This window comes from Rhinopithecus roxellana, chromosome 14, assembly GCF_007565055.1.
Source record: "Rhinopithecus roxellana isolate Shanxi Qingling chromosome 14, ASM756505v1, whole genome shotgun sequence".
In the NCBI taxonomy this organism is placed as follows: Eukaryota; Metazoa; Chordata; class Mammalia; order Primates; family Cercopithecidae; genus Rhinopithecus; species Rhinopithecus roxellana.
This window is the reverse complement of record NC_044562.1, coordinates 47,743,945-47,888,123: the sequence shown is the minus strand read 5'-3', so window position 1 is coordinate 47,888,123 and position 144,179 is coordinate 47,743,945. Positions and strand designations below refer to the sequence as shown.

The following is a 144,179-nucleotide window of genomic DNA, read 5'->3' as shown; positions in this document are numbered from 1 at the left end:
CAAGATGGTGGAATAGAGGGTTTTACTAATCGTCCCCATCCCCAACAAGGACACCAAATTAATAACTATCTGTACAGATAAAAACAACTTCATGAGAATCAAAAATAAGGTGAGCACTCATAGTACCTGATTTTAACTTTATATCACTGAAATAGGTGTGGAAGAGATAGAAAAAACTGTCTAGAATGCTGACACCATTCCCCTACTAGCCTTGGCAGCAAGGGCATGGTGCTGAGAGCATTTCTGGGCACTGGAGAAGGGAGAACATAGCAACTGTGAGGCACTGAACTCAGCACTGTCCTGTTAAAGCAGAAAGAAAAACCAGACTAAAATCAGCTGACATCTACCCACAGAGGGAGCATTTAAACCAGCCCTAGCCAGAGAGGAATTGAGGATACCAGCATTCAGAACTTGAGTGCCTGCCAACCTCACCACCAAGGGCTACAGTACTCTGTGTCTCCAAGTAAATTTGAAAGGCAGTCGACTGCACTGCAACTCTCAGGCAAGTCCTAGTACTGAACTAGACCCAGATACAGTGGACTTGGGGAGTGCTGGGGAGTGGCACGTGACACACTGAGACACCAACTGGGGCAGCCAAGGGAGTACTGGCATCACCCTTCCCCTAACCCCAGGCTGCACAGCTCATGACTCCAAAAGAGACCTCTTCCTTCTGCTTAAGAAGAGGAGAGGGAAGAGTGGGGAAGACTTTGTCTTCCATCTTAGATACTAGCTCAGCCACAGCAAGATAGGGTATTGGGCAGCATCATGAGGTCCCCGTTCTAGGGCTTAGCTACCAGGCAATATATCTAGGCACACCTTGGGCCAGAAGGAAACCCACTGCCTTGAAGGAAAGGACCAAGTTCTGAAAGCATTCATCACCTGCTAATTGAAGAGCCCTTGGGAACAGAATAACCAGCAGTGATACCCAGGTACTACGTCAAGGTTCTTGAGTGAGCCTCTGAGATTTGCTGGTTTCAGGTGAGACTCAGCACATTACCAGCTGTGGTGGCAATGGGGCAAAACTCCTTCTGTTCAAGAAAAGCAGAGGGAAAAGTAAAGAAAACTTTGTCCTACCCTTATGCACCAGCATGGCCATAGGAGAAAATAGTACCAACCAGGCTCTTGGTGTCTCCAATTCTAGGACTTGATTCTTGGACAGCATTTCTGGATCTGCCCTCAGCCAGAGGGGAGCCCACTACCCTGAAGTGTGAATCCCAGACCAGGTAGCATTCACCACAAGCTGAGTTAAGAACTCTTGGGCCTTAGGGAAAGATTGGCTGGTAGTCTGGCAGTATTCCTCATGGCCAGGGCTCGTGGTAGCTACAGGGTAAGTCTCCTCTGCTTTTGAAAGGCTAAGGAAGAGCAGGAAGAACTAGGTCTTGTAGTTTGAGTGCCAGCTCAGCTGAAATACAATAGAACACCAGGTCAACTTCTAAGGTTTTTACTCTAATTACTGATTCCTGGATAGCACGTCTGGACCCAAACAGGACCTAGAGGACCTTGTTGCCCTGAAGGGAAGGATATAGGCCAGGCTGACTTTGCTACCTTCTGATTCTAGAGCCCCAGGGCCTTTAGAGAACATAGGCAATAGTCAGGGAGTTGTCACAGCAGGCCTTGGATAAAATTCAGTGATATGCTGGCTTCAGGTCTGACCCACTGGAATCACAGTGGCAGTGGCCACAGAGATGCCAGTGTCACTCCACCCCCAGGTTGAGATGGCTCAGAACAGAGAGAGAAACTCCACTTGTTTGGGAGAAAGTAAGAGCAGAGAACAAGAGTCTCTACCTGGTAATCCAGAGAATTCTCCCAGGTCTCGTCCTAGACCATCAAGGTGGTACATCTGCAAGTCTGTAAGAACCAAAGCATTCCTGAACTATGGGTGCCCCCTAAAGTAGACACAGCTTACATCACAAAACCCAAGTCCTTTCAAATATCTGGAAAGCCTTCCTGAGAAGGATGGCTACAAATAATCCTTGACAGTGAAGACTACAATAAATACCAAATTCTTCAATGCCCAGACACTGAAGAACATCCACTAGAATCAACACCATCCAGGAAAGCACCAAATAAACTAAATAAGTCACAAGGTACCAATCCTGGAGAAATAGAGATATGTGACTGTCTGGAAGAGAATTTAAAATAGCTGTGTTGAGAAAACTCAAAGAAATTCAAGATAACACAGAGAAGGATCTTATAGTTCTATCACATAAATTTAACAAAGAGATTGTAATAATTTAAGAAAAATGAAGCAGAACTTCTAAAGCTAAAAAATGAAATTAATATACTGAAGAATGCATCAGTATCCTTTAATTGCAGAATTTATCAAGCAGAAGAATTTGTGAGCTTGAAGATAGGCTCTTTGAAAATATACAGTCAGAGGAGACAAAAGAAAAAAGAATTAAAAACAATAAAGCCTGCCTACAGGATCTAGAAAATAGCTCAAAAGGGCAAATATAAAAGTTATTAGCCTTAAACAGGAGATAGAGAAAGAGATAAGATTAGAAAGTTGATTCAAAGAAATAATACCAAAAACTTCCCAAACCTAAAGAAAGATATCAATACCCAAGTACAAGAAGGTTATACAACGTCAAGCAGATTTAACCAAAAGAAGACTACTTCAAGGCATTTAACAATTAAACTCCCAACAATCAAGGATAGAGAAAGGGTCCAAAAAGAAGCAATATAAAAGAAGCAAATAACATGAAATGGAGCTCCAATATATCTGGTAGCAGACTTCTCAGTGGAAACCTTACAAGCCAGGAAAGAGTGGCATGACATATTTAAAGTATTGAAGAAAAATAAACCTTTACCCTAGAGAAGTATATCTGGTTAAAATACCCTTCAAACATGAAGGAAAAATAAAGACTTTTCCAGACAAACAAAAGCTGAGGGATTTCATGTATAACACATCTTTTCTACAAGAATTCACTAAAGGGAGTATTTCAATCAGAAAGAAAAGGACATTAATGAGCAATAAGTAATCACCTGAAGGCACAAAACTCACTGGTAACAGTAACTATACAGAAAAACACAGAATATTATAACACTGTGACTCTGGAGTAAATTACTCTTATCCTAAATAGAAAGACTCAATGATGAACCAATCAAAAATAATAAATACAACAAATTTTCAAGACACAGTCAGTACAATAAGATATAAATAGAAACAACTGAAAGTTAAAAAGCGGGAGGATGAAGTTAAGGCATAGGGATTTTATCAGCTTTCTTTTGCTTGTTTTTTTAGGTAAATAGTGTTAAGTTTTATCAGTTTAAAATAATGGGTTATAAGATAATATTCACAAGCCTCATGGTAACCTCAAACCAAAACACATACAATGGACACACACAACATTAAAAGCAAGAAACCAAATTATATCACCAGAAAAAAATTACCTTCACTAGAGGAAGACAGGAAGGAAAGAAAGAAGAAAGAGAAGACCACAAAACAACCAGAAAATAAAAAAAAAAATGGCAGGATAAAGTCTTTACTAATCAACAATAACATTAAATGTAAATAGACTAAACTATCCAATCAAAATATGTAGACTGGCTAAATGGATAGGAAAAAACAAGACCTACTGAGCTGTTACCTACAAGAAACACATTTTACCTATAAAGACAAGGACTGAAACTAAAGGGCTGGTAAAAGACATTCCATGCCAGTAGAAATTAATAAAGAGCAGGAGTCACTATACTTATATAAGATGAAATAGATTTCAAAACAAAACTATAACAAGAAACAAAGAAGGTCACTATATAATGACAAAGGTGTCAATGCAGCAAGAGGATATAACAATTTTAAATACCTATGTATCCAACATAGCACCCATATATATAAAGCAAATATTACTAGAGCTAAAGGGAGATATAGACCTCAATACAATAATATCTGGAGAATTCAACACCCCACTTTCAGCATTAGACAAATCTTCCAGACAGAAAATCAACAAAGAAACGCACACTTAATCTTCACTATAGACCAATGGCTTTAATAGATATTTCCAGAACATTTCATCTAAGAGCTACAGAACACAAATTCTTTTCCTCAACACATAGATCATTCTTAAGGATAGGCCTTCAGAATGTTAGGTCACGAAACAAGTCTTTAAACATTTTTTAAAATTGAAATAATATGAGGTATCTTCTCTGACCACAATGGAATAAAACCAGAAATTAATAACAAGAGGAATTTTGGAAACTATACAAACACATGAAATTAAACATCATGCTCCTGACTGACCAGTGGGTTCATAAAAAAATTAAGAAGAAGAGATCAAGGCCATCCTGGCTAACACGGTGAAACCCCATCCCTACTAAAAATACGAAAACAAAAAATTAGCCAGGAGTGGTGGCAGGCACCTCTAATCCCAGCTACTCTGGAGGCTGAGCCAGGAGAATGGTGTGAACCTGAGAGGCAGAGCTTGCAGTGAGCCAAGATCGCGCCACTGCACTCCAGCCTGGGTGACAGAGCAAGACTCCATATCAACAAAAAAATTAAGAAGAAAATTTTTTAAATTCTTGAAACAAAGGATAATGGAAACCCAATATACAAAAACCTATAGGATACTGCAAAAGTAGTACTAAGATAGAAGTGTATAGTTATAAGTGCCTTTATCAAAGGGGAGATAAAATTTTAAATAAACACTACAACAATGCATCTTTATGAACTAGAAAGGCAGGAGCAAGCCAAGGCCAAAGTTATTAGAAGATAAGAAATAATAAAGATCAGAGCAGAAATAAATGCAAATGAAATAAAAAAATACAAAAGGTCAATGAAACAAAAAGTTGGTATTTTTGCAAAAGTTAAACAAAACTGACAAACCTTTACCCAGGCTAGAAAAAGAGAGAAAATCCAAATAAATAAAATGGGAAATGAAAAATGAGACATTGTAACTGGTACCTCAGAAATTCAAAGGGTTATTAGTGGTACTATGAGCAACTAACTATATGCCAATAAATCAGAAAATCCAGAAGAAATGGACAAATTCTTAGATACATATGAACTACCAAAATTGAAACAGGAAAAAAAATCCAAAACCCAAAGAGACCAAAAGACAAGTAATAAATTAAATAATAATTATTATTTAAATATATTTAATTATATATATTTTATATACATATATTTAATTATATAAATTAAATACATAATAATTAAAGCTGTAATTAAAAGTCTCCCAGTAAAGAAGTGTCTGAGATCTGTTGACTTCACTGTTGAATTCTACCAAATATATATATGTATACACACACACACACACACACACACACACACACATATATATAAAACTAAATATGAACTTAGTCAAACTATTCTGAAAAATAGAGGAGAAGGGAATGTTTCTGAACTCATTCAACAAGGCCAGTGTTATCTTGATATCAAAACCAAAAAAAATCAAAAAAAAAAAAAAAAAAAAGAAAACTACAGACCAATATCTCCTGAATATTGATGCAAATATCCTCAACAAAATACTAGCAAATCAAATTCAACAATACATCAGAAAGATCATTTATCATGACCAAATGGTGTTTATCCTTGAGGTGCAAGGATGGTTCAACACATGCAAATCAATCAATGTGATACATTATATCAACAGAATGAAAGATAAAATCCATATGATCATTTTAATTGATGCTGAAAAGCATTTGATACAATTCAACATCCCTTCACAATAAAAACCTTCCAAAAGCTGGATAATGGAAAAACATACCTCAGCATAATAAAAGCCACAGGTAGTATACTAAATGGGTAAAAACTGAAAGGCTCTCCTCTAAGATCTGGAAGACAACAAAGATGCCCACTGTTGCCACTGTTACTAAACATAGTACTGGAAGTCCTAGCTAGAGCAATCAGACAAGAGAAAGATATAAACCAATTTGGAAAGGAAGGAGTCAAATTGGACTCCAAATTGGAAAGGAAGGAGTCAAATTATCCCTGTTTGCAGATGATATGGTGTTATATTTAGAAAAAACTAAGGATGCTACACACAAAAAACCTCTTAGAACTGATAAGCAAATTCAGTAAATTTGCAGAATGCAAAATCAGCATACAAAAATCAGTAGCATTTATTTTTTTTTCTTTTTTTTTCTGAGACAGAGTTTCGCTCTTGTTGCCCAGGCTGGAGTGCAATGGTGCAATCTTGGCTCACTGCAACCATCTCCTGCTGGGTTCAAGCAATTCTCCTGCCTCAGCCTCCCTAGTAGCTGGGATTACAGGCATGCACCATGCCACACTCAGCTAATTTTGTATTTTTAGTAGAGACAGAGTTTCACCATGCTGGCCAGGATGGTCTCGATCTCTTGACCTCATGATCCTCCCACCTCATCCTCCCAAAGTGTTTTGATTACAGGCATAAGCCACTGTGCCTGGCCAAAAATCAGTAGCATTTCTATATGCCAACAGTGAACAATATATAAAAGAAGCAAGAAAAGCAATCCCATTTACAGTAGCCACACATAAAATCAAATACCTAGGAATTAACCAAAGAGGTGAATTAGCTCTATAATTAAAACTATAAAATACTGATAAAGGAAATTGAAGAGAATACAAAAAATGGGAAAAAATGTTCCATGTTCATAGACCGGAAGAATCAATAGTGTTAAAATCTCCATACTACCCAAAACAACCTAAAGATGAGGCAATCCCTATCAAAGTACCAATAACATGTTTTACAGAAATAGAAAAAACAATCCTAAAATTTATATGGAACCACGGAAGACCCAGAATAGCCAAAGCTATCCTAAGCAAAAATAACAAAACTGGAGGAATACATTATCTGACTTCAAATTATACTATAGCACTATAGTAACCAAAACAGCATGGTACTGGCATAAAAACAGACACAGAGACCAATGGAACAGAATAGAGCCCAGAAACTAAAGCACACATGTACAGGGAACTCATTTTCAACAAAGGTGCCAAGAACACACTCAGGAAAAGAGTCTCTTCAATAAATGGTGCTGGGAAAACCAGATACCCATATACAGAAGAGTGAAACTAAACCCCTATCTCTTGCCATATACAAAAATCCAACCGAAGTAGGTTAAAGACTTAAATCTAAGACCTTACACTAAAACACTACTACAAGAAAATCTGGAGAAAATCTCTAGGACATTGGTCTGGGCAAAAGTTTCTTGAGCAATATCCCACAAGCACAGGAATCCAAAGCAAAAATGGACAAATGGGATCACATCAAGTTAAACAGCTTCTGCACAGCAAAGGATACACTCAACAAAGTGAAGGGACAGCCCACAAAGTGGGAGAAAATATTTGCAAACTACCCATCTGACAAAGGATTAATAACCAGAATATATAAAGAGCTCAAAAACTCTACAGGAGCAAACCTAATCATCCAATCAAAAAATGGGCAAAGGATTTGAACAGACACTTCTGCAAAGAAGACATACAAATGGCAAACAGGCCTATGAAGAGGAGCTCAACATCATTGCTCATCAGAGAAATGCAAATCAAAACTACAATTAGCTATCTTCCTACTCCAGTTATAACGGTTTATATCCAAAAAGCAATAACAAATGTTGGCAAGGATATGGAGAAAAGGGAACTCTCATAGGCTGTTGGTGGGAATGTAAATTAGTACAACCACTATGGAGAACAGTTTAGAGATTTCTCACAAAACTAAAAATTTAGCTACCATATGATCCAGCAATGATGCTGCTGGGTATATATCCAAAAGAAAGGAAATAAGTATATTAAGGAGAAATCTGAGGCTGGGCGCTGTGGCTCACGCCTGCAATTCCAGCACTTTGGAAGGCTGAGGCAGGCAGATCATGAGGTCAGGAGTTGGAGACCAGCATGGCCAACATGGTGAAACCTCGTCTGTACTAAAAATACAAAAATTAGTTGGGTGTGATGGTAGGTGCCTGTAATTTCCCACTCGGGAGGCTGAGGCAGGAGAATTGCTTGAACCCGGGTGGCGGTGGTTGCAGTGAGCTAAGATGGTGCCACTGCACTCCAGCCTGGATGATAGAGCAAGACTCCATCTAGGGAAAAAAAAAAGAGGTATCTCACTCCTGTGTTTGTTGCAGCACTGTTTACAATAGCTAAGATGTGGAAGCAACCTAAGTGTCCATCAACAGATGAATGGATAAAGAAAATGTGGTACACATACACAATGCAGTACTCTTCAGCTATAAGAAAGAATTAGAGCTTGTCATTTGCAATAACATGGGTAGAAACAGAGATTACTATGTTAAGTGAAATAAGTCAGGCACAGAAAGACAAACATCACACGTTCTTACTTATTTGTGGGATTTAAAAATCAAAACAGTTTAACTCATGGAAAGAGAGTAGAAGGATGGTTACCAGAAGCTGGGAATGGTAGTGGGAGGGTGGGAGAGAAGTGGGGATTGTTAATGGGTACAAAAACAAATAGTTAAAACAAATAAATAAAACTCACTAGTTGATAGCACAATAGGGTGACAGTAGTAAATAACTTAATTGTATATTTTTAAATAACTTAAAGAATATAATTGGACTGTTTATAACTCAGAGGATGAATGCTTGAAAGGAGGGATACCCCATTCTCCATGATGTGATAATTTCATATTGCATGCCCATATCAAAACATCCCCTCTACCCCATAAATATATATACACTTACTATGTATTCACAAAACATAAAGATTTTAAAAATAATTTTTAAAAATCACTTATGAAAAAACAAACAACTTTTTGGAAAGTTAAATGGCTCCTCAGAAGAGATGAGCGATATGAGAGTTTTGTGACAATGTCTGATTGGGTGTAGTGCTGACTTCTCATCTGTGACAAGGAAAGATTACAGTTTCTCCCAGGGAGAGGATTTATGACAATTGAGTTATTTTGAGAGGCTCTGCTTTAGGCAGATAAAGAATTTCAGAAACTCAAGTGCCTTCAGCTTAAAATAATTTTTATGCCACAACGGCTTCTTCTAGACCCCTTTACAGCAGTACCATTGTTACTCTTCACACCATTCTCTCATTAAAGCTTTTACAGCTTTGAATCATCAACAGTCTCAAAATCAAAAAATATCTCAATGGGCATTCTGATCCCTGCACTCCTAGTCTTTAAATTTTCAAAAAGGCTTTATAATAATGCTAATTGAAAACAAAAATGAATCAATGAACCATAAGATGCATTAAAAATATCTCAGCTTGTAAAATTATATATTTAAAGTTCTCTTAAATATGTTGATGGGGTTCAGGACACACTACTCTAAAACATGGCACTTTGGCATTGGAGGAAACAGTGGGAGCAGGAAGATCACTCTCACTTTCCCCTCATACCTTGAAACAGGCCATAAAATCTAAATGACAGTCCCCTGAAGGAGATTATAAGACCTTCATGTGAGAGGTGCCCACCCTAAACCTAGAAGAAACAAACATTCTTAACTCTGAAGACACAGGGACACAGAGAAGAATCTGAACAAACAGGCCTTGCCAAAGTTCCCTGTAGTTCATTCTCTTTAGATCATATCCCTTGTATCCAGTGTCAGGTTTCAGAAGACAACACTTCAAGTATAGGGCCTTGGCATGCTGAGTATGCTGAGCTGAAGGAAACCAAAAGGGCCTCAGAAGCAAAATCTGACTTTTTCCTGCCCTCCTTTCTCCTGCTCCTCTTTCTCCCGCAAGAAATGCCGTAAAAACTAGAATTCCTCTTCCCAAAAGCAAGTCATAAAACCTAAAAATGTTACCTTAACTTTTCCCCACCTTTCTGTCTAACAGTTGGCCATAAAGAAATGTTCTGACATACCTTACCTGATAGATCATAACATCTCTTTCCTGAAGGGGTCCTGCCTAACCCAGGAAGAAGGAATGTTCCATAGAGAAACCAAGAAGAATCTGAACAGACAGGTCTTGCTGGCTTCCCACCTCTCCGTATATTACCACTTGTGCAATCACATTTCTACATGATTGTTCATTCTTCATCAAATCTAAGCATAACACAAGTTTTCCTGTTTCCTTGGCTCTAAATTTCTGGAGGCTAATTTGTCATTTAAATTTTTGATTAAATAAATTTGCATGTTTTCTCCTATTAATCTGTCATCTTCTCAGTTTTATTGCAGACCTAGACAGGAACCCTGGGAAAATTGAGGAAACTTTCTTTCCTCCCATACATAATCATACTTCTTCATAAGTTTCCACTTTATCAAACTTACCATAAAAATACACAGGTTTCTGTTTCTTTGGGTCTTCATTTCTGCATAAAGGTTCCCATGCTATGTACAACTCATATTAATTTGTTAATTTGTCTTTTGTTGTAGGGGCTCAATCATGGGCCTAGTGATGGGTGGGATTTCTTCTCCCCCAGAGTGTAAACAATGAATATAAATTTTCGCCAAGTTCAAAAACTAAATATCTTCACAAGAATTATTACATATAAACTTAACAACAAGTACAGAATTACAGAGTCATTTGTAATGTTGCTTTGTGGTACTAGCTTACTCCAGCTACTAGGTAATTTACTTGTTCTGGCTCTCCTGTTTCGCAGCACCTTAAATTCAAATCTGTGCCTCAGCCACATTGCAAATGATCACCTTAGAGAGAGAGATGTAGAAAGTTGAAAACAGAAATACCTTAAAATATGAAAATGTATGAATATCCATTCACATATTTTCTAAAGAAATGCATATTTATTTTCAGTACATTATATAAATGCAAATGTTATTTTTCTTCGTGACTCCTTGAACATTCTAAGATAATAAAAAATATTAGCACCTTTAAACACCTAGTTTTGTTTATTAACTCTGTTCAGGCCCAGAATACTGATTTACATACAGTAGATCCTCAATACATATTCTTTGAATGAATGCAAGAATGCATTTTAGGACTCAAAATATAATTTTATCTTAAAGAAATGTGCCCTTCAGAACTTCTCCATTTCATAAATAAGAGGCGAGACTTTGAAACACCAGCTCTGTAATTTGTGTACAGATAGAATATTGAGAATTCTAGGCAAATAAATTTTCTCACCATTAGTGACTTTCTAAATCTGAGTCACTTTAAATCACTACAAGATTACAGAACTGTACCTAATTCCTGTTATTGTGTTTCAAAGAAACACGTTTTGTAAGGTTTTTAAAAGAATTTCTGATAAAATGTTAAGGTGTTCTCACTAATTCACAGAAGATACCTTTAGTCACAAAAGCACTTGTTTAGGGGTTTTGTCTCCTGCACTTGTTAAAATATGGCTAAATATATCACTTTCAGTTCTATTTAAAATGGTATAAAGTGGTGGAAACTAGTTTCAAAGAATGTTGCATAGATTATGAGGGTAAATACAAATCTGAACAATTTAAATTGAAAATTTTTCATGGTGTGAAAAAAAAAGAAACTTACCTACGCCTACCTTTTCTTTAGTATTTCCTTCAGAAAACTTGAAATTGTAAATGCTTTCTCTGTCTCCTGAAAAGGTATGTAAATACTTAAAAAAACTAAATGAGTCTATTGGCTTTTCTACATGCTAGGAATGTCTTTCTGGGGGTCTTGAAGCCATCTCTTGCAATATAAACACCAAGAAAGTTGGCACCCTGTCTCTGGATGTTTAGCCCTGGCACCAGGCTCCAAGTTGTACATTTTTGCTTGTCGAAAAGAGACAGGAAATTTCATTTTTCCTTTGAATAAAGACAATTAACATGTATGTCATGGATTATATCTGCCTCGCTATATAAAGAGGGTAGAATTTCTTTTTGTCTTTGTAGTCCATTTAGCATACTGCCTATGATGCACATTGCAATGTGGTTTAATGACTATGCAATAATAAAATTTTTATCAAGCAAATGGGCTCGCTGTCTGATGCACATAGGAGCCAGTACCAAGGCACTGACTTCTGAGGAAAGAAAGGCTTTATTGCAAGGTCAATCAGCAAGGAGAGGAAATGTAGGTCAAATTTGTCTCCCTAGTTTGGGATCTGGGGCAAGTTTTAAAGGGGTCAGAGGGCAACAGAAAGGATTCAGGAATGTTAGCGTGGCAGAGTCTGATTGGAGGGCTCTAAATTTGACCATTTTTAGTAAGGTGTGTTGCAGTGGATTTTAGCTCCAGATCTTCTGGGCCATTGGACTCCTTGCTTTTGAAAGGGTTCTGGCATGCAGATTCTGGTCCTGTCCTCTTCTTGGTTCCATGGTGATCAATAAGTTCTGGTGTTGTTAGAGGTAAAAGCTTTTTCTATTGTGCATTCAGGGTACGTGACTTGTACTTTTGGCTCTGTTATGCCTGCAAGGTACCTTGACATTCTGTTATCAACAGAGTAGGCCCAGTTTGGGCTTGTCCAGCAGTTACAAAACTGTTTCATTATTTTCTACATTCACTGAGTTAAAAGGAGGGTTTTTAAAAAGATTTCTCCAGTAAGATTCAGATACACTATTTTTTAATAATTTTTGTTATAACTTTGGTTTTGAAAAGAAAGAAAAAGTCTAAATTAAAACAAAAAGACAGAGTAAAATAAAACAAAGACTGGAACTAAGGCCTTAAAAATGTTTCTTGTCTATTACAAATGAAGTAGATCCCATGTACTTTCCTGGCAACAATAAAGATTATAGAACTAATGTGCTATAAACCAGATGTTGGGAAGTGGAGGTTGAAAGCTCACAGAATGCAGAGCTTTTGGTTTTAGTTAAATCCATCTGTGTAAGGTTGGTAAAAATAAATTAAATAGTTCTCACATCAAAACAACCCATTTGTTTCAAAGACAATTAGAAAGGAATTCAACTACACGCTAATAAAAATATTTAGTTGATGAAAATTGAAAAAAATAGAAAGGCAATGAAATACTTTCATCAATTAATACATCAGACCCCATTGTAGGAGTGGTCTTGAAAAATAAATTACAAAAAAAGCTCACATAAATAAAGTGAACTATTATCTTTATTATCACTCATTCTTACTTGATTACATTCTATGTCATCCAGCCTAACAGGAAAACAAAAGGCACTGAAAATCAAAATGCCACTTCTACACTTCTTCAATACCAAAATATTATCTGAACTTCAGGCTTATAAGCAAAGAGTTCTGATAAAAAAAATAAAAAATAAAAATAAACATGACCAAGACAGCCTTAACATTCTCTTCAGCTTGATTAAACTTGGACTTCTGACCTCCCTTTTCTTAGAGCAGTTTCCTTAGAAAACTTGTAATTGTAAATTCTTTTTCTGCCCCTTTGAGCTGTAAAGCTTTTCAAAAGCTTCTTGCCAGCTTACAATGCAGGAATATTTTTCTTAAGGACCTTGAAGCCATCCCTTTGAAACGTAATCACCAAGACTGATAATGCTCCTATCTTCTAGATCCTATGGAAGGATAGAAGTCTAACTTCTTCAGTAAGCATAAGTGCCAATTAGCAAACACAAATAGCCTAATCAGAGAAAAATACCTGCAAACCCAGGAAATAATTCAATTAGATCCACATATTCCATTGATCAGCTGCCTACCTCCCCCTGACCCTAGCATCCTTTAATACTCTTCCACTAACTCACCTCAGTGCTTAAAAGCCCTCCTGCCCTTTGTTTCATTGCAGTTGAGCTCAGATGTAGTTCCACTCCCTCCCGTATTACAAAAGCCTTGAATAATATTTTCCGTGTCTGCTTAACTAAGCAACTTTGTTCAGTACAATTTTTGCTTTGACAAAACCTAAGCTTTGTCAAAAGAAAAGAACCTTGAAGAGAATGAGAACTATTTAATCCCTTATTTTCTTTATTTTTCAGAAAATATTTTGTTTATTGTAGATAGTATAGATACATATGTAAATTATATTGTAGATGTAAATGTATAAATATGTAGACTATATTATAGATGTAAATGTAAAAATAAATAAAAATGTATAAATGTATATTTATACGTAAATATACATAATTTACACTATTAATGAAACAATCTTCATAATTCTCTATTGACAACATAGGAACAAAATACTGTGAAGATAGTTTTGGAATACTGGTTTATTTAATTTCTTACAATAGAAAATTCTCTACCTTGCCTTTTTATCACCTGTAAATAGTAAACTTTTTCTACCATTTCTATTTAAATGCCTAGCTGTCATAAGAAAATCCTTAAAAATATTCATTGTTTCTAAAACTAATATAATCTTCAAAAAGAAAATCAAAGGATTTTCATTCTGACAAATGAGTAATAATAGTAGATTGTCACATTATTCTTACAGAAAGTAAAGCAATTTATTGGCCTATTTCTAAGGAAGGACAATAAACTGGCTACATATTAAATATATTTATTTTTTCCATTAAAATATATACTACAAATTTAATTTCATGTTTTATAATCATAATAACCAGGAAGATAAATAGATGAGACACAATAGAAAAATGTCTTACTAGAAATTGACCACAGATACAAACATAATTCACAGAATGGTGCAAAATGTATCCCTACCCCTTTTACTAAATTTGCCTGTCATAGAGTCCATACAGATGGTCATCCTAGATGTTGATTTATTTTCTCCTTATTTTATTCTCCCATGATTCTTTGATTCTTTTTCTACTTCTCAGTTACACTACCAGGATCCCAGTTCCATTTTGAATGGTAATGACAGATCCTAGGGGTCTGGAAATCCAAAGAGAAGGCTGAACAAATTTTTCAGAGATAGAAATCAATAAAATAAATTTACTTTTGCTATTACCAAAAGTAATAGCCAAAAGGCTATTACATATAGCCTTCGGAATATACTCTTGATACTCTTTAAGCTATCAAAATCTATCTCTTGACTTTGTATTACCACATATTTTCCCTCATGAAGGTTAAAGGTAGTAGATGAAGGTGAGTTGAAAATAAAATGCAGTCAAAACACATAGTTATTTAGAATAAAAGTTGTTCCCTTTGGCTATATGTCTTTACGTGTGTACTTCCTACTACTTGGGAGGCTCTCGTCCAATTACCTCCAGCTTGTTAAAACCTGGTATTGTTGAAATTTCACCTCAAAAATCATTCCCTCTAGAAAACTATCTATGATTTCCCATTCTAAGCCAGGTTTTCTCAATTTTGAGCTACCACAGTGCTATAAATGTTGCCTTCATAATCCTTAACACACACAATTATATTTTCATGTGTGTGAATAATTGCTGTGAGTAGGGCTCAGTAATCACTAAGCTCCTTGGGTGTATGGGCTGTGGCAATTCTTGAACAACACTGTATTCCCAGAAATTACTACTGTTCCTAAAACAAAGTAATGCTTAATAAATGCCTGTCAAATTAATAAATTATTTAATTAAGGTCCTCAGTCTGGTTTTAAGTGTACACTCTACTGCCTACTAGCTATCTGACCTAGAACATATCTATATACATATTTTAAATAAAATAAAAATAAAATTATTTAGCTTACTAGTATATAATAGTTTTTACTGAGACAGAGCAAAGGTACAGAATGAGAGCATATTTAACTAGAGGATAATTTTGAGATAGCTCTACCCTCTTTGCTATAAACAGAGACAAAGCCTGAGTTTATTGAACAGATTATGCTAGTAATGAAACAGTTTTACTAAGCTCTTAATGTTCTACTGAGAGAAAAATCAAAAAATTTAGTTTTAAAATCATTGTAACTCATGTAATGAAGAATTTCATGTTTCCTATTTTCTAAAGATTTTTGACATGTAAACTTTTGTTTGTTTGCTTGTTTTTGTGTGAGGCACTGAGCATTAGGTTGTTTTATTTGATGAGGAAAAATTAAGAATGATGAAATAGATTGTTTCACATTTTATTTAATAACCATAAATATTTTATTTTATATCAAAAAATAAAAATCCCAAGAAAGAGACCTTTTATTATATTCTTACTCTTCCTCCCAGAATGATCCAAGAGGAGAAGAGAAAAAGCTCACCAAGATGCTGCAGTTTATCTTTTTAGTTCTTTAATATTTAGGCACTAAATCTGTTTTCCTTCATAAATGAACCAATATTCTAAATTCTGTGTTTTCAAAGATTAATTCAGATAAAAGGTAGTCCTCCATTTTATTGTTTAATAGCTTAATCAAAGTTAGAGGACTTTTATTCCAGAATCTGATCAGAGTTAGACTTCTGTTTAGGCATCTTCAGCCTGAAAAGGTTTCCAGTGAGATCATCAGAGTTCTACCCAGTCTAGGCACTGATCTTTCACTCTGAATATTGATTCTAGACCTAAGTCAAATGAGAGTGAAACTCTTAACCTGTTGTCCTCCATCTGCCCAATTTTTAAATTCCCGGGATAGGTAATTGATATCAAGGCACAAATCACAATAGTGGATTTATAATTAGAGTATCAGTAGAACCAAATCCAGGAACCAAATGAACACTGAAACATTTACAAATCACATACCAACTCCCTTGTGCAACAACAGACTGTTTCATCAACTGATCACAGATTCGATTTAATTGGCAAAAAATTTTTTAAAAAGAGAGAAAAACATATCATGGTGTCAAGTTTTTCTGGGTCTTGAAACAATTCTTTTCAATTGTGTGGACCTTCTCAGCTTAAAATTTGATTAGGTCCTGCCACTGGAAACCCTTAAGTACATTGAAACTATTGACATTTTTGGAATGATGGTTCCTATAGTCCCCACGTCTCCAACTCTGAGCAGGAGAACTCTCAACTTCTATTTCCATGTGTCAGGGATTTTCTCCAAGCCCCACAATTACTCCTACGTTCTTGTAGCTCAATTCTGAATTACATGGGCTCAAAGGACAGCTTCTACTCTTTTTCTGAGAAAGGTACTTCACAATAATAATAGGTGTGATATTGTGAAATATATATTTGGTTTTCACCTCCTTTGTTTCCTGACATATAGCCCCTAAAATCCTTGGAATCTCCTGAGCAATAAGTGTGAATTTTTGTATTCTAAACAGTAGACTGATGGCTGGGTTAGGGGCTCCTAAGTAGCTTCAGGATGGGGACTGGTCACTGAAAAGACCAAAGCATTATAAAAAAGGTTGGAACATTCAGTCCCATCTACCAACCTCTGGTGGGGTAGAGAGACTGAGGTTAAGTTGGTCACCAATGGTCAATGATTTAATTAATTGTGCCAGTGTAAACGAAGCTTCCATAATAACCCCAAAAGACTAGGTTTTGAGAGCTTCTGGAGAGATGAATACGTGGAGGTTTCTGGAGAGCAAGGCCCCTGGGAAAGGCATGGAAGCGTCTCTCCTTCCCCCACACCACATCATATCCACTTCTTCATCTGATGTTCATCTGTATCCTTTGCAGTATCCTTTATAATAAACTGTTAAATGTAAGTGAAGTATTTCCCCAACTTCTGTGAGTCATCCTAACAAGTTAATTGAATTCAAGGGAGGGGATCATCGGAACCCTGATTTATAGCCAGTTAGGTGCAACTTACTTACAACTTGCAACTGGCCTCCGAACTAGGAGGCAGTCTTGTAAACTGAGCCCTCAATCTGTGGGATCTGACACTACCCCCAGCTAGATAGTGTCAGAATTGAATTGAATTAGATGACATCCAGCTAATATTCCCTGTAGAACTGATTGCTTGGTGGATGGTAAGGAGATATCGCCACACTTCTTGGTGACCAGAGGTAAGATTTCCTGTTTTGAGAATTAGAGTAGGAAAAAAAAACACTGATCTTTTCTATATCAAAATAGTCAATGATCTGAAAAACATTCATAGGATCTCCCTGCTCACACATACTATTGCCTTTTGAAATGGTCTGGCTCTGTGTCTCCACCCAAATCTCATCTTCAATTGTAAACCAAATTGTAATCCTCAAGTGTTGGGGGAGGGACCTCTGGGAGGTGATTAGATCATGATGGAGAGTTCCCCCATGCAGTTCTCGTGACATTGAGTGAGGTCTCATGATATCTGGTGGTTTTATAAGGGGCTTTCCCCCACTTCAGTGTGCACTTCTCTCTCCTGCCACCATATGAAGAAGGACATGTTTGCTTCCCCTTCTGTCATGATTGTAAGCTTCCTGAGTCCTCCCCAGCCATGTGGAACTGTGAGTCAATTAAACTTCTTTATAAATTACCCAGTCTTGGGTATGTCCTTATAGAAACATGAAAACAGATTAATATACCACCTCTTAATTTTGTGTTTGCCAAGTTTTTATATTTTAGTTTTTTCTATCACCCTCACTGATGTCATTTTTTGCCTGTTTGATAATTCCTTCCTCCTCTAGCTCCTGACTTCTTCTGGTTCTTACACTTGCACATAACATTGGCTCCTGAATAGTTGAATTAGACTTGTTTTTAAAATGCTAACTTAAAAGTCTTTGCCTCCCTTCGCATTTTCTAGAGTATCATTTCATCTTTTCCTTTTCCCTAACTTTGGTATGTATGCTACTCCGATGATTCTCCAAATGTCTTCTGCAACCATCATAAAGACCTAGATCTCCTTTTCTCAAGTTTTGCCTTGCTGCCTGAACTTTATATAAGCTCAGCTGGGCTTGGAAATTATCCAAATCTCCCCAAATTTGTTCTCACTATGCGATTACTATGTCTTCTATTTCCTACAGTTTCTACTTCTATTTCTATTTTCTGCAGTTTCTTTCTTAGATACAAGATTTTTTAACCTAGGTTTTAAAAAAAAGTTTTAAAAGGTTCCTCAAAGAGTCAAAATTAGACCCTGATTTTCAATTTTTACCTTCCATGCTGTAAGAATTGTTAAAAAACACACTATATTCTGAATTTCCATTTAAACAATGTTTTCGTAATATCTCTGAGCAAATATGGCTTTCAGACCAGATTGTTGCAGGAAAAGACCTCTGCATATTCCTTCCAGATCCAGTAGATTTTCCTTCATTTTGAGCTAACTTAGTTTCTTTTTTAATTACCTGCATAACAAAGGGTCTTATTTTTTACTGAAGGATTTTAACCTCCAACACACTCAGTTGGAGATATGTACTGTCATAATGAAGTTGTATTTAAACTCAAGTAGAGGTCTAAAGGTCCTTAGCAAAGAAAAAAATAAAATAAAATAAAATAAAATAAAATAAAATAAATGAAATGAAATGAAATGAGGGAGACCATGGACACGCAGCAATCAACGCATGCAAGTAATCACAAAATGATATATTTTCATGTGAACATATGCACTCATGCAATGTATGAACTCCATTGAATGTTCTCAAGCATTCAGCACTGAAATGCAGAACAAATGAGGCTGAATAGAACACAGAGAGTCTAAAGACAATCATGTAGTTCTGCCCCTTCTCCCTACTTGACTCTCAAGACAGTGAAAAAGGACATTGGAAAACCTAGGAAATGCCGTACTTGATGCCTCTTAGAAGCTTCCTAAGAAATAGTGAAAAAGGAAAAAAAAAAAAAAAAAAACTTGAAGCCAATATTCTGAAATGGCATAAACTAACAACTTTTAAAAAGGGTGATATAGTAAGCAAGTGAATATGAAAAAAAAAAAAAAACTCCCATGTCTACAAAAACATCAGAGATGATGGAAAAGTAACAGAAAGCACAGCATCTCTAACAGACCTCTCCTGAGACCTAGAAATTCTAGAAGTGAATAAAAAATTTTTAATCCAAATGTTTAATATATCATGAACTTTCAATCTTGAATTAAAATATATGAATCAATGCTGTATTTTTCCAGTCAATAAATTTATTGTGAATCTGACTAAAATTTTTCCAATATTTTGGTATTTTATGAATTATTACTGCTAAATATATTTGTACATTATTGCCTACAGCTAAATCATTACAATGTGTGTGTTCTAAATAGAATCCTATGCCTGCAAAATATAGATTAAAAGTTATTAATGACTCTCTTAGTTGAGTATTATCATTTACTATAATGGAATTACTTTAAGAATTTGGCCCAGTAATACACTATTATTAAACATATACAGAACAGTACAAGTAAAACATGCCAGGGAAACAATGTCTTTGACCTTCAGAAACTCAGTTTAATTACTTAACCAATTGAATTTATGGTCAACAATGCAGAACAGCTTTTCATTGTAGGATTCAAATATATGCCGTTTGTGCTGCATTTGGAACTCTTCCAGACCAGTTCTGCAATCTATTGTATATCAAGTTATATCCAATATCTCTTATTGCTATACATTTTAATTTTGGATGATATTTATACCCAATTATTATAGTTTTTCTCAAAATGGCCTACTTTCAGAATTAACAGATTACTATATTTTTGCCATTGTTTATTTGGAATGGGAAGGGAAGTTTTCATTTAATGTAGTTCCAGTTTTGAAAAGCTTTTTTCAATTAACTAAAAAAGCTTACTCACACTGTAAAATCATACAGTATATAACAAAATAATTGGAATGAATTATTCTACGATAAAATTATTTAGGTTTGTGATTTACAAAATTTACAAGATTGAATTATCCTAACTAGAGATACAATTCATTTTTTCTCTCAAATCTGAAAGGTTTTTGTGTTTTAACAAGGGTTTTACTTTGTGCATTCATTTTTTATTGATACATAATATTTTACATATTTATGGGGTACATGTGATATTTTGTTCCATGAGTAGAATGTGTAATGTTCAAGTCAGGGTAATTAGGGTATCCACCACCTTGAGAATTTATCATTTCTATGTGTTGGAATGCATTCATTTTTTAACAAGTTTATTTTTTATTATTTTTACATTTTTTATTAAAAAATACTTAACAGAATATATTCAAAATGTTGCCATTTAAACATATAGTCAATATTTTCAAAATTGGGTTTTCTTTTGCTTTTATTTTGAAGGGCTTTTGGTAATTTTTAAACATTTATTTTAGGTTCAGCAGTACATATGTAGGTTTGGTTTACAGGTAAATTGCATGTCACAGAGGTTGGGTGTGCAAATGATTTCATTACCTAGCATAGTACCCAATAGGTAGTTTTTCAGTCTTTCCCTCCTCCCACCCTCCACCCTCAAGAAGGCCTCAGTGTCTGTTGTTTTTGTCTTTGTGTCCGGGTGTTCTCAATGTTTAGCTCCCACTTGTAACTAAGAACATGCAGCATTTGCTTTTCTGTTTCTGCTTTAGTTTGCTTAGGATAATGACTTTCAGCTCCATACATGTTACTGTGAAGGACATTATCTTATTCTTTATATGGCTGTATAGTATTCCACAATGCTTGTGTCTTTATGGTTAAATGATTTATATTCCTTTGGGTAATACAAGCAGTCCAATAATAGGATTGCTGGTTCAAATGGTAATTCTGTTTTAAGTTCTTTGAGAAATTGCCACACTGCTTTCCACAATGGCTAAACTAATTGACATTCCCACAAGCAGTCTATAAGTGCTCCCTTCTTCCACAACCTCATAACCATCTGTTATTTTTTGACTTTTTAATAATAGCCATTCTGATTGGTGTGAGATGGTATTTCATTGTGGCATTGATTTGCAATTTTTTAATGATTAATAATATTGAGCATTTTTTTCATATGCTTGTTGTCCATGTACATATATGTCTTCTCTTGAAAAGTGTCTGTTTCTGTCGTTTGCCCACTTTTTAATGAGGCTGGTTGTTTCTTGCTTGTTGAATTAAGTTTCTTATAGATTCTGTATATTCTACCTTTGTCAGATGCATAGTTTGCAAATTCTCCCATTCTATAGTTTTTCTGTTGACTCTGTTGATAGTTCTTTTCTAACAAGAAGTTCTTGTTTAGTGAGGTATAATTTGTCAATTTTTGGTTGTGTTGCCATTGCTTTTGGTGTCTTCATCATGAAATCTTTGCCAGGGCTTATTTCCAGAATGGTTTTTCCTAGATTATCTTCCAGAATTGTTTTAGGTTTCATATTTAAGTCTATAATTCATCTTGAATTGATTTTGATATGGTAAAAGGAAGGGGTCCAGATTTTTTGTCAACTTTGTTCAAGTTCAGATGGTTGGAGGTTTGCAGCATTACTACTGGGCTCTCTGTTCTGTTCCATTAAGCTATGTGTCTCTTTTTGTAGCAGTACCATGCTGTTTTGGTTACTGTAGCCATGTAGTATATTTTGAAGTCAGGTAACATGTTGCCTCCAGCTTTGTTCTTTTTGCTTAGGCTAATCTTTGCTATTTGGACTCTTTTTTGGTTCCATACAAATTTTAAAATTTTTTTTCTAATTCTGTGAAGAATGTCATTGGTAGTTTGATAGAAATAGCATTTAATCTGTATTTTGCTTTGGGCAGTATGGCCATTTTAACAATATTGATTCTTCTTATCCATGAGCATGGAGTGTTTTTCCATTTGTTTGTGTCATCTCTGATTTCTTTGTGCAGTGTTTTATAATTCTCATTGTGGAGGTCTTTCACCTCCCTAGTTAGCTATATTCCTAGGTATTATATTCTTTTTGTGGCTATTGTGAATTGAATTGTGTTCTTGATTAGACTCTCAGCTTGGACATTGTTGGTGTATAGAAATCTTCATGATTTTTGTACACTGATTTTGTATCCTGAAACTTTGCTGAAGTTGTTTCTCACTTCTAGTAGCTTTTGGGCAGAGACTATGAACTCTTATAAAATCATATCATCTGCAAACAGAGATCATTTGACTTCCTCTCCTCCTATTTGGATGACTTTTATTTTTTCTCTTGCCTAACTGCTCTGGCTAAGACTTCCAATACTATACTAAAAACGAGTGGTGACAGAGGGTATACTTGTCCTGTTTAGTTCTTAAGGGGAATGCTTCCAGCTTTTGCCTATTCAATATGACGTCGGCTGAGGGTTTGTCATAGATGGCTCTTATCATTTTGAGGTATGTTCTTTCAATGCCTAGTTTGTTAAGGGTTTTTAACATGAAGCGATGTTGAATTTTATCAAAAGCCTTTTTTGCATCTTTTGAGATGATCGTGTGATTTTTATTTTTAGTTTTGTCTATATGATGAATCCATTTATTTATTTGCATATGTTGAACCATTCTTGTATCCCAGGAATAAGGCCTATTTGATCATGGTGGATCAGTTTTTTGATGTGCTGCTGGAATTGATTTGCTAGTATTTTGGTTGAGCGTTTTTGCATCTATGTTCATCATGGATTTTGTCCTGAAGTTTTCTTTTTTTGTTGTGTCTTTGCCAGGTTTTGGTATCAGGATGTTGCTGGCCTCAGAATGAATTAGGAAGGAGTCCCTCTTACTCAATTTTTTTGGATAGTTAAATAACTCTAAAGGTATGTGGTATGTATGGTAAAATCTACCCATTTCAAGTATATAATTTAATGGTTTTTAGTAACTTTACAAAGTGGTTGTTCCATCTTTATGAATCAGTTTTAGAACATTTCATTCCTCCCATATTATCTCATGCCCATGGACAGTTAATCCTTGCTCTCATTGCCAACTGCAGGCCGCCACTTATGTTGTCTTAAAAGCTTACCATTTCTGGATATTTAACACAATAATATAAACTAGATGTTAGGTATTAAACTTAATCTATTGGAGAGAAAGAAACTAAAGCAACGGGACTGTGATTCCTTTCCCTCCTTATTTAGTGAAAAAGAAAGGTGACTCTCCTGGGAATAAAAGAAGGTATGCAAATGATCTAATCTCCATATAAAATGTCATAACTGGACTTCATGGTAAAATAGCATTTGATAGCTGTTAGTGCAGAATGGTTTTAGGAGAATGTACACGAATGTTTAACGGTAATCAAACATAGGGTTTATAGACTTATAGGGTAAAATGTCACATAAGCAAGGTGACTATCAGAGTATAAAATGGCTATATTTCATATCCCAAATGCTATGTTCTTTCCAGAAAGCCTGCAGCCAAAGATAGATTACAGTAGGGGTACTAGGGTCTGGTTGTCTCTTCCCAATTTAGGCCCTAATAGGCAAGCATTTTCTTCAAAATTCTCCATTGAGGGCACAGTATTCTAGCGATCTAGGCATACCAAAGTTGTCTATGCAAGTAATGGGTGGGATGCCAAGAAACAAAAACTCTTTTCAAAAAAAATTATATTCTAAAGATCCTCCACAATGGCAAAATTTTAAAAACTGGCAACACAAAATTCTGAAAAGAATATACAACATCCAGAACTCTCTTAAATTATTGGTTGGCATGCAATGTGGCACAGCCTCTTTTGAAAAGCATCTGACAGTTTCTTAGAAAACTAAATGTATACTCATTCTATGACCCAGCTATTTTACTCATTGGAATTTATTCAAGAGAAATGAAAAGATGTTCAAAGACTTGTACAAGAGTGTTCATTATAGCTTTATTAACAACAGCCCTACTGCAAATAGCCTAAGTGTTCATATAAAGAAGAATGAATAAGCAAACTATGGTGTATCCATAGAACAGAAAACAGAAATATCAGGAAGAAATTAGGGATACACACAACATAGATGGATTTCTGAAACATTATGCTGAGTAGAAGAGGCCTCATTCAAAAGAGTACAGAATATATTATTCTATTTATGTGAAGCTCTAGAAAAGGCAAATTAATCTACAATGAAAAAAATTATAATAGTGATTGCCTCTTGGGTGGGGAAGAAGGTGCAGAGATTGACTGGGAATAGACCTTAAAAATGTTCTAGAGTAATGTTAATGGTGTATATCTTGATAGAAATTTGGTTTACGTAGTCTTATGCATTTCTCAAGCTCAGAAAACATAATTTAAGTTTTATTCGTTTTGTTAATATACATTTTACCTCTAGGAGGAAAAAATATTTAAAATATTGAGCTATAGTTAGTTATACGCATGCTAAAGTGCTTATGAGGAAGCATACTGATGTGCATACTGATGTCTGTAATATACAGCCACGCATTACATAATGGCATTTCGGTCAATGACAGTCTGCATATACAACAGTTGTCCTATAAGATTATAATATCATAGTTTCATTGTATCTTTTCTATGTTTAGCTACCCAAATACTTACCATTCTGTTACAATTGCCTACAGTATTCAGTACAGTAACATGCTGTACAGGTTTGTAGCCCAGGAGTAAAAGGCTAGACAATATATCCTACATGGTAGTAGGCTATACCATCTAGGTTTGTGTAAACATGCTCTGTGATGTTCACACAATGATGAAATTGCCTAATGACATGTTTATTAGAACTTCTCTCTGTCATTAAGTGACACATGACTGTGTTTCAAAACACATCGAAAAAGGTGGACTGGTGACAGAGGGATGAATGTAATATATGATCAACAGTATACAAAGGAAAATGGTATACTCTACGTATTGTGTATACTAGCATTAACTCTAAAATTATTTCAGCTTGTTGTATATTTGAAACTTAGCATAAGAAAGCATTGAAAGTGTGTGTGTGTGTGTGTGTGTAAAGGCCAACTGCACTCTTATTTTTCAAACACAGTATCAATACCGGAGGAGTGGAAACTTTACCTTTATTCATCATAGTTCTTAGGTTTGGACAGACTCCTTTAACACAAGACAGATTAATGACAGACAAACAAACAAGTGTATGAATGCATGCCACACATACCACACTGGAGAAATCTCAATGGAAATACCTCAAAACGATGACTTAGCTCTACTTATATAACATCTTCAACAAAGAACAATACACTTGTAAAGGAATGAGAGACAAAGAAAAGCAGTTTTAAACTTCCAAGGGCATGCAACTGTGGTGAGGTAAATATTTGGGATGAAAGTAATGGAGTAAAGTTTGTTTGCAGATTTCTCTGGTGTCATCTCTGGGTTGATGAGTCTAGAGTCATTGTCTATAAAGAATTTATATCCTATCTTTAGGCAGAAAGAGAAGAGGGTAGAGATTGCTGTTTCGTATTGCCTTTAGCTCAAAAATAACTTTTATCTCAAGGAGGCATTTTGGAGTGACATGCTGGCTTACTTCAACGTCTCACTGAAACTACTGTATTATATCCAGTTGCACCTGCTAGCTTCTAATACCTTCTTATTTAACATTATCAATACTTGTAGCTGATAAGTTAACAAAATGTCAGTTGAAAAGGTAAATAAATATTGATGCATGCCTATCTTAAACATTTTAACTCTAAACATATACAGATATAAAATATTTTTCAATGTTTTGTTGTAGGTCCACTTTTTTATTATTGTTCTAATGAGTACAAAGTTTTATGCTGCTTTTTTTCCATAAACCCTCCCATAATGCATTTTCTTTTATTGGCTCTTCAAATTAGAGAGAAAACCTAATGCAAAGTAACTGAATGCATAATTCTTATATATTTGTATTATTAATTTCAGAGTTTTCTAGCCTACATCTAATTGGACAAAATATATTTGAAATGCACCTTTATAGAGTCTTCTTAAAGCATTCATTTTAAATTTTGCTTTTTTTCTCATATTACATTTTAGATACCATGTATTAAATTGTTTGATAAATCATTACCTATCTATAATAGCAAACATACTTGGCATAAAGAGGTTAGATCCAAAACATAATTGCAGCTACATAATCAAAATTCTATTATAACACATACAATTTCCATCTGATATTATTATTTTTAAAACATTAGTTAAAAAGGAAGATAAACTAATACTTTCTAGTCTCAAAGACTATTGTTTATATTGTAGTTCCAAATTCCCTTCTGCACAGTCCCATGTGATTCCTGTTGAAAATTTCTCTCCTGATAAATTATCCAGAATATTACTGCCTGTTTCACTTATTTCTGCTCCCCATGTGTTCCTTTATCTTTTAGCTGTTCCCTGTCTGTCTCTCTTTCATCTATTCACTCTCTCTTGTGTATATGTCCTCCATCATTATCAGTATGGAAGATGCTCTACACTGGTTCAATCAACATCTATTCAAAATAATAAAATTTCCAGCCCACCTTGCACCTGTGTGTGGCCACATGCACATGACATAGCTCTAGACATTGAATTATAAGCGGAAGTTCTTAGGGAGTGCTTACCTTCCTTTCTGAATAAAATAAAATGGAGATCCTAAGGGACTTCGGTTTTCATGGTTTTTTTTTTTTTCTGGTTTGTTTTTTGTTTTTGTTTTTTTGTTTTGTCTTGTTTTGGTTTTGTGGGGGGTTTTTTGGTGTTTTGATGTTTTTGCTTTTTTTTTTTTTTTTTTGAGACAGGGTCTCATCCTGTAGCCCAGGCTGGAGTGCAGCGGTGTGATATCAACTCACTGCAACCTCCACCTCCTGGGCTCAAGTTATCCTCCCACCTTAGCCTCCCAAGTAGCTGGGATTAAAGTCATATAATACCATGCCTGGCTAATTTTTATATTTTTTATAGAGACAGGGTCTCATCATGTTGCCCAGGCTGGTCTTGAACTCCTCAGCTCAAGTGATCCACCTGTCTTGGCCTCCCAAAGTGCCAGGAGCATGAGTCACTAACACCATGTCCAGTCCGGAACTTCAGTTTTCAATCAAGCAAAAAATATTCAATTGTTTTATGCATCCAATATTTTCTAAGTCAAGAAAATATTTCAAAAGCAATTTTAACAAGGTTTAAAATTAAAATGGGGCTTTCTAATTAACAAATAGCTAACTAATTTTATGTCAGCTAAATACCCTATTACACAGTTGGTTGGTTTGTTCATATATAATGAATGAATAGGAAAAAAAGTGGCCATTTTGAGTAGATACCATAAGCTCATGCTTCTTAAAGTAGGGTAAGTATATTCAGTACTATCCTAAAGAGTATATGAAGGAACAGAATAAACATGTCACGTTTAGCAAAGTATTCATTTTCTTTGAGAGTAGGTCACTTTAAACATTATATTAAGATAACATGGGTATTATATGGAATAGAATGAAAAAAAAAAACTTGCACTAATATAGATTTTAAAAGAGCCTAATTTTGAAGGATGTCATGAAGAATATTAAAAGTTGGCTAGGTGCAGTGCTTCACACCTGTAATCCCAGCACTTTGGGAGGTTGAGGTGGGCACATCACTTGAGGTCAGGAGTTTGAGACCAGCCTGACCAACATAGTGAAATCCTGTCTCTACTAAAAACACAAAAATTAGCTGGGCATAGTGGCAGGCGCCTGTAATTCCAGCTACTTTGGAGGCTGAGGCAGGAGAATTGTTTGAACCCAGGAGGTGGAGGTTGCAGTGAGCTGAGATCGTGCCACTGCACTCCAGCCTGGACAACAGAGCAAGGCTCTGTCTGAAGAAAAAAAAAAAAAAAAGAATATTAAAAGTTGGGCTTCTGAGTACAGATGACCTTTTTCTACTGACTTTGTACAAATCAATGTGAATAATAAATTATATTATTGATATCTATGCTGTCTCATCAGTATCACTATAGGAAATAAAAGAGATCAGGAACTCTCTGCTGCTTTATGTAAAAATTCAAAACAGTCTATGAAATCTGCTCTTAGGATTTCTCTCCCTGTCTTATTACCAGCCACAAGTGGGAAAGATAATGAGAGTAAATACTCTCCCCCAGAATTAGACTCTTAAGCAAGTGAGACAGTGATGTTTGCTGTGATGGACTTGGGCCTGGCATGGACAATGACAGCAAGATGTGACCCAAACTATTCCTGTAGCATAACCTCAAGGGCAGCTCTTCCTGCCAGGTTCCCCCAGCCCCATGCACAACTATCTTGAGTCCTGTTTCTTTTTCAACCAACAGTTCTGTGAGTCTGGAAAAAAATTTCAAGTAGACTTATTTTCTTGCTTAAGTTCATCACAGTTGATTCTTGTTTCTAAGCAGCAAAGACAGACCCTTCACCCCTCATTCAAACAATAGGAAGAGCAAAATGACTCAAACATCACAGCATCAAAGTTAGGCCAAGCAGGCTTGGCGTGGTGGCTCAGGCCTGTAATCCCAGCACTTTGGAAGGCTGAGGTGGGTGGATCACATGAGGTCAAGAGCTCAAGACCAGCCTGGCCAACATAGTGAAACCCTGTCTCTACTAAAAATACAAAAAAATTAGCTGGGCATGGTGGCAGGTGCCTATAATCCCAGCTACTCAGGAGGTTGAGGAAGGAGAATCGCTTGAAACCAGGAGGCAGAGGTTGCAGTGAGCCAAGATCGTGCCATTGCACTCCAGCCTGGGCAACAAGAGCAAAACTCCATCTCAAAAAACAAGCAAACAAAAAGTTAGGCCAAGCAATCACAACACCAGGATTTAATAGCAATGGGAGAGGCAGCATTAAACTCTAAATTGATATTATTTTATGGTGCAGTAATTACTTATATTTTGTTAAGAATAACTGTCCCGACAAAATTCTGGTAGGACTCAAAGAAAGAATGTGCCAACCTAAATGCCTTCTAGTCCATCATCATTCACCCACATCAGAATTTCATGGGGTATTAGGTTAAAATGCAGCTTCTGCAGCCCATCCCAGAAGTGAAACAGATTCTTCAGAAGGAGCCTAAGAATCTGAATCTTAAGCAGCTTTGTATTGATTGATATGCAAATTAAAGTTTGAGAACAATGGGCCTAGGTGAATTTTTTAAGATGTACTAAAACAGACATTACACATGTTTTATTGATAGCAGTTAAAATTTCTTCCTGAATCTTTGGTTAAAACAATGTTCTTAACAGAGTCACGGTGCTGTAATATAAAGAGCTAATGCTTGAATATCCCCCTTCCTGTTCTATAAATAACAAATTGTTATCCTCTGAAATCAAATACAAAGCTTTGCTTCCTTATTTCTTTTCTCTATATTTTCTCTTTTTCCTATTCTCTGCCTGATTAAAACTAAAAAGAAATAAATAAAAAGAAGGCAGTGGCACATCCTTTACAAACTCTTTACCTGTTTTGGCATGTATCATTTAAGTGATGAATTGCACATGTTTGTTAGTGGCTCAACAACTTGGTTATTTAGTTTTGGAGCTTGCAGTCAGTTTCCTTGATTTATTGCCCTGGGAAATAATAATCCATTCCAAGAACAGAGAGATATCTCTGTATGTATCTAATACAGAAGATAAATTTTATTCTAGAGTCTAGAGCACAAACCACTAGAGATTAATATGAACAATGCAAGGTTTTCTCATTTTTATAATATCAAAAAGTAAGAGAATAAGTAAAAAGAAATACAATATTCCGAAGGAGATAAGCAACTAATCTAATTTTACTTTTTTTTTCATTAAATGGTTTATCTTTAGTAATAAAGTCTCTACAAGCTCACTTTTATACATCAAAGCCATACTGATAAATGCATGATATCAAATAAAACATTAAACTTCTAAAAAGAGCATTTAGAGAGGAATCTCTTCTTAAAACATTGGTTTATAAAGTTACAAAACAAAAAGAATACATATAAAGATGTCAAAAACTTATTGATCACAGGCAGAACTTTAAAACTGTCTCTTTCCTCATTCCCTTCCTTAGTCCCCTCTCCAGGAAAGGTCAGGGTTAATGGGCAAGCTCATTTTCATGTCTCTCAGTGCCACAGTTTGTAATATTCACAGTCTTGAGCACAGAAGTTAAAGGCCTGAGCTTGTCTGGGTGTTCCCTTCCCAGCTCCCTTTCTGAGCCTCTAAATCTCTATTCCCATGTGGCTGCAAGAGAAGAATCAACCACTACTCAGGAGCTGCACTACCCTAAAAAGGTCTCTGGTAAAGTGTCTAAGCAAATTCTGCTCCCAGTCTTAGAAGCAATACATTAGCACTACTTACGCTACCTGGTCATTACACTACTGGTCAGCATGGGCTTTTCTCATCATGTAGGGGTAAATTTTTATAATACCAAAAAAAGGGAATAATCATCTCCTAGCAAAGTTCCTATAATGTAATACAACCATTCTCGGATCTATATTAATAGGAAATCAGTATCATATATCTTTTGCAATGGGAAAAAACATAAAACTTGTTAAAATCCCAGATGACACACCTGCTACAGAATTTTAAGAACACTCCTTCATCAGAATAAAGAATAATTAGGTATTTCTCAGTCAAGAAATACTGGTACTAGACAGTAATCTGTTGTGTGCAGTCAAAAACAAAAAGGACAATTCAATTTGAGAAAATTCATGCTGCATCCAATGAAGTGGAAAAGTAGAACAAGCCAAACGTGAGTCATCACCATAATTGAATGACTGAATAGATGTCCTGTCAGCAAATATCATCTCAGAACATATTAGATAATAGACACACAGAGAAAAGAGACTAATTATAATTACTGCTTAACAGTACACCTACTGAGTCTCCTGCATGCTCAGTAATAATAGTTTGAGTGCTTTCTGCATGGGTCTGCATTGTATTTAGTAAGAGTTAATAATAATACCTGACAGTTAATAAGTGTTTAGCAGTGCCAGGCATTGTGTTAAATGTTTTACATGAATTATCTGATTTAATGCTCAGAAGAAGCCCACAAAGTACTATTAACCCCATTTCCAGCAATGAGATAACTGAGTCTTAGATTAAGTAGAACAAGCAAAATCACACAGCTCTTAAAAGATTGCAGCCCAAATTCAAAACCAATCTGCCTGGTTTAGGAGTCTTCTCTCATAAGTACTATGAAATATTATATAAATTACAAAATTTTACAAAGGTGGAAAATAAGTTCCAGATTTTTAAATAATTTTCCAAAAACTAATAGGTAGTTAGAGTTTTATGATGGACTCAAAGCTGCTTATGTTTTTTTACTACGCCATATGCTACTGCTTTGTCAACAAACAGAATCAGAAAAAAATTAAGCTTCTGGAACAAAGATTGAGTTTAAAAACAATAATCCTTAAAATAAGGTGCAGATTTCACCATTTTTATTAATCCTTCTTTTATTTACAATTACAGTGCACTTTGGAAGCAATGCAACAACAGGAAGCAACATGCCCAAATTTTATCACTCACCACGCAGGAAGGAACACCAGCTTCCAGACTAAACATTATTTTGAAATCACTTTATACTAAGGTTGCCAGTAGAAGCTGTCACAGCTTTGCAGTAAAGAAACAAACACAAGACTCCTGTTGGGCATAATATGCAGTCCCATAATCAGCAATGAATTAAGAGTCCAATTCTAGCTGATATGTAAGAAACAATAACAGTGACTGCTAAACTCAGATAATTAATGGAACTTTTAAAGTGTTATTTTTCTAAAGATGACTTAATGACATGTAATTTTCAATCATTTCTAATGGTTTATAATTAATTGTTTGTGTCAGTCTGCTGGCATCTCTAAAGTAATCGTAAAGTGGTTGCTAGCACATAGTGTTAATATCCAATAGTTGGGATAAACTCAGAATGAATATCATTAGCACTAAGAAAAATTTACTCTGAGTATAGGTTAAAGAAATACAGTAGTTTGGACCTTAAAGACTATTTAGTCTGATATTTTCTACCTAGTAGGAAAAATTTAGACACATGGATTCAATTTTCAGAGTAAGATAACATCTAACTAGAGAACTCTAACATAATTTTCTCCACATAAAACATCTAGAATAGCAATACCCAATATTTTCACTGAAATATTTAAGAAAATACAGAATACATTTAAAATCAACACTTCCAGTGCATGGCACACACCTATAATCACAGCACTTTTAAAGGATCAGGTAGGCAGATCCCTTGAGCTCAGGAGTTCAAGACCAGCCAAGGCAACATGGTGAAATCCTGTCTCTACAGAAAATATGAAAATTAAGTGGACATGGTGATGCACACCTGTAGTCCCAGCTACTCAGGAGGCTAAGGTGGGAGGATCACTTGAACCCAGGAAGTCAAGGCTACAGTGAGCCGAGATCATATGACTATTTCCCAGCCTGGGCAAGAGAGTAAGACCCTGTCTCAAAAAACCAAAGCGAAAACAATAAAAACAATAAAACTCTACACTGTAAAAACTTATACTTACATATTTCAAATTACTGATAGATCTATGATGAAATCTTATAAACTACAAGATATACAGTACTTAATAATCATAATCAAAGCTCGACACATGCTTTATCATTGCTAACAAAGAAAACAAGAACAATGCATTTCACTAATAGTTGTCAGGAGATACTTTCTCCTCCTAGTTTTTCCCCTTGCTAAAGATCACAAGATTTTCACAGACTATAAAGTGAGGTTATTGTTTCATGAGACACTAGATTGCCTCTTTTACTTCAAATAGTATTTCATCTTCCTCAAATATTCAGAAATGGCTACCAATGGTGCAAACTGAAACAGGTTAACCACGAATTCAAAAGATCTGCCCTAACTAAATTCCTGCTAGACACTGTAAATCGGGCCAAGGAAGCTTATCAATCCTTTCTGCATCTGGAAGCTTAAGAAACTACATATATCCAAATGAACTGGGATCACAGCCAAATATGAATCATAATCATTCTGTTGGCAAAGTTTGACTCTAGAGATATCTCATCTTATTCTATAACAAATTAATTCTTTTAAGAGCTGCTAAGGCCAAAAAATATAGCAAGTTGATAAAAATAAAATAATATTTGAAGACCAGGAAGATGAGTATATTAGTGATTATCAGATGTATCATTTTCATAATACATATTTTTAAAAACTATTTGGTCTTTTTAATAGACTTTAAATCAAGGCAAACCCTTTGAAAGAAATGTAGAGACTTCTGCTTAAATACCATGGATTGAACATCCATATTTATATCCACTCACTTTTAAAATATCACTGAAATACAATAAAGAATTATTTCGATATAAATGTAAAAGGATAAAATGAAATATAGAGAAGATAATAAAAGATGAGAAATATGAATAAATTTAGGAAAAATCTTAGTGGAAAATTGATGGGTGGACAATAATTGAATTTTCAAAATACTATACAGAAAACTGATACCTTAATGTCTACCAAAAAAAAAAAAAAAAAGCCCAAGTGGATTATATGCAATGTATTTACAATTAAATGATATCAGACTTCTCAAAAGCAAAATTAGAAGCTAAAAAAGTGAAGAAATTCCTGAGAGGAAAGCATTTGTTTAACCATTAGTTCTATATCTAGCCAAAATATCAAATCAAATTCAAGGGTAGGATAAAAACGTTTCTAGACACAGAGTGTCTCAAAATAATTCTCTCTCATCCACATCCTCTCAGCAATCTCCTGAAGAATGTGCCCCATTGAAATAAAATAATAAACTCAGAGAAATTGATGGGATCAACATAATTAGGGAAAACATAAACAAAATCATCAGGACCAAGGAAATTCCCAAAACAACAGCACTTTATCAAACTGAGAATGCAACACATCTAGAATGGATTAGGGGAAAAATATGGAGTGGATATCTGAAGAAAAAACACTTGGACTGACAGATCTCCTAAAGGCTTATGTATTCTATAGAGTATTTAAAGAAAGATTAGTTCTATGTATGCAAACAGCGTAGACTACTAAAAAAAAGTAACTATTAAATCCAGGAAAAACAAAAAGTCACAATAGAAAGAAAATATCATCATATTACACATGCCACTGAAAAATATTTATGTAAAGAGAATGATATAAACAGTAAAAGTTAATAGGAAAAGCAATATAACTGTTGATAAGATACAAGAGGAAATATGTGAACACGAGGGAAGTGATGGCAAGAGAGATAAATCCTCATTTTTCTTGGTAGAAAGTTAAGATAATGTCAAATTTAAAATCAATGAATTGTAATATAAACATATTTTGTAGAAATATAGCAATATCACTTGAAGAATTAGCTAAAATGTTTTATAGTGGCTGCCTGCAGTGAAAAGAGCTGAGTTAAAGATTATGAGGAAATAAAAAGTAGACTAACAGAATTAAAAATTAAGCAGCAGATTACATACTTGAGATCAAAATAAATGAATCAGTGACACTGAGAAGAAATTTGAGAAGTAGAAATATGTACTATATTCATGGATTGTAACATACGATACTGTGATGTTGCCTGTAAATGTATTCACAGAATGAATGTATTCCCAAGTACCCCAAAAGATTTTAGGGAAAAGAAATTGGCAAACTTATTTTTAAATATGAATGATGGTGCAAAGAGCCAAGAACAGCTAATACACAATTGAAGAATAAATAATAAGATGGTATAGTACTTATTACCAAGCTAAAATAATTAGAAGAATGTGGTATTAGCGAAAAAAAGAAAAAAAAAAAAAAACTTGACAGGGATCAATAGAACAGAAAAGAAGGCCAAAACCCCCCACACATATTGACCCTTGACTTATGGCTATTGCAGGTGCTGTTAACAGCTTTCACCTTAAAGTTTTCCCAGGAGCATGTCCTTAGGTGATTGGAACCACCTGATGCAGAGGTGTCTGAAACTTATGCCTCTAACCCAGGGATTCCCAAAGCCAGTTATGGACATGTTGCGGCACAAAAGTCCCGCTCCTTTGCCTCAGTACAGGCTCTGCAGCACAGTACAAGTTATGTTTCAGAACTCTCTGTGGGATCAGCTAAGGCTAGGCTTCCCCTCTAGCCATGTATTTCTTTGGCTTTCCTCTCTCTTTCCAACAATGTTTCCTTCTTCTGCCTACAGATTTCTTTTAAAAGTACTTCTGTAATAAGTCTCTTGCTTTAGAAAACTCACTTGAAGTTCCGTATCTGTGGAACCCAAAATAAGACACAGCTGAATGCAAAATAAATGTTACTGATATATTCTTATCTACTAAATAAGTTGCCATCAGCTATTAGATGAATAGATGAGAGATGCATTTTCTATACTATATATATAAAATCTTCATAATGAATGTGTATGGTATGTTGTGTGTTCTCCATCCAACAAAGTGATAGTGACTTAGTGAATAAGTAAGTTAAAATTATTATGGGAAAAAACTTCATAATATGTGTAAAGAAGTTTAAAAGTTATTAAATAGGGTTTACTTGTGATATGGTTTGGCTGTGTGCCTACCCAAATCTCATCTTCAATTGTAACTCTCACAATTTCCGTGTGTCATGGGAGGAACCTGATGAGAGGCAGTTGAATCATGGAGGTGGATCTTTCCTGTGCTGTTCTCATGATAGTGAATGAGTCTCATGAGTTCTGATGGTTTTAAAAACAGGAGTCTCCCTGCACAAGGTCTCTTTTTTTACCTGTTGCCATCCACGTAAGATGTGACTTGCTCCTCCTTGCCTTCCACCGTGATTGTGAGGCCTCCCCAGTCATGTGGAACTGTAAGTACAATTAAACCTCTTTTTCTTGTAAATTGCCCAGTCTTGGGTATGTCTTTATCAGCAATGTGAAAATGGATTAACACAGTAAATTCATAAGAATAGAGTGGGGCATGGCTGAAAGGCTACTCAAAAATGTGGAAGTGACTTTGGAACTACATAACAGGAAAAGGTTGGAACAGTTTGGAGCGCTCAGAAGAAAGGAAAATGTGGGAAAGTGTGGAACTTCCTAGAGACTTGTTGAGTGGCTTTGACAAAAATGCCGATAATGATATGAGCAACAACGTCCAGGCTGAGGTGGTCTCAGATGGAGATGGGGAACTTGTGAACTGCAGCAAAGGTGACTCATGTTTTAGCAAAGAGGCTGGTGGCATTTTGCCCCTGCCCTAGAGATTTGTGATACTTTGAACCTGAAAGAGATGATTTAGGGTTTTTGGTAGAAGAAATTTCTAAGCAGCAAGGCATTCAAGAGGTCACTTGGGTGCTGTTAAAAGCCATTTCATTTTATAAGAAAAACAGATCGTAAAAGTTTGGAAAGTTTGCAGCCTGAAAATGCAATAGAAAAGAAAATCCCATTTTCTGAGGAGAAATTCAAGTCACCTGCAGAAATTTGCATAAGTAACGAGGAGCCAAATGTTAAGCCCCAAGACAATGGGGAAAATGTCTCCATGGCATGTCAGAGATCTTCATGGCAGCCCATCCCATCACCAGCCTGTAGGTTTAGGAGAAAAAATGGTTTTGTGGACCAGGCTGAGGGTCGCTTTGCTGTGTGCAGTCTAGGGACTTGGTGATCTATGTCCCTGCTGCTCCAGCCATGACTAAAAGGGGCCAAGGTACAGCTTGGGCTGTTGATTCAGAGGGTGTAAGCCCCAAACCTTGGCAGCTTCCACATGGTACTGAGCCTGTGTGTGCACAGAAGTCAGGAATTGAGGTTTGGGGACCTCCACCTACATTTCAGAGGATGTATGGAAATACCTGGATGTCCAGGCAGAAGTTTGCTGCAGGGGCAAGTCCTCATGGAGAACCTCTGCTAGACCAGTGTGGAAGGGAAATGTGGGGTTGCAGCCCACACATAGAGTCCCTACTGGGGCACCACCTAGTGGAGCTATGAGAAAAGGGCCACCGTCCTCCAGACCCCAGAATGGTAGCTCCACCAAAAGCTTGCACCCTGCACCTGGAAAAGCCACAGACACTTAAGCCAGCCCATGAAAGCAGCCAGGATGGAGGCTATACCCTACAAAGCCACAGGAGCAGAGCTGCCCAAAACCATGGGAACCCATCTCTTGTATCAGTGTGACCCAGATGCAAGACACAGAGGTAATTTTGGAGCCTTAAGATTTGACTGCCCTGTTGGATTTTGGACTTGCATGGGGCCCTTGGTTTGGGCCAATTTCCTCCCTTTGGAACAGCTGTATTTACCCAATGCCTGTACCCCCAATGTATCTAGGAAGTAACTAACTTGCTTTTGTTTTATAGGCTCATAGGCAGAAGGAACTTGCCTTGTCTCAGATGAGACCTTGGATTGTGGACTCTGGAGTTAATGCTGAAATGAGTTAAGACTTTGGGAGACTGTTGGTAAGGCATGAGTGGTTTTGAAATGTGAGGATATGAGATTTGGGAGGGCCCAGGGCTGGAATGATATGGTTTGGCTGTGTTCTCACCCAAATCTCATCTTCAATTATAATTCCCACAATTCCCACATGTCGTGGGAGAAACCTGGTGAAAGGTGATTGAATTATGGGGGTGGATCTTTACTGTGCTGTTTGTCATACTGAATGAGTTTCATGAGATCGGATGGTTCTAAAAACAGGAGTTTCCCTGCACAGCTCTCTTTTTGCCTGCTGCCATCCATGTAAGATGTGATTTGCTCCTCCTTGTCTTCCACCATGATTGTGAGGCCTCCCTAGCCATGTGGAATTGTAAGTCCATTAAACCTCTTTTTCTTCCCAGTCTCAAGTATGTCTTTATCAGCAGAGGACTGATAAAACAGACTAATAGAACTTGTATGAATTCATATTGATGAAATAAACAGAAAAATATATTTTATATGCAAGGATCTTTATTGTAGCAGTAGTTATAATCATTAAAAGCCAGCAAGATATTTGAATGGTCAAAACAAGGGAATATTATGTAGCAATTAGAGGCATTTTTCTATAATCATTTAAGGATATTAATGGTAAGGGGAGGAATCAAAAACTGTATATACAATCCCACTGACGCTTAAAGTGAAAATATTTTTGCTGGTGTGAATGGAAAAAAAGAAAAAAAAATTTACAGAAAAATGGGAGCAGTACTTATCTCCAGATGATGAAACTGATAAGTTTATGTTTCTTTATACTTTCCTGTAAATTATAAAATTTTTATGATTAGCATGAATTATTTTTATAATCTAAAAGATACATTTTGAAAGTCCATGGCTTGTGTCTCATCTTTGAAACCCATTAATTTAAATACATTCATTTACTTTTTCATGATGATCATCTAATAGAAGATCAAGTTATTCATTATCATATGCAAATTTTTTAAAAAATCTTGAATTTCTAAATAAATACTGCTTTTTAAAAATTGAACTGTTCTTGGGGCGGAGCAAGATGGCCGAATAGGAACAACTCCAGTCTCCAACTCCCAGCGCGAGCGACACAGAAGACCGGTGATTTCTGCATTTTCAACTGAGGTACTGGGGTCATCTCACTAGGGAGTGCCGGACAATCGGTGCTGGTCAGCTGCTGCAGCCTGACCAGCGAGAGCTGAAGCAGGGCGAGGCATCGCCTCACCTGGAAGCGCAAGGGGGAAGGGGATCCATTTTCCTAGCCAGGGGAACTGAGACACACAACACCTGGAAAATCGGGTAACTCCCACCCCAATACTGCGCTGTAAGCATACAGGCATTCCAGGAGAATATATCCCACACCTGGCCGGGAGGGTCCCACGCCCACGAAGCCTCCGTCACTGCTAACACAGCAGTCTGCCGCGATCTATCCGCAAGGCAGCAGCGAGGCTGGGGGAGGGGCGCCCGCCATTGCTGAGGCTTAAGTAGGTAAACAAAGCCGCTGGGAAGCTCGAACTGGGTGGAGCTCACAGCAGCTCAAGGAAGCCTGCCTGTCTCTGTAGTCTCCACCTCTGGGGACAGCGCACAGCTGAAGACCAACAGGGGAAGTAGCGGGAGCCGGTGCAGACGCGAACGACTCTGTCTGACAGCTTTGGGGAGAGCCGCGGATCTCCCAACGCGGAGGTTGAGATCTGAGAACGGACAGACTGCCTGCTCAGGTGTGTCTCTGACCCCTGAGTAGCCTAGCTGGGAGAAATCCCCCACTAGGGGCAGTCTGACACCCCACACCTCACAGGGTGGAGTACACCCCTGAGAGGACACTTCCAAAGGAAGAATCAGACAGGTACACTCGCTGTTCAGCAATATTCTATCTTCGGCAACCTCTGCTGCTGATACCCAGGCAAACAGGGTCTGGAGTGGACCTCAAGCAATCTCCAACAGACCAACAGAGAGTCCTTCTGACTGTCAGAAGGAAAACTATCAAACAGGAAGGACACCTATACCAAAACCCCATCAGTTCGTCACCACCATCAAAGACCAGAGACAGATAAAACCACAAAGATGGGGAAGAAGCAGGGCAGAAAAGCTGGAAATTCAAAAAATAAGAGCGCATCTCCCCCTGCAAAGGAGCGCAGCCCATCACCAGCAACGGATCAAAGCTGGTCAGAGAATGACTTGGACGAGAGGAGAGAAGAAGGCTTCAGTCCATCAAACTTATCAGAGCTAAAGGAGGAATTACGTACCCAGCGCAAAGAAACTAAAAATCTTGAAAAAAGAGTGGAAGAATTGACAGCTAGACTCATTAATGCAGAGAAGATCATAAACGAAATGACAGAGATGAAAACCATGACACGAGAAATACGTGACAAATGCACAAGCTTCAGTAACCGACTCGATCAACTGGAAGAAAGAGTATCAGCGATTGAAGATCAAATGAATGAAATGAAGCGAGAAGAGAAACCAAAAGAAAAAAGAAGAAAAAGAAATGAGCAAAGCCTGCAAGAAGTATGGGATTACGTAAAAAGACCAAATCTACGTCTGATTGGGGTGCCTGAAAGTGAGGGGGAAAATGGAACCAAGTTGGAAAACACTCTTCAGGATATCATCCAGGAGAACTTCCCCAACCTAGTAGGGCAGGCCAACATTCAAATTCAGGAAATACAGAGAACGCCACAAAGATACTCCTCCAGAAGAGCAACTCCAAGACACATAATTGCCAGATTCACCAAAGTTGAAATGAAGGAAAAAATCTTAAGGGCAGCCAGAGAGAAAGGTCGGGTCACCCACAAAGGGAAGCCCATCAGACTAACAGCAGATCTCTCGGCAGAAACTCTACAAGCCAGAAGAGAGTGGGGGCCAATATTCAACGTTCTTAAAGAAAAGAATTTTAAACCCAGAATTTCATATCCAGCCAAACTAAGTTTCATAAGTGAAGGAGAAATAAAATCCTTTACAGATAAGCAAATGCTTAGAGATTTTGTCACCACCAGGCCTGCCTTACAAGAGACCCTGAAGGAAGCCCTAAACATGGAAAGGAACAACCGGTACCAGCCATCGCAAAAACTTGGCAAAATGTAAAGACCATCGAGGCTAGGAAGAAACTGCATCAACTAACGAGCAAAATAACCAGTTAATATCATAATGGCAAGATCAAGTTCACACATAACAATATTAACCTTAAATGTTAATGGACTAAATGCTCCAATTAAAAGACACAGACTGGCAAACTGGATAAAGAGTCAAGACCCATCAGTCTGCTGTATTCAGGAGACCCATCTCACATGCAGAGACATACATAGGCTCAAAATAAAGGGATGGAGGAAGATCTACCAAGCAAATGGAGAACAAAAAAAAGCAGGGGTTGCAATCCTAGTCTCTGATAAAACAGACTTTAAACCATCAAAGATCAAAAGAGACAAAGAAGGCCATTACATAATGGTAAAGGGATCAATTCAACAGGAAGAGCTAACTCTCCTAAATATATATGCACCCAATACAGGAGCACCCAGATTCATAAAGCAAGTCCTTAGAGACTTACAAAGAGACTTAGACTCCCATACAATAATAATGGGGGACTTCAACACTCCGCTGTCAACATTAGACAGATCAACGAGACAGAAAGTTAACAAGGATATCCAGGAATTGAACTCATCTCTGCACCAAGCGGACCTAATAGACATCTATAGAACTCTCCACCCCAAATCAACAGAATATACATTCTTCTCAGCACCACATCGCACTTATTCCAAAATTGACCACATAATTGGAAGTAAAGTACTCCTCAGCAAATGTAAAAGAACAGAAATTATAACAAACTGTCTCTCAGACCACAGTGCAATCAAACTAGAACTCAGGACTAAGAAACTCAATCAAAACCGCTCAACTACATGGAAACTGAACAACCTGCTCCTGAATGACTACTGGGTACATAACGAAATGAAAGCGGAAATAAAGATGTTCTTTGAAACCAATGAGAACAAAGATACAACATACCAGAATCTCTGGGACACATTTAAAGCAGTGTGTAGAGGGAAATTTATAGCACTAAATGCCCACAAGAGAAAGCAGGAAAGATCTAAAATTGACACTCTAACATCACAATTAAAAGAACTAGAGAGGCAAGAGCAATCACATTCAAAAGCTAGCAGAAGGCAAGAAATAACTAAGATCAGAGCAGAACTGAAGGAGATAGAGACACAAAAAACCCTCCAAAAAATCAATGAATCCAGGAGTTGGTTTTTTGAAAAGATCAACAAAATTGACAGACCGCTAGCAAGGCTAATAAAGAAAAAAAGAGAGAGGAATCAAATAGATGCAATAAAAAATGATAAAGGGGATATCACCACTGACCCCACAGAAATACAAACTACCATCAGAGAATACTATAAACGCCTCTACGCAAATCAACTAGAAAATCTAGAAGAAATGGATAATTTCCTGGACACTTACACTCTCCCAAGGCTAAACCAGGAAGAAGTTGAATCCCTGAATAGACCAATAGCAGGCTCTGAAATTGAGGCAACAATTAATAGCCTACCCACCAAAAAAAGTCCAGGACCAGATGGATTCACAGCTGAATTCTACCAGAGGTACAAGGAGGAGCTGGTACCATTCCTTCGGAAACTATTCCAATCAATAGAAAAAGAGGGAATCCTCCCTAACTCATTTTATGAGGCCAACATCATCCTGATACCAAAGCCTGGCAGAGACACAACAAAAAAAGAGAATTTTAGACCAATATCCCTGATGAACATTGATGCAAAAATCCTCAATAAAATACTGGCAAACCGGATTCAGCAGCACATCAAAAAGCTTATCCACCATGATCAAGTGGGCTTCATCCCTGGGATGCAAGGCTGGTTCAACATTCGCAAATCAATAAACGTAATCCAGCATATAAACAGAACCAAAGACAAGAACCACATGATTGTCTCAATAGATGCAGAAAAGGCTTTTGACAAAATTCAACAGCCCTTCATGCTAAAAACGCTCAATAAATTCGGTATTGATGGAACGTACCTCAAAATAATAAGAGCTATTTATGACAAACCCACAGCTAATATCATACTGAATGGGCAAAAACTGGAAAAATTCCCTTTGAAAACTGGCACAAGACAGGGATGCCCTCTCTCACCACTCCTATTCAACATAGTGTTGGAAGTTCTGGCTAGGGCAATCAGGCAAGAGAAAGAAATCAAGGGTATCCAGTTAGGAAAAGAAGAAGTCAAATTGTCCCTGTTTGCAGATGACATGATTGTATATTTAGAAAACCCCATCGTCTCAGCCCAAAATCTCCTTAAGCTGATAAGCAACTTCAGCAAAGTCTCAGGATACAAAATTAATGTGCAAAAATCACAAGCATTCTTATACACCAGCAACAGACAAGCAGAGAGCCAAATCAGGAATGAACTTCCATTCACAATTGCTTCAAAGAGAATAAAATACCTAGGAATCCAGCTTACAAGGGATGTAAAGGACCTCTTCAAGGAGAACTACAAACCACTGCTCAGTGAAATCAAAGAGGACACAAACAAATGGAAGAACATACCATGCTCATGGATAGGAAGAATCAATATCGTGAAAATGGCCATACTCCCCAAGGTTATTTATAGATTCAATGCCATCCCCATCAAGCTACCAATGACTTTCTTCACAGAATTGGAAAACACTGCTTTAAAGTTCATATGGAACCAAAAAAGAGCCCGCATTGCCAAGACAATCCTAAGTCAAAAGGACAAAGCTGGAGGCGTCACGCTACCTGACTTCAAACTATACTACAAGGCTACAGTAACCAAAACAGCATGGTACTGGTACCAAAACAGAGATATAGACCAATGGAACAGAACAGAGTCCTCAGAAATAATACCGCACATCTACAGCCATCTGATCTTTGACAAACCTGAGAGAAACAAGAAATGGGGAAAGGATTCCCTATTTAATAAATGGTGCTGGGAAAATTGGCTAGCCATAAGTAGAAAGCTGAAACTGGATCCTTTCCTTACCCCTTATACGAAGATTAATTCAAGATGGATTAGAGACTTAAATGTTAGACCTAATACCATAAAAACCCTAGAAGAAAATCTAGGTAGTACCATTCAGGACATAGGCATGGGCAAGGACTTCATGTCTAAAACACCAAAAGCAACGGCAGCAAAAGCCAAAATTGACAAATGGGATCTCATTAAACTAAAGAGCTTTTGCACAGCAAAAGAAACTACCATCAGAGTGAACAGGCAACCTACAGAATGGGAGAAAATTTTTGCAACCTACTCATCTGACAAAGGGCTAATATCCAGAATCTACAAAGAACTCAAACAAATATACGAGAAAAAAACAAACAACCCCATCAAAAAGTGGGGAAAGGATATGAACAGACATTTCTCAAAAGAAGATATTCATACAGCCAACAGACACATGAAAAAATGCTCATCATCACTGGCCATCAGAGAAATGCAAATCAAAACCACAATGAGATACCATCTCACACCAGTTAGAATGGCAATCATTAAGAAGTCAGGAAACAACAGGTGTTGGAGAGGATGTGGAGAAATAGGAACACTTTTACACTGTTGGTGGGATTGTAAACTAGTTCAACCATTATGGAAAACAGTATGGCAATTCCTCAAGGATCTAGAACTAGATGTACCATATGACCCAGCCATCCCACTACTGGGTATATACCCAAAGGATTATAAATTAGTCTACTACAAAGACACATGTACACGTATGTTTATTGCGGCACTATTCACAATAGCAAAGACTTGGAATCAACCCAAATGTCCATCTGTGACAGACTGGATTAAGAAAATGTGGCACATATACACCATGGAATACTATGCAGCCATAAAAAAGGATGAGTTTGCGTCCTTTGTAGGGACATGGATGCAGCTGGAAACCATCATTCTTAGCAAACTATCACAAGAACAGAAAACCAAACACCGCATGTTCTCACTCATAGGTGGGAACTGAACAATGAGATCACTTGGACTCGGGAAGGGGAACATCACACACTGGGGTCTATCATGGGGAGGGGGGAGGGGGGAGGAGGGAGGGATTGCATTGGGGAGTTATACATGATATAAATGATGAATTGATGGGTGCTGACGAGTTGATGGGTGCAGCACACCAACATGGCATAAGTATACATATGTAACAAACCTGCACGTTATGCACATGTACCCTAGAACTTAAAGTATAATAAAAAAAAAAAAAAAAAAAAAAAAAAAAAAAAAAAAAAAAAAAAAAAAAAAAAATTGAACTGTTTAATTTTGGGTATTTCATGGGATAAATAGCCACTATTTAAAACATATATTCCTGGAGCCTAGAGAAATTGTCAGAGCAAATAAACTAAATGTCTGAATTACCACCAACTCCATCTTTCCTGGTCCATGACTTCTACTGAATCTTCTGAACATTTCCAGTCTGTGTTTAAAACTACAATGTGCCTTGGTCTGCGGGACAAATCCAGGGAAGTACTACAGGGCTTCAGAAATGCAATGTGGTTCTTGTCACAGAAATACGATCACTGACGTGTTGAGGTTGGATACTCAGTTACACTTGTTTTATTTCACAAAACCCCTTAAAGCTTAAGTTAAAGGAAGTCAACATATCTTTTATTTACTTATTTTCATTTCATACTTCTTTTCAAACATATTTTTATTTTTCAAAGTCAACATATTTTGTTTAAACAATGTTTTAAAATTGCTGCAATGCAACTTGATATAGGAACACTCAAGATGGCACTCATATTTTCAATATAGCTCAGTTAGGAACAAAGGTTTTACAAATAGAAGGCACTTAGTGACCTACTAGTTTAATCCCATCACTTTTCAAATGAAACTGAGGCTCACAGGGTTAAGAAACTTGTCAAAGTTCAAATCCAATTATGACAGAGCTACTATGTATCTAATTCCAGTATTTTTTTAACACCCAATACTGCTCAAATACCTGAGATCAGATGGTCAAGTTTGCAATTTTCTGATACTTGAAAAAAAAAAAAAAAAAAAACAGAGTTCACATGAAGAAAACAGCTGCAAATTGCATTATCAGTGATTATCTCTACTTTGGAGGAGGAAAAAAACATGTTTTTATTTTTCCTAAATGGTAAAAATGTTGTATTTGCATGAAGTTTGTTTACATTCATCATTAACTTTTCTTCTAAAATTTTGTGAGTGAATACAGTGGGGCATTTTTTTCTTCTTTTAATGAGGCAAGGTGCAAGTATTACCTATAGTTAATTAATCTTAACAAACAAGCCTGTATTTCAACTTGGATTTTGATGTGTGAAAAATAGCACTTTTAGGACCTGACCCTGGCAGATCTGACTTAACAACCTGTAATTTAAAAAATAGCAAACTAGGAGTCATTCACCTCATGGCCTCACTATATAAGAAGACAGAATTTCGTACCAAAGCAAAGCAAAACAATTTTTTCTACTGCTTATTAACGGTAAATTGAAGACACAACAATTTATAGAGATTTATTAGTGAAGAGGTAGATACTGGTTTAAAGAGACTTCTGTGCTGCTCTAAAGCATGCCTTCAATAGTGAATACAGAACTAGAGGTAACCATTACACATACTATTGCATACCAAAATTTACTGGTACATCATGAGTCAGAATTATCAACATTTTAAATTGTAATAACTTCTAGTATGTTTATCTATGATTTATTTATATTCTGCCATGTTCCTATTATAAACTAAGGATGGCTTACAAAAATACATATCATAAAATATAGCACAATAGCAGAAATTAAAAGTTTTTAAAAAAAATAAGGCAAAAATAAAATTAGTTCAGGAAAACATGAAGGAACTACGTATGTGGGAGGTGGGGAGAAGGAGCAATAGTCTAAGTATGCTAACGTCCTTATTCATAGTTAAAAATCTGGAACCGTATTAAAAAAACAAAACATGTAGTTAAGAAATTCAGTGACCTCACTCTCTTAAATTTTTGGATTTTTTTTTAATCTTAGAGAAATATTCTAGGGATTTATATTGCTTTGTGATTAAAAAAAAAAAAAAAAAAAAAAAAAAAAAAAAAAAAAAACAAATATTTAGGCCAGGCACAATGGCTCACACCTGTAGTCACAACAATTTAGGAGACAAAAGCAGGAGAATTGTTTGAAGCCAGGAGTTCAAGACAATTCTAGGCAACAAAACTAGACTCTGTTTCTACAAAAAAATATAAAAATTAGTCAAGTGTGGTTGTGCACACTTGTAGTCCTAGCTATTTAAGGATAAGGTTGGAGGATCACTTGAGGTAAAGAGTTCAAGTAAGTAGCAGGCCACGACTGCACCAGTGTACTACAGTCGGGTCGACAGAGCAAAACCATTTCAAAAAAAAAAACAGCCCGAAATTAAGAAATTATTTATTTTCTGGTGGGTTTTTGTTGTTGTTGTTGCTTGTTAGTTTGTTTGTCTTTGAGACAGAGTCTTGCTCTATCACTTAGGCTGGAGTGCAGCGGCGTGATCTACGCTCACTGCAACCTCTGCCTCCCAGGGTCAAGCAAGTCTCCTGCCTCAGACTCCTGAGTAGCTGGGATTACAGGCACCCACCATTATGCCCGGCTAATTTTCGTATTTTTAGTAGAGAGATGGGATTCACCATGTTGGCCAGGCTGGTCTCAAACTCCTGACCTCAGGTGATCCACCTGCCTCAGTCTCCCAAAGTGCTGGGATAATAGGTGTAAGCCACCGCACCAGACCTGTTTTTTTTTTTTTTTAAATGCATGTTAAGTGTTATATTTTAATTAAAAATTACATGTAGCATATTATCATACCTGCTCCCAAATTATTGTTACCTACCTACTGTCTCTCTGTATATATACACAAAGAGACACAATACATTCTATTTAACAAATATTTACAACGATTATTTCTGTTATGTAGACTTTGGCTTATTTTTCACTTTCTTCTTAGTAACTTGCCATATTTATTTTATGTAAATAATAAATACATTATTCTTTTCAATAAAACCTAAGAGCTGTGATTTTTTAAATATTTTAATGCAGGTATTGGGCATTTGAATGAGTCTGTGTGCAGTGAAATTTAATTTGTTAGTAACCTTGCTGCCAAATTATACTCTATATTGGAACAATCAAGAGCTCAGGTGTAATTACAATCACATCTGGCTCCAAATCCCAGCCTAGTTTGAAGAATAGGACCACTACCACCACCACCACCACCACCACCAGCCACCACCACCACCACCACCACCACGCGCACACACACACACACCCTCTTTCCCATTTGGGACTGATATTCACTCAGTGATTTTTGCAGCCAGAGAAGAAAAAACCTATTGCTCCTTCATTTCTGGGAGGTCTTACATTATTGTTATTTCTCACTGTTATGTTTCTGCTACAACCAATGAAAGGAGAATTCTCTCACTTCTTTCAAAAAAGTCTTCAATAATCCAACTACCAAGGATTTAGAAGTTCACCTCATTTTTTCAGGGCCCTTTTGGTAAGGAAACCATTGAAGTTCCCAAGGTCGGCACTATAGGGCCATTTAATTAAGATACAGTTAGAATAGAGGACCTACTAAGAAGCATTAAATTTTCAAGGCCACCCTTACCAGCCTTGAACTATCATTCTGAGATGCATTTAATGTACCTTTCCTTCTGCTCCAGGAAGAGATACCAAGTCTAGGTTTGAATCCTACTCCTGACATTTACTGAGTATGTGACTTGGGCACATGGCTTAACTTCAATGCATCTTATTTCCTCACCTGTAAAATGAAAATATGTTCTGGAATTGTGAGGATTAAATGAGATAACTGAAAAATGACTAGCACAATATCTTACCCCTAACAAGCAGGAATTTATTCAATCTTTCCAGGCCTAATTTTCTTACCTTACCATTCTGAGTTCCTTCCTTACTTTCCTTAAATACCTTAAATACTGCCCTTGCTATTCTTTTGTTTGTTTCCTCTGTTTTACCACTTGTTTTCCTTTCTTTGCTCTCTCTCTTTGTTTATTCCACTCCCAGATCATCAGGTGGCCTTCTTGTCACACTAATTTCCTAGTGAATTCTAATCCTGAGCTCATGAGGATCTGACCAATCTGTTACCAACTCATTCCAACAACTTTCCCAGGAAGTATAGGAAACCCAGCAGAAATATAATACAGGAAGTCTAGATCTGGTATTCTATGGGGCCTGAGATAAATAGCTGCATTAAACACCATAAATCATACTTATCTGCACAAAGTTAAAGGAAAAGCTGCCAATATTTTGATGCTGTTCAAGAGCTAACAAAGAAAAAATAAAATCTGTAAAATATTTGATATAAAATTAATATCAAATCTGAGGTAGTTAACATGGAAATATTAACAATATGATTAATACATATATGCAAATAATTAATGACTGATTAATGAGTTTAAAATTAATGTAATGTCTGTAGTCCTAGCTATTCAGGAGGTTGAGATAGGAGGACCACTTAAGCGCAGGAGTTCAAGTCTGCAGTGACCTATGATTGAGCCACTGAGCCCCCGCCTGGGTGACACAGCAAGATCCTGTCTCTAAAAATATAAATTTTAAAATTAAAAAAAGGAGGAAAAGGTAAAAAATTTTAATATAATGCCAGTCTTGATTCCTCATGGTTCACAGGGTATCATCTTCTGCTGCAATTTAAAACAATTGAAAGAAATTTTAGTTACAATGTCTGACCTCTATCCTGGCTCTAACACTAGCTCTTCTTTGTCAGCTGAAATTAGTACTTTAATGTCTTTGGCCTTCAATTCCCTCATTTATAAAAGGAGGAGATTGAGTTTACAATCCAAATAGACCTTTATGCCCATGAATTCAATAGAATCATTCATTCTTGCTTCTTATTTGTAAGAATAAAATAATGACAGTGTGCACTATACAGCATTTCATTAAAGAATCGTTGATCCACATGGCCCTTGCTTGTAATTATTGGGCATGTAATGAGAGTCTAGTGTCTCTTCTTTTTTCAAAGTATCCACATGATAGCACAAAACATCAACATCAATTACTCCCTGGAAACTCTACCTGCCTTCTTAGTGCTCATTATCCACACCCAAATGAAAATCAGTGATATCTGTGAGTAAACATCTGTTTGGTTTATTGCTAATTTCTATCAAAATAGATACAATATATATAAAAAAGAGGTAAAGTAGATAGCTATTTGATATTCCACCTTCTTTCAGAAATTATTCATGCCAATTAACTAGAATGCCGAGGTGTTCCATTTATTTTAAAACACTCATTTTCTAGCCCAGTAGGCTTAGAATGTCAGGAAACATGTTTGTATTTTACTAAGCTCAAGTCAAATTATACTTTTTCCAATCTCTCTAAGAAATGTTATTTAAAGTAACCATTTGTTAACTTGTTCAGAGCTTAATTATTATCTATGACTGTGTTAAGAGTTAATAATACCTAGAGGATAAAGACAAATTGTCTGCCCTCTGGAAGCACACAGTTCAGTAAAAGAAGCAGATACATATGCAAATCCTGACAATTCAATTGATAATAGATATGTGAACAAAGCAGAATGAGAAGTGTCTGAGTGTCTAGAAATTATTCACAAAGAACTGGCTAGCACAGTGCCTGGCACATTAAGTTGGGGATTAATAAGAATCTGCTGAATGTTAAATAATTGACTTTTCAGCTGACAGTTTAAAAGATGTATAGAGATTAAAGACAAGATGGGGAAGGACACGATAAATAGAGAAAAACTTTTATGCAGAAAACGCTTTAATGTTGCACTCTGGTGTATGCAGTAGTTTAGTGAGACCAATGAGGTCAAAGCCTCAGGCAAGTCTTGACTCCTAGAGGCCTTGTACATCAGGTGAGGATTTTGAGTTTTACCCTGACATATATGGGGATCATATTTGTATTTTAGAAAAATGACTCTGGAAGAATTTGCAGAAGGAAATGATGGAATCCTTGTGAACATGTCAGAGGGATACAATAATAATCTATGCAAAGAAAGCCTGAACTGTGGCCATTTCAGAAAGAAGTGAGGCATATTGGAAACAATTTAGGAGGTAACAATTTTTCTGTAACAGAATATAAGACAGAGGAAAGTGTCTAGACACATTCTTAGGATACTGTCATGAAAAGTCAGTTGATAGCGACACTATTTGCTGAAAATTTAAGAGGAAATTGCACAAGAAAGTGGCTGTAGAGTATTTGTGTCCCCCCAAATTCATATGTTAAAATCTAATTCGCAATGTGTTGGTATTTGGAGGTGTGGCCCTTTAGGAGGTGATTAGGTCATGAGGATGGAGCCCTCATGAAAGAGATTAGTGCCCTAATAAAAGAGAACCCAGGGAAATTTCCTGCCCCTTCTGACATATGAGGACAATGAGAAGACAGCCCTCCATCTATGAACCAGGAAGCAGGCCCTCACCAGACACTGAATCTGGAGGCACCTTGATCTTGGATTTCCCAACCTCCAAAACTCTGACAAAAGAAATTAGTATTTATAAGCTGTCCTGTTTCTAGTATTTTGTTGTAGCAGCTGAGGACTAGGACAAAAAGGAAACAAACTAAGATGATATGTTGAGTCTTAAATATTTGTGTAGTATCTAGGAGTATACATTTAGCTGGCCATAGGAAAAACTGATATGAGACAGAGTCTATTAAATCTAAAAACTTGAAACCATCATTTTTTCATATAGTGTTTGAAATTGTGGTTATTTGAGAGATTACCTAAGAAGAGTACAAAGGAAAAAGGGCAGAGAATAGGACTACAGAAAAAGTCAATTTATAAGAAAACGAAATGCCAATGAAACAAAAAAGTATGCAGAGGGAAAGAGGGATGTGAGAAGAACCAGAAAAGTAGATGTTATTGAAGAGGAGAGACGGAGGTGAGTTTAAAGAAATAAATTGTCAATAATGCAAAGTTCTACAAAAGGTCAATTATAATGAGGAGGAAAGCCAGTATTATTTATTGATTGCCCATATAAACAAGTCAATAAGCTTGATTCTGTACATAATTTATCTCACTGACAATCTTAAAAACCTTGAGTTATGTATTCCTTCACTTATCTTGCACCAGGAAATGTGGCCTCCAAGAATTGTGACTTTCATAATATGCATGAGAAAGAGAAATCAAACACAAGTCAACTGGTCCTAAGGCCCTTATTCTTATAAAAATAACATAAAAAATAAAACACTAAGCTTCCCAGAAAGTTAAAATTTTTATTCACTAGTCAAAAATTCTAAATGAGGATGATAAGCTTTCTGGCTTGGACAGTATAAGGCTAGAAACCAATGATGACTGTATTTGTTTGCCATGAACAAGAATTTAGATATGCACAAAGAGCAATAATTTGTCTCTGATTGGCCCCACAGTTCTAGGCTTCACATGGGAAATGGGAGGCTCAGGTCTGGGCAAATTACAGCCATTTCCACCACATGAAATACAACAATGTCACGGTACCTTCTTCACATACAGACTACTACCACAAGGAAACCAGTTATCCACCTCCTCCCTCTCCAGCCACCAATGAATTTTGTGCACTACTGTCAGATTATATTTTCTAAAATTTGTGCCCCTTCATTTTTCAGGCAACTAGAAAACAATGTTATGGTTGTTCACTATCTCTGGAAGTTCACATTTCAGAGCTAGGTATTCAAGTCTATTCACAATATTTTCTCAGGTTTATCTTCACCTTTATCATACCCACAGATATTCAGTGAAACTGAACTTGTCTCAGATTTATGCAGACATTCTGAGTTTTCACCTCCGTGCTCACTCAGTTTCCCTGTAGCTTCCTACATAACTCCTATGAGTGCTTCAATGGCCTCCTAAATAACACTTCCTCCTTAAAACTATTTTTATTTATTCAAAACTGCTACCTATTAACAAAAATAATTTGCATGATCATTATCGAGGTAACATTAAGCGCTTGAGGTAAATATAATTAATTAGTTACAATCATAATCATTGCCTTAATTGCTATATACATATGTATACATTATGGTTTCTTACAGGAAAACACAATGAAAATATTGTATCTTAAATGCCCACTGTTCACATTCCAAACTATATTTCTACTCTGGTATTAAGTGTATTATCTCTAATTAAAACTCATACTGATAACTTATTTTTGGATTATTAATATCTTCTTGAATATTTGATTAATGACTCTGTACAAGCATGCTTTCTACATAGCTCTCAGCATTTGGCAGGAGTAAAAGATTCCTACTAACAACTGTTTTCCATTTAAACATTAAAGTTCTAAGAAACGTTTCAAAGGAGTTTCTATTTCTATAAAATTTATTCTGACCCTGGAAAAATTTCCAGCTATACAAAAAACATAATCTTTATGATAGCTTACTTTCTTCATCTTAAGGAAAGTTTGGAGGAGGAGCAGAGTTGCAACAGGCTGCTTACAGGCTATCCAAGTGAAAGGGTTGACCTAAAGTTAGAGATGTAAGTGCGGAACTTGGAAGTGAACGTGAATCGAGATTTAACCAGATGAATCACTCATACTGAAGGATCACTGAAGCCATAAGTCAGTAGGACAATTAGTATGGAAGTATAAATGCTGAAGGAAAATAAAAATTGTCAATACCTGTGGGAGGGAAGAAGAGAGACGACTCAGAATAACATGAGAGATGACTCATAGAATAACATGATAAAAAGGAGAAACAATGTAATGGAAGGTCATGGTTGACAAGGGAGGAGTCCCTGACTGTAATTAATACACTGTTTTCCCTGTTATCTGCAGCTTTGCTTTCTGCATTTTCAGTTACCCACTGCCAAGCACAGTTCAGTACAATAAGTAAGTATAGCACAATAAGATATTTGGGGGAGAGAGAGACTATAATCACATAACTTTTATTACAGTACATTGTTATTATATTTTGATTTTATTACTTATTGTGGTTAATCTTTTATTGTGTCTAATTTATAAATTAAACTTTATCATAGGTATGATGTATAAAAAATAGTATAGATAAGGTTCACTTCTTTTTGTGGTTTCAGTTATACAATGAATGTCTTGGAACATATCTCTTATAAGTAAGGAGGGATTACTGTATTTCAAGGACTTTAGAGAGTGTAGAGAATAAAGTCTCATTGTGCAGTCATCAGTGACAGTGGAGAGAGTCTACAGGAGCAGTGGAAGTGGAAACTAGAGCAGCATAGAGGTAAAGCTGAGTGAGTGGAATACAGGTTACTGTTTGAGGAAGATAAGTGGCAAAAATCTTTTTTTGAAACATAGCTCAAAGGTGATCTAAAGATAGTTTGGGGGCTTTGTTGTTTTGATGCTTTATTTGCTAAATTATGTTTTTGTTTCATTGCTGTTGTTGTTGGGTTGTTGCATATTCCATTTTTGTTTTGATTAAGCTCTATTTATCTCTTTAAATTCCTTTTATTTTATTCTTAACTTGCAGTCGTCCCCACCAATTTCATATCTATAACATCTCCAAGACTCTTCTTGTTAAGGTTGCTATAATTTCCATGCTATCAAATATCAGGAATCACTTCTCTGTCCCTACCATATTTGAAATTTAAACTGCATTTAAAATAATTGATTATTCCCTCCTTCTTGAAATGCTTTCTTTTCTTGGCTTCTATGACTCAACTTTTTCCTGCTTTCCTTCTACTTTCCTCAATATACTTCTTTCTTGTCTCTTCCTCCTAGCCTTAACCTCCAACTGTTCACAGACTCCAGATTTGATCATAAATCATCTCATCTCTGTGTTTTCCTTATCTCTGGGAAATCCTGGCTTTAATACCTTCTCCTGGTCAATAACTCTCAAATCTGTATTTGTTCTGGACTACTCTCTTGAATGTCAGATTCACATTCAACTGCCTAGTTAACATCACCATTGCCTATTTAAAAGAAATCTCAATTAGGGAGGGGGCGGAGCAAGATGGCCGAATAGGAACAGCTTCAGTCTCCAACTCCCAGCGCGAGCGACACAGAAGACCGGTGATCTCTGCATTTTCAACTGAGGTACTGGGGTCATCTCACTAGGGAGTGCCGGACAATCGGTGCTGGTCAGCTGCTGCAGCCTGACCAGCGAGAGCTGAAGCAGGGCGAGGCATCGCCTCACCTGGGAAGCGCAAGGGGGAAGGGAATCCCTTTTCCTAGCTAGGGGAACTGAGACACACAACACCTGGAAAATCGGGTAACTCCCACCCCAATACTGAACTTTAAGCAAACGGGCACACCAGGAGAATATATCCCACACCTGGCCAGGAGGGTCCCACGCCCACGGAGCCTCCCTCATTGCTAACACAGCAGTCTGCGGGAGATCTAACCAAAAGGCAGCAGCGAGGCTGGGGGAGGGGCGCCCGCCATTGCTGAGGATTAAGTAGGTAAACAAAGCCACTGGGAAGCTCGAACTGGGTGGAGCTCACAGCAGCTCAAGGAAACCTGCCTGTCTCTGTAGACTCCACCTCTGGGGACAGGACACAGCTAATAAACAACAGGGGAAGCAGCAGAGGCCTGTGCAGACGCGAACGACTCTGTCTGACAGCTTTGAAGAGAGCAGCGGATCTCCCAACGTGGAGGTTGAGATCTGAGAAGGGACAGACTGCCTGCTCAAGTGGGTCCCTGACCCCTGAGTAGCCTAGCTGGGAGACATCTTCCACTAGGGGCAGTCTGACACCCCACACCTCACAGGGTGGAGTACACCCCTGAGAGGAAGCTTCCAAAGTAAGAATCAGACAGGTACACTCGCTGTTCAGCAATATTCTATCTTCTGCAACCTCTGCTGCTGATACCCAGGCAAACAGGGTCTGGAGTGAACCTCAAGCAATCTCCAACAGACCTATAGCTGAGGGTCCTGACTGTCAGAAGGAAAACTATCAAACAGGAAGGACACCTATACCAAAACCCCATCAGTACGTCACCATCATCAAAGACCAGAGACAGATAAAACCACAAAGAAGGGGAAAAAGCAGGCCAGAAAAGCTGGAAATTCAAAAAATAAGAGCGCATCTCCCCCTGCAAAGGAGCGCAGCCCATCGCCAGCAACGGATCAAAGCTGGTCAGAGAATGACTTTGACGAGATGAGACAAGAAGGCTTCAGTCCATCAAACTTCTCAGAGCTAAAGGAGGAATTACGTACCCAGCGCAAAGAAACTAAAAATCTTTTTTTTTTTTTTTTTTTTTTTTGAGACGGAGTCTTGCTCTGTCGCCCCGGCTGGAGTGCAGTGGCCGGATCTCAGCTCACTGCAAGCTCCACCTCCCAGGTTCACGCCATTCTCCTGCCTCAGCCTCCCGAGTAGCTGGGACTACAGGCGCCCGCCACTGCGCCCGGCTAGTTTTTTGTATTTTTTAGTAGAGACGGTGTTTCACTGTGTTAGCCAGGATGGTCTCGATCTCCTGACCTCGTGATCCGCCCGTCTCGGCCTCCCAAAGTGCTGGGATTACAGGCTTCAGCCACCGCGCCCGGCCAACAAACTAAAAATCTTGAAAAAAGAGTGGAAGAATTGACAGCTAGACTAATTAATGCAGAGAAGGTCATAAACGAAATGACAGAGATGAAAACCATGACACGAGAAATACGTGACAAATGCACAAGCTTCTGTAACCGACTCGATCAACTGGAAGAAAGAGTATCAGCGATTGAGGATCAAATGAATGAAATGAAGCGAGAAGAGAAACCAACAGAAAAAAGAAGACAAATAAATGAACAAAGCCTGGAAGAAGCATGGGATTATGTAAAAAGACCAAATCTACGTCTGATTGGGATGCCTGAAAGTGAGGGGGAAAATGGAACCAAGTTGGAAAACACTCTTCAGGATATCAGCCAGGAGAACTTCCCCAACCTAGTAGGGCAGGCCAACATTCAAATTCAGGAAATACAGAGAACGCCACAAAGATACTCCTCCAGAAGAGCAACTCCAAGACACATAATTGCCAGATTCACCAAAGTTGAAATGAAGGAAAAAATCTTAAGGGCAGCCAGAGAGAAAGGTCGGGTCACCCACAAAGGGAAGCCCATCAGACTAACAGCAGATCTCTCGGCAGAAACTCTACAAGCCAGAAGAGAGTGGGGGCCAATATTCAACGTTCTTAAAGAAAAGAATTTTAAACCCAGAATTTCATATCCAGCCAAACTACGTTTCATAAGTGAAGGAGAAATAAAATCCTTTACAGATAAGCAAATGCTTAGAGATTTTGTCACCACCAGGCCTGCCTTACAAGAGACCCTGAAGGAAGCCCTAAACATGGAAAGGAACAACCGGTACCAGCCATTGCAAAATCATGCCAAAATGTAAAGACCATCGAGGCTAGGAAGAAACTGCATCAACTAACAAGCAAAATAACCAGTTAATATCATAATGGCAGGATCAAGTTCACACATAACAATATTAACCTTAAATGTTAATGGACTAAATGCTCCAATTAAAAGACACAGACTGGCAAACTGGATAAAGAGTCAAGACCCAGCAGTCTGCTGTATTCAGGAGACCCATCTCACATGCAGAGACATACATAGGCTCAAAATAAAGGGATGGAGGAAGATCTACCAAGCAAATGGAGAACAAAAAAAAGCAGGGTTTGCAATCCTAGTCTCTGATAAAACAGACTTTAAACCATCAAAGATCAAAAGAGACAAAGAAGTCCATTACATAATGGTAAAGGGATCAATTCAACACGAAGAGCTAACTATCCTACATATATATGCACTCAATACAGGAGCACCCAGATTCATAAAGCAAGTCCGTAGAGACTTACAAAGACACTTAGACTCCCATACAATAATAATGGGCGACTTCAACACTGCACTGTCAACATTAGACAGATCAACGAGACAGAAAGTTAACAAGGATATCCAGGAATTGAACTCATCTCTGCACCAAGCGGACCTAATAGACATCTATAGAACTCTCCACCCCAAATCAACAGAATATACATTCTTCTCAGCACCACATCACACTTATTCCAAAATTGACCACATAATTGGAAGTAAAGCACTCCTCAGCAAATGTAAAAGAACAGAAATTATAACAAGCTGTCTCTCAGACCACAGTGCAATCAAACTAGAACTCAGGACTAAGAAACTCAATGAAAACCACTCAACTACATGGAAACTGAACAACCTGCTCCTGAATGACTACTGGGTACATAACGAAATGAAAGCAGAAATAAAGATGTTCTTTGAAACCAATGAGAACAAAGAAACAACATACCAGAATCTCTGGGACACATTTAAAGCAGTGTGTAGAGGGAAATTTATAGCACTAAATGCCCACAAGAGAAAGCAGGAAAGATCTAAAATTGCCACTCTAACATCACAATTAAAAGAACTAGAGAGGCAAGAGCAAACACATTCAAAAGCTAGCAGAAGGCAAGAAATAACTAAGATCAGAGCAGAACTGAAGGAGATAGAGACACAAAAATCCCTCCAAAAAATCAATGAATCCAGGAGCTGGTTTTTTGAAAAGATCAACAAAATTGACAGACCGCTAGCAAGACTAATAAAGAAGAAAAGAGAGAGGAATCAAATAGACGCAATAAAAAATGATAAAGGGGATATCACCACCGACCCCACAGAAATACAAACTACCATCAGAGAATACTATAAACACCCCTACGCAAAACAACTAGAAAATCTAGAAGAAATGGATAATTTCCTGGACACTTACACTCTCCCAAGACTAAACCAGGAAGTTGAATCCCTGAATAGACCAATAGCAGGCTCTGAAATTGAGGCAACATTTAATAGCCTACCCACCAAAAAAAGTCCAGGACCAGATGGATTCACAGCTGAATTCTACCAGAGGTACAAGGAGGAGCTGGTACCATTCCTTCTGAAACTATTCCAATCAATAGAAAAAGAGGGAATCCTCCCTAACTCATTTGATGAGGCCAACATCATCCTGATACCAAAGCCTGGCAGAGACACAACAAAAAAAGAGTATTTTAGACCAATATCCCTGATGAACATCGATGCAAAAATCCTCAATAAAATACTGGCAAACCGGATTCAGCAGCACATCAAAAAGCTTATCCACCATGATCAAGTGGGCTTCATCCCTGGGATGCAAGGCTGGTTCAACATTCACAATTCAATAAACGTAATCCAGCATATAAACAGAACCAAAGACAAGAACCACATGATTATCTCAATAGATGCAGAAAAGGCTTTTGACAAAATTCAACAGCCCTTCATGCTAAAAACGCTCAATAAATTCGGTATTGATGGAATGTACCTCAAAATAATAAGAGCTATTTATGACAAACCCACAGCTAATATCATACTGAATGGGGAAAAACTGGAAAAATTCCCATTGAAAACTGGCACAAGACAGGGATGCCCTCTCTCACCACTCCTATTCAACACAGTGTTGGAAGTTCTGGCTAGGGCAATCAGGCAAGAGAAAGAAATCAAGGGTATTCAGTTAGGAAAAGAAGAAGTCAAATTGTCCCTGTTTGCAGATGTCATGATTGTATATTTAGAAAACCCCATCATCTCAGCCCAAAATCTCCTTAAGCTGATAAGCAACTTCAGCAAAGTCTCAGGATACAAAATTAATGTGCAAAAATCACAAGCATTCTTATACACCAGTAACAGACAAGCAGACAGCCAAATCAGGAATGAACTTCCATTCACAATTGCTTCAAAGAGAATAAAATACCTAGGAATCCAACTTACAAGGGATGTAAAGGACCTATTCAAGGAGAACTACAAACCACTGCTCAGTGAAATCAAAGAGGACACAAACAAATGGAAGAACATACCATGCTCATGGATAGGAAGAATCAATATCGTGAAAATGGCCATACTGCCCAAGGTTATTTATAGATTCAATGCCATCCCCATCAAGCTACCAATGAGTTTCTTCACAGAATTGGAAAAAACTGCTTTAAAGTTCATATGGAACCAAAAAAGAGCCCGCATTGCCAAGACAATCGTAAGTCAAAAGGACAAAGCTGGAGGCGTCACGCTACCTGACTTCAAACTATACTACAAGGCTACAGTAACCAAAACAGCATGGTACTTATACCAAAACAGAGATATAGACCAATGGAACAGAACAGAGTCCTCAGAAATAATACCACACATCTACAGCCATCTGATCTTTGACACACCTGAGAGAAACAAGAAATGGGGAAAGGATTCCCTATTGAATAAATGGTGCTGGGAAAATTGGCTAGCCATAAGTAGAAAGCTGAAACTGGATCCTTTCCTTACTCCTTATAAGAAGATTAATTCAAGATGGATTAGAGATTTAAATGCTAGACCTAATACCATAAAAACCCTAGAAGAAAATCTAGGTAGTACCATTCAGGAAATAGGCATGGGCAAGGACTTCATGTCTAAAACACCAAAAGCAATGGCAGCAAAAGCCAAAATTGACAAATGGGATCTCATTAAACTAAAGAGCTTCTGCACAGCAAAAGAAACTACCATCAGAGTGAACAGGCAACCTACAGAATGGGAGAACATTTTGGCAATCTACTCATCTGACAAAGGGCTAATATCCAGAATCTACAAAGAACTCAAACAAATATACAAGAAAAAAACAAACAACTCCATCAAAAAGTGGGCAAAGGATATGAACAGACATTTCCCAAAAGAAGACATTCATACAGCCAACAGACACATGAAAAAATGCTCATCATCACTCGCCATCAGAGAAATGCAAATCAAAACCACAATGAGATACCATCTCACACCAGTTAGAACAGCAATCATTAAAAAATCAGGAAACAACAGGTGTTGGAGAGGATGTGGAGAAATAGGAACACTTTTATACTGTTGGTGGGATTGTAAACTAGTTCAACCATTATGGAAAACAGTATGGCAAATCCTCAAGGATCTAGAACTAGATGTACCATATGACCCAGCCATCCCACTACTGGGTATATACCCAAAGGATTATAAATTATTCTACTACAAAGACACATGCACACGTATGTTTATTGTGGCACTATTCACAATAGCAAAGACTTGAATCAACCCAAATGTCCATCTGTGACAGACTGGATTAAGAAAATGTGGCACATATACACCATGGAATACTATGCAGCCATAAAAAAGGATGAGTTTGCATCCTTTGTAGGGACATGGATGCAGCTGGAAACCATCATTCTTAGCAAACTATCACAAGAAGAGAAAACCAAACACCGCATGTTCTCACTCATAGGTGGGAACTGAAAAATGAGATCACTTGGACTCGGGAAGGGGAACATCACACACTGGGGCCTATCCTGGGGAGGGGGGTGGGGGGAGGGATTGCATTGGGGAGTTATACATGATATAAATGATGAATTGATGGGTGCTGATGAGTTGATGAGTGCAGCACACCAACATGGCATAAGTATACATATGTAACAAACCTGCACGTTATGCACATGTACCCTAGAACTTAAAGTATAATAAAAATAAATAATAAATAAATAAATAAAAGAAATCTCATTCAAGATATGGGAGCTCCACCAGGTGGTATGTTCCCTGGGAAGCCACTGGGTCCCCCACCACCTCCACTGGGGCTCCCAAGCTAGCTAGGCTTTGCTTCTTCAGGAAGCTCCAGGTTCTCTGGGACCTTATAATAGTACCTTGATGGAAAAGTTGAAGTCATATTTTCAGGCTTGCTTTGCTTCTCTGGTGAGTCGGAACTATGTCAATGGCACCAATCAGAAAGAAATTCAAACTGGTGTTGATCAGTGTATCCAGAAGTTTCTGGATATTGCAAGACAGACAGAACGTTTTTTTCTTCAAAAAGATTGTAATTATCTGAAACCAGACAATGCTATCAAGGAGGATTTCTTAGAACTAAGGAATGAATTATGGTGGAAAGACATGCTGGTCCAGAGCTTGACACAGTTGAGGCATTCGTGGAGGTGCTGGAGGACATCAATGTGCAGCACAAAAAGCCAGCTGACATCCCTCAGGGTTCGTTGGCCTATCTTGAGTAGGCATCTGCCAATATACTTGCACCTCTGAAGCCAATCTGAGCAAAAGGACAAAGACTGTCAGCACGAGAGTGGCTGGTATCTGAGACAACTCTATGCAGACACTTTTTGCCACACATCCCTTCTTGTGGACTTGACATTTTGGAAGAACTCTGCCAGAAAATGAGTTGATTTTAGTTTTACGCTCCCATCTAAAATTTTTTCGCTATTTTTATAGCTGTTAATTTCTTGGGTACTTTATAAAAATGTCTCTGGCTTGGGCAAACCAAGTAAATTTTTTTATCTTTAGCAAAGTTTTAGAGTATTACTGTCATGTCACTTATAGATTATTTTTTATAATTTTTCCATGTTTTAAAAAAACTTTTTTATGACTTTTCATCTTTTTATATATGTTCTCGATTGTAACATTAGTCTGATCTCATGTAAAAATTATAATAGCCTGAGAATCAGGGGATGAGGATTTTGGTTGTAGGACTTTTATGATAATTACCCCATTCAGTGGTAGTGTAGAAAAATACGAAAGTTTGCTCTGTTTCAAGACTTCAAACTACCCCAAGAAGAATTTAATGCAACAACATTTGTAATGCTTACATGGAAAATAAACAATATGCTCCTGAATGACTTTCAGGAAAACAATAAAATTAAAGCAAAAATAAAAAAAATTCTTTGAGATAAAACCGGAACACAAAATATCAACATCCTTTGGATGCAGCAAAAACATGGTTAAGAGTAAAGTTTATAGGGCTAAACACCTACATCAAGAAGTTAGGAAGATCTCAAATTAACCATCTAGCATCATGACTAAAGGAACTGGAAAAACAAGAACAAACTGCCCCCAAAGCTAGCAGCAGAAGAAAAATCACTAAATTCAGTCCAGGACAGAATGAAATTGGGACCCAAAAATCCATACAAATAATCAATAAAGCCAAAGGTTGGCTATTTGAACTAATAAACAAGATCAATAGGCTGGAGCTGGATTAATGAAGAAAAAAAGGAGAAGATCCAAATAAGCACAATCAGAAAAAAAAGGTGATGTTATAACCAATACCACAGAAATACAAAAGATCCTCAGAGACTATTAGGAACATCTCTATATACATAAACTAGAAAATCTAGAAGAAATGGTTAAATTTCAGGAAACACAAAACCTCCCAAGATCGAATCAGGAAGAAACTGAAACTGAACAGATTAATAATGAGTTTCAAAATTGAATCTGTAATGTAAAACCTACCAACCAAAAAAAGCCCTGAACATGATAGATTCACAGCTGAATTCCACCAGATGTACAAAGAAATGTAGGTATCAATCCAACTGCAATTATTACAAAAAATTGAGGAGGAGGGACTCCTCTCCAACTCATTCTACAAAGCCAGCATTATCCTGATACTAAAACCTGACAAAGACATAACAAAAAAAAAAAAGTAAGAAAGAAAAGAAAACTACAGGCCTACATCACTGATAAATATAGATGCAAAAATCCTCAATGAAATTTGAGCCAACCAAATCCAGCAGCACATCAAAAAGTTAATCTACCACAATAAAGTAGGCTTTATTCCTAGGATGCAAGGTTGGTTCCACATATGGAAATCAACAAATATAATTCATTACATAAACAGAAAAGAAAAATCATATAATCATCTAAAAACATGCAGAAAAAGCTTTTGATGCAATCTAACATCACTTTATGATGAAAACCCTTTACAAACTAGGCATCAAAGGAATATATCTGAAAATAATAAGAGCCATCTATGACAAACCCACAGCCAACATCGTATTGAACAGGTGAAAGCTGGAAGCATTCCCCTTAAGAACTGGAACAAGACAAGGATGCTCACTCTCACCACTCCTATTCAGTACAGTACTGGAAGTCCGAGCCAAAACAGTCGTCAAGAGAAAGTATTTCTCTTTGTGAACAATATGATTGTATACCTAGAAAACCCTAAATATTCTGAGGAAAGGCTCCTAGAACTGAGAAGTGACTTAAGCAAAGTTTCAGGACACAAAAATAACGTACAAAAATCAGTAGCATTTCTATATAAGAATAATGTCCAAACTAAGAGTCAAATCAATAACATAATTCCATTTAAAATAGCCACAAAAACAATAGCTAGGAACTGATCTAACTATGGTGATGAAAGAACTCTACAAGGAGAATTACAGAACACTGCTGAAAAAAAACTTAAAAAACATAGCTGACACAAACAAATGGAAAAACATACCATGCTGGTGGATGGATTGAAAGAACCAATATTTGTAAAATGGCCATACTCCCAAAAGCAATCTACAGATTCAATGCTGTTCCCATCAAACTACCAATGTCATTTTTCACAGAATTAGAAACAACTATTCTAAAATTCATATAGAACCAAAAAAAGAGCCCAAATGGCCAAAACAATCCTAAGCAAAAAGAACAAAGTGAGAGGCATCACTTTACTCAATTTCAAATTATACTACAAGGCTACAGTAACCAAAATGGCTTAGCAAAGCCATTGGTAAAGGTACAAAAACAGACATATGGGTCAATGGAACAGAACAGAGAACCCAGAAGTAAAACCACACACTAACAACCAGTTGATCCTTGACAGTCAACAAAAATAAGCAATGAGGAAAGGACTTCTTATTCAATAAATGGTGCTGGGATAACTGACTAGCCATATTCAGAAGAATGAAACTGGATCTCTACCTTTCACTATATACAAAAATTAACTCAGGATGGATTAAATATTTAAATCTAAGACCTACAACTGTAAAAAATCCTCAGAGAAAACCTAGGAAATACCCTTCTCAACATCAGCCTTGGTAAAAATATTTATGGTAAGTCCTCAGAAGCAACTGCAACAAAACCAAAACTTGACACGTGAGACCTAATTAAACTAAAGAGCTTCTGCAGAGCAAAAGAAAAGGTCAACAGAGTAAAGAGACAACCTACAGTATGGGAGAAAATGTTTGCGAACTATGCATCTGACAAATTTCTAATATCCAGAATCTACAATGAATTTAAGCAACTCAACAAGTCAAAAACTAATACCCCCATTAAAAAGTGGGTAAAGAAATGAACAGACACTTTTCAAAATAAGACATACAAGGGGCCAACAAACATATGAAAAAATGTTCATCATCACTAATCATCAGAGAAATGGAAATGAAAACCACAGTGAGATACCATCTCATACCAGTCAGCATGACTATTATTAAAAAGTCAAAAAACAGATGTTGGCAAGGCTGCAGAGTAAAGGTAACATTTATACATTGTTAGTGGGTGTGTCAATTGGTTTTATCGCTATAGAAAGTAGTTTGGAGATTTCGCAAAGAACTAAAAATAGAACTACCATTTGACCCGCTAGTCTCATTACTTGGTATATACCCAAAGGCAAATAAATTATTCCACCAAAAAGACAGATGCAACTCGTATGTCCATTGCAGCACTATTCACCAAAGCAAAGACATGGAATCAACCTAGGTGCCCACCATCACTGGACTGGATCAAGAAAATGAGGTACTTATCCAGCATGAAATACCACACAGCCATAATTAGAATGAAAACATGTCCTTTGCAGCAACATGGATGCAGCTGGAGGCCATCATTCTAAGTGAATTAATAGGGGAACAGAAAGCCGAAACACATGTTCTCACTTATAAGTAAGAGATAAACATTAGGTAGTCATGAACATAAGGATGGGACCAATGGACACTGGGGACTACAGGAGTAGGGAGAGAGGATAGTTGAAAAACTACCTATTGGGTACTGTTGGGTACCTATTGGGTACTATGCTCACCACTTGGGTGATGCGTTTTCCACCTGACCCCAAACCTCAACATCATGCAATATACCCTTGTAACAAACCTGTACATGTACCCCTAAATCTAAAATAAAACTTGAAAAAAAGTTAAATAATTATCAAATATTATATGCTCTGAGAATTCTGTCTTCCTACTCCCCCATCATACCTTTTCCCTACATTCTGCAATCCCTTACCTCACCTTTCATGTCTCTTCTAGCACAGTAAACTATTAACCAGTTTGGCTTGCTCAAGCCCAAACCTAGGGTTACCTTTGGTTTCTCACCTTAAATCCATTATCAAGTTCTATTGACCCTGCTTTCCAAAACTTTCCCTAATTTATCCATGTTGATGCATCTGCACTACTACCATCTCAGTCCAAGCCAACATAATTCTCACTTGGACTAGGCAATAACCTTCAATTGCCTCCTGACTAACACTCTTGCCCCACTTCAATCCATTTTACACATGACAGATGAAAGTACCTTCTAAAACATAAATCAGATCAATCGACTGCCCTGTCCATTATACTTAAAGTGAACTCTAAAACGTGGCAAATTCTTTTCTAAATAGCCCTAAACCATCAAATTCTAGCCTACTCAAAAGTCTTCATCCCATGCCACTCTTCACATTGCCTAATATTTTCTAAACTCCTTCACAGTTTACTAGTATCTGCTTGGAATCCATTCTTCTCTGAAATTTGACTTGTGTAGTTTTTCCTGTTATTCAACCACATTTGATTGTCTCTACTAACAGGTATAAAGAAAAAGAAATTTCCCTAAACATTAGTTGTATACCAGATAGCATGGACAAAATTACTTTTCTCAAGTAGAGAAATCACATTCAGAACACTACCTGCATGCAAATGGGTTGCTATCTGATTAATTTTATAATATTCCTCTTTCCTTCTTCAGCCTCTGCCTCTCTTCTGCACAAGACAAACAGATAACTTTAATGGGGATGTGATATGAGTAACCATCTCTGCTTCTTGGAAGCACTTGATTGTGCTACAAACATTTGAAATCCCTCCAGGAGAGCTGTATTGTTTTGTTTACTCTTAGGGCAAGAAGAGGCAGTTACAAGGGCCTTCAATTTGACCCTTCTTGTTAACTAAATATGTCAGGGAACAAATGTGGGTATATTCTTTAATTGCTGAGAATATCCCTTCTAGCAGTTGCCTGATCTTTCAGAGTCAAGCAGCAGCTGCAGCTGGCAATCTAACTTGCTCCAGGATTTGTCATACCCATTCATGTGTTATGAAAACATAATATGTCATTTAGACATGACGGGTTCTAAACTATTTTGTTGTGCCTGATGCCATCAACATCAGCTTCAGAATATGGATCCTCACTTGTATGTAGACAAAGACAATGACTTACACAACCATTTTTCCATCTTACTGAGATAAATTCATATGACTCTCCAGACACTCATACAGCCTTGGGTTATGCAATGTATAGTAATTAACATTGCACCTTCTTGATTGTACTGCCTTTGTGGCTAAACCAAACCAATACAGTGATCATTCAGATCAAATTAATCAACAAATCCCAAACTGGAGTTATCTGTGCCCTTCAAGTTTTGTCTGTTTGTAGAGGAGAGTAGACCATAGAACGTATCTCCTTTGGGAATGGGATTTTAGTCCCATCTATTGCCGTTGTAATTATTGGCAATGAAACCAAAGATCAGCAGTTCATTCTAAACTCCCTTGAGAAGGTGATAATGGATAATAGACTGACCTTAGATTACATCTTGTCCATCTCAAATGAGACCTACTGATCCTCTTAGCACTTATTAACAGTTGACTGGGTCCACAATCTCGTGGGGCATAGTTGAGGTCAATACTGCAGATTGGTCTCAAACTGCTGCTTGAAATTTTGTTGAGAGTATCCTTAATTACATGCAGTATGAAACAAATTAAATGGATTTGGATTTAGCCTCTGTTTATCAGATTAATCAGAGTGGCCAATGGAGTGCACATACATGTGAAAATGTGAGTTTGGCTAAGAATAATTAGGGCGAAGGGGATTTATGGAAAGGCAATTTGCCATGAACTCTGAGCAAAACTGCATGATCTTGTATTCCATGAGTAGAAGGTCCTGACTGCTCTCAACCTCCAGCATTTGACAAGATTGTGTTTTCAGTGGCCAACTTTCAGGTATGAGGCAATGTTTCTGACAGTCGAAGAGTATGCATGCTATATACAAAATAGGCGATTCACCAAGCTCGTTGTTCTTCAGTTACAACACAAACCCACTGTGTGAACATCATCCACTTGGGCCCTCTGAATTATCCCTTGGGACTTGGGAAATAAGGAGAAATGATGCAAACATGATGCCCATGCTGTTTGCTATGGTGTGAATAATAAAGTTTCCTACCCTGGCCCAGAAATCTCATTTCTCCATGTCTTCTGTGAAACTGTAACAGGTATCCATAAAATTGTAACAGGCTAACTTAGTAGCTTCCAAGGGGAGGAAAATTAAATCCCAGACTTTGACAATAGTGACTGCTAGGTTCAGGTTTTAGTCAACCACCAGAGCACACTGTTAGAGCCTCTCCTATGTGCTCAAGGCAGCACATTAAATCTAGAGTCTTTATTAGAGAGAGAGAGAGAAAGAGAGAGAAGACAGACAGAGAGAGAGACAGATGCCCTTATCACCTTCAGGTTTCTCCTAACATAAACCGGCAAAATCTTATCATTTGGGGCAAGTTTGGTATCTTCTTCTAGGTCACACTTTGTATTTATCTTCCTGTATCTTATAGGACCCTGAGTCTAAATAAATGTCTAGAAAAAAAAATGAGAGGAGGTGGGACTGAGATTTAGAATGATCAACATTCTCTAGAAAGGTGATTACTTCAAAAGAGCTCATCATAGATTCTTCACGCAAGGGAAGCTAATCTTCTCTGGCAGTGGGGAACAACTGCTTCTGATGACAAGGGAGACCGAATGGAATTTGGGAGCCCTTAACTCAGAACCATCCAAGAAAGTACATTCTTGAAAAATCCAGTTTCCAGCCTTGGAATGCAGTGGTGATAGTATTGAGGTGACAACAGACATCTAGCACAAATGTAATAGAAAATAATTTATTGCATAAGTTTCAATATTATATAAAATGATAAGATGAGACATGCCTCAAATGTTGTCCCCCTCTCCAACTCATACCTAATTTGAATTTCATTTATGGGTGTAAGTAAAATTAGAAGTTTGTCTTGTGTTAAAATGGAAATTTAAAAAGTTTAATAAAATATCTATGCTACTTTGAATGAATCAATAAGATGTTTTCTTGAGATCAAGTTTTAAAAAAGGGATAAAGAAACAGAAAATATGGAACTTTAAGTTCTTGAGAGGAATCTATTGCACAAAATAAAAACAAGAGGAGATAAAAGAAAATCCAGATATTGGGGAGATGAACTACCGTTTTGCCCAAGGGTAGGCTGAATGGAGTACAGGGAAAATTTCGTCCTACTTCCAAGGTAAAACAAATACAGTAATTTAAAAGTATCCTTATTACATTGTCACAATAAACTCATAAGTTTAAAAATGGGTCATTTACAGAGAAATTAAGATTTCGTTTTATTTTATAATTAAATTTTTAATCCTTGCAGCATAAAAATAAACAAACTTAACATGATGCTCATGATATAAAAAATAATTATGTTTCTATCAGACAAATTTGAATTCCACTTTGCTTTTCTTAATGGTTAGTAGGATTTTTTCTGTTTTATTTAGAAAAACTTCAATTGATTTTTATTGATTTTTAATGGTCCCTCCTCCTCAAAAATAAAAAGTAGTATGATGTTTCTTTCTCAGTTAACTCATTTACCAGCATTACTGGGAGTCAATAATCTAGAAAGTGATCAAGCAATTGAGAAAGCTGAATTTCTTCCTGTGTTTATTAGGAATATAAAAAAACTGCTGCTAGATTGGACTAGCACACACACAAGTCAACAATGTTGAAGTCCCTAATTCCTTTCCACTAGTTATTAGAAGAGATCCCAGGATATATAAAAGAAATTGTAATCCCCAAAGAAGATATCTAGGCAAAATTGCCTGAATGATGCAAAAAAGATATGTTGGTAAGGAAAAAGAGAAAAGATTAAGATAAACACCAGAGTTTGCAGAGCAAAATGAGAAGAGCTGAGACTAGTAATCCCCTGTTGATATATGATAGGAAGCACCGGTGCACAGTGCCTTTCAAGATACTGGCACTATGAACTGAATTCATTACAGAACATGATTTACCTGTGCTCTGTCTGTGAAGGTACTATGTCAAAAATAATAATGGAGATCAAAAATTTCAATCTCACTGACAGTGCCTAGGGATGATGCCGTAAGATTGTGCTGGCAACTTCATCTTAAAGTTCTGTTTTCAATTATTATAAATTTTCTAAAAAAAAAACACTTTAGTGCTGTTATTTTTCAACTGGTCTCTTGGTGATACTGTAAGAAAGATTGAGCAAAATCTATTCAACTGTTTTGTGTATTTCATCTAGTAAATATTTATTATTTCATGATATTAATCCATAAACGTGTCACAGTATTGTTCCCTGTACTGATCAAAATACATTCCCTGGGATTTAGGATTAGATATATTTTGTAAGCACAATAAATAGTAAATTAAAGTTTTAACACAACAAAAAATGAAAAATAGAAGAGAGGGCAAGAAATATACAGTATAAAACATGATAAAGAGTATTAACCTAAGTCACACTCTTAGGTAAAACATTTGTTATAAGTATATTTTCACCCCAATTTAATAATGTCACATCAAAAACCTGCCTAACGAGTAAGTTTACTTGAATGATTTCTAATGTGTCCCCCAACCTTCCCTAATTGACATCTTACCTAATGTCTACAATTTAATATTTGAAATTTTCTCTTTCAGACTAAAACAGTCAAGTTGGTTGTTGAAAATGGTACATTAAGCTTTTTCAGACCTTTCTCCTTTAATGTAGAGCACGTATATGATTCCTGAGTATGGAACAATCTGGAGACTTCTCAGAAACATAATATTAAATATAGAAAATACATGTCTCATAATGATGCCTACAAGTATGATATCTAAATAAAGTTTTAAAACACACAGATACACAAACTGCACATGCTGGTTACAGACATATGTAAATGTAATAACATGTAAAGTCACGAAAAAGTACGATTTTTAAAAAGTGAATTTCTCTAAAAAGGAAAGAAAAATACCTATAATGAAGAAATTCAAACAATATAAATAAGATAAATATATTTGAATTTAGTTATTTTTAAATATTCTCTGCTTTAAAATAACAATATATCTGTTTTAAATACTCCACAAGACTTAAGATTCTCTCTTCGCTGTTACTATCAAGGTGTCTTAAGATTTACTTAGTTCTTATTATGATAATGTAAAAAATTACTCTATTTTCCAACAAATATCACTATTGTATTCCATGATACATCTTGTCTTTATTTCTGATATTTAAAAATTCTGAACACTGAGAATTCTGAACACTCAGTACTTGCGTGAGTCTTGAGCACAGAGAGATGCAATCACATTTCTCATCATTAGTTGACATTCTCTTCTAACGTTTTGAGGAAATTAAAGCCTATCTATAAGCACAGGCTAATGAAAGGGAATTATAGCAAGTATTAGGAGATAAGTGTGTAAACCAGGAGATGCTTATTAATTATCTGATGATGATTTAATACTAATACATATTAGTCTGTCTTTAGAAAAAAAGCAGATGTAATAAAACCAGCTGCCAACAAGAAAAAAAATGTTCATTATGAGTTTCAGTTACTTGTAAATGTCTATCTGGCAATCTATTAAAATTATATATATATATAAAATAACAGAAGTATTCAAAATACTTAACCAGTATGACATGGGTTTCAGGCAATTAAAAAAGCAGATTGACCCATCAGAACAGAAACTGATTATAAACAAAAGGCAAATCACACCCTTCTCTTAAGGGACTTAGAAAAGGTAAAAAATAATTATAATTTCCTTACTATATATGGTCCTGCTTTCTCATTTAATAGCAATGCTTCTCAAATTTTGATATGCATATGAATCAACTAGGAATCTTGGGAAAATGTAGATTCTGATTCATGACATCTGGAGTGGGTTATAAAACACTGTTATTCAAAGTGTGGTCTTCAGACTATTAAAACAAGTGTCATCTGGGAGTTTGTTGGAAACATACAATGTCACAGCTTTTCCCAAACCTACTGAAGAATAATCTACATTTTAATAAGATCCCTGAATAATTCATATTTCAAATATTAAAAGTAGGAAACACTGTTCTATTTGACATATAACCTGGTACCTATAATTGATCAAAGGCAAAAAAGGGGATGGGGAAAATTTTAGAGAATAAGAAAAACTCAAGAAATGTAAATCAAATACAACATGTGAAACTTGGTATATGAAGTTTGTTGATAGTAAAGAACTATTGTTAATTCCATTAAATTTGATAATTGCATGTAACTATGTAGAAAAAAACAGCAAAATATTAATAACTGTTCAAACTAACCAATGGGTATATGAAGGGTCATACATAAATCTCTCTATTTTGTGTATGTTTGAAATTGCTCATAATAAAAGTTAAACAATCACCAAAGATTATTAATTAAATATTGCAGCTTCTGTGAGTCAGGAATTCTGACACACAGAAGCTTAGGGTCTCTCATGAGGTTGTAGTCAGATGTTGATGAGGCCTGCAATTATGAAAGCTTGACTGGGGTAGTAGGATCCACTCATCACATGGCTATGTGACTAGAAAGTTAGTGCTGGTAAGTTGGTTCCTGTCCACTTGGGCCTCTCCAGGAACTGTTTTAATGTCCTCATGACCTGGTGGCTGGTTTTCTCCAGAGCAAGTAATCTAAGAGATCAAGGTGGGGACTTCACTGTCTTTTATGATCTAACCTTAAAAATCACATCCCATCTCTTCCATTATATTCTATTGGTCACTTGCTTTCAGAGTGTTCCAATTACTGCAAAGGAGAATAAATTAGAGTGGAACAAGATTTGAGGCAAGGACACCAATTTTGACAATTTTTTCTACACCTTTTTTATCTCACTCAAAGATTTTTGGCAAATTACAGAATTTAAAACTAAAAGAATACTTGTCCATCAGATTGGTGACACAGGGTAACTGCTCTAATAATCTCAAATTTTCAGTGGCTTCATACAATAAAACTTTCTTTTTTACTCAGGCAATAGCCATCCAGGTCAGCAAAAGCTGCTGTGTGACCCTCAGCTTTATAGTCTTCTCTGTTCAGCAAATAGAGAAAGGAAGCCATATTTGCCTGTGGGAATTTTTAAGGGCCAGAACTGAAATTGGTGTATGTTACTTATACCAGATTTTATTGGCCGTAATTCAGTCACATAGACACCTCTGAATGCAAAAGAGGCTGTATGACTAGAAGGAAGAAGTTCATTTGTTAAACAACTATCCAGTTTATGTCCTAGGAATCTTCTGATCTGTATGTTTTAATTTATAATGGAAGGATATTGGGGTCCAGGGAGATAAAGGACACATAATGAATGTCAGTCTGGAACCAGAGTTTACATAATTTGATTCCCATTTCAGTTTTCTTGTCTTTCTATCAAATGGTGCCAATTTGTTCTCACTCCTATGTTCATGATTTCTCATTTGTTCTTTAATTGAATTTATTTTATGAATTTAGTCCATTTGGTTATTATAACAAAACGTCATAAACTGAGTAGCTTATAAACAGCAAAAATGTATTTCTCACAGTTTTGAATGTTGGCAAGTTTCAGATCAAGGGGCTAGCAGATTTGATGTCTGGCAAGGGCCCACTTCCCCACTGACAGCTGTCCTTTCACACTAACTACACATGGTGGAAAAACTGAGGGAGTCTCTCTCAAGCCTCTTTTATAAGGGCACTAGTCCCATTCATGAGAGTTCTGGCTCTATTACCTAATCACCTCCTAAAGGCCCTGCCTCCTAATACATCACCTTGAGGATGAGGATTTCAACATGTGAGTTTTGGAGGAATATAAACATTCAGATAATACCAAATACTAAAATGGATTCGAAGCTGAAAAATAAAAATTAAGTTGTTGACAAATTATACAACCAAACATTACTTGAAAGTCAAATTTATTAGGGGTTCAGATGGATACTATGCAAACTATAACTTTATAAAACATACAAAGTGTCTTAAACTATCTTCCTTAAATAAGAAGTGATAAATAAATGGTTTTTAATGGTATGTGCAAAGACAATTCAGTCATGAAAAACCTAGCCTTTGGTATTGACTCGTATGCCACTGCTATACATTTTCTTATTTTCTCACAAACATCAGACTTTCTTAATTGAACAAATATATCATCTCTACCTTGTGATTACAATTCAACAATTAAAACCGCGGAATTAAAAGAAACAACATTTATTTTAGAGCTTGTAGAGTTGTTTATCTTGCCAAATAATTAGAGAAAAGAGGCTCCCCACAGTTCATATGCTGTTTATGAAAGTAATATTGTATAATTTATCACTAGATAAAACACGACAGGCAAGTTCAAAGAAAGTATGGCATATGTAACAGCAAAACATTATCCTTGTCACTATTTCATGGTACAGGAACATGCACTTTCTCTCACCTTAGGCTCCAGTTAACTTTACTATTAATAACTTCAGTATATACCTCACATTGTTTTTCTTTATTTTCCCAAATCACCTATACACATATAAATCTACTTCACATTTTCTTCTACTACCTTTGCTTAAATATGTATCACTGTGTGGTTTACCATTCTTTCAACTTTTCTTTTGCAGTTTATTTCCCATTCTTAGACTTCATAACACATGGTAGATATGGTCTATGTCCTGCTTAAGAAGGTTTATTCCCTTCTTTCACATTTAAAATTTTGCCTTGTCCTCATGAAATAAATAGATTTCTACACTGAATGAAGTTAAATGCTCATAATTCAAAGGTAAATTGTGCTGGGCTACAAATTGACCACTTACACAAAATGTACCTGTTCACAACTCAGATCATCCAGATATATCACTAAAGACGAGTTGATCATAATCTCCAGGAAGTTACAATTTGATAGAAAAGCCCTACCCTAAACCCAGCCTTCTGGAGATGACAAAGGCTTTGAAAGTTAAGTCTAACATTTCTCATTATTTCCTGTGACTTGGAGACCAACCCAGTATAATATTTGGGTTTGAATCACCAATATCTTACACTTCAAAAGGCATAAATAGGTGAAATTGCCTTGAATTCTAGAAAAGTCCAGAAACATAAATTATAAGGCAAAGGCTATTTAGAAACTTAGGAGGTAATATGATGAGGGGTAAATAGAGCATATAGATCTGTTCAAATTCGAACAATATCTTAGAAATAAGTAGATTTAATCATCTGAGGAAGAACAATCTTGTATCAAAAATAGAACCAAAGAACAAAGACACTGGCAAATAGATAGGCTAAGTTTATGCTAATTGATGTCTGTAAAAAAAGATTAAATAGCTTGGAGTTTTTGTTTATTTGTTTTGCACAATTAAGAATACAGAAGAAAATTACTGTTTCCACATTTGGAAAGAAACAACGGAGAATTAGAATTATCACCGGGAAAAGACTGCACAGTTCTCAAACAAGATAGCTGAGGACTCCAAACCTATTCCCATATTATACTGACAAAACAGTACAGAAAAGTAGATTCTAAGTGTAATAATGGCACAAAATAAGTAGCACTTTGAGTACTATCCAGGAAGTGGTACATAATGTCACTTTGAGTACTATCCAGGAAGTGGTACATAATGTTCCTAGGCTGGAGCTCAGGGAGTAGTGGGGAGTGGGTTGGGGGTAACTTATGGAGTCAAAAGAGGAAAAAAGAAAAACTGAGGGATTTGTATTTGTAAAAATACGTAAATCCAGCTATGATTATTTTGAATATCTCAGGGATGCAGACCTCTCCATTCTGCCACTAACCCAGCAGCCAGTCAGTGTAAATAAATTAGAACTACAGATGGTTCCCAACCTATGATGATATGATTTACAATTTTTGTCTTTACAATTGGTGCAAAAGCAATATACATTTAGCAGAAACCATACTTAGAGTCCACATACAACCAATCTGTTTTTCACTTCCATTACTGTATTCAATAAATTATATGAGATATTACCACTTTATTATAAAATAGGCTTTGTGTTAGGTGATTTTGCCCAACTATAGGCTAATGTGAGGGTTCTGAGCACATTTAAGGTAGGCTAGGCTAAGCTATGATTTTTGGTAGTTAAGGGGTAATAAGTATATTTTCAACTTACAATATTTTCAACTTAAAATGGGTTCATTGGCATGTAACCTGCTCATAAGTCAAGGAACATCTGTATCATGATTCATGTTACTTCTCCTCTGCCCATTGGTATCTTTACAAATTTCTTAGACTAGGAGTACGAGCAGTAACTCCCTAAGCAATACTTTGGAGTTGAAATGGCTTTGCAGCAATCCTCGTAGTCATGAAACTTTTCTTACATTCCTTACAGCTGCCAAGGAAGAATGAGATTACCTAGATTAAGAAAAGAAAAGAGATGCAGCCAATAAAAGAATATAAAGATAGTTGGGCGCGGTGGCTCACACCTGTAATCCCAGCACTTTGGGAGGCCGAGGCGGGCTGATCACCTGAGGTCGGGAGTTTGAGACCAGCCTGGCCAACGTGGTGAAACCCTGTCTCTACTAAAAATATAAAAATTAGCTGGGCGTGGTGGCGGGCACCTGTAATCCCAGCTACTCATAGGGAGTCTGAGGCAGGAGAATTGTTTGAACCCGGGAGGGGGAAGTTGCAGGGAGCTGAGATCGCACCATTGCACTCAAGCCTGGGTGACAGGGTGAGACTCTGTCTCAAAAAAAAAAAAATAGATATATATATATAAAGATAGAATACAGAAGCCTAACAAAAGTGCTAGCTAAGAATTGGAATAGACACTGAAAGAAACTAATAGCCAACATAACCTAATCTGAAAAACCATAATTTAGATAAACTGTAAATCAGTTTATCTCACATATTATACATGATTATTGTGTCTATTAATTACAGTCAGGTAAAAATCAGGCAAAAAATCCAACTTTCAGTGCCTGAATCCATGGTAAGTACATGCACCAGGTGTCTGAAAACATGTTTTTTTTAACCAAGGATTTATTACTAAGTAGCTATGTTAAGTTGACAAAAATAGCCATTTGGATCTTAATTTCCTTATCTTGAAAAATGTCATTTTTGTTAGATTACCTCTTTTAACATAAAAGTTCTAAAACTAGACTAAGATTAAGCCTATCAGACTTTTATCACCAAAAGAAATTTAGGGTTAACTTCATGAATCCTTAATTCTTAGCCCTATACTTCACTCAGCCCTTAACTTCAGCTAACATTAGACTCTCTGACATCAAAGGCCATGACAACATTACATGCTGCATGTTTTTAGTATTTCTTCCCCGTTTTTCTTCCTTCTTGATTGTTTTCTTGCCAAGCTGTCTAACATTGTACATTGATTAACATCTAGCAGTCACTGAAGATTGATTTACTGATCAGCATACAGTAGCCTATGAATCTTTTCAGAGTCTATTCTGAATCCCCAGTTTTTGGAAATGGCCAAGGGCCACAAGTCTAATATATTCTAAGTTATAGAATACAGAAAAAGCAATCTGTTCTCAGAGATTAAAAGGAGAAAACCAATATATCTCAGATAGCAATTTGATGGTGTTATATACATTCCTATATAAAATAATTTTTAAATGTTTGCCCTTTTCCATACACACAAACACATACACACATTCACATTCACAATAAACCACAGAGCTCTGCCTACTCTATATTCTCCAGCAAATAGAAGTACAATCTTCCCTATAGAATCTTTTGAATCTAAAAAAAGACAAAAACATTTCATGGAGAAAAAAGGCTTTAAAGGTGGTTAACAAAAAGTAATTTGTACTTTCCATGCAATCACTTGTAGGTTCCTCAGAAATAAATCTATATGAATATATTCAGTAATTCTAGAAAACAGCATTCATTCCCACTTCCAATTTGTCTACCACTGAATAGAAAGGCTACTGAAAATAAAGGAAATGTTTAAACCATAATTTTAAGAGACAGAAAATGAAATAATAGAATCTAGTGGATTGATTTTCTATCCTGCTGCTATCTTACACAGCAATTTTTTCCATTCCCTGAAAATATGTAGAAAGCTTTTCTATGTAAAACACACATGAAAAAAGAACACAAGGCAAAATGTTATTTCAGTTAGCAGTTACTGAGAGTAACTTACTAAATAAATGGCTAAGAATTTTGTTATAATCACACAAAATTGCTCAGATCACCCTGTATTAAATCATAATAAGTGATAATTCCCAAACATCTCATTTGGAGAATAAGCAGATAATAACCAAATAAAAAGAAGTCACATTACTGTGTTATCCTCTCTTTTAGAAAATTTCAGAGACTCAAACATTCTGGCTGGATTGTTTTACAATTCTTCAACAAAGCAATTTTCCTTTGCACCAATTCCTACCTCTGGGTTGAGATCTCTCAATGACCCTTAAACATGTACCTTCCTATATGTAAAAACACACAGCCATATGCAAAGTTTCAGAACAAATATTTACTCAAATGTATAGATACACTCAAGGTATATATTTGAATAGAAAATATATATATATAAATAATATATATATGTATATATTTTTTTCTTTTCTTTTCTGAGATGGAGTCTCACTCTGTTGCCCAGGCTGGAGTGCAGTGGCATGATCACGGCTCACTGAAACCTCCGCTTCCCGAGTTCAAACCATTCTCCTGCCTCAACCTCCTGAATAGCCAGGATTACAGGTGTGCGCAAGCCATCCTCCTGCCTCAACCTCGCGAGTAGCCAGGATTACAGGCATGCGCCACCACACGTGGCTAATTTTTGTATTTTTAGTAGAGATGGGATTTCACCATGTTGGCCAGGCTGCTCTTGAACTCCTGACCTCAAGTGATCCGCCTGCCTTGGTCTCCCAAAGTGCTGGGATTACAGGCCTAAGCCACCATGCCTGGCCTAAGTAAATATTCTTAATGAAATATTTGTTATTTCATGCTTGGGAATTTATTTCTAGGAAAAAGTTGAGTTATTATATACATTTTATATGTCTTAAAGGAGCGGGATGTTCCACAAAGATGGTGGCCCAAATATTGAATCTGGAACAAATATAAAATCAATTCAACTGACCAGTAATAACAGAGTAAGATCTCACCAGACTAACTAATGCAGAGTACATTAAAGTATCTGAATACAATCCAAAAACAGCTACCTGAATGTACTTGTGCATTTGTCATCCCCAATATGTAAAATCAGTTTCTTCAACTAATAGCACTCATTTTTTCCTTATACCCTGAATTATTTAATTTACTATACTGTTTTTCCCATAATCATTGTTCAATATATTTATTTGTTAAACTGAATACTCTGAGCTCAATATATATAAGGTTGATTAACTGTAACTGATTTTAGCAGAGGTACAGAAAATGACTCTTGCCCTGGCCAGATCCTACACACTACTTATATAAAAGTGTACTTCAAAAGATACAGGTCTGCAGGCATGGTCTGAGACATTACAGTGGACAAGAAAATAGCTGACTCACCTTTCCCAGAATTCTCTTTTTCATCACAAATGTAGCAACACTTACTAGCAAGTGGGTTATCTCCTCATAGTGTTTAAGAATCTTTTTGACTAACCTTCCTAAATTTGGGAAAGGAATAGGAAACTCTTTTTTTTTTTTTTTTTTTTTTTTTTTTATTATACTTTAAGTTCTAGGGTACATGTGCATAACGTGCAGGTTTGTTACATATGTATACTTATGCCATGTTGGTGTGCTGCACCCATCAACTTGTCAGCACCCATCAATTCATCATTTATATCTTGTATAACTCCCCAATGCAAGCCCTCCCTCCTCCCCCCTCCCCCCTCCCCATGATAGGCCCCAGTGCGTGATATTCCCCTTCCCGAGTCCAAGTGATCTCATTGTTCAGTTCCCACCTATGAGTGAGAACATGTGGTGTTTGGTTTTCTGTTCTTGTGATAGTTTGCTAAGAATGATGGTTTCCAGCTGCATCCATGTCCCTACAAAGGACGCAAACTCATCCTTTTTTATGGCTGCATAGTATTCCATGGTGTATATGTGCCACATTTTCTTAATCCAGTCTGTCACAGATGGACATTTGGGTTGATTCCAAGTCTTTGCTATTGTGAATAGTGCCGCAATAAACATACGTGTACATGTGTCTTTGTAGTAGAAAACTCTTAATAGCACAGAAAAACACTTTGAGAATTATCCCAGAATCACCTCAATTCTTAAGAACAACAAAATTCTGAAGAATAGAAGAAATAAAGTTTAACTTATCTTCATTTTTTTTCTCAGGGCCGGATGCAAGATAATAGGTCAGTCCCTACTACACAGACAAAACAGGAATGTTCTCAGGGCATTATTTGCTATGTCAATGAGTACCTTTGTTTGAGATCTATGGGAAAAAATTATCTTAGGGTTAAGTACAAGAAATAACAGAAGTGCTTTATGAAGTTACAGAGAAGTTCAAAAGAGATCATATACATTGAAGTATTTAGCACACTGTCCAGCCCATGATGAGTATATAAGTGGTATCATTACTATTATTAATATTATCCAAAATGATTGCCTTATTCATAGTTATAAATGCACAATTCATATAAATTATTTGTTCACAGCTACTAGAAAATGAAAAAGTAATACTTATCCCAGACATTCATTGACTTCCTATAATGTCCCAAAATCCTGCCTTTTTGATAGAATTATTTTACATAATTTTAGTATTATGTTGCCAATACCTTATGATCCCCAGAGAGAAAATAATTTTAGTAAACTTGTGCCCCTAGATGATATAGTTTGAGCCTGGGAGAACATATGCTTAATAGCAATTGAAGGAATACATCAGTCATCCTTCATGGATCAATGCTAACAGTTTATGCTTTTTTGTGACTGTTTTGTTTCTGTTTCTTGTGTGTTTGTTTTCATGGTTGGATGATTTTGTAGTTAAGATATCATGAAGTAAGAGGAGTTCTAGTGAAAGCACAAATAATATATAACTAAAAATAGTCAGTGCAGTGAAATTAACCCAATTCAACCAGGGCAATGTCTTCCTTTGGCTGGTTACTGTAAAATCAGCAAAATGTGATAAAGGAGTAAACCGAGAATAAAGTCCCTGCTGTTAATATTTAGAGTGCTTTAGGATAAAAACAAAACCATTGGGGGTAACAAACAGATGCTCCAAATCAAAGGAGCATGTATAAGGTAATAAATACATAAGGTAGAAGCAATTTGGGAACTGGGCATGATAGAGTAGGCCACTGAGGAGCAAAATGTTTACATAAGAAAGCAAATGACTTTAAGACCTCAGAGGACAGAGACATAAATGTTCTATTTATTTCAGTAAACATATATTGCCACTGCTGTAGATAATAATGTATCTATGGAGAAAAGAAAAAAAAATCCTAATAAATGTACATGTATGAATCTCCCTTAATAAGTGCAGTGGCAAGTGAATTGAAAGCTAAAATGCCCAAATCAATTACCATTACTACTGCTGTCAAAGTATACAAACAATATGTTACCAGCAGGAATGTCTTCTTTTTTCCTTTGCATATACTGGATATAACATCCTGCATGTGAACAAAATCACCAAGTCATTCAGGATAATAGCATTAACTAGGTTCTGGATAGCACCCAAGACTGATAGAAATTGTGTCATTAACAAAACATAATCTAACAGATAAAAGAAAAGATGCTCAATATCTAACTTAATCAAAACCACAATGAGATGTTACCTCACACCTAGTAAAATCATTATTGTCAAAAAACCAAAAACCCCAAGAGATATCATGTATTGACCTAGATGTGGAGAGATTGGAACCCTTGTACACTGTTGGTGAAAATGTCAAATAGTACTGTAGAAATTAACATGGATATTCCTCAACAAATTAAAAATAGAACGACTATATGATCCAGAAACCCCACTTATTGGCATGCATCCAAAATAATTGAAATCAGAATTTCAAAGAGTTATCTACACTCCCTTCTTCATTGTGCCATTATTCACAATAGTCAAGATATAGAAATAACTTAAATATGCATTAATGGACAAATGGATAAAGAAAATGTGGTGCACACATACAATGAAATATTATTTAGCCTTAAAAATGAAGGAAATCCTGCCATAGGTGCCAAGATAAATTAACTTGGAGAACATTATGCCAAGTAAAATAAAAGGGTTACAGGACAAATACGTGATTCTGTGTTTATCTAAAATAGTCAAACTCATAGAAACAGAATAGAATGGTGGTTGTCAGGGACATAAAATTTACTAGAAAAAAATAAATGCCATAGAACAGATAAAAAACAAACAAATATTTCCTTATAAATTAAAAACAAAGAAATCTCCTTTATGAAATCAGAATGCAAAAGAGAAATACAAGAATTCAGGAAAGAGAAAAACAGCAGGAGCATATAAAATATAAAATAATGGAACTCAGAAAATAACAGAATTTTAAAAGAATCGCCAACATGAAGATGAAACCCGGTGACAATGTACAACAAAGTACATAGAAAATAAAAATAGTAAATTACATAAAGATTAGAAACAAAAAAACGATTTTTTAGAAGATTTAAAAATGCAACAAGTAGAACAACTTTTTTTTTTTCTTTTTTCTTTTTTTTTTTTTTTTTTTAAAAACAGAGTCTCCCTCTGTTGCCCAGACTGGAGTGCAGTGGCGCGATCTCGCCTCACTGCAACCTCCGTCTCCCAGGGTTCAAGCAATTGTCCTGCCTCAGCCTCCTGAGTAGCTGGGAATACAGGCGCACGCCTCTACGCCTGGCTAATTTTTTTGTGTTTTAGTAAAGGTGGGTTTTCACTGTGTTGCCAAGGCTGGTCTCGGACGCTTGAGCTCAGGTAATCTGTCCGCCTCGGCCTCCCAAAGTGCTAGGATTACAGGCGTGAGCCACCACACCCGGCCACAACTATTTAATTCAAGAAATTTACTCTAAACAAAAAGGCTTTTTGACAACACTTGCCATGCATCAGAGAAAATGGTTTCAGAAGAGTCAACAAAAGATATATCCGAATGAAATTCTGAACTGCAAAGATGAAGAAAAAATTCTGCAATAAATCAGTCGAAAAAAATAGGTCAACTATAATGGGGGAGGGGAGGGTGAAAATTAGACTTTCATTGGATTTCTTCCCAATAATCACCAGTGCCAAAAGATAATGTTGCAACATTTTATAAGATGAATTTCATATTCATCTAAATGATTCTCCAAGTATGAAAACTGAAGAAAAACAGTTTTAAACATTCGGGAACTCCAAAATATTGCTTCTGTACATTTTTCTTGAGGAAAATTCTGGAGGTCAAACTTCCACCAAACCAGACATGACAGAAAATTGTGGTAAAAGGTTTGGTAGTGGGAGCTGAATATATTGGACAGAAAAATTAAAAGCAAAAACAAGTATGGGGATCAGAAGAAAATATCAGATGTAAAATTGATACACTCTGAAAATGTAGGAAAAAAAAACAGTATAACCACCATAAAAGTGAAAAATGGAAAGAATAGAGGAAATGTAAACATATATATTGCCTTGCTTACAATATATTTGATATGAAGTTAAAGAACGTCATTTAAAGCTGAGAAAAATTATGTATATTTAATATTACAAAGGTAAACATTAAGAAGATAATATTGTTTGTTAAAATCATGGTGTAGAGGAGAACAGGAAGAACAGAAAGGAAGAGGAAACCTCTTATTTTAAGATTCCTTGTAGTAGTAAAGAGATATTATCTGAAGAAATAAGAGAGTAATATGTTACAAAAAATTCCAAATCCAAAAGAAATCGCTAGAAAAAATGTAAATATTCCTAAGTATTAAAATAACTATGTACTCTTTTTAAAAAAGCAAGTAGGCAAGTTGTTGGTATACAATTTTCCATGGGTCTTTTGTTTCATGTGTTTCTGCATGTCCTGCAAGAAAAAGCACTGACTGACCTTGCTCCAGACTACATTTTCATGGATGTTTGATAATATCTCCCTCCAGCTCAAAAGTCAGGCAGGAATTATGAAAGACTCAGGTCCCCAAAGTTCAAGATTCCTTGCCTATCATGCATTCTGCCATGTGTGCAGGTATCTGGCTCCCTTGGTATCACCCTCTGGGAATTGGGTGTCACAGAGCTGGCACAAATGTTGATACTGTAGTTACTGTTATCACCATGAGTAATAAACTCTCCTTTGTCTTTGACTAAGGATTCTCGTGTCTTTTGTCAGCATCCATGAAACTGTGGCAGGCTACATTGTTAGCTTGCATGGAAAATAAAATCTCAACTCTTAATATTCTTTAGAACACTATGTGTAAAAGGAAAATTATTACAAAAACTATTACTAGGGAAGACACAATAAAGTAATGTGACAAATCTAAGACCAATAAATCAGTAACATTAGTAAACATAAAATGGTAAACACATCTATTAAAAAAAGATGTTTAGATTGGATATAAAAGCAAAACCAACTACGGCATGTTGATTGTCACCAGTTCTAGCCTCCTTATCTGAATTAAATTATACATCTGTATTTCTGTCATGTGCCTTTGTAACACCTCCCACAAAAAATTTTCTTGTCTTGTTGATGTTGGCTTTGTCGTGTGACTTGTTTTGGCCAAGACTATGTTAGTGAACATGACATAAGCAGAGGCATTAAAAATATGCTGTGTAGTTCAGCTTGTCCTCATCTGCGCTTATGATTTATTAGAAGAAAATGTCCCAGGTATCAGCTGATACAAAAGGAGAATTAGAAAACAACTGAAACAGATCTGAACCTAATTCAGGTTCTAGGTTGTGAACTTAGAACCAAGCCCTTCTAGTTCCACTTAGCACTAGAGAACTGCAAGTGACAGTCTTGAGAGCAAGAAAAATAATGTTTGCTGTTATAAATTCTGAGATCAGTGAGAAAAACAAGAACTACTCAATAAATTGGGAATAATTGTACAGCTACCTGGGAAAAAAATAGATTGTTACCTCATAATATTCATCAGTATACATTCCAAATGGATCAGTCTTAAAAAAAAAAAATAGCTTAGGAGAAATTACTTACAACCTCAGAATTGAAGACTGTTAAACTGTATTTTAATCTTAAAACCATAAAAGAAATGATCAGTATATTTAGCTACAAAAAACAACCCTAAATATCAAAACAATCATAAGCAAAGTTAAAAGAAAAATGATAATCTGGAAAAAAAATTACAACTACCAGAGACAGAAAACTCTTTCCTAATAACTAAAAATTTCCTCTCAATTGATTGGTAAAAGATCAACTCAATACAAAAACAGCCAAAGGAGAATAGGAACAGCTCCAGTCTCCAGCTCCCAGTGCAAGCGACACAGAAGATAGGTGATTTCTGCATTTTCAACTGAGGTACTGGGGTCATCTCACTAGGGAGTGCAGGACAATCGGTGCTGGTCAGCTGCTGCAGCCCGACCAGCAAGAGCTGAAGCAGGGCAAGGCATCGCCTCACCTGGGAAGTGCAAGGGGGAAGGGAATCCCTTTTCCTAGCCAGGGGAACTGAGACACACAACACCTGGAAAATCGGGTAACTCCCACCCCAATACTGCACTTTACCAAGGGTCTTAGCAAACGGGCACACCAGAAGATTATATCCCACACCTGGCCGGGAGGGTCCCATGCCCAGGGAGCCTCCCTCATTGCTAGCACAGCAGTCTGCGATCTAAGGGCAAGGCAGCAGCCAGGCTGGGGGAGGGGCGCCCACCATTGCTGAGGCTTAAGTAGGTAAACAAAGCCGCTGGGAAGCTCGAACTGGGTGGAGCCCACAGCAGCTCAAGGAGGCCTGCCAGTCTCTGTAGACTCCACCTCTGGGGACAGGGCACAGCTAAACAACAGCAAAAGCAGCAGAAACCTCTGCAGACGCAAATGACTCTGTCTGACAGCTTTGAAGAGAGCAGTGGATCTCCCAACACGGAGGTTGAGATCTGAGAACGGACAGACTGCCTGCTCAAGTGGGTCCCTGACCCCTGAGTAGCCTAACTGGGAGACATCCCCCACTAGGGGCAGACCAACACCCCACACCTCACATGGTGGAGTACACCCCTGAGAGGAAGCTTCCAAAGCAAGAATCAGACAGGTATACTCACTGTTCAGCAATATTCTATCTTCTGTAGCCTCTGCTGCTGAAACCCAGGCAAACAGGGTCTGGAGTGGACCTCAAGCAATCTCCAACAGACCTTGCTATGCATTTTCTTGCTGTCAAAGCAAAAAGGTAAATAAAATCAGTCAAATTAGCCAGATATGGTGGCTTGCACATGTACTCCCAGCTACTTGGGAGGCTGAGGCAGAAGGATCCCTTGAGCCCAGGATTTCAAGGTTGCAGTAAACTATGATTATGCCACTGTACCCCAATCTGGGTGACAGAGTAAGAGCCTGTCTCAAAAATAAACAAATAGATAATAAAACCAGTCATAAATTTTACATTAACTATCCTAAATATGTATTCACCCATTATTAGAGCACCTATATTCATTAAACTAGTTCTGGAAATCAAGGAAGAGATGTAGATGGCCACATAATATAATAATAACGGGAGACTTCAACACCCCACTGACAGCATCAGGTATCATCAAGGCAGAAAACAGCGAAGATGTTTGGGACCTAAACTCAACACTTGATAATATGGACCTAACATACATCTACAAAGTACTCTACCCAACAACAGAATATGCATTTTCTCATCTCTACATGCCACATACTCTGAGATCAACCACACACTTGGCCATAAAGCAATTATCAGCAAATTCAAAAACAACAAAATCATACCAACCACACTCTTGGACAACAGCACAATGAAAAATAGAAATCAATACAAATAAGAGCTCTCAAAACTGTACACTTACATAGAAATTAAACAATCTGCTCCTGAATGACTTTTGGATAAGGAATGAAATCAAGGCAGAAATTTAAAAAAAAAAAAATGAAACTAATGAAAACGAACACACAACATACCAGAATGTCTGAGACACAGCAAAAGAAGTGTTAAGAGGAAAGTTTATAGTGCTAAATTTCTACATTAAGAAGTTAGAAATATCTCAAATTAATACCCTAACATCACACCTAGAGGTACTAGACAAACAAGGGCAAACCAACCCCATAACTAGCAGAAGACAAGAACTAACTAAAATCAGAGACTAACTGAATGAAATTGAGATGCAAGATTCCGTACAAAAGATTGATGAAACAAAAAATTGGCTCTTTAAAAAAATAAACAAGATAGACAGACTGCTAACTAGATTAAGAAAGAAAAAAGAGAAAAGATTCAAATAAACACAATCAGAAATGACAAAGGTTACATTATCACCAACATCACAGAAATACCAAAAAAAAAAAATCTCTCAGAGACCATTATGAACACCTGTATGCATACAAACTAGAAAACCTAGAGGAAATGAGTAAATTCCTGGAAACACACAAACTCCTCAGACAGAGCCAAAAAGAAATTGAAATCCAGAAGAGACCAATAATGAGTTCTGAAACTGAATCAGTAATTTTAAAAATCCACCTGACCAGAAAAAGTACTGGATTTTTCCAGTAAAAAAGTTGGATTTACAGCTGAATTCCATCAGACTTACAAAGACCTGGTACCAATCCTACTTTTTGGAAATTATTCCAAAAATCAAGGAGAAGGGACTTCTCCCTAACTCATTCTATGAGGCCAGCATCATCTTGATACCAAAATATAGTGGAGACACAACAAAAAAAGAAAATTTCAGGTTAATATCCCTGATGAAAAGAGACTAAAAATTCCTCAACAAAATACTAGCAAATCAAATCCAGCAGCATATCAAAAAGCTAGTCCACCATAATCAAGTAGGCTTTATTCTTGGGATGCAAGGTTGGTTCAATATACACAAATCAATAAATGTGATTCATCACAAAAACAGAACTAAAAGCAAAAACCACATGATTATCTCAAAAGACACAGAAAAAGCTTTCGATAAAATTCAACATCTCCTCATGTTAAAACCCTCATGTCATCCTTCAATGTTAACAAACTTGTCATCAAAAAGGCATACCTCAAAATAATAAGAGCCATCTATGACATACCCACAACCAACATCATACCGAACAGGCCAAAGCTGAAAGTGTTCCTCCTTTTGATAACCAGAACAAGACAAGGATGCCCACTCTCACCACTCCCATTTGACATAGTACTGAAAGTCCTAGCCACAGCAACTGAGCAAGATAAAGAAAAAAAAAAAAATCGTATTAAAAGAGAGGAAGTCAAACTGTCTCTGTTTGCAGACAATATGATTTTATATCTAGAAAACCCCATAGTCTCTGCCCAAAGGCTCCTAGAACTGACAAACAACTTCAGTAAAGTTTCAGGATAAAAAATCAGTGTACAAAAATCAGTAGCATTTCTATACACCAGTACTATCCAAGCTACGAGCCAAATCAAGAAGCAATCCTATTCACAATAGCCACAAAAAGAATAAAATACCTAGGAATATATCTAACCAGGGAGGTGAAATATCTCTGCAATGAGGATTACAAAACACTGCTCAAAGAAATCAGAGATGACACAAACAAATGGAAAAAACATTCCATGCTTATAGATAGGAAGAATCAATATTGTTAATGTGGCCATACTGCCCAAATCAATTTAGAGATTAAATGTTACACTTAGCAAACCACCAACATCATTTTTCACAGACTTAGAAAAAACTATCCTAAAATTCCTATGGAACCAAAAAAGAGTCCAAATAAAGCCATCTTAAGTAAAATGAACAAGGCCAGATATATCATACTACCTGATTTTAAACTACCACAAGGATACAATAACCAAAACAACATGCTACTCATACAAAAACAGACACATAGACTGATGGAACAGGTTAGAGAACACAGAAATAAAGCTGCACACCTAAAACCATCTGATCTTCAACAAAGTTTACAATAACAAGCAATGGGGAAAGAATTCCCTATTTAATAAATGGTGCTGGAATAACTGGCTAGCCATATGCAGAAGATTGAAACTGGACTCCTTCCTTTCACTATATACAAAAATTAACTCAAATGAATTAAAGACTTAAATGTAAAACATAAAACTATAAAAACACTAGGAAAAAAACCTAGGAAATATCATTCTGTACATAGGCTTTGGCAAAGATTTCATGATGAAGTCCCCAAAGGCAATGGCAACCAAAAGAAAAATAGAAGAATGAGACTTAATTAAACTAGAGATCTTCTGCACAGAAAAATAAAACAAAACAAAAAAACATTAATAGGAATGGTAGAAAATATTTGCAAACTATGCATCCATCAAAGGTCAAATATTCAGAATCTACAAGGAACTTAAATCAACATGCAAAAAACAAACAATCCCATTAAAAAACGTGCAAAGTAGTGGAACAGACACTTCTCAAAAGAAGCCATTCATGTGGCCAATGAGCATATGAAAAAAAAGCTGATCACTAATTATTAGACAAATGCAAAGTAAAACCAAAATGAGATACCATCTCGTATCAGTCAAAACATCTATTACTAAAAAGTCAAAAAAAGACAGATATTGGCAAGATTGTGGAGAAAAGGAATGCTTATACACTGATGGTGGGAATGTAAATTAGTTCAGCCACTGGGGAAAGCACCTTACAGATTTCTCAAAGAACTTAATACAACTACCATTTGACTCAGCAATCCCATTACTAGGTATATACCCAAAGAAATATAAATCATTCTACCACAAAGGCACCTGCACTTGTGTGTTCATTGTAACACTATTCACAATAGCAAAGGCAAAAAACCAACCTAGGTGCCAGTCAACAGTGGACTGGACTTAAAAAAACTTCAGTACATAAACACCATGGAATGCCATGCAGCCATAAAAAATGAAATCATGTTCTTTGCAGCAATATGGATACAGCTGGAGGCCCTTATCCTAAGCAAGTTAACCCAGGAATGGAAAACCAAATACTACATGTTCTAACTTATAAGTGAGAGCCAAACATTGAGTACACATGGACACAAAGATGGGAACAATAGACACCAGGGCCTACTTGAGGGGGAAGGATGGAATGAGGGGAGGGTCAAAAAACTACCTCTCAGGTACTAAACTCACTAACTGAGTGATGAAGTCATTGTACACCAAACCTCAGTAACAAGCGATTTACCCATGTAACAAACCTGAACATGTACCCCCGAGCATAAAATAAAAGTTGAAAAAATAAAACAAAATAACATTGTTTACAATTCTTTACCTTCAACAGTATTAAAGGGGAAACTCAGTAATTGTTGATGATAATTATAAAAAGTTTTTATGATAAATCACCATTATTTTGGCTTATACCAGAAAAATTCAAAACTTGATTGTCATTGCTGTAATAAAATTCATTTAATTTACAAAAAACAATACAAATTTTAGGTCATTAAGAGAAAAAGAACAACCTATGCTTCCATAGAATCACTTTTCCTGATACTTAAACTGAGATGAAATTTTGTCTTCATATAGAGATCACTGAATATGGGAAATATTAATTTCTTCAAGAGCATTTCTAAGGAAAGGCTGTGATAGATATACAGGAAGGGATTTTATTGCAGTTTTTAGTACATCTGAGAGTATGGCATCCAGGTATTAACTTGGTAAAGACAACTCTATTGAAGAGTGTTCTCCAAATACATACACTTCTGATGATCTTGCTCCATAATAGAGATAAGATCTGGAATATCTGGCAAAATTACTGAATTCAGGATGTTAAGACCATCTTTAGGTTTTGTACTTTTTTTCAACCATCCTTTTGGCATAAAAAACTCACAGGTAAAATGTTTAATATGGCAATCTGTATCTGAAATGCATACAACTTGTGTATAAATATGCCAAAAATTTTACACTAGAACAAAATAAGGCCGATATCCTTTTGTGAAAGGTAACTTAAAACAAACACAGTCTGCCATTATCAATACAGTCTAAGACAGCAGTCTTCTGACTTTTAGTCTCAAGATGCTTTAAGGCTTTAAAAATGGAGAACTCCAAAGAGCATTCTATGCCATATAGATTATGGCATTTAGTATTTGCCACATTAGAAATTAAAACTAAGAAATATTCAAAACATGTACTTATTTATTTTAAAGCAACAATAATAAAGCCATTAAATGTTAATGTGAATGACATGTTTTAAAAAAAGAAAACAAAGAAACAGAAAAGAAAAAACAAAACAATGAAGAAATTTAGTAAGAAGAGCAGCTTTGTTTTCTATCTTTCCAAATTTCTTTAATGTTTGGTTTAATACAAAACAACTGCATCCCCACATCTGCTTCTACATTCAATCTATTGCAATGTTATTTTAATTAAAAAGCATGAAAAAAATCTAGCCTACACAATCTAGTAATTGGAAATGAGAGGAATAATTTAACAGTATTTTCCAATATTGGGGAAATTTTTTATTTGATACTAAATCAAAACTCGACAAGTAGGTGTATCTTAAAGGTTAATTGCAATGTTGAATCTGAAACTCTAATAATTAACCTTTCATACTCTCTTTTATTATAACCCAATGATGCATCTTATATTTTGAATGAATCTTTTACCCATGTATGATTTGACATCACGCATTCATCATTTAAAAACATTAGTTAAGTAAGTGTATTATAGAGATGTACCAAAAGTTGACACATTTCACTATACAATGTCAAACAAAATCACATTTTTCAACGTCATCACCCATCACATCAATAAAGCCTTTAATTATTGAGAAGCTGTTAAGTTCACAATGGCAGATATAAATTTTTCAAATTTCTAATTTCAACTTTCACTTGAAAGTTCAAATTTTATCACTGACAATAAATACTATTGGCTGTGAAATGACAGGCTCACTTTATCAATTTTTGAGAAAATATCTCCAAAATCCTAAATCTGAATAACCAGTTTGTCTGCCAGTCATTCTTTGAAGAAAACTGGTGTTCCAGGTAAATCACAAATGTGCTTTTACTTGAGACAACCATCATGGTTTAGTAAGTGGCAGAAAAGCTTTACGTGTACTTCCCAAATCCTCATACAGAATAAATGAAGTGTACTTATGTGTCAGGTTCTAATAATTTTGCAGCTTTCTCAAAAACATTTTTAAGGAAAGCTGGCAATTTTTTGAATGGTAGTGCATGGCAGTGAATAATACAATGACTATTAGTACACTTTGGTACCACTGCCGTTATTTGTGATGAGGTGCCAGTGATTTCATACAGCATAGTTTTGTCAAACTATGAAACAGGTGAAGAACATATGAGTATTATTAGAAAAATAATTTTGACCTCTTGGACCCCATGAAAGGATCTCGAGGGTACTCAGGGGTCCATAATCATGCTTGGAGAATGGCAGTCTAAAATTTTTCTTTATTTCATGCTTCTAGAGAGGATAAAATATAACCGGTATTTTTCTGTCACCCAAACTGGAGTGCAATGGCACGATCTCGGCTCACTGCAACCTCTGCCTCCCTGGTTCAAGTGATTCTCCTGCCTCAACCTCCCAATTACAGGCACCCACCACCGTGCCTGGCTAATTTTTTTTTTTTTTTTTTAAGTAGAGATGGGGTTTCACCATGTTGGCCAGACTGGTTTTGAACTCCTGACCTCAGATGATCCACCCACTTTGGCCTCCTAAAGTTCTGGGATTACAGGCGTGAGCCACTGTGCCCAGATGGTATTTTCTTTCAAAGCCACTTCAAGACAAAGGTCTTAGATTGAGATACTTAAATAGATTTATTTGCCTATGAGGACCACTTTGGAACAAGTCCTACTGACATACCTTTTGTTACTGAGGCAAAATTCACATAACAGAAAATTTACCACTTTAACCATTTTAAATGAGTACAATTCAGTGACTTTTAGTACATGCACAATGTTTCACAACTATCTCTGTATCTAATTCTATCACATTTTTGTCATTCCAAAAAGAAACCCCATACTCATTACACAATCACTCCCTATTCCTCCTCCCGACAGACCCTTGCAACCATGAATATGCTTCTGTGGATTTGCCTATTCTGGATACTATACAAACAGAATCATACAATGTGTGGTCTTTTGTGCATGGCTTCTTTCACAACATAATGTTTCTAAGTTTTATCCATGTTGTAGCATAAATCAGTACTTATTATCCTTTTATGAGTAAACAGTATTCCATCGTATGGATATACCATATTTCAGTTATCCATTCATTTGTTGATGGGCATTTTGGTTCTTTTCCCCTGTTGGTTGTCATGAATAATGTTGTTATGAACACTAGTGTACACGTTGTTGTTTGAACACCTGTTTTTAATTCTCTTGGGTATGTATCTAGGAGAAAACTTGCCAGATCACACCGTAATTCTATGTATAACTTTTTGAGCACCTGCCAAACAATTCTCCATGACGGGTTCACCACTTCACATTCTCATCAGCAAAGTACAAGAGCTTTAATTTTTTCACATCCTTTCCAACATTTTTTTTTCTTTTTTCTTATTCTCTCTCTTTTTTTTTTTTTTTTTTTTTTTGATTATAGTTGTCCTAAAGGTGGGAAGTGGAATCTTATTGAGGTTTGGTTTGCATTTATTTAATGATTAATGATGCTGAGCATGTTTTCACATGCTAATTAGCCATTTGTATATCTTCTGTGGAGAAATGTCAGCTCTGATCCTTGGCCCATTTTTCAATTGGGTTATTTATTTTGTTATTGTTGAGTGGGAAGAATTCTTTATATATTCTGGATACTGGACTCTTATCAGACATATGCTTTGCAAATATTTCTCCCATCCTGTGAGGTATTTTTTTAAATTTTCCTGATAATGTCCTTTGTTGGAAGAAAAAATTAATTTTGGTAAAGTTCAATTTCTCTATTTTGAAATATTATATTTTGTTAAATAAAAGTAATAATAATTTTGTCCAACAGAATATAAAAAAAGATATTTAACTGTTCAAAAAAAGGAAATTATCCATAGCAGTGCATATTACTGAAAAGTTCCCATATGAGTTACATCTAAGCATGTTTATTTATATCAAACCTTCTTTCAATGCTGGCTAATTTAAACTTGACACTTGGCTGCTATCATGATTTAAATTAATTATTTGGATTAATAATAATTTACATAATGAAGACATTTCTATTATATGAGAAGTTTCCATTTCATTAAAAATAATATTTTTTTCTGTAAACACCCAGTAAGTTTATTTTTTAAGCTAAATGCTTAGGTTTAAGACAAGATTTCTCTCTGAACCCCATTAACAATTTTTTTTCAAAAATGCATCACAAAACTGTTATTTTATGTTAAAGACAACCTATGCCAGTGAGTAGTTGTTCCTCACTACTTCATCATAAAACTAGTCATAAAATCTGAATTTTAGCTAGACCCACAAATACTCAGAAGAAAGAAGATTTTCACAAACTCCCTTGCAGTTAAAGGTAGCTATGTGAATAAGTGACCAAATAATATAAAATGTTCTTAGCAAATTATTCTTACTAGAAATCAAGAATCATTCTCAACAGAAAGCTACACATGTTCTTTACCCCTTTTTTCTCACTTTACCCCTTCCTGTTGTCTAGAATGCAGATGAGATATCTGGAACTGGGGTAATATTATTCAATCATGAGGGGATATTGGAAATGCAGAAAGGACACGATGTTGAAGGGAAATATAGAAAAAACACAATATCAACTCCAACACTATGAGAGGACTACACCAGTCCTATATCATCTACTTCCAGACACTTGTGTGAGACCGAAATACATAATGTCTTGTTTAAGCCACTATTATTTTGGATTTTTCTGCTGACTGCAAATGAATATAAAATACACTTCCATTTCTGGCTACCACTCAGCCCCATCCCACCATTAATAACAATTGGCTTATAAAGTCCTAAGCTAGTACAAATTTAAACTCTGAAATAATTCTACTTGGAAAGTAAACTTTCCAGAGGTACTTGTATTCCTGTGTACAATATTTTATTTCTGGTAATTAAATGTTAATAACTATAAGAATGTAAATAGTGATAATTTTTTATCCTTCATTAAGTAATCAACATGCAGTTGTTAATAAGATACAATCTAACCTTAATTTTAGTTCTCCTAAGCTTCAATACCTATGAAATATTTTGTAATCAGAATATGTCTTCAAGAATTTCAGTGGAACAAGATTTTCTCATAATGCTGGCAGATGATTCACTGCAGCAAATATAACCTACTGGTTTGAAGGCTTACCAAGGGAGAAATGGTCTCATGGGAAGCTTTTTCATAAGTGAAATACAGTCTCTAGGATGTGACAATTTAGAAGAATACAAAAACCTTTCTAACAAATTCAGTCCTGAAGAAAAATGAAGAAAAGATTAGTAGTTACTATTTACAGCCATAGCTGTAAAATATAAGAAATGCAAGCATATTTATCAGTCCTGTAAATAATTTTTTATAGTTTCATCTGTTCGTTCATTTACTTACTTATCAAAAGTAACAAAAATCAGTTATATTCCTGAGTAATAAGGAAAAAGAAATATTCCTTTGAAATAAGGAAGTTCTAATATCAGTTATGATGTAGAAAATAGGATAAAAGTTAATCAAGAAAATTTATAGTAGACTTTTCTTTTTTATTATAAGGAAATATTATACTTCTTCATCTTTGAATATAGTATCACTAAGAGCCTTAAATATGAATTTTAGAAGCAATAATGCAACTTATGCTTTGATAATCCAGAACAGAAACGTAAACATTTTGGAAAAAGAATCTCACTTAAGTATGTTTATAGTAGTAATGCTAAGTAGTAAGTATTAGCACACTTAGAAGCTTGTGATCAGACTTTATTTAGAAATGCCACTGTTATAGATGTCAAGGCTTGGATTCGCCCAGACTCCAACTATGCTTCTTCAGTGCTGTGGTAACACAGCAGAATAGTTGTCTCAATTGAGTAAGCTCTTTAAAGGTAAAGAATCATTAACATTTCCAGTGTCAAGATGTTAACTTGCCAAATTTTATTTACAACTAATATTTGAATGGCGGTGATACACAGTAGATATGCATGAGAGTTTTACTTTCTAGTTGCAAACTTCCATTAGTAATATGACCTTGAATAAATTATATTCCTTCCATGGTCTTTAGTTTTCTTACTGATAAATGAGGTGATTTGAGTTGAATTCTAGGATCACTTCCAGGTAGAAAATGCTTTGAAATCATAAAGCTATAACCTAGAAGATTCTCCAAACTAAAGATAAGACACTAATTGAGACAACGTAAATGTGAGACAGTGACACTAATTGCAAAAGAGATAGACAACAAGATGTGATCTGTTTATTGCTTTTATCTGGGGTCAATTTAACATATTATTTTTTGCAGTTTTCAAATAATTTATTTCAAAATGTAGAGATGATAGAGATAGCTTTAATGCTTCATAGTTAATATTTGTATTTGTACTTCACTATTGTCTGTTTTAAAATACTACTGTGGTAAAAACACTTAACATGAGATCTACTCACTAAATTTCTATGTGCATAACAGAAGTTTTGTTAACTGTAGGCACATGTTAACCATAAACACAGATATCTAGAACTTACTGATCTTTCACAAGGAAGAATCTTTGAATCTTTGTGCCTGTCGATTAGCAATTTCCTGTTTCCCTTCCTCTCCAGCCCCTGATAACCACCATTCTATTCCTGATTCTATGAGTTTGATGACTTCAGAAACCTCACATAAGTGGAATCATACAGTATTTGCCTTCTGTGACTGGCTTATTTTGCTTAGCATAATGTCTTTACTCATGTTCATTCATATTCTTGCATATGGTAGAATTTCATTAATTTTTAAGGTTAATTGAATAGCATTGACTTATATTTACATACCACATTCTCTTTATTTGTTCATCTGTGATGAATATTTAGGTTCTTTCCACAATTCCACAATTGTGAATAGTACTGCAATAAATGCTGCTATACTCACATCTTTTGAGATATTTGACTTTTATAGAAATAGAAAAAACAATTTTAAAAATCATATGGAAACACACAAGAAAACTTCAAATAGCCAAAATAATCTTGGTAAAGGATAAAGATATGGGCATCATATTTTATTATTTAAAAAACATATTACAAAACAACAGTAATGAAAACAGTACAATATTGGCATAATGGCAAACATACATCCCAGTTCAGATTATAATGTCTAATTCTAAAAATGAATGTTTATATTTTCATGTGTATGATTCACATAGTTTATAAGAAAAATCAGGTAAATTTGAAATATATCCATTTAGAATGGCAAACAAAAATGGTTTGTTAGAACTTCCCTCTAAAATAAGTATTAGACCTTTTCTACTTTTTTCATGAGAGAATTTTGAAATGTTTTGTAGTTTAAAAGATGATGGTTGATCATAAAGATGTGGGAACCATGAGGGGATGTGCATGCCAAACACTGATATCTACACCTGAGCAATTAGAAGATCTCTGTCACTCTTCAGTAAAATGTAGCTTATAGCAGCCATTTTAAGTTTATTTTTCCAGTGAAAACTATCCTATAAAATAAAGACACTGGTTCTTCTATTCTAATTTCTATGTACTTTGAATGTTCAATTAAAACATGATATGATCTTAGTGTAATTAAGATATAGTCATTATCATTTTCTCTAACACTATTGTTGTCATATTCTTGGTGGTTTCAATATCCAAGTTCCTTGACCTCTATGCTTTCAATAATGTTGCTTTCACCCCACTTAAGCCACACATTTATACACATCTGCTCTAAACTGCACCTCCTTCACAATCTTAATTTTAAACTTTACTCTCTTACTACCACCCATCTTCCGCAAGTGTTTCTTCATTCCATCTAGTATAAAATTTTTAGTATTTCGTTTACTCACTAGGACTTACTGACTTGGTTTTTTCATAGTTTACTATTCCCATTATGTTCTAACCTCCTTCATGCAGCTTAGATCCTATGGTCCATCTTTGTAATCACATCCTCAATTATCTTGCCCACCCTGATTAAACCCAGTCCCATACTTCCTCTGCAGCTGAATTCATGCAGATACAAGTGGCTGGGAAAAAGCACACAATCATGCTGGCTAGTCTTACATTAAATTCAAAATGATTAACCTTAAAAGGTTCTTCATGCTGCCAAGAAATGATGGTATATTTTTCTAGAATATTCTTTGGCTTTCCTTGTATTTCATAGCTTCTCCACTTTCCTCAACCTTTAACACCTCCACCTCCAGACGATGATCTGGCTTCCATTTCACTGAGATAGCTGAAGCAATTAGAAAACAACTATCACAAGCTTCCATCACCATGCCTACACAGCAACATGCATCTGTACCAAAATAGTCCACTTTCTCTCTATTTATCTTTAAATGACCTCCACTCATACCCTAGATCCCATAATCCTCCACCTTCTCAAGAGCATCATTCCAGGAATTCTCCTCTCTTTAAGGCATTGTCAGTTTTCCCCATCTCTTCTGGGCCATGCCCCATTGGCACACAAACGTGTAGTAACATACTTCATCTTATAAATAACTTCATGTTACCATTCATCACTTTCACTCTGTTCATCTTTATGGCTAAACTCATCAAAAAGTGTATTGTGCTCTTTGATTCTTTTTTTTTTTTTTCTGTTGAATGCAATCCAGTTAGACTTTAATCACAATTACTTCACTTAAACAACCTTGTCAAGGTCCTCCTTCTCCAATCTCCTCTTTCTTGATATATCCATAGTATATAACCCAGTTCATCACCTACTCCTCTTCAAAATCTTTTCTTCAGTTAGCCTCCATACTCTTTTTGTTGATTCTACTTCTATATCATAAACCATAACTTCCAGTCTCCTTCATTGGTTTCTTTCTATATTCCCTCTTTCTTAATATTGAAATGCTCAGCATTTTGCCCCTTATTAATATTTTTATAAGCTATACTCACCCTGGGTGTTAGCTTTAAATACAATCTATATACTGATTCATTCCAAATTAACAATCAACCTAGAGTTATCACCTAAACTCAAGATCATATTTTCAACTACCTACTCAATATTCACACGGATATTTAATAAGCATATGTTCAAAGCATAGCTCTGGATTATCTAACTTTAAAATTTTCTCCTGTGGGAGTATTTTCCAAGTCACCAAATGTCAATGCCACCATTCCAACTGCCCATCTGAAAGACTTGATATCATTCTTGATTCCTCTCTTTCTCACACACTGTACATCTAATTCATCAATAAATCCTGTTGGCTCTGTCTTCAAAATAAATCCAGAAACTAACAACTTGTCAACATTACACCTACAATTACCTTAGTTCAAGCTATCACACATCTTACCCAGGTTGTCTCATTAACCTTCAAGTTGATCTCCGTTTTCCCATATTTGCCTTCTTAAAAACTATCCTCAATGCAACAGACAGGAAAACCCATTTTATAATTTATTACATTATAACCGCCCCCTCAATGATCTCCCACCTCATTTGGAGTAAAATCTAAAACATTTACAATGACCTACAAGTTCTGCATGAGTCGTATCCTCTCTTTATTCTCCCGTTGTTAGAGATCTCTGTGGTACTGTCTGCTAACATTCCTCTTTGCCCAGTCTATCTGAGTTACATTGGCTTCTCTGCTGGTTTATGGACATACCAAGCAGGCCTTTACCACAGGGTCTCTATATTCCCTGTTTCCTCTGAAGTGATGACTTTCCTAGCTACCTTATATAAAATAACAATATATTCTCCAGAAGCCCCATACCCCTAACCATGTTTATTTTTCTTTTTTTTTCTTTTTCTTTTCTTTTTTTTTTTTTTTTTGGAGACAGAGTCTCACTCTGTCGCCCAGGCTGGAGTGTAGTGGCGTGATCTTGGTTCACTGCAAGCTCCACCTCCCGGGTTCATGCCATTCTCCTGCCTCAGCTTCCCAAGTAGCTGGGACTACAGGCGCCCGCCACCAAGACCAGCTAAATATGTGTATTTTTAGTAGAGACGGGGTTTCACAGTGTTAACCAGGATGGTCTCGATCTCCTGACCTCATGATCCGCCTGCCTCAGCCTCCCAAAGTGCTGGGATTACAGGCATGAGCCACCGCGCCTGGCCTATTTTTCTTTGTAGTACTTTTATCATCTTTTAGTACTTTTGTTATCACTTTTGTAAATGACACATTTATTTATTTTTTTATTTGTCATTTTTAAATGTAAGTTCCATGACTGGAAGAATATTTGTTTGTTCAGTTATCTGTCTCTAACACCTAAACAATGCCTGGTACAGAGCAGAAGCTTGATGAATATCAGTTGAGTAAATGAATAATTTTATGTAATTCAAAAAGGAAATCTGATCCAAAGAAAGCTTGTTATTATTTAAAAGCACAGAATCTCAAAGCATTAGATCTGGACAGAACCTTAGAGACTAACAAAAATAAAATATTTTTATCGGATTTTGTGATAATCACTTATGGGCCTTGGGAGCTTGAGCAAGGACTAGGGAAATGTAACTGTCCATTACCATCCTGCCCGACTCCCATCCAAAGCAGGACTAATTTTATTTGCTTTATATTTTAATCTTGGACATAGTGTTTTCATAAATATTTTGAAGAAAGTTCCAAAACCTAAAAACTGTGGAACTGATGGAAATCTTCATTCACAGATGAGGAGATTGAGTCCTGGAAAATAAAGTAAGCTAACCCAGGGCAAACCACCAGAAGATGAGAAAACCAGGGCTGGAACTCATGATTCCTCTTTCCTATGCATGTTCTCTCCACTCCAGATCAAAGTTTCTCCCTAGAAAGCTGTCTGTTAATGGAATAATGCTTTAAGATTTGTGTTGCCCTTTCCAAAGATTCAATTATATTTCTGATTGAATAACTATCATATTCTCATTTTTTATAAAATGTTTTCAATTTTAAATTCAATAATATTCTGTCAAATTCCTAAAAATAATACACAGAGTCAAAGTTTGCATAATTTTGCATGAAGAAAACTAATCTATATTCACATGACTAGAACACTACAGAAGGCTTGATTACAATGTGCTACATTTAAGTATTTCTCTAAATAGATTATATAATCTAAATTTTCTATATGCTATTTCTCAATTTCTTTTCACACATCCATGGGCAGACTCTTCAGTACACTGCCCAGAAAGTAGAATTGGTTTGTGATTGGAAGAAATGAGAAACAAAATGTATGACCCATGTGCATTCTCGTAAGGTAACACAATTCCTGTGTTTCTCTGCCAGGTTGAGATTAACCATTGATTTGATGCACCAACTGGCCCATTTCTTGTAAATGGGTTTTCTTCTATTCAGTGTTTAGTAAGCCCCTTGTCAATAAGATAACTCCCTAGGCTGAATAAAAGTCCCCTTAGGCCTTGACAGCCTTAAAGGATTATTTGTTCATCAGTGATTTTTAGAGCCCTCTGACAACACATTTTGATATCTTTCCAAAGACAGTATATTTCCAAAGACTCCAAACATTTAAGCACTTGCACTTTTAAAGTCTTAATGCTCAGAGAAAAATGAGAATCCTATCAGGATTTTTGATGGCTATTTAGAAGATGGGATACATAATCCATTCCCTTATTTAATACAAAGAAAACAAATTCAAGGCAGAAGTAATTCGCTTGATCAAAAGAAGTTTTCAGCCCCAATGGGCTGCCTGTGGTTCTCATAATTGGTCCTAAAAAAAACCAAAAAGAGTTGTCCCAGCGTGGACTCCACGCACCAACTACATTTTCAGGATTCTATTTGTTGATAGTTAAATGTCAAAAACTAAAAAAAGATTATGTCTACAGTTGACTATCATAGACCACAAAATATGAACAAAACCACAGATATATAATGGATATTTACTTATAATAGACTTTGCTTTCTTCCTTTAGTCAGTGGTCATTCTGTACTTAAAATTATTTCATATATAAATTCAGTATAGTCAGACCTTGAAATCTATCTTTGTCACTAATTAGCAGTATGACTTTGATCTTGGCCTTATAGGTATACGAAGATTAAGTAGGATAATATATTAACAGTACCTAGTAGACTGCATAGAGCATAATGCTTGTTAACCATGTTAATTTTGTTGCTTCCTCCTTTCTCCCTTTTCAAGTTTATACAACCTTGCTACATACAACATCAAAATTTCATTTATTTTAAAAAATATTTATTGATTACACACTATATACCAGTTTCTCTGCAAGGCCTTTGGCATAGAGCTGTATACAAACACAATGAAGTCCCTGTTTTCATGGCACTTACACTTTAGTGGGAGACAAGAGTCGTGTTTTACCTTTAGTGTATTGGTCAGGAAAGGCTTCTGTAATGAGGTAAAGCTAAGAGTCGTGTGGAATTCTGGAAAGGAGATTTCCAAAGAGAATGGCTAATGCATAGGCCTGAAGAGCACATTGGAGCATCAGAACTTAATACTAAGTATGGTAGTGTATTAGTCAGGGCTCTCTAGAGGAACAGAACTAATAAGATAGATAGATTATATAAAGGAGAGTTTATTAAGTAGTATTAACTCACACAATCACAAGGTCCCACAATACACCATCTACAAGCTCAGGAGCAAGGAAGCCTGCCCAAGTCCCAATGCTGAAGAACTTGGAGTCCAATGTTTGAGGGCAGGAATCATCCAGCATGGTAGAAAGATGTAAGCTAGGAGGCTAAGCCAGTCTAGGCTTTTTACATTTTTCTGCCTGCTTTATATCCTGGCCATGTTGGCATCTGATTAAATGGTGCCCAACCAGATTAAGGGTGGGTCTGCCTTTCCCAGCCTACTTACTCAAATGTTAATCTCCCTTGGCAACACTCTCGCAGACACACCCAGGATCAATACTTCAATCCAATTTAATCCTTCAATCCAATCAAGTTGACAGTCAGTATTAACTATCACAAGTCCAACCCTTGTCAGCTTGAACCCATACACATCTCCTGAGATCATACATGATCTTCAAATAAAGACAGTAATAAGGTCATAATTATGCCTAATATAATACAACTATCCTTTGTACAACCAGAAATGCACCAATCCCCAACCCAAATGCTGTTACATAAAGTTAACCATACTTAAATGCTGATATGAAATCAATAAATCTTACACCACATGATAAAGGCAAAAGAAAATAAAATGAAGATATTTTCTTAGTACAAATGTATACATGAACAAACATGTTTTTAACAAAAGAAAGGGGAAATACACATGACAATTACAGTCCTCATTTCTGCAACTGGCCACATGGTCGTAGCTGGTATTGATGACTACCTCCTTCCACTACCAATTCTGTACTCCCTTTGCCTTCACCAAGCACCTCAGTAGTTGTGGTTTTTTTCTTGGTGGAAAAAAACCTTTTTTCCTGAAGGGTCTGGGCCATTTGTCATCCTGCCTGGATTGGGCTGTTGCAGTTTCCCGTTGACCTTAATCACAGGGCATGGTAGTACTAAGAGATGCCCTAATGGATATCCTGTATTTCACAAATACTCTACCTTAACCTCCACTGTGGCATAGTAGACTGATTTCACCTTGATAGTCTGGGTCAATCTCCCCAGGCAGCACTGTAAGTCTCTTCCTAGTCTGTTGACTTAAAGGTAGGAGAAGCCCAGTGTTTGGGTGGCAATCTTAACTTCCAGTTTAATGGAATCGTTGTTGTGTCTCCTGGTGGCAGTGTTCCTTCCTCTGAAACTAAGACCTCTAGGCCAGCAGAACATAATGTCAAGGGGACAACAGGAGGCAAAAATTTTGCTGGTGGATCACTAGGGGTGATGGTGAGTGATGCCACTTCCACTTCCACATTTTGATTCCTGGACCTGTGAATCCTGGCTGTGGGAGATACAGTACCACATATTGGATGCTGATTCAGAGCATACATGGCCTTCTGGAGAACTCTGCCCCAGCCCTGCAAACTATTGCCTAGTTGGCATTGTAATCATGACTTCAAAAAGCCATTCTACCGTTCTATCAATCCAGCTGCTTCAGGATGATGGGGAACATGGTAAGACCAGAAAATTCCATGAGCATGAGCCCACTGCTGCCCTTGTTTAGCAATAAAGTGAGTGCCTTGGTCAGAGGCAATGCTGTGTGGAATACCATGATGGTAGATAAGGCATTCCATGAGTCCACAAACGGTAATCTTGGCAGAAGCATTGCATGTAGGATAAGCAACTCATATCTGGAGTAAGTGTCTATTTCAGTGAGGACAAGCCTCTGCACGTTCCATGATGGAAGAGGACCAATATAATCAACTTGCCACTAGGTAGCTTGCTGATCACCCCAAGGAATGGTGCCATATCAAAGGCTCACTGTTGATCTCTACTGTTGACAAATTGGGTACTCAGTAGTGGCTGTAGCCAGGTCAGCCTTGGTGAGTGGAAGTTCATGTTGCTAAGCCCATGCGTAACCTCCATCCCTGCCACCATGGCCAATTTGTTCATGCGCCCATTGGGCGATGACAGTGGTGGCTGGGAAAGAGGCTGAATGGTATCCACAGAATGGGTCATCCTATCCACTTGATTATTAAAATCTTCCTCTGCTGAGGTCACTCATTGGTGAGTACTCATATGGGATACATATATCTTCACAGTTTTTGACCAGAGAGGTCCACCCACATACCTCTTCCCCAAATTTCTTTGTCACCAATTTTCCAATCATGCTTCTTTCAAGTCCCTGATCACTCAGCCAAACCATTGGCTACAGCTCATGAATCAGTATATAATCACATATCTGGCCATTTCTCCTTCCATGCAAAGTGCACAACCAGGTGCAGTGCTCGAAGTTCTGCCCACTGGGAAGATTTCCCTTCACCACTGTCCTTCAGGGATGTCCAAGAAAGAGAATATAGTGCTGCAGCTATCCAATTTAGGGTGGTGCCTGCATATCATGCAGAACTATCTGTGAACCAGGCCCTAGTCTCTCTTCCTCTATCAACTGATCATAGGGAGCTCCCCGTGAGGCCATCGGTGCAGGCTCGGAGAGAGAAGGCAGGGTGGCAAGCATGGAGACAATGGGCATTTGAGCCACTTCCTCATGTAACTCACTTATGCCTTTAGCACCTGCTCAAGCCCAATCATATACCACTTGTAGTTGATGATGGAATGCTCCTATGCATGACCCACTTTATGACTAGATGGGTCAGAAAGCACCCAGTTCATGATAGGCAATTCAGGTCACACAGTGACTTGATGAACCACAGTCAAACGTTCAGTTTCCACCAAAGCCTAGTAACAGGCCAAGAGCTGTCTCTCAAACTTCTGAGGTAGGACAGTAAAGGTATATTGCTGGCCTTGCCAGCTGAAGACAGATTGCTTCTGGTGGGCCTCATGGACAGGAAAAAGGCATTGGCTAAGTGAATGGTTCCATACCAGGTACCAGGAGATGTGTTAATTTGCTTAAGCAATGAAACCACATCTGGTACAGCAGCTGCAATTGTAGTCACCACTTGGTTAAGCTTATGATAATCCACCGTCATTCTCCAAGATCCATCTGCCTTCTGCACAGGCTAAATAGGAGAGTTGAATGGGGATGTGGTGGGAATTATCACCCCTGTGTCTTTCAAATCCTTGATGGTGGCACTAATCTCTGCAATCCCTCCAGGGATGTGATATTGATCTTGATTTATGATTTTGCTAGGTAGAAGCATCTCTAATGGTTTCCATTTGGCCTTTCCCACCACAGTAGCCCTCACCCTACCAGTCAGGGAGCCAATGTGGGGGTTCTGCCAGCTGCTAAGTATGTCTATGCCAACTATACATTCTGGCACTGGAGAAATGACCAGAGGATGAGTCTGGGGATCAACTGTAGGTTGGACCTGAGCTAAAACTCCATTAATTGCCTAACCTCCATAAGCCCCAACTTTAACTGGAGGACCATAATCATGTTTTGGGTCCTCTGAAATCAATGTCAGCTCAGAGCCCGTATCCAGTAGTCCCCCAAATGTAGGATCATTTCCCTTTCCCCATTGCATGGTTACCCTGGTAAAAGGCCAGAGGTCTCCTTGGGGAAGGCTGGAAAAAAGATTAATAGCATAAATTGTCAGTAGTAGAGTGTGATCCTTCCTTGAGGGGACCTGGCCTCCCCTTTTTTCAAGGGGTTCTGAGTCTATAAACTGTCTCAAGTCTGGAAGTTGATTGAGGGGCTGTGATTCTCTGTTTTTATAATTCAAATTAGTCTTTTGTCTATTTGTCCTGGAAGTTTTCTGCTTATATAAGTTAAGTAGGAATGCAACATGCTTCCTATCAATTTCACTTCTAGGAACACTGGGATTAATTAGCCAATGCCAGAGCTCTACATGAGTCAGACTATTTTGATCGCTGCTTTGCCTCTGGTGTCCATTACAGTAGCTATGCCCACCTTGCCTTTGACAGTTGAGTGCTGCCACCTGGCCACTGCCACCTTGGGATCTAATTACTCCCATTGTATTTAAATTTTATAGTTGAATGACTGTGGTTCCCACTGTTAGATCTGACATACAGTGAAGAGCAATCACAGAGCTCTTCAAAAATACAGGTGCTGCCCTTACAAATCTACTTCACAAAACACTGGTCAGAGTATATCTTCTGCACCCTCCCAGTTGGGATGAGTAGGTCTAAAGTGACTAAGCCACTCCACCATCCCAATCTCCCTACGCCTTTGGGTTCCTTCCTCTACATTAAACCAAGGGAGAGCAGGTATTTCCAGCTTGCTCACAGTGGGCCATCTTTTAATCCATATTTCAGCTAACCAAGCAAATTAGAACCTTTAACTCCTCAACCTGCAACATTAAATGCAGAGTCCCTACTTGGTGGGCTCAAATCAATAAATTCAGCCTGATTCAACTTCATGTTCCTTCTACCATTATCCCACACCATTAATATCCATTCCTATGCCTGTTACCCAGATTTCTGCTTATATGAAATAGAAAAATCAAGCAGTTCTTTTCAAGCGTAGCGCACCTCCTCATGGGTCACACTGTGAACCTCACTTCTAAGGGCCTGCCAGGACTTTAGTCTAGTTATAGTTCTAGAAGCAAACAGGGGTACTGGTGGTGTCTCCTGAGGAGAATCAACATTAACTTGCCTGGCAATTGCCTCAGGGGAGGCCATCACTGTTGCCTCAGGCAGTGCAGGGACAAAGGTGGAAAGGCTGATGGCAACGTGGGTCAGGGAGGGGATATTACCACTACTGGGGATGGGGAAGCTGTTTCTTCTGGCAAAAAAAAAAAAAAAAAAGGTTCATCAGAATTTACAAACTCAGTGTCCCAGCTTCATCAGGGTCCTCCCACACATTCCCATTCCAAGTTGCAGGGTCCCATTCTTTTCCAATCAATACCATCACTTTAACAGTAGACACCTGGCGAGGCTGTGCATACTTCTTTTGTTGCAGGTCAACCACTCACCTGATGAGAGCTTGTGCCTGTTTTTCCACAATTTCAGCTCTTTCTCCACAGGAGATAAGACTCTCACTTAGGGAAATCTTAGCAGATTTGGGGCTCAGGATCTGCTTCTGATGCTAGGAGTTACAATCCCTGAGTTCATCATTTTCTTTTATCACTTTGTCCAGTGAACTTAGGAGCAACCAACCAACTTCATCACATTTCTGGGTTCTCCAACGTGGCCAAAATTATTATGCATGGAGTCACTAAACTCCTTGCCTCTCATGAGCAGTGAATCTGGAGTGTCAAATGCATTTATTTTGCATAACTCTCTCAACAGTTCATGTCAAGGACTATCAGTGCTCTCCATACTATTAGAAGTAGAATCCTTAAGATTTTGGGGTCAGTTATATTAAGCAGCCAACTCCAGAAACCCCAAAACCAATGAAAGAACTCCATCCTAAATATTCTGTTCCTCTAGAACCACTTCTGGTACCAAAACCTATATTAGGGTTCTCTAAAGGGACATAACTAATAGGAGGCGTGTGTGTATATGTATACACACAAACACACACACACACACACACACATATATATGAGTTTATATATGGGATATATATATTATATATGGGAGTTTATTAAGTAGTATAACTCATGCAATCACAAGGTCTTACAATAGGCTGTCTGCAAGCTGAGGACAATGAAGCCAGTCCCAAAGCTGAAAAACCTGGAGTCTGATGTTCAAGGGCAGGAAGCATCCAGCACAGGAGAAAGATGTAGGCTGGGAGGCTAAGCTAGTCTAGCGTTTTCACATTTTTCTGCCTGCTTTATAGTCTAACCATGCTGGCAGTTGACTAAATGGTGCCCACCCAAATTAAGGGTGGGTCTGCCTATCCCAGCTCACTGACTCAAATGTTAACCTCCTTTGGCAACACCTTCACAGATACACACAGGATCAATACTTTGCATCCTTCAATCCGATGAAGTTGACACTCAGTATTAACCATCGTAGGTAGTATAGCCAAAATCCCCAGTGGAAGACAGAGACTTAGATGAGAATTCCTTATTCATAAAATAAAACTTCAAAAAGTTGCTTTAAATTACTGGCTGAACCTATGCCTTATAAGACACTGTTGGCTTAGGATGAGGATTGCCTAGTGACTACTGGTACGTCAAGCCCCTCACTCATCATGTGACTGATTTGCAATCCCCAATGTCATAAGAGAAAAGTAGCTCTAGCCTGCTAATATCAGTCTCCTTCTTTTGGGCTTTAGGATGCAGGGAGAAGCATTTGCAAACCTCTCTGCAAAAAGTTGGTGAACACACAGGAAAAAATAGGGAAAGTCCAGGCATGGTGGCTCACGCCTGTAATCCCAGCACTTTGGGAGGCCGTGGGGGGTGGATCACGAGATCCAGGAGATCAAGACCATCCTGGGCAACATAGTGAAACCCTGTCTCTACTAAAAATACAAAAATTAGCCGGGCATGGCACTGCATGCCTGTAGTCCTGGATACTTGGGAGACTGAGGCAGGAGAATTGCTTGAACCCGGGAGGCAGAGGCTGCAGTGAGCCCAGATCGTGCATTCCAGCCTGGGCAACAGAGCAAGACTCTGTCCAAAAAAAAAAAAAAGAGAAAATTTCTTTAAAAATCTCCCATCACCTCTTTCTCAGTTGCTTGTGCTAGAGCAGTGAAGGCAGGTTGTGGGGAGCCTGCTGCCACGTTGTGAGAAGCCATGTGCAGAGGCTGACATGCTGAGGAGCTAAGACCTCCTGAAAACAGGAATGTGAGGGAGCCTTTTTAGAAGCAGACAGGCTAACTTCAGCAAAGCTTTAAAGACTGCAGCCTTGCCACCAGACTCATGACCCTCAGAAACTGTGAACAAAACTCTAAAAGTCTTTCCAGCTGTGGTACGACTTCTTCTTCTGGTAAAAATATTTCCTCAGGGTTGTAAACACTCACAAGTGAAATATGTTTGTCACTCAGTGAAAGGACCAGAGGAGGAACTGCCAGGGAACAGGCAGGAAAGTGAGGTCCTGAGACAGATGGGTGTGAACTCTGGGACAAAAGATGCTACCACAATCTCCACACTTCCAGAGTCAGATCATTCTCCCGGACACAGAATAATGGCCAAATTATAAACACCCACCCGCACTTAAAACCCTTCATTGGCCCAGATAAATGAGCTTGACCTTCAGTATTCTGGGTGACCCACCTCAGGGCCCTCTTTGAGCCTCAACTCAGGTCACAGTCTTTCCCTCATGCTTACTCTATCTAAATATTTATAAGTCTAGCCCAAAGGACTCTGGGCCCAAAACAAGGTCAAGAAGCATAGTCACCTCAAACACAAATGTTTATGAAACCACCTTTAGAGGAATGGCCATGCACATCAGACATTTCTTCTCCACCATTAACTGTGAGTTTTTCTTCCTTCCTTGTCTGCCTTCCACAGGGGATTCCACTTCAGGAAAACATACAACTTTCAACTACTCCTCATATCCATGTCTCAGTCTCAACCTCTGTGATAACACACACACACACACACACACACACACAACAAAAAAAAAACTGAGCTAATTACTCTTGAGTTGTAAATTTTCATCTGCAAAATGAGAACTTATTAAATTTAAATAGAGTATTATTTTTCTCTCTTCTATCTGCTTGATAGTCACTAACATTTAAATAACGCAACTGTCTTTGCAAGCTATAATTTATTGACAGCAGTGTGCCACACAGCACTCTCCTTTTGTGTCCGGAATTGGTTGGTTCTTGGTCTCACTGACTTCAAGAATGAAGCCACGGACCCTCACGGTGATTATTGCAGTTCTTAATCATGGTGTGTCTGGAGTTTGTTCCTTCTGATGTTCTGACGTGTTCAGAGTTTCTTTCTTCTGGTGGGTTCGTGGTCTCACTGGCTTCAGGAGTGAAGCTGCAGACCTTCGCAGTGAGTGTTACAGCTCTCAAGGAGGCACCTCTGGACTTGTTTGTTCCTCCCATCCAGAGTTGTTCATTCCTCCTGGTGGTTTTGTGGTCTCGTTGGCCTCAGGCGTGAAGCTGCAGCAGCAGCAAGATTTATTGCAAAGAACCATAGAACACGGCTTCCACAGTGCCCAACGGAGCACGAGACAGTTCCCGCTGGCTGGTTTGGGCAGTCTGCTTTTATTCCCTTATCTGACCCCACCCACATCCTGCTGATTGGTCCATTTTACAGAGAGCTGATTGGTCTATTTTACAGAGTGCTGATTGGTCCATTTTACAGAGAGCTGATTGGTCCATTTTGACAGAGTGCTGACTGGTGCATTTACAATGCTTTAGCTAGACACAGAGTCTAGACAGAAAAGTTCAAGTCCCCACTAGGTTAGCTAGATACACAGTACTGATTGGTGTAATTTACAAACCTTGAGCTAGACACAGGGTGCTGATTGATGTATTTACAATCCCTTAGCTAGACATAAAGGTTCTCCAAGTCCCCACTAGACTCAGAAGCCTAGCTGGCTTCACCTAGTGGATCCCACACAGGGGCTGCAGGCTGAGCTGCCCACCAGTGCTGAGCTGCCCACCAGTCCTGAGCCACCACAGGCACTCAGCCCTTGGGTGGTGGATGGGACCTGGCACCACTGCACTGGGGGCGGGGCTCACTGGGGAGGCTCCCTACGCAGGAGTCCATGGCTGGGGGGAGGCTTGGGCATGGTGGGCTGCAGGTCCTGAGCCCTGCCCCGCGGGGAAGCAGCTGAGGCCTGGCAAGAATTCAAGCACAGCGCTGGCTGGCCGGCACTGCTGGGGGACCTGGCACACTCTCTGCAGCTGCTGGCCCAGGTGTTAAGCCCCACACTGTCCCGGGCTAGCGGCATCGGCCAGCTGTTCCGAGTAAGGGGCCCGCCAAGCCCGCGACCGTGCCCATGGGAACTCACGCTGGCCTGTAAGCACTACGTGCAGCCCCGGTTCCCGTCCATGCCTCTCCCTCCACACCTCCCTGCAAGCAAAGGGAGCTGGCTCTGGCCTCGGCCAGCCCAGAGAGGGACTCCCACAGTGCAGTGGCGGGCTGAAGGGCTCCTCAAGTGCTGCCAGAGTGGACACCAAGGTTGAGGAGGCACTGAGAGTGAGGGCTGCTAGCACATTGTCACCTCTCACTTTCACCTCATGACATCTCTCTGAGGTAGCTTCATTATCACCATTTTAAGGATGGAGAAACTGAGCCTAAGAGAAGTTAAGTACTTGGCCCCAAATAATACAGCTACTAAATGATAAAGGTGGTATTTGAATTCACAACTCTCTAACCCCAAGCTTCTAAGCTGAGACTCTTTCCTACAAGCTTAGTAGCCAAGATCATTCCAGCCATGACTTCAGCCCACTTGCTCTCTACTGCACTTCCAATTACAAAACAAAGCACAGAGCAGAAACAAAAAGTTAAACTTTGGATAATGATGTAAATTGGTTCACTATGATGACCATAACAGCTACCATTTTTAGAGCTATGTGCTAGCCCTATGTTGAAAACTTTGCTAACTTTATCTTATTCCATCCCAGCCATAACATGTGGAGGAAGGTACCACTAGACTCTTCCCAGTAAAAAGAAACTTAGACTCTTTGAAATGAACTAGGAATACAGGTTTCTGTTGAATTAGAGCTAAAGCTTGAAACAGCACCAAAGCAGGCAGGTAATCCAAGATCACCGTGTTCTACAAAATCTTCATGGCATTAACAATTGTTACATACTTCACAATGGCCACCTTTTCTGCCAGTGCAGTTAGTTAGACAATCTATTAAAAGCGCAAAGAAAGACAATGAGCCCAAAGGAGCCCATTGAAGGTGAAATCTCACTCTAGCTACTCTGGCTCTGCCAGTGAGAAACCAGCTTGATGTGAAGCCTGGCCAGGTAGCTGTCCAACACCTGGCACAGCTCTGTGCAGCACTTCACGTCAAGGCAATGTCCAGCAGCCCCCCAAAGCAGGGCCCTGGCTTCGGGAGCCCAGATGGAGCACTGGCAGTAGTCAATTCATATGCACTGAGAGACAGAAGAGACATGGATGATTGTTGGAATAAAAGGAAGATAAATAAAGAAAGATAGCTACTTCTGGCCTTCTTTCCAAAAGAATTTAAAGTGGCTTAAATTTATAAAACATAGCAAGATAATATGAAATGGAAGAAAGTGAAAAGAAAAAGAAGAACAACGCTACCAATAGACCAGAATCAGACATCAGAATAATGTAAAACTGCATCAATTTCTGAGCAATTTTTGCAAGGCCACAGATGTGGCTCTAAGCTTTCTGGAACAAGGCAAAGAAGAAAATCTGATTCATGCCTTAATTAATCATTTCTCAGACAAAAACAGGTGCAGTGCATATGAATAATTTGAGCAACAGAATTAAGTAATATTGGATTATACCCCAAACTCTAAAATAAATATCATACTGACATGAGTGCTGATTTAAATATAAATGCTTGAATAAATAAATAAATAAGAACAGAGAAAAGCTCCAAATTATTTATATAGATACTCCACAATCCAGGAGATGGAGCACAACTCTTCACTGTGTGGAATGCAGATAGTTACTTCCTTTCAAATTAAAAAACAATTTTAGAAACCTGGCAAAAACTACCACAGCCAGGTGATAAAGGTCAATACCAATGGTAATAATTATGTTGATAATATGTACCCTTGAGATGAGTTGATTAAAATGGTGCTTTACCTCTATGATCTTCCTCCCAAAACAAATAACCCCAGTGTAATTATGAACAAAAATCAAATAACTTCCAATTAAGCCAGATAGGGTGGCTCACACCTGTTATCCCAACACTTTGGGAGGCTGAGTCAGGAGTATCACGTGAGCCCAAGAGTTAAAGACCAGCCTGGACAATATAGCAAGACCCTGTCTCTACAAAACAATAAAAAAATTACCTGGGCACAGTGGCATGCTCTTGTAGTTCCAGCTATTTGAGAGGCTAAGGTGGAGAACTGCTTGAGCTCAGGAGTTTGAGGCTGCAGTGAGCTATGACCATACCACTGTATTCCAGCCTAGGCAACAGAGTGAAACCCTGTCTCAAAACAAAACAAAACAAAAATTCCAATTGAAAGTCATTCTACAAAATATCTAAACAGTACTCCTCAAAACTGCAATAGACATCAAAAAAGAATTTGAACAACTGTCATAGTTAAAAAGTTAACAAGTACTTTCAAGGGTGTGGAGAAAAGGGAACCTTGGGCACTGTTGTTGGAAATGTAAAATACAGCCATTATGGAAAATAGTTTGGAAGTTTCTCAGAAAACTAAAAATAGAATGATCATGTGATCCGTAATCCCATTTCTGGGTACATATCCAAAAGAATTGAAATTGGTATACTAAGGAGATATTTCCACTCCCATGTTCACTATAGCAATATTCAAAATAGCTAAGATATAGAAGCAACTAGGTGTCAATCATCAGATAAATGGATTTTTAAAATGTGATATATATACACAATGGAATACTACTCAACCTTAAAAGGGGGAGAAATCTTGTTATTTGCAACAATGTGGATGAATCTGAAGGACATTTTGCTAAGTAAAATAAACCAGACACAGAAAGACAAACACCACATGATCTCCCTTACATGTGAAATCTAAAAAAGTTAAACTCACAGGGGTAGAAAGTAGAATGGTGGCTATGAGAGGCTGAGGGAAGAGGTGAATGGGGAAAGGAAAGATGTTGATCAAAGGGTAAAAAGTTTCAGTCAGACAGGAGGAAAAAGCTTTAGTGATCTAATGCACAGAATGGTGGCTATAATAAATAATGATGTATATCTGAAATTGCTGAAAGAGGAGGTTTTAAATGTTTTCACCACAAAACGTAAGTATATGAGGTGATGGATTTGTAAATTAGCCTGATTTAATTAGTTCACATTGTAAACATATATTAAAAACATCGTGGCCGGGCGCGGTGGCTCAAGCCTGTAATCCCAGCACTTTGGGAGGCCGAGACGGGCGGATCACAAGGTCAGGAGATCGAGACCATCCTGGCTAACACAGTGAAACCCCGTCTCTACTAAAAATACAAAAAACTAGCCGGGCGAGGTGGCGGGCGCCTGTAGTCCCAGCTACTCGGGAGGCTGAGGCAGGAGAATGGCGTGAACCTGGGAGGCGGAGCTTGCAGTGAGCTGAGATCTGGCCACTGCACTCCTGCCCTCTTGCCCGGGTGACAGGGCAAGACTCCGTCTCAAAAAAAAAAAAAAAAACATCGTATTGTACTCAGTAAATATATGCAATTATTATTTGTCAATTAAAAATAAAATTAAAATGAGGAAACCAATTAATCTTTAAAAAAAAAGTCGGCCGGGCGCGGTGGCTCAAGCCTGTAATCCCAGCACTTTGGGAGGCCGAGACGGGTGGATCACGAGGTCAGGAGATCGAGACCATCCTGGCCTACACAGTGAAACCCCGTCTCTACTAAAAAAATACAAAAAAAAACTAGCCGGGCGAGATGGCGGGCGCCTGTAGTCCCAGCTACTCGGGAGGCTGAGGCAGGAGAATGGCGTAAACCCGGGAGGCGGAGCTTGCAGTGAGCCGAGATTGCGCCACTGCACTCCACCCTGGGCGACAGAGCGAGACTCCGTCTCAAAAAAAAAAAAAAATAAAATAAAAAAAAAATAAAAAATAAATAAAAAAAAAGTCACAGCCAAGAGGAACCTAAAGGACAGGATGACGAACTATAATGTGGTATATACTGCATGGGATTCTGGAGCAAAGTAAAGGCATTAGGTAAAAAACTAATTAGGACATTTGAATAAAGTATGGACTTCAGTTTATATGAATATATCAATGTTGTGTCATTAATTGTAACAAATGTACCATATTAATGTAAGATGCTAGTAACCCTGGAAACTGAATATGGCATATATGGGATTCTATCAATCTTCATATATTTTATGTAAATCTAGAACTGTTCTTAAATAACAGTTTATTGCAGGGAAAAACCCTATTATGCCCCACAATTCCACTCCAAGATGTAAACTAGGTATTTACCCAAGAGAATTGAAAACAGGTACTCAAGTGCATGCACATGTTTATTCACAGAAGCACTATTTGCAGTAGCCAAAAGGTGGAAACAGCTCAGATGTCCATCATCAGATGAATGAACAAACTGTGATCTGTACATACAACGGAATACTACCCAGATATAAATAGAAGCACTGATACATACTATAGCAATGAACCTCAAAAACATGCTAAGTGAAAGAAGCCAGACACAAAAGGTCACATACTATAATGCCTTGTTTACATGAAATATTCAGAATAGCTATATGTACAGAGACAGCATACAAATTGATGATTGTCAGGGACTCAGAGGAGAGGAAATGAGGATAAAATGCTTAATGGATATGAGATTATCTTTTGGAGAGGTGGAAATGTTATATAACTAGATAAAGGTGGTGATTATACAACATGGTGAATGTACTAAATACCATTGGATTGCTCACATTAAAATGGTTGATTTTGTTAGGTGAACTTCACTTCAATGAATTTTAAAAACAGAGGGGGGAACAAATATTTTCTACCTCAAAAAAAAAAAACCTCAAAATATTCTAAAACATATGAATAAATATTTAAGGAAAACAGAAAACAAAATCTACAATTGCAAAATAAATTATTGCAAGGAAAACAAATTCTTAGAACCTTTATCTGTGAAACAATACATTCACAGAGATTAACACAGCAATAATCTCATACAAAAATAACAAATTATGAAACAAAATAAGATACAGCTGAAACAACCAAATAGATATGAAAAAGAATTAATTAAATGTCTTCAAAGTTCAAATATAGTCATTGAAATAAAAAATGCAATCAAACTTAAAAATAAACTTAGACAAAGAGACAATTAGTAGTGGGGAATTCACCCAGAACTTGGAAAGATAATGAAAATAAAGAGCAAATAAGGAACAAGAAAAATAGCTCAAGTGATCTCAGGTGTGTTTAGTGAGAGGTTCAGGAAAAAACAACAGCAACAACAACAACAACAACAAAAAAAAAAAAAACAGAAGGAATGGTGAAGAGGCAATGATTAAGAATATTCAAGAATGAAAAACTGAAACTCTCAGATCAAAACTTAAATTTGAATATTATGTTAAAAAATAGATGCATTATAGTGAAATTTCAGAACTTCCTGATAGAGAAAAACCTAGAATAAGTCAAAGAAGAGACTATCTACAAAGGAATGACAGTTCAGCTAAGAGCTGACTTATCCACAGCAATTATAGCCACCAGAAGTTGGTAAAGTAATATCAGCAAAATATTTTAGAAAAATAACTGAATGCTATACATATCATTCAAAGGTAAAGGTGAAATAAAGACATTTTCATATGCAAAAGAGTTTAATGGTGCTTATTATCTACAGACCTTCATATACACACATAATAAACACTGTTAAAAGAGTAGGCACCTCATCCAGATCAATGATGAGCCCAGAGGGAAAAGTCTTTTAAATAAGGGGCTGGAATAAAACAACACTAAATACAGAAAATAATTTTTTAACAATAAGCTAACAAATTGTACCAACTACTGACTATAATATCAAATGACAGCTAATGATGGTTTTTTAAAAAAATTGGAACTAAAATCTTGATAATAATAAAATCATAGAAATAAGTCTAAGTAAATCTATTAGTAATTTCAAAAATGTAAGTGGATTAAAATATCTAAAGGAAGAGAAAAAACTATTAGATTTGATTTTTAAAATACACCCAGCTATAGCCTAGTTACAAGTCTTAAAACAAAGGGTTGAAAATAATCGGATGATCAAAAAATTATCAGGTAAAATATGAGGCAAAGGGTTTAACAAAGATAAATTATTAAAGGAACACAATAACATCAGTATAAAATAACATGAACTTGTATTTTTCTACATCAGACAGAATAATGTAGGCTATGCTACAATAAGTTATACTGGCTTCACAAACAAAAGGTTTATTTTTCACTCACACGAAGTTCTAGCCAAATTTTATACCTCTGCAGACCAGCAGTTTACCGTGTGGTGACTCAGAAGTCCCTGTTGCAGGAAGTCAGGGACCTGGAACAGAGGGACCAGCTGAAGCCATGGCAGAAGAACATAAATTGTGAAGATTTCATGGACATTTATTAGTTCCCCAAATTAATACTTTTATAATTTCTTGCACCTGTCTTTACTGCAATCTCTGAACAAAAATTGTGAAGATTTCATGAACACTTATCACTTCCCCAATCAATACCCTTGTGATTTCCTATGCCTGTCTTTACTTTAATCTCTTAATCCTATCATCTTCATAAACTGAGGAGGATGTATGTTGCCTCAGGACCCTGTAATGATTGCATTAACTGCACAAATTGTTTGTAGAGCATGTGTGCTTGAACAATATGAAATCTGGGCACCCTGAAAAAAGGAACAGGATAACAGCAATGTTCAGGGAACAAGGGAAATGGCCTTGGACTTTGACTGCCAGTGAGCTGGACGGAACAGAGCCATATTTCTCTTCTTTCAAAGGCAAATAGAAGAACTATCGCTGAATTCTTTTTCGCAGAAAGGAACATTCCTGAGAAAGAGAATGTGCCCCTGCGTGTAGGCCTATGAACAGCCCCCGTAGGGGCAGCCACCTTTTGTGGTCGAAGCCAAAGGGATGAAATAAGCCCGGTCTCCTGTAGCACTCCCAGGCTTATTAGAACAAGGAAATTCCTGCCTAATAAATTTTGGTCAGATAGGTTGTCTGCTCTCAAACTCTGTCTCTTGATAAGATGTTATCAATGACAATGCATGCCCAAAACTTCATTAGCAATTTTAATTTTGCCCCGTCCTGTGGTCCTGAGATCTCGCCCTGCCTCCACTTCCTTTGTGATATTTTATTACCTTGTGAAGTACGTGATCTCTGTGACCCACACCCTATTCGTGCACTCCCTCCCGTTTTGAAAATCACTAATAAAAACTTGCTCGTTTTACAGGTCAGAGAGCATCATGGAACCTGCTGACATGTGATGTCTCCCACAGATATCCAGCTTTAAAATTTCTCTCTTTTGTACTCTTTCCCTTTATTTCTCAGACCAGCCGAGATGCTTAGGGAAATAGAAAAGAACCCATGTTAAATATCGGGGGTGGGGTTTCCCCCGATAAGTCCCAGCAGTTTCAAACTTATGGTTCAAACATCTCAACATACAGCTTCCTTGGTTGCCAATTGCCAAGCAGTTGGCCAGAACTTGTCACATGGCATGACCCAACTGTTTAGGGAGCTGGCAGATGTGATGAAGCACATGCTTATTCAGTAATATTAAATGTCTCTGTCACAGCAAGTAACAAAATGTTGTTAAAATTCATAATATAAAACTGGATGATGATACAAAGAAAAATTAACAGGAAGCAATCCTAATGAAAGCGTTTTAATCTATTTCTAGTAGAGGAAAAATCAAACAGAAATAAATGATATGTTGCTTTTAGACGTACACATATATAGCAAAATACTGTTCTAAAAAATGCACATAAATGCTAATCAACACCTTCATTACAGTGGGTTGCTTCTCAGGAAGAATTAAGAAAAGCAGAATTAGAAAAGGCTATACGCCGGGCGCGGTGGCTCAAGCCTGTAATCCCAGCACTTTGGGAGGCTGAGACGGGCGGATCACGAGGTCAGGAGATCGAGACCATCCTGGCTAACACAGTGAAACCCCGTCTCTACTAAAAAATACAAAAAAAAACTAGCCGGGCGAGGTGGCGGGCGCCTGTAGTCCCAGCTACTCCGGAGGCTGAGGCAGGAGAATGGCGTAAACCTGGGAGGCGGAGCTTGCAGTGAGCTGAGGTCCAGCCACTGCACTCCAGCCTGGGCGAGAGAGCGAGACTCCGTCTCAGGAAAAAAAAAAAAAAAAAAAAAAAAAAAAAAAAAAAAAAGGCTATACAACAAGTTTCAACATTACTTGTAATACTCAATACTCTATTTCTTCATATTGGATACATGATACTATTTATACTATTCTGTATTACTTTCTTTTTTTTTTTTTTTTTTTTTTTTTTGAGACGGAGTCTCGCTTTGTAGCCCAGGCTGGAGTGCAGTGGCCGGATCTCAGCTCACTGCAAGCTCCGCCTCCCAGGTTTATGCCATTCTCCTGCCTCAGCCTCCCGAGTAGCTGGGACTACAGGCGCCCGCCACCTAGCCCGGCTAGTTTTTTTGTATTTTTTTAGTAGAGACGGGGTTTCACCATGTTAGCCAGGATGGTCTCGATCTCCTGACCTCGTGATCCACCCGTCTCGGCCTCCCAAAGTGCTGGGATTACAGGCTTGAGCCACCGCGCCCGGCCATTACTTTCTATATATTTGAAATAGTTCATATTAATTTTTAAAAGAATAACTACACGGCTGCAATAGTTGTCTATGATGTAAGAAATTATCCCAAACATAATAGCTTAAAACAACATACATTTATTATCTCACAGTTTCCATGGGTCAGGAGTCAGGGCAAGGCTTAGTTGGATGGTCAGATTCTCACAAGGCTTCAAAGTGTTGGCCAGACTGGGGTCTCGTCTGAGGCTCAGAAACCTCTTCCAAAGTCACCTGATTGTTGACAGAATTCATTTCTTTGCACCTGTTGAATTCATGGTGACTTGCTTTTTCAAGGTCAGCAGGGGAATCTCTGACTTTAATCAGCTATATTGTGTATAAAGTAACATAATCATTATCTTTGCCATATATCATAGCCTAATCAAAAGAGTGACTATATCATTATATTCAAAAGTTCTTCTCACACTCAAGGGGAGATTATTTAGAGCATGTATACCAGGAAGCAGGAATCTTGGGAGCCATCTAAATTTCTACCTACTACAGTCCCTTAAGAATCTCATAATCTAGTGGAAGACATAGACATAAGGACAAAGGTTTAAAGCAATGTGAGATAAGCTACATTAGATACGTGTCTTCTTTTGGGTCCCCCAAAAGTTAACCTAGATAGAAGACCTTAGGTGCAGTATATTTGACATGATTCCAGGAAGTATATGTGAGACAGGGAATGGAGAAAGGCCAATATAAACAGTTTATTAACGAGCAGGTTACCACTATGGGCACTGGGGCTAAATCCCACTGTGAACCCTCTAAGAACCATATGAAACATGCTTCATATTTATCCCACCACTAGATGGAAAGCCTCAAGCATTTTATCTACTGACTCCGGTCCCCTGTTGGCTGAGGCTCTCTCTCACTCTTCTAGGTTGTCACTGTGCATGTTAAGTTTCTATGGTGCCAGATAAATCCTTCATAAAGTGAAGTACAGAGGAACAGATGCTTAAAATGGGAATTGGTCAGCATGCCAGAAACTCTACCCCACATGCAGGGATCTCAAAGCTGGACATGTAACAATATGGGGTGAGACATTAAGAACATCTGTCACAATGTGTGTATTAGGTAAATTAAGACTTGCTGCTATAACAAATAAACATACAAATCTCAGTGGCTTAATAAGATGACATTTTATTTCTCACATACAATTCAATCAATAGGACAGTGAAGCTTTGGCAGGGTGAAAGAGTGACTGAAGTGCTCCTTGCAAACGTTCAGGAACACTGCTACCTGCATCTTCAATACATGGCCCCTAAATTCTCCTTGTCTGTATAAGCAAACGACTAACAGACAGGAGAAGAGAGAGAAGTAGATTGTGTGGAAGAAAAGTCTGAGACGGCAGGGCTTCACTAAAGCACAAGGGAGCTTGGGTAACATAGTCTAGTTGTGTGCCCTTTCGAAAAAGAAATAGATCCGTTGAACAGGTAGCATTTGCTACCCTGTTCACGTATGTAAAAGCATATGACTTTTAGGTTAAATCTTGAAGAAAGATGTGGTAATTAATTTTGTGTATCAACTTGGCTGAGTCATGGGGTGTCCATATATTTGGTTAAACATTATTCTGTGTATGTCTGTGAGAGTAATTCTGAATGAGATTAACATTTGAATCCGTAAACTAAATAAAGCAGATTGCCCTTCCCAATATGGGAGGGCCTTATCCAGCCCACTGAAGGCCTGAGTACAACAAAGAGGTAGAGTAAGAAAGAATTTGCTCTTTACCCAACTATCTTTGAGTTGGGACATCAGTCTTCTCCCTTGAGACTTGACTTAGACTGAAACTTACACTCCATCAGCCCTCCTGGATCTCAAGCCTTCAAACTCAGACTATAACTATCACCTGCAACTTGTTGACTGCAGATCCTAGAACTTCTCAGCCTTCAAAACCATGTGAGCCAATTCCTTATAGTAAATCTATATATCTATATCTATCGATATACATAAATCTTACTGATTTTGTTTCTCTGGAGAACCCAGATTAATACAGAAGGTTAAAAATGTGTCATAGAATTAAAAAGGAATAAAAGCATTTCAGGCAGAGCAAAAAACAACATGGACAGAAGAACAGCTGAGAAGAACCCAAGCAGATTCAGAGAACTGAAGTAGATTTGTTTTGACAGGACCCATAGCAGGTGTGGTTATATGAAAGAAGAATCTGGAAATGTGGGCAGGAACCTGACAGTAAGACTCCTGATTTTACACCGTGAAGGAAATGAAAGGCTAGAGAATTTAAAACAGAATTATACAGCATTTTCTGATACTACTTTAGCAACCTCAAGAAAGATGCTGTGTAAGAGCAAGCATAAGGATTTTCTGCTAAATATTGTTAAAAATCACCTGTCTTGAGCTCTAGGACATTTAACAAGGAAAGACGATGCATTCAGTCAAAAGTGCATGAGCTTGAAGTCAAGCAGGTTTGAGTTTAATGGTACCTGGCAAGTTTGTTATGAGAATCAAAGGGTTTGTATGTAAAGCTTTTAGCACAATGTATGACAAAAAGCATGTGCTCAAGGAAAAAAAAATAGTTCCTTTCTTCTCTGAGCAACAAAATAAATAGCATGAATTTATCTCAGAACCAGAGGGAAAAAAAACTGAATTAGTGGAAACTCTGAATTTTGGACACTGCTTGATATTGCTAACACTGTTCGTGAATAATTATGCCCTGTAAAAGGAATAACCAAAAAACTTTGAATGTGTAGCCAAGATATGCAGACTCAGTAACCCCAGCCCAAGTGCTTACTGGTATATACCAATTGGGTGTCAAAAATGTGCAACAGACGATCTAAAGAAGGGTAATAATACTAAGCCCCAACATTAGTATTGAGAAACACTGACAATTCATAATAATCATAGTAAAACATAGCAAAGAAATACTTTCACATTGAAATTATTTAACTCTACATTAACCGGCTGCCTAAATATATTTCTTATGTTCTATTCACTCTTTAATGAAATGTTTGTCTCTTAATAAGCTTGCATTTCATAATTAGATAAATAATATTCATGCCTTGTGATTTCCCCCACAGAGAATTTCCAATGTATTAATTACAATTTTTTAAAAAACCCAATTTATTCTGTGTGTTTAGTTTCTAAACATATTTTTAAAAATTTATTTAAGTCATGAACAAAATTCCATACAGTGAAAATCTGTAGGAGAAAATAAACTTTATTTGATAATTCATGACCCAAAAGAATAAAGGGTGTTTAAAAAAGAAAGAAAGAAAAGAAATGCTAACTCAAACTTTTAAAATGAATAGCGTCTTTTTGTATAAATCATTTTTGTGTTACTATTATACTACATCCTTATTTACTTTTACTCTGTTTACAAAATGTTAGATAACATAGTTTCTTTAAAAACTTCCAATCCCAGGAGCAGTGGAGCCCTGGTTCTCAACCTTGGCTGCACATTTGGAATCATTAGGGGACCTTTTTAAAAATACTCATTATCTAGGTTTCACCTCAGATCCATTGTTGAAAAAAAAAAAAAAAAATTGAGAGTGGAATCTAAGCACAAAAATTACTTTAAAAATCTCCAGAGATTTAGCCGGGTGAGGTGGCGGGCGCCTGTAGTCCCAGCTACTCGGGAGGCTGAGGCAGGAGAATGGCGTGAACCCGGGAGGTGGAGCTTGCAGTGAGCTGAGATCCGGCCACTGCACTCCAGCCCAGGCGACAGAGCCAGACTCCGTCTCAAAAAAAAAAAAAAAAAAAAAAAAAAAAAAAAATCTCCAGAGGTTATAGAGATATGTGCAGCTTGCATCAATCCCTATTCACACTGCCACTATACCATTCAGGCCTTCAGTATCACATACCTGACTCTTTCAAGAGCCACCTAACAAGTCTTCTCACCATCCTACTTCACCATTGCCAGATTAAAAGTACCCTTAAAATGTACTTATCAAACCTAACATGCTTAATGAGGGTCTTGTTAAGATTTTAAGATGAAGGCTCTAATTAAGTTGATCTTGAATGGAGGTTGACATTCTACATTTCTTTCAAATTCCCAGGTGATGTTTATGCTGCCAAGCCACAAACAACAAACCACACTGATTTATGTTTTCCAGTCATAAAGAAAACTACTGGTACCACTTCCTAATTCTAGATACTTTTTCAGCTTTTTTTCTTTCTTTTTTTTATTTGACTTGGCATTTTACATTTAAAAAGTAGAATTTTTATCTTGCTTTTTAGTAAATATCCATGTTAGTTAATACGTTTAAGTAAAGACATAACATCCTTGAAGGCTTTAAGCCCTTTGACAGCTCATAGGACAAGTTAGAGGTATAGTAAAGAAATCTGTTTCCATATGGACAGACACAGTAAGATTCAGTATTTTGACCCCTAGTAAGTTTATAGTCATATAACTAAATATATGCAAAGGGTTGGCAAATACCACTAAAATATTTATTTAAAACTATCATTTATGGTGGGTATGGAAAAAAAGGAGCTATTACAGAAATAGAATTGCAAGATTAGAAAAACACATTCTAGTTGACTTAATCTGAATTCTATAATTTTCTAAGCCATCTATAATTTAAATTTTTAAAAGAATTTCTCATAATAGTCTACAAATTAGCCATGCTATCTAATAATACATTACCAGTATTGTGTACTTATTTTAAACATATAGACTATGTTTAACATAGACTATGCTAACTATGGTTAACAATACCGTACAGTACCCTTAAAATGTATTAGGGGGATAGGTCTTCTGTTTTGTGATTTTTACTGCAATAACTAAGTAGGGGTCTTTACCCATAGGCAAAGCCCAAAGACGAGGCCAATATATTTGAACAATGGCAGAGTCACTGAAATAAGCAGATAAACTCCTAAAATGACACTCTTTTAAAAGACAGCACTTACTAGAAACATATAGACTAAAAAAAATCCTTAAGGAATGATTGATAAAGATTAGTTAATCTTAGTATAATGAGAAATTTTCTTCCTTTATGGTTGCCAAAAATTCATAAGAAGAAAATGTCAATAATTTGTATTCTCAGGCCTTTGAACTCAGACTGAAACTATGCATTAGCTCTCCTGTGTCTCCTGCTAGCCAAAAGCCAATCTTGGAACTTAGCCTCCATAATTGCTGAGCCAATTTCCTGTAATAAATAAATATGTATGTATGTGTATATATATATATATATATATATATATATATATATACACATGCTTACATGACTGAAACTTTATACCCATTGAGCAACATATTAGGGTTCTCCAGAGAAACAGAATCAACAGTACACACACACACACACACACACACACACACAGCTCAATGTATTAGTCAGTTTTGGAGAAATATAGATCATGTTGTGTTCCATTTAAAACCTATTTATTGAGTAGAACATGGAATGTGTCAAAAGTGTTTAATTGCTCCCACTCCCTCCTTTTTATTTTATGTATCATTATTGTGAAGAAGGGGTGGTAGAAGAAAGGAGGAGGAGGAGAAGAACTTTGGGTATATTACAAAGTCAATGTGTATGTGTATACATGTGTACTATTGGTTCTGTTTGGAGAACCCTAATATGTTGCTCAATGGGTATAAAGTTTCAGTCACGCAAAATGAAACAGTTCTAGAGATCTGGTGTAAAAAATGTGCTTATGGTTAAGAATACTGTACAGTACCCTTAAAATGTATTCAGGGGATAGGTCTCGTGTTTTGTGATTTTTACCATAATAATTAAAAGTAGGGGTTTTTACCCATAGGCAAAGCCCATAGAAGAGGCCAATATATTTGAACAATGGCAGAGTCACTGAACTAAGCATAAAAACTTCTAAAATAACATCCTTTTAAAAGACAACACTTACTTAAATATACAAGTTCCAATGTTTCTAGATTATCCTATTACAGTCATGCATTGCTAAATGATAGGGATATGTTCTGAGAAATGAATCATTGGATGATTTCATCTTTGTGTGAACATCGTAGAGTGCACTTACACAAACATAGATGGTATAGCCTACTACACACCACACACCTAGGCTATATGGTATACACAATTTTTCCCAGGCTACAAACCTGTACAGCATGTTATTATGCGGCACATGACTATACTTTGCTGGTATTTAAGTTGTACTTTACTATTTGTAGGTTTCATCACTAGAAACTAAGGAGCCTACATGGACTTTAAAAAGTTTTAAGACTGGATTTTTAACATGGGTATCAACTACTAAACTGCAGGAAGTGTTGTTGTAAGCAGGCAGCTGCCATTCTCTACTTTAGGTAACAGTGCCAGATCCAGTGTAAATATCATGAGAGTTGCAGTTGTAATATTTAGAATTATCACCAGAGTCACAAATACATCATAAGCTGTTACACCTGGGAAACCCTGAAAGTGTAACCTGAGAGTCTTTCCAGCTTGAAATGAATTACATGAAATGAAATAAATTACCAGTATGTCCCCAGTCTAAGGTTAGAAAACTCATGAATTACTACACCAGAAGAACCCTCAAGCCCTAGATATTATTGTAAACATCATCTATTTTGATATTATGCATAGAACTATTTATAATATCAAAATAATATGATATTTGGAATTTCCCCTCGTAATTCCAGTATTCATAGTAGTTATAATTTGCTTCTCAAACTACCCTTGAGTAAAAACACACATTAACATGATCATAATGAAGTCACTGGAGGACTATAGTTGCTTAGGAACATTAAAAAATCTAGCATAGATTGAGAATTTATTATCATATGAGCCATTGAAATTAGCAATTGGGTGCTTTTCCTTTGATTAGATGTTATATATCAGTCTGGCACCTCTAATACTTCCCAGTTACACTGATAAATGAAATCAATTTTATATTACATTATTCAGTATCTGCTGCTTTGCTGCTTATTTTGGAAATACAATTGTGCCCTTATAAACTTGAAAATACAAACTATGGAAATGTAAAGACAACATATCAAGTGATTGGTTTTCTGTTGTAAATATTTTTACCATATTCTAAGCTTTGCTAATTTTTGTGTTGTTTTTATTTCTGTATTTCAAATTTTTTCAATTTGAAATAATTACAGAATCACAAAGAGTTGCCAAAGTAGTACAGAGAGGTCTCTTGTACCTATCATCCAGATTTCTCTGATGGCAACATCTTACATTACCCCAGTGCATTTTCAGAACCAGGAAATTGATGGTCCAATACAGTGAATTAGACTACAGATCTTATTCAAGTATCACTAGTTTTTGCATGCTTTCATTTTTTTGTTTTTATCTACAATTCTAAGACATTTTATTAAATGTGTTTATTTGTCCAAATGGCCATGTGCTTCTAGTTCTCTTTGTCACATTTCCTCCTTATCAGGGAAAACAAGGAATTGATATATTTTTCAAAGGCTATTGATACAAGAGCCCGTACTCAAAGAAAAATAGGTTGGTGATTTCTGATCACTAACATGATATGTCTGAGCAATTTACATTTACAGTTGTACAAATAAATGGCTTGCATTTCAGATTTTCATGAAAAAGATAAGCCTGCTAACTCGGAATTTTATTATGTGTAGCATTAGTTTGAAATGTAACATCTTAATGTGAAAAATAAAAAAAAAATATTTCAACTATTTGTTTTGTCAGCTAACCTTCAGAGTTGTGTACCACATCATTTTTCTCAGATTAGCTCAATGTATTAGTCAGTTTTAGAGAAATATAGATCATCTTGTGTTCCATTTAAAATCCATTTATTGATGTAGAACATGGAACGTGTCAAAAGTATCTAATTGGTCCTACACCCTATTTTGTATTTTATGTATCATTATGATAAAGGGGTGGTAGAAAAAAGAAGGAGGAAAAGAAGAACTGTTGGGTATATTACAAATTCAAATTCAGAAAACAAAGAGAAAATAATGTTTCCTATTTGATTTCAAACACAAGATCAATTATTAGAATAAGATAAAGAACAATGTGACATATTGCTTGGAAATTTATCTAAGAGGGCAAATCAAATATAACTCCAGATGTAAGCCTAAAAATGACTTTCTCATATTATACCTTAAAACTTTTATAATAATCCAGAGAATATATCATATTATTATGACATAAAGTGATTCATTCTTATCTCAGGAGAGTATAATGTCATAAACAATTTATTTGCTCAGTGTTTTAGTTCGTTTTCATACTGCTAATAAAGACATACCCGAGACTGGGTAATTTAGAAAGGGAAGAGGCTTAATTGACTCACAGTTCAGCACGGCTGGGGACACCTCAGGAAACTTACAAATCATGGCAGAAGGGGAAGCAAACATACTCTTCTTCAAATGGTGGCAGGAAGGAGAAGTGCTGAGCAAAAGGGGGAAAAGCCCCTTATAAAACCATCATATTTTTTTGAGAACTCACTCACTATCACAAGAAAAGCATGAGGGTAACTACCCCCATGATTAACTTAACTCCCACTAGGTCCCTCCCATGATATGTGGGGATTATAGGAACTACCAATTCAAGATGAGATTTGAGTGTGGACACAGCCAAACCAGATCAATGTCCTAAGACTGGATGAAATGACCTGGTGAATAAGTAACTAGAGAAAGAATGAGGGACAATAGAGATGTTAAAAGGAAATAGCCAGGTGTGGTGGCTCATGCCTATGATCCCAACACTCTGGGAGGCCAAATCAGGCAGATCACTTGAGGCCAGGAGTTCAGGACCAGCCTGGCCAACATGGCAAAACTCCTTCTCTATTAAAATACAAAAATTAACTGGGTGTGATGTCACATGCCTGTAATCCCAGCTACTCAGGAGGCTGAGGCATGAGAATCACTTGAACCTGGGAGGCAGAGTTTAAGGGAAATGGCTGTGCTTTAGTCAGGAGTAGGCTGAGGCAGCCTTCTGGTGCAGCATGACTCAGTGGGTTTGGAGCACAGGCGCACAACCCTGCACATTACGTAACCACACCATGTGAGGCACATAGACAATCACCCACGTGAGCTCGTGCTTGGCTCAGAGCCACTATTTTCTGTAAAAGGAATAACTACCCTGCTGATGCTGTACATACACCTTGCTCACACCCAGAAAAAGAGTAAAGCCATGTTGAAACTATCTACAATTCCTCGAATGTTTTTCCAGCTACACACCACTTGCCTACCAACTTCACTCAGACTTCAGTTAGAACCTGACAATTGGCATCACAAGCAGGATCCTGAGGTGAGTGAGCCTTCAGTCCCTGCTGCCTCTGGGTGGGTCATGTGGCTGCAACATGAGCTGTGGTACCCAGTGGCAGCTGTGCTGCTCAGATGGGGTCTGGTAGAAACCTGGGCAGTGGCAGATGGGTCCCTCATGAGCATGGAAAAGGCACTGAAGTAGCCAGAAGTGCACAGCACCAAGAAGGAGCGAGCTTTTGCCGGCAGAGTTAGATGGGCATTTTTGACTGTGCTATAAGAAGTACACACCAAGTCCCCAAGGGATGCAGCACAGGTAAGGGTCCTCCAGGTGCAGACATGGAGCCTGGAGGCCTGGCTACACAGCTCAGAAAAAGAGTTAAAAGCTTCCATGAATGGGGACTTCCAGATGCAGGCAGGGCACCTGGAGACCTGGCTACAGAGCTTGGAAAAGGAATTTGAGGCTGCTGTGAATGCAGGCCTGAGTCCCTGGTCTCAGCCAGAGATTCCCACTCTGATACGGAGGAGGAAGAACCCCCATTGCAAGTTCACCCAGTGGTCTGTCAGAAGGTAGATCATGAACAGCCATTGGGGCCCCAAGAGCAGGCTCAGGGACCCAACCCTGTAATGAGACATACTTCATACACTGCCTTTACCCCAACTGAGCTGTGGGAATTAGGAAAGCAGTGCCTCCAGGGTCTAGGGGAACCTCTGCCTGTATGGATGCTTTGTTTATAGGAAAAGGGAGCAGATAGTATCTTCTGTTCCACCTCTGAGATGGAAAAGCTAACCTCGATCACGATTCACCCGTCCCTCCATGAGCAGTTGCAGGTGAGCAAGAGGTTGGCACAAGGGCAAGATGACCACACCCTGATTGAGTGACTATGGGAAGCGATACAAACTGTGGAATGACACTGGTGAAATATCCAAAATCGTGACTAAATGGCAGTCATATGCCGATTTTGTGCAAGTCACTGGGGAGATGGGTATGTGGCAGGCTATGTTTGACCTGAATACCTATGGGCCAGATGATGAACATTTTGCCTCCCACATGAGGGATCTCGTGTTGGGTTCCATTCCCCCAAGTGCCTTTTGCTCCCTAGCTGCTATATTCACCCCATATGTAGGGTGCTGAATACATGAAGTGACCACTGCTATGGAAGCTCTCGGGGAAGCAGAAGGCCATCGGTGGGACCAAGGGATCTATGCAGTAAAGAAGGGGAAGATGTCCAGCTTGTGGGGCCCCCCCATCCCATGGGAGAAAAGGGAGTCCCAATGAACGGCATGCTCACAGATGTGGATAGATGTGATTCTGGCCAGAGTCGACCAAGAGAAAATCAATAAGCAGCCCAATGAAGTACTCTTAACTTTGTGGAGACAATTGTCCCTGGAGCACCAATTCCAGAAAATGCCCAAGTGGAAGGACATTTCTGTGTGACCCGGTCCTGCCTGGGAGCTTCAGCTCAAAGACTACTTCCTGCAGCCAACCAGAAATGTAGAGCCTTTCCTGTTTGATTATGGAACTGGCCAAGGTGCCTGGCTTGGGAGGACACCAGATGACTAGAGGCCACATGTGGAATTACCAATCCACTGCTTCCCCACCAATGTATAGTGGGTACTGTTGCTCGTGGATACTGGCGCAGATCGCAGGCTTGTTTATGAGACACCAGATAAATTTCTGGGCAAACCTGCTTACATTGACGGTTATGGAGACTGGTTAGTAACAGTGAAACCTATATCTCTGCACCTTGGTATCTGCCATTTGGCTCCCCATTTAAAAACTGTGTATGTCTATCTCATACCAGAATACATTCTGGGGGTGGACCATTTAGATGGCCTGGTGTTACAAGCCATGACTGGGGAATTCAGACTCTGTGTGTGATGAAGTTGGTACTGTGTGGACATACACATCACCAGCCTCAGGTCTTGCCACAAACCCAACGAGTTACATCCACCCAACAGTATCATTTGCCAGATGGGCATACAGAGATAACTGAGACAATTAAAAAGCTGGAGAAGGTGCAGATAGTGCGAGGAACCCACAGCCCCTATGATTCTCCAGTGTTGCCAGCTAGAAAGCCTGACGGAACTTGGCAGATGATGGCAGACTATCGGGAACTGAATAAAATAACACCCCCTTTGCATGCAACTGTACCATCAATCATGGATTTGATGAAACATATGAGAATGGAACTGGAACCATATCACTATGTAGTGGACTTGTGGACTTGGCCAATGCATTTTTTCTGCATTGACATTGCTTCAGAGAGCCAGGAACAGTTCACCTTCACATGGGACAGGAAACAATGGACTTTCACAATGTTGCCACGGGGCTCTGTGCATAGCCCCATCATATGTCATGGTCTCATTGTCACAGATTTAGCCACCTGGCAATGTCCAGAAGGGGCCTGCCTATTCTAATATATTGATGATATTATGTTAATCTCTGATTCTCTTGCAGATTTAGAAGGAGCAGCATCCCTTTTGCAGCAACATTTGGCAGCATGTGGTTGGACTGTTAATGAATCCAAGGTCCAAGGACCTGGATTATCTGCCAAATTTTTGGAAGTTATCCGGTCAGGTAAGACAAAGACCATCTGAGAGGCTATCATTTATAAGGTTCAGACATATCTCCGGCCCTCTATGGTGAAGCAGCTGCAAACTTTTGTGGGCCTCCTGGGATACTGGTGGACATTTGTGCCCCATTTAGCTCATATGATAAAAACCATTGCATCTGTTAACAAAGAAGGGCTCTACCTGGGATTGGGATGATGTGGCTGAGACCACCTTCCTAGCAGCCAAGTGGGCTATTCAGCAGGCACAAATCCTATGGGTAGTTGACCAGGGGTGCCCGTTTGAGCCGGATATGCATGTGACCACAGATGGTTTTGGTTGGGGCCTGTGGCAGCACACAGAGTGGCTGAGAATGCAAGTAGGCTTTTGGTCCCAATTATGGAAGGAAGCTGAGCTCTAGTTTTCCTTGACAGAGAAACAGCTAGCAGCTGTATATGCCACCCTTCAGGCTTATGAGAGTGTGACAGGATGGGCTGCAGTTGTCATGTGGATGACTTACCTGATAGCAGGATGGGTGCATTCATGGGTAACGACCCCCTGGACTGGGATGGCATAGACATCCACTTTGGTGAAGTGGGCGCCTACTTGGAGCAGTGGAGTACAAGTCCCTTAGCAGCAGAGTTGCAACAGATTTTGGGACCTGTAGTCCTAATGCAAGATAAGGCCATGGGGCTTGAGCAGCATCTAGACTCTGAGCCTTCACCATTTAAGGAAGGGCGTCCCCCCTTCCTGATAGGGCATGGTACACTAATGGGTCTAGCCAAGGTGCTACTGCTGCTTGGAGTTGCAGTCCAACCAAGTATTGACATCATATGGTTTGAAACCAGGTATGGACAAAGTAGCCAATGAGCTGAACTTAGAGCAGTATGGATGATCACCACCAAGGAGGTGACACCTATGGTAATCTGTACCAATAGCTGGGTGGTCTATCAGGGCTTAACCTTGTTGTTAACTACCTGGAAAATACAGAAGTGACTAGTCAGCCACCAACACATCTAGGGCCAAGCCATGTGGCAAGACCTCTGGGAAATGGGTCATCAGAAAGATATAACTATTTATCATGTGTCAGGCCATATGCCTTTGGCCACCCCTGGCCATGATGAGGCAGATGCCTCAGCCAAGGTCCGATGGTTACAGTCAGTACCTACATGAGATGTGGCCTTCTGGCTACACCGGAAACTTGGACATGCCAGGGGTAAATTGATGCAACAGGTCAATAAATGTTGGGGTCTGTCCCTGCCCACACAAGATATTTGGGAGGCTTGTCAGAAATGCCCAGCTCAGGCATACCCTAAATGGAGGCAGATGCTCAGTGTTACACAACAAGTGATGATAGGGAAAGTGCCCTTGACTAGATGGCAAGTATAGTACATAGGGCCTCTGCCAAAGTCACAAGGGTATACTCATGCACTAACAGCTACGGTCACAGCCATAGGCCTGTTGTTCACCTACCTTTGCAGGGCGGCTGACCAACAGAGCACCATCCAGGCCCTGCAACATTTATATGCTATGTATGTTAGGCCTCTGGTCGTTGAGAGTGATAGAGGAACACATTTCACTGGACAACAGGTACAACAATGGGCACAACAAACAGACATAAAGTAAGGATTCCATGTGCCATACAACCTGCAAGCTGTGGGTATGACTGAGTGATATAATGAGCTCTTGAAGAATGGGTTATGCTTGCAAGTCACAACTCTATCTTTGTGGGGCTGGAGTTCCAGACTAGACCCGGTGCTCCAAACCTTGAATGAATGGGCATGGAAAGGCGGCCTGGTCCTGCCCCCATTCAATTGCAGGTAGGTACCAAGGATGACCTCCTCCGACCAGGTATAGGGACAAATGGTAACCTGTTGTTGACCGTCCCAGTGCCCTGAAGGCAGGAGAACAGAAAACCTGGCTGTGGCCATGGACCCTCCAACCACCCTCTACCCCCGCAGCCAATGCCGGTGGTTGGCCATTGTAGCTCCCTGGAGGAGGACTTACAATATGACTTGCATGTCACTCCTTGGGTGTTCAAAACAAGCCCCACACAGTTGACTGTTCATAGGGGAACGGCCAGGGAAGGAACCCTCCTCCAGGGAATATATGTATTGTCTGTGTGGCATATTATGAGCTCTCCTGTGACTCTGGCACGGATACAGGACTCAAAGGAACCATGGCGAGCTGAGAAGGTGTGGTACCATCGCCCAGGGCAAAAGCCCTGGGTGGTTGCATTGTTATTCAGGAATGAAAGATTAGCCTCTATTTTGCCCGAGAGACGTGATTTACCTCTGTTAGTATCTGTGCCTGCGCTGTCATCTTGACCATAAGTTAACATGCTCCAACTGCATTATGGACTGGGTCCACACCTACACTGAGGTGACCAATGTTTCCAATAGATGGATCTGCACTGCCCTTCCAGCAGCAGCTGCTGTGATGACTTACCTTGGCACATACAATCACAGTCTGCAGATAACACGGCTGGAGAGTTGGGGTCCAATGGCTGACACCTGGAACACAACGCAGCAAGGTTCGAACAAAGGATGCCGCAAAACCCATGGTGCACCTGCCCCCCCTTGCTGGCCCACAGTATTTATGATGGGTGAGGCTGGCTAGTGGGGGAACATGTAGTACCCCTGGTCCAGGCACCACAGTGCATAGAGCAACATTGGGGTAATACCACTATGGGATGGGTACCCATCACAGCCTGTGAAAACATAACATGTATCACCACACGGAAGGTGTGGTAGAACAACCAGCCCCACTAAGGTCAGCTCCAACGGACTTTATGCTCCCTAGGGGTTTATGGGTCTGTGGGGACACAAGGTGGCCTTACCTATCAGCGGACTGGACTAGACATTGTATCTGGGGGTGTCCTTATGTACCTGCCACTGTTCTCCCCATATTGTCCAGACACCCACATAACCAGGAAGCACTGCACTTTTGGTTTTTGCAAGTTCGATGAGCCCCCTGGTGGTTCTACTCCTTGGCAATGACTATCTCTGGAGTGGGTGTCATAAGCACAAGTTACTGCTCTTGCAGAGCACACCACTCAGGCTCTGAATTACACTTGAGTGGCCCTCCTCCTGTTAACACCTTACTGGTCAGATCAGAAAGGTGATGTTGCAAAACCAAATGGCCTTAGACATAATAACTACTGCCCAAGGAGGCTCCTATTCCCTTTTAGGAACACAATGTTGTACCTTTATCACTGACAATTGGCAGAACATAATAGCAGTTCTGCAACAGTTCTCACAAGAGATTAATGGAGTCAAGAGCCTTACTGATGACCCCCTGCAGAGATGGTAGGCATCCTTAGGCTCTGGCCTACAATGGACCCTAATAGTCATAAGTGGAATATCTGGTGTCCTAGCAGTGAGCTGTTGCTCTCTGTATTGTTGTTATGGGTTATGGATTCAGGGCTCTGCCCTATGGGCACGTGTCCCTGCCCAGAGGATGCCCTCAGCCTAGGGGGTGGAATGCAAGGGAAATGGCTGCTCTTTAGTCAGGAGTAGACCGAAGCAGCCTTCTGGTGCAGCATGACTCAGCAGGTTTGGAGTACAGGTGCACAACCCCAGACATTATGTAACCATGCCACGTGAGGTGCATTAGGTGATCACCCACATGAGCTCATGCTTGGCTCGGAACCACTATTGTCTGTAAAAGGTATAACTATGCTGCTGATGCTGTACATACAGCTTGCTCACACCCAGAGAAAGCCTAAAGCCATGTCAAAACTGTCTACTATTCCTCAAGTGGTTTTCCAGCTACCTGCCATTCGCCCTGCCGACTCCCCTCAGACTTCAGTTAGAACCTGACACAGAGGTTGCAGTGAGCCAAGATCATGTCATTGTACTCCAGTCTGGGTGACAGAGTGGTGGTGTATTTACCAGTACTTGTCTATGGCTAATCAGTTAAATCAGCTAATTCACTCATGCAAATCAGCCTGAGGGTGTGAGCAACAACCTTCTACAAATAATTGATAGTCTGTCTCTTTTACATGGCTACAAACTATATCCCATGTAAGAGAGATGCCCTTTCCAAGTGCAAACCATAGTTCTCATTATGTAATCCTATAAAAGAAGTAAATGGGTCAGTGAGAATCTATCACTATCAATCTCCATATGCCTCCATGTTTGAATAATGAGAGCCTATTCTCTATATGCTCAGCTGTGTCCACTCCCTGAATCACAGAAAGTCTTGTTTAATCAATCGTGTGTAGGAGTTTCTTCTCCGATAGCAAATTGGATTTAGAAATAGGTGTATGGTTCCTCTCCATACTCAGACTGATGTACAGGAGATGTGGGGGAAATGCAGAGTAGAGAGCATGAAGAGATATGGAAACATAGATTTCAATCCCTGAGTATTAAAGTGAGCATTAAGTAGCAACCTCACTATCTACTCCTCAGCCCAGGTGAATCTCCATGCCTGAAAACTGAGCCCAGATCCCTCCAACCAGGTAACAGAGGATATGCACCTTCTTATCCAGTTCCTCCTACCCTCTTTTCCAGCCCCCCAATCCACACCATGAGATTCACAAAATGCAACACTCATTCTACACCTAGTTTCAATACTGAATATCAAACCTGATCTACCTAATCAAAAATTGTCTTACCCCATTCCCCAACCCATCCCTCTACCTTTGATCATTTCAGTTTCTGGCTCCTTCCAAAGGGTACTAGCCTATACACTCTGGTTTTACATTTCTTCCTCATAGCCACCCACTTCTACTGTTCCAGCTCTATTTTTCTATTCCTTTCTCACTACACTAAACTCACTTCCTTTTTCCCGTGCCCATCTTGTTGCTACAACAATCATTTATATTGGAAATAAATAGGTCAAGGTCCTTTAGGATTAGTTTTTTGCCTACCCTTCCCTCAAGCCTTATAACCTTCTATTCACTATCTTTCCGTTTGCCATACAGAATAACTTGTGAGTTGCTAAATTTGTCATGTTATTTTTCAGTCTTTTGACTCTTTAAAAAGGTACGCTTTCTTCCTATTATGACATTCTCTGCTGCTTCATACTTCTAAAAAAGAAAACCTCAAGTCTCAACTCTCCTGGGAATTCATATTTGAATATCCAGACTGGTGGTTCTCAAACTTGGTCTCACATTGCAACCACTTAGAAAGTTTTAAAAATAATATTGGGTCCTGAGTCCCATCCTCTGAGTTTCAGATTTAACTGGTGTTGGGTGGCACCTGGAGATAGAGATTTTAGCACCTCCCCAGTGATTATAACGTGCGACCAAGATTGAGAACCACCACTGCCCTAAGTGATATGAATGCCCATCTTCTGTAACCTGTATCACTTTACTTGTCATTATCGGTACTTTTTTCCTTGCACATCGAGTTGTCTTGTAGTAGGACAAGCTGCAGACAAAACCCCTCAGACAATGAGTTAAAGAAGGAAGAGGATTTATTTGGACGGGAGCATCGGCAGACTTGCATCTCAAGAACCGAGCTCCCTGAAGAAAGAGTTCTTGGTTCTTTTAAGGGCATACAACTCTAAGGCGTCCACGTGACAGGGTCATGATAGATTGAGCAAAGCAAGCATGGGGTATGTGACTAGATGGGGGTGGTGAGCAAGGCAAGTATTTCTCCATACCATTGTCTGTGATCTATAGATAGCACAAGTGGTTAGGGTAGGGGTTAATCTTTAACCTGCAGTCCTGGCCAGTGGCACCAATCAGTCTGTTATTTTTCAGTTTTACTTCCTCCTTTTCTTTGGAGACAAGGCACAGTAGGAGAAATGGTCACCCTCCCCAGTCTATGCACCATATTTTATTAGGTTTTATACCCCAGTGCCTGCATTAGAAAATAAAGGAATCTTCAACACATGGCTTTTGATGAAATGAAGGAACAAAATTATTTCCTGTTTATACATGAAAGTTGTTGCTGCTAAATGAGATAAAATACTGAAGTATCTTGAAAAAAGTCACATAAATTGAGAAGAAAGGAAATAGTACAGTTAGAGATAGGCACAGGATGCCAGGCTGATGACGTGATCAAGGAAAAACTTGAAATGATACCTGAGCTATACACAAAGAATCAGCAGATCTTTTACAAAAGTAACAAAATAAGGTAACTGACAGCCACACTTTCTCCCTTGTGTCCTAAAAATGTCAACATAAATGAATATCTAGAATGGCTCCAGTACCTGCTGTTTCACAATGCTGATGATTTGGTAACATGTCAGCACTTTTCAACTTTATCTTCCCCATTTGATCTCAAATCACAAACTTCTTTTTTTTTTAAGTAGTGGAATGTCCTTTATATTAATGAAGCACCTGGACTCCTCTCATTTTATTATCCACACTCCATTTTCTTACTCATTTGAAGGCAAACATGAGAAGATTAAAAAGGCAAAAAAAAAAAAAAAAAAAAAAAAACAAGCATAGTAAAATAAGCACAAGAATAAATCCTGATGAGCATTGCAAGACTGGATATAATACATAACATTATTTTATTGGGACACTGTCCAATTATGGTATGTTTAACCTTGGGTAAAGAGTAAGTATAAATTCAATGATCAGATTGTTAGGGAACTTACACCAGTTTTGCAAAAACAAACCAGGACAATCTGAATTTTAGGTTCATACTTAGGTGTTATTATAATAAAATTTAGTTTTCATTAACTGTATGATGGCAATTATAAGAAACCAAAGCATTTGAAGTACATATTATTTTCAAATTGAAGGAAAGGAAACATTTGTAAGAAAAGCTGGTCCTACCATCAAAGGTACAATCCCTAAAGCTGTCAGTAAGAATTCAGCAGAATTCTATGAGCTTTCAGAAGACCTGGAACTGAAACTGCTGATTTCTAAGATCCCTGTTTTATATGAGTAGATGTATATTAGAAAATTGGCCATGTTGAAAATAATGCTATTTATGGTAAGGCTTTAGGAAGTATGCTATCATTCTGAAGCTAAAAAAGAGGGAGGATTATTTTTCTCTATTTAGGTCAAAGTTGATTTGTTTTGCTCTTTTCTGTTTTGGTATAATCAGGTATTATTTTTGTTGTTGCTGTTTCTTTGGGCTTTTGAAAATAGCAGAAGAAGACAGGTATATGAATTTGTGTTACTATTGCTGACTCTCTAGCAGGCAATTTCCATTTAGGAAAAGGAAATTATCTTGCCAAAAATAAATCCTGAGGATGGAAGCTTATTCTGATGCTTGAAATCACAGACAACAAGTATTTACAGGAATCAATAAGGTAATTTAAAGAAGAAAAGCTGGCCACTAAGACAATAGGAAATGCTGGGAGCTGAAGACAATTGCCAATCTCATGTCTCATATAAAGGAATTCAGATTTATTATTAATATGATCATTATAATCTTGATGGCCACCATGTGGATCCTACTTTAAATATTTTATATAAGATTCTTCCATAAAATAAATAATTCTTATAATAAAATTGTTCAAAATACCTCACAGGATAAACTTTTGTTTAGTCCTAAGCAAACTACATCTATTGGCAAAATCAGTTCCACAGCTGAAATAACTGAGCACACAATTACACAAAATTTTTTTCTTGTTGCAACATGTTTTCTTAGATTTACCCATTATCTAATATACTTTTCAACTAGAAGGCAAGAATAAAGAAAATTTAGAAACAGAAATAAATATTTATCACATGCTAATATTTCTAGGCTGTATACTAAAATTATTTCATATATTAGCTCATTTAATTCTCACGATAAGATTATAAAGTACATTTATTAATCCCAAGACACACAGAACTGAAAGTAAAGATATAAAGTGACTTACTTAAAAACCACACTAATAAATAACGAATTTAGGACTGAAAGTGTTTTTCTTATCGTTTTTGTGTCTTATCTCGTCTCTTTCTACATCATTTTAAAAAGCTATCTTAATAAAGTGTTGTAATTTTCATGATGACTTTCACGTTGTTTGAAAAAGGTACATACAAATATTCTAAACTTTACTGACCAAAATAGTCTTCACTGACATTATTTTATTTGATAATTTCTGTGTAGAAACACTAACCAGTGAAATACTTTTATAATATATCAAAAAACTTCATTTTTCAACTGCACTGACAGAAAGCAAACCAACTTTAATTAAAAATGTGAAATAATTTTACTGATGGAAAATCATAATGATGCTCTCTTGTGAAAAATAAGAGCAACATTTGGCATCACAGATACTCTGTCATAAAAGTTTTGCATTAAAACGTTATTCTAGAAAAATTGGTATTTGTCAATCTCATCTAAATATCAAACATAGGAATAATTCTCAAATCAATTAAATGCTGCTGACTTAAAAAAATTATTGTAGCACATTGCCAACTCAGAATAAGATCCCAATGTCATTGCAATTATGCCTGAAAGCATCTGGACAATGTACATCTCAATGTGTTTAAAAGCCTATTAACATTTTTATTGCAGGATGGCATGACCTCAATCATTCAGTTAGGCTTTTGAGCAACCACTAAGAGATGTCTCTAGAACATGTGATATGGTTTGGCTTTGTGTCCCCACCCAAATCTTCTCTTGAATTATAATCCCATAATCCCTAAGTGTTGTGGGAGGGACCTGGTGGGACATAACTGATTAATGGGGGCAGGTTTCCCCCAGTGCCGTTCTCATGATAGTGAGTGAATTCTCACGGGATCTGAGGGTTTTATAAGGGGCTCTCCCCTTCAGTGGGTACTCATTCTCTCTCCTGCTACCCTGTGAAGAAGTGCCTTCCACCATGATTCTAAGTTTCCTGAGGCCTCTCCAGCCATGTAGAACTGTTAGTCAGCTAAAACTCTTTTCTTTATAAATTACCCAGACTCAGGTATTTCTTCATAGCAGTGTGAAAATGGACTAATACAACATAGGTTCTATTTCACACTTGAAAATAAGTATTTTTAAAAATCTGTTTCATTATTTTCTCTGTGAGAATGACTGAGTGTCCAAGAGGTATTCCTAAATGAGAATTTAAGGGCATGGAAAGAGAAAGTACACATATATATATATGTGTGTGTATATACACACACATATATACAACTGTTAAATGCAGAAGTGAAAATGATCTCCAAATAGCTTTAAATAGATAAAATATGCATATTAGGAGAGCAAGAGTAAAGAGTGAGCACTATATCACTTGTTTCCTGGATTTTAAATACCTAAAACATATAAGAGGAGTGTTTAAAATACTTCAAGCACATGCATAAACACATACACATTCTAAAAGCCTAGAATGGCACCTTCATCCTGTCCTTTGCCATAAGAAACTGACCTTTGCACCAATCTAGGTTCCTAGCCCAGAGATAGAAGGGAGAGATATCTCAGCAAAAGATCAAAGCAGCATGTATTTTCCCCCCATCTCGTTAATTGGATGTTACTTAAAATGAACCTCTCTTCCACTTCCTCTGTTCTCTAGGGTTAACAAGCTTTGTGACAATGACAGCAGCCAATCCCATTCTTCCTGCTGCCTGAAGTCCAGACAATAGCTAAATTCACCGCACCTTTCTCACTTGCTAGAAGTTACAGAGGCATTTATTATGCATTCATGAACAGACCAGTGCAATAAGAGCAGTTGCTATTGTGAGTAGCAATTCCTGCCTTTATGAAAGAACTATAGAACTGACTCACACAAAGAGACAGATTGGCATGTTCAGGATAAAGTTGTGGGAGCCAAGCCCCACGACTGCTCCCAATGAACCTCAGTCCTGGAATTCACACCCCTGTGTTTTTCCCTACCACAATGGGTAGAACTGAATTGTGATACCAATAGAATATTGCTGAAATCACAGAGTGTGATGTCCAAGGCCAGGTCACAAAAGCCTTCTTTCTCCTGCATTATTCACTTTAAGAGAAGCTGCTCCTCATGCATTTGGGGGAAACTCTAATAGCCCTATGGAGAGATCCTTGGAGCAAAGAACCTAAGCCTCTTGCCAATTTCCAGCACCAACTTTTCTGCTATATGATTCAGCCATCTTGAAAGAGAAACCTCTAGCTCCAGTCAAGCTGTTAAATGACTGCAGCTTGGCTGACATGTAACAGCAACCACATGAAGAAACTGAAGCCAGGACCAACCAGCTAAGCTGCTCCTGAATTCCTGCCTCATAGAAAGTGTGTGAGAACATAAAGATTTCCTGTCATTTTAAGCCACTAAATTTAGAGGTCATCATTTTTGTAGCAATAGGTAACTGCTTTCAAATTGTATTTTAAATCTATCCTATGCCTTACCCATTTCCCCATCAGTTCTTGCTCCACTATCTTGCCTATACTATTAATCGTCCCTAATCTATCCTACCCCTAAAGTTATTAATGAAAGTATAAATCTGTTCCTGTTACTCCTCTTTTAGAAATCTCTCATGATTGTCAGTAACTTTCAAGGTAAAATTCAAACATTTTTACATTATTGCAACCTGGGCACAATTTAGCTTTTCAGTTTCATCCTCCATGACTCCTTCAACATATTCTTTAAATTTGTTTATACCAAACGACTTCCCTTTTTCCAACCATGCCTTGCACTTCACGCCTTTTACATGCTCCCTCCATTCTTCACCTGAACCATCTTTGCCACATATCTCTCCTTAGAAAGATCATTTTTTAATATTAAGGGACAATTGTTACATCTTCTCTAGAATCTTCCCAGATACTTTCCCCAATATAATTAGTTGTTCACTCATTTGTCTTCCCTCAGTACTTTAAATATAACGGTGGTAGAGTAAAAGCTTAATGCATTACTTTGTGTTATAGGTGATTGGATGTGTTTTTACCTCCTCTATCAGACTGTGACCTTCCTTAGGAAAAAGAATCCTGTGTTAGTCATCTTTCATTCCCAGAGCTTTGACATGCTAAATGAGTCATAGTAGAAACTCAATCAATGTTTGTTAAGTAAATGAATAAACAAATAGGTGAAAGTTAGAATGTACTATCCTTCTCTTCTTTCTTTATTCATTTCCTCAACAATAAATTGAGGAAATTTAAAATTCATGAGGTCCTATTTAATTTGGCCACAAGGACCTATTTATTTTATTTTCAGATTGTCTCCTAAATCCATAATCTTCGCTCTCTCATATTTCCCATTCCTTTGCTGGAACCATTGGCTGTAAAGGAGTACAAAATTGTATATGATCGCAATGAAAAAATGATTTTCAATATTGTTTAACTCTGTATGGGAGTTAGGTCAGAGAGGCAAAGGCTCAATGCCTTAACACTGACACATAGGTGGGTCCATAGTTAGCTGCCAAAACTAAAAAAAGAATAAAATAACCATTAGAATGTCAGAATAATATTTTTGTGGCCCATAGAAGTTCTGGATTATTCAGTAACTCAATAAGCAATTGTAGTTTATGTTTAGTTATTCTAACATATTTAAGTTTCTTTATTTCCCTATCTAAGTTGACAATATGATTCCTTTAGAAACTATCAAAAACCACCTTTTTGATCATACTTCAAGCCAAATCAATTGACTTGCCACACTTTAAAAACTTAACATTTGACAGTTCATCATAATTCTTTGTGTGTTTTTGTAAATTTGTGTGTGTGTCTAAGACCTTTAAATACACTGTGTATTGACAAAAATAAAGTCATAGGCTGGGTGTGATGGCTCATAGGTATAATCCCAGCACTTCAGGAGGCTGAGGTAGGAGGATTGCTTGATGCCAGGAGTTCCAAACCTGCCTGGGCAACATAGCAAGACCTCATCTCTACAAAAATATATTTTAATTAGCTGGGCATGGTGGCACACACTTGTAGTTCTAGCTACTTGGAAGGCTTGGAGGACCCCTTGTACCCAGGAGTTGGAAGCTGCAGTGAGCTATGATCATGTCACTCCACTCCAGCCTGCGCAACACAGCAAAACTGTGTCTCTAAAACTAAGAAAGAAAATAAAGTCACCAATACTTAAATAAAAGCAAATCCTTGCATACTCTACATACTTCTTTTTTAGAAATTAGAAGATTTTAAATGATGCATAGGAAATATCTAATCTCATGGCTTTAAATAATGGAATTAAATTTCTCTCTCAAGTGAGAGATAATTTCCCCATAATTACACAGTTAGTGCACACACTGAAATCCAGCTGGCCCATCCACTACATACTCAAACTGTTGGACTCATTGAATAATGGACTGTTGCAATTGGTACTAAAGACACACAAACACAAAAAAAGAGCATTTATGTAAAGCAGATTTAAAATAGACTTTTCATCAAAATGCCACACTCATTCCTAAAGCTTCCCAAAAGAGTTAATTGTCTACCTTTAATTAATTAAGAAAATTAAAGAGAAATTGTTCGATTGACTTAACCTATCTAAGTAGTCAATAAACAAAAAATAAAATCCTGATCATGCAAAACAATATCCATTTATTCAACCAAAAATTTGCTTGATATTTTTAAACTTGTTTTAAATGGCATTTTCTGTTTATATAGTATTATATTATCATAGTTCCAATCTACATTTCTGAACTGTTGAAGAAAAATATAAGAACAGTCATATTTCCTATGTAATATTCTCCTACATTTTATATAGAATTCTAGGTGTAAAATTCTATGTATAATTTCTGCTTCCAACTATGACTGAACAACTGGCACTGGATTAACTATCCAGCTTGAAACAACTATAAAACCTTGCAAAATATATGAAGCATCAAAGTGAGATGTTTGACAACAGGTAGCAGAGAACTGTAACCTGTGACATTAGGGTAAGTCATGAGGTGAGTCCCACGATCACCTGTAGTTCAGTCTAGAGGCACCTTCCAAATCACTGCACAAAGATGTGGAGCCCCAGCAGAGCACAGCAGTTTCCTTTTTGTGCAAACTGACAAAGCACTTTGTAAAATCTATATGAAAATACAAAGAACTCAAAATAGCCAAAACTATCTTGAAAAATAAGAACAAAATTGGAGTATTCACATTACCTGATTTCAAAACTTATTCTAAAAGTTACAGTATCCAAGACACAGTAATGTTGCATAAGGATAGGCTAATAGGTCAATGAAATAGAATTAAGAGTCCAGAAATAGACAACAATTATATAGTCACTTTTTACAAAGACACCAAAAGGAAAGTCATTTCAACAAAAGGTATTGGAACAACTGAACATCCAAATGAGGGGAAAAAACAACTTCAAATATGTCTCTCGCAATACTCAAAAATAATTTGAAAAAGACTATAGGTTTAAACACAAAAGCTATTATTGAGTTTTAGAAATTATTTAAATATTTTGATAAAATCCTTTTTAAATCTAAGTACGGTATATATTTTCTCAAGAGTGTAAATGCCTACTTATTTTCATAATGATGTTTCTTTGATGAGCATACGTTTTCAACTTTTATGAAGTCTAACTTATCATCTTATCCTTTTATGGTTTGGGCTTTCTATGCCTTGTGTAAGAAATATTTGACCCCAGAATTGCAAAAATATTTTCCTATATTTTCATTACATTATAGAGGCTCAAGACAGATAGCTATGTGTAATGACTACTCTGGTATCTTCTTCAGAGGGTATTTTTGAAAATGAAGAGTTTATCAAAGGTTGCTGAGAATATTGACCTCCACGTCCAGACCAGACCACATACACAGGGGCACAAAAGATAGTTACAAATGTCAGTTTTCTGGTACTTTAAGTATTACGCTTTAAAGTTTAATCCAAAGGGGAAAATAAACTTTGTAGTATCTTGCTAAATTTCTTTATATACCATGAAATAGGCAATATAGAATATTCAAAATAAAAGTAAAAACAATCAAAAACAAAAAAATGTATTTGACTCACATGGCATTCTGTTGGCAAAGAAAATTGTGTTAAAGTTTATCAAATTTTCCCACCAATATCGTATTTTCAATCCAGTACCATGCTCAAGTTATGGTAGATCCTTATGTTCCTGATGTGTCCTTTAT

At 37.4% G+C, this 144,179-nt stretch overlaps 1 pseudogene; it reads left to right on the top strand.

Annotated features, from left to right (window-relative positions):
* Positions 1–60,731: 60,731 nt before the first annotated feature.
* LOC104667760 lies at positions 60,732–61,306 on the top strand (annotated as a pseudogene).
* The last annotated feature ends 82,873 nt before the right edge of the window (positions 61,307–144,179 follow it).